Source organism: Amblyomma maculatum, chromosome 1 (assembly GCF_055883805.1).
Source record: "Amblyomma maculatum isolate TAMU_Amacu chromosome 1, ASM5588380v1, whole genome shotgun sequence".
Classification (NCBI taxonomy): Eukaryota; Metazoa; Arthropoda; class Arachnida; order Ixodida; family Ixodidae; genus Amblyomma; species Amblyomma maculatum.
This window is the reverse complement of record NC_139344.1, coordinates 200286500-200430678: the sequence shown is the minus strand read 5'-3', so window position 1 is coordinate 200430678 and position 144179 is coordinate 200286500. Positions and strand designations below refer to the sequence as shown.

The 144179-nt window shown below is 44.0% G+C and overlaps 2 protein-coding genes across 8 annotated transcripts; one reads left to right on the top strand and one right to left on the bottom strand.

Annotated features, from left to right (window-relative positions):
* Nucleotides 1–25188: 25188 nt before the first annotated feature.
* LOC146205356 (transcription initiation factor TFIID subunit 4-like) lies at nucleotides 25189–115992 on the bottom strand. Of its 6 annotated transcripts, XM_084590014.1 has the most exons (21): nucleotides 114898–115992; nucleotides 108989–109075; nucleotides 97565–97597; nucleotides 84116–84274; nucleotides 73343–73402; nucleotides 71634–71651; nucleotides 63624–63665; nucleotides 62657–62791; nucleotides 62488–62583; nucleotides 59425–59544; nucleotides 58333–58422; nucleotides 55870–55992; nucleotides 55641–55787; nucleotides 53916–54100; nucleotides 42003–42172; nucleotides 41795–41925; nucleotides 41389–41514; nucleotides 39415–39471; nucleotides 30961–31071; nucleotides 30791–30841; nucleotides 25189–27939 (listed from the first exon to the last, which is right to left on the bottom strand). In XM_084590014.1, exons 1-21 carry the CDS (start codon nucleotides 115975–115977, stop codon nucleotides 27832–27834), a joined length of 3129 nt encoding a protein of 1042 aa, XP_084446140.1. In that variant the 5' UTR covers nucleotides 115978–115992; the 3' UTR covers nucleotides 25189–27831. The 6 variants fall into 6 exon arrangements, with proteins under 6 accessions (XP_084446140.1, XP_084446142.1, XP_084446144.1 ...); XM_084590016.1 differs by lacking the exon at nucleotides 71634–71651; XM_084590017.1 differs by lacking the exon at nucleotides 97565–97597 and having other exon boundaries at nucleotides 25190–27939.
* A 259-nt stretch (nucleotides 115993–116251) lies between these two features.
* LOC146205355 (protein LSM14 homolog B-like) lies at nucleotides 116252–134298 on the top strand. Of its 2 annotated transcripts, none has more exons than XM_084590012.1 (7): nucleotides 116252–116501; nucleotides 118965–119140; nucleotides 126158–126329; nucleotides 128602–129063; nucleotides 131595–131730; nucleotides 132014–132209; nucleotides 133772–134298. In XM_084590012.1, exons 1-7 carry the CDS (start codon nucleotides 116381–116383, stop codon nucleotides 133841–133843), a joined length of 1335 nt encoding a protein of 444 aa, XP_084446138.1. In that variant the 5' UTR covers nucleotides 116252–116380; the 3' UTR covers nucleotides 133844–134298. The 2 variants fall into 2 exon arrangements, with proteins under 2 accessions (XP_084446138.1, XP_084446139.1); XM_084590013.1 differs by lacking the exon at nucleotides 116252–116501 and adding an exon at nucleotides 116635–116731.
* Nucleotides 134299–144179: the final 9881 nt, after the last annotated feature.

Sequence of the window (144179 nt, the reverse complement as noted above, 5' to 3'; positions counted from 1 at the left end):
TGCAGGACAGCGGCTTCTTCCGCGCCGGATTCGTAGAGTCATTGGATTTTTCTTTTTTTTTTTTTTTTTTTGCAGTGTCACTACCGAATTCGAGGGAACCAAAGCTGGAGTTTGCTCCGCGACGCCAGCGCTCGGTTTCCAGCGGAGCGGAGAGGAACTACAAAACCTACGCGCATCCGCGCCCGCGCTGCGCGCGGCTGTCTGCGGAGTCTGCGCAGCCCGCTCGCTCGGGAGCGCGTGCTACAGGCAGCCGCACGTGCAAGCGGAGCGGGAGGAGAGTGAGGACGAGGGGGGATGGTTGTGCGTCTGTGCGCGCAAAGCCGGCGCTTTTTGCCAGTGGTGTTTCTTATTTTTGCTTTTTTCTGTGCCCCGGCTGACATAGAGGCTGACTGGAGGCACTCTTTTTATGGGTGCTTTCGAAAGTGAGAAATTATGATTAATTGATCGCCGCGGACATTGTTTTCAAAGAGCGCTTGTTGGCAGGCTCAGACAAAAAAAAAACATGAACGCGAATCCGGTACTCGAAGGCAGAGGCAAGCGACAGGTATTTTGAAGGACTTGAGACGGCACCTCTTGATGTCTCTTCCATGTTGTTCAGGGAATGAAGGGTCCAGCCTTCTCGTTGAGAATTGATACGCGTGTACACAGCGACGAGTGCTCCGGGCGCTGGTTGGGGAGCTTCCTTTCCATTTGTGACTGCTCACTTGAAAGGGGCCTATTCAACTCTTTGGGGACAGACGTTTTAGGCGATGCTGCCGGCGCCGTGGTGCCTGCTTTCGGCGCGTTTAGGACGCGTTCCCTACAAAGGCACAAAGCATGCCGCCTTACCCTTTGGTTCCTGCTGACAGCGGTTAGGGGGAGTTCGCTGCAGTGGCACTGCCATCCGAAATCAATGACTTATCTACCTTTAACGATGAGAGGTTTCTTAACGACCTGGATCACTGACGAGAAGCCGAGGCATGCCATTCTTTCGGCAGTTTCCTCTCTCCGTGAGACGAAGAGCGAGGAAATGCCTGACGACTTTTCATGCAGGCGGGGACATATCTCCAAGTAAACCTTTTTCTTCTTAATTCCACAGCTACGCTGTGCAATCCCTAGTTCAGTTATCTCCCCTAGCGAATGCGCAGTTTTGAGCTCCCGAAGCAGGATCGCGTATGAGGATAGAACGATTAACGTATGTGTTTTCCCTTTATAAGCGCCGAGTGATGGCATTAATGACATATATCTGTTTCTTGAGGCCGACTTGATTCTGCGATGGCTGCTGCGGCACCGCCAGTTACAAACAGAGGTGCGAGATACGAGCGGTATGAGATAACTAAAAAAAAAAACCGACAACCATCGTTTCAACACGAAAGACAGAAGAGAGAAAAACACTTTCACGAGTTTTGCGAAAAAGCACGCCGTCACTTTTTCATTCCAGTTTTTTTTTTTTTTTTTGCCCCCTTTGTTGGAGCGCGACGGCGGCCAGAATGCGGCCGGAGGAGGAGAGAAACAACTGAGCGCGCGCGCGTAAACACGTGCTGGAGTGCAGCGCGGAGCAGACGACAGCATGCTTTTCTATGCGGCGGGGAGCAGACGACGCGGCCGCACTGCGCGTAGGTTTTGACGGGATCTCCATGGAGGGCGCTGACGCACAGAGCGGCGCAGCGCCCCCTGGCCCAAGTTTTCTCCCCTATGGCGCGGTCTGCCACGGCCGGTCTCGAGGGAGAGAGCGCGCGCTAAAAGAGAGAAACGCGCTCTCCCTCGAGACCGGCCGTGGGTCTGCATAACTGGCGGCAGAAGTCATGCGCCACGCTCCCTTCTGGAGACCGAGGTGAAGGCGTCGTCGTCGCACCCCTAGGTTGCCATGGAGACGGCAGAAACGCTAGACACGGATTAAGATACGTTTCTCACGTACCTGGCATGGCGTATAGTCGGTTAACTGTGTTCGGTCAACAGTACCTCTTTCAGGGCTAGTTGGTGTGACATTATGCTAACAAAGGTAAAAACAGCGCTAAATTGTACCACACAGAAAGATGAACAGGATGGGAGCTGTCCTGTTCGTCTTTCTGTGTGATTTGAGTAAAATTTAGCGCTATTTTTACCTTGGTTAACTGTCTATTCGATGCAGCAAGGTTGTACATGTACGGTGCCAGTGCCGCACGCCTCGATACACCCAGTGCCGACGCTTTGAGCATACTGTGGAGAACTGTGTTTTGAGCTATGCTGACAGGCTGCGTCAAGGCCAGTAGTCACGTGAAGATGGCCTAGCCTCAGAACACATCATGGATGTGTCAGAGGTTGCCGATGTGACCGGTGAGCTAAGTCGTGAACCCCGAATTGATGGGGACCAGAAGACTTCCGCACCTCATATCAACACAAACAAAATCTGCAGTGACTGGCCATCTAGAATCCGCGTCTCCAGAGCCAAAACTGCTGAACCTGGGCCCGCTTGTGAGTTCCATTCAGAGCACTGTGCTTGCTACACAGGAGCCACCTGTCACCAAAAGACACCGTCAGGATATACCTTCTGTGAAGTCAGTGGAGACGATACTACCATTGGATGCTCGCCAATCCTCCTTCGTCGCTGATACTCTTTCGTCGTTGGAGAGTAACAGTAAGCAGTGTGTGGCGTCGACCTCTGGCGTCCGATTCTGTGTCGGCTGTCAGCGTGTCTGCGAGCGATGTGCTCCACTCGGATGCGTGGGCCATGCCCTTGGGTGTCTCAGGAGGCCTCATGGACAATACCGCACCTTTGAAGTGTCTTGCGGATGATGAGTTGTGTATAGATGGTGCTGACCAGAAGGCACGCTGTGCAGGGGCCATATGGGAAGGGTGACTTCAAAGAGGAGGACGATGTCTGCTCGAAAGGCCGCCAATTTGTAGGCGAGCCACCCCATTCCAGGCAATGGCGTTTAAGACTGGCACCAAAAACGGCGAGGGTCGCAGCATTACAATCGACAGAGACAACAGCAGTTGAGGTATCTTTTAGAGAAATGGAGCGTGTCTGTAGCAGCCATCCAGGAAAAAAAGCTAGTCCTCTGATGAAGAATGCTCTTGAGCCGTTTTTGCCGGAGCACAGCATTATTGTTAGTCACGCGAGAGGCTTATCCGGAGGGTGTATGCTATTCCTGGCCAAAACGCTAGAGATGACCGCCATGTCTTATTGCATAGATGATGAGGGACGCCTTATGCTGTGACCTCACTATTTCAGATGTACAGTGGCGTATTATTTGTGTTTACGCCCCTGTAAAGTAGCGAGATAAAAGGCTTTTCTTTGTCATTAGTTAACCAAAAAAAAACATTGTATTGTTGGGAGATTTTAATTGCGTTTGTAAGGATGAGTACCGATCAATGTTATGTAAGAGATATGACCATAGTGCTACATTACTTACCGATTTGGCTTGTGAATACAATCTTGTGGATGTGAAATAGGAAAACGGCGACAGCATCCATTTCATTCATTTTCAGTTTTCCTCTAATGCCCACCTTGATAGAGTTTACGTTTCTGTCGACACGTTAGCAAGTGTGTTTGGTTACTGGGTGCGAGCCATCCTCTTCAGTGACAATTGTCTCTTCAGATAGGGAGCTAGAGTCAGCACATACTTCACCCTTGATGGGAGCTGTGGAAGATGAATAAAACTATCTGCTCTAAGATGAAATCTTTCAGCATGCTGTACCTATTTGTTTGAAAGACGTATGGTCACGCCATGACCTGTCAGCTTTTCAAAAGTGGGACTTGTTTAAGCAGGAGACCAAAAACTTGACAGTTGAAGTCTCAGCAAACATCGTGTTCCTGAAGAGACATCACCTTCGTGAGCTACATGAACTATAGAAGGTTAATCTGGGTGCCTATGTCGAAAAACTTAATAGCGTAAAAGCAGAACTTCAACAATATGTGACCGTAAGATACAAGGGGGCCTTGATAGCATCTAGGTCCCGAAGGTTTCTTGACGAGCAACCCCCTCGTCGGGCCCTGAGTGATGAAAGAGAGACAGCTCTTGTGAAGGAAATATTGAAATTACAGTATGGTGATTGCAAATACAGCAATACTCCTGGTATTCTTGCTGCTTTCTTCAACTATTATCGGCAGCTGTTTGGCAGTTGTGAAGATTCAAATCAGGGTTCTGATTATGATTTCTTACTCGAAAACTTTCCTCGACTTGACGATGAGAAGTGTGCTGTAGTGGAGGAACCCATCACTTGGGACGAAATTAAATCAACAATTTCTGGCCTTTAGAGCCAGAAATTTGCTGGTCCAGAGCGAATTCTATGACATTTTCGCCTTGCCTAGCGCCTGTTTTGATGGAAGTTTTCCAAGCATCTTATTGTGTGGGTTCCTGCCTCATACTTTCTATTCCAGCCACACAATATTAATTCCTAAAAGCAGATATTAATCGGTTCAAAACTGTTGAAGGATATCGTCCAATTTCCCTCTGCAATGTTGATTACGAAATTTTTGCGAATGTTCTTTATCGTCGTCTGCAGCTGGTATGAACTTGATAAGTTCGCATCAGGTCTGTGGTATCAGAGGCCACATTATTCAAACACATATCCATATTGCTCGTTCAGTATTAGAGACAGTGTCAGATGAGACGGGTCAAGTAACTCTGATTCGAATTGACCTGGCAGAGGCGGCACGATTTCTTGTCCGCGGTTTTAGAGTATACAAATATTGGTGACGTTTTGCTCAAGTGCACAAGACTGTGCTACAAGGACTCCTATACAAGGATAATTGTTAACCAGGAGCTAACGAAACCAACGCCACTAGAATCATCTGTTGGATGTCCACTGTCTCCATTGTTGTTTGTCCTATATCTGTAACCCCTCTATCTCAGTATAAATAACAGCGCAGCTATCCGTGGCTTCTCTCTGTCTCAATGTGAAGTGAAGATTTTAGCCTATACGCTGATGATGTCGCCTTCTTTTGTTCTGACAAAAAGAGTATACGAGGCTTTAAACTTGACTAGAAAATTCTGCGATGTATCAGGCGCGACTCTTAATTTAGATAAATCCAAAGGCTTTTGGTTGGGTCACTGGGGCACTAGGTCAAGCCAGTTTGGTGACATATATGCTGGGACTGTAGCCTAGGGGTTCCGCTGCACCAAGTTTGCAGCAGTGCAGCCTACTGGGATTCACAAATCGTACCTATGCGGCGACAAACACAGGCTTGGATGGGTAGTGTTAAATGCGCGTTTGAAGCGCCCTGGTCGCGGGCAGAGATAACTCTTGAAAAGACTGCCATATGTGTGTGTGTATTTTCGCTGGCGTTTGTGTGTGTTTGTAGGCCAACGGAGCGGCCGTGGCCTCTTCCCTCTGTACTGCCCCAACTTGTGAGGCGGCCTGCGAGCTGGCGCCGCACGGACGACCAGCAGAAGAAGAGCGTCGCTCCCGAAGACATCCGATCTGCCTGCAACCATCCCCGCCGAGCCAGCGAGTCGGCTTCGGAGAATTCGACGGGCGCTGGCGGTCAACATTTGTAACGGGCAGAGGTGGGCAACCTCATGAGGTTTCGACCTCATGAGGTCAACCTCAACCTCAAAATGACCTCAACCTCACGGAGGTCGTCAACACCTGAAATATTTTTGAGGGAGGTCAGCAAATGAGACCTCAACCTCATGCGTGAGTTTGAGGTTGATTGAGGTCGTAACTTAGTGAGGTCGGCTTTTGAGGTCGAAATTATTGTTTCCCACAGCGATAAAATAGCCGGAAAAACACTTTTCATAATGCCTGTCGTGTACACTCTTTTGGCTACCAACGCGCACGTAACGAACAGTTTGCGTCTGTGCGTTTGCGTTCGACACGAAAAAAAAAAGGAGGGGGGGGGGGGGGAGCGTAAAGCGCAGCTCGGCAAACGAGTGGGGTTGGACGACGGCTGCAGACTCGAAAGAAGGTGAAACAAGATCCCGCCACCATTCCGAGCGAGTTTGGGAAATGAAGAAAGTCTGCGCAAACTCGAAGGATTTCCAGACCTACGTGGGTATGTCGACTTCTCGGAAAAAAAAAAAAAAAAAAAAAAAAAAGCTAGAATAGTAGAAAAGAGGGAAGCGCTAGATCCAGCAACCAAGGAATTGCTTGGGGAGGATGGCACGAGAGAGGAGGTTTCAGAGAGGCGTATGGAAAGAACAAGGAGGCAGAAGAGACGAGAAATAAATGGCTTGACGAGAAGTCACCCCACGAAGACTGTATTTTAGTAAATAAAATCTGCTTTTGCTATTGTATATGGTACGAGTTAAAACGAAAGAAAGCAATAGGACGGTAGATCGTAGTTGTATCAGTGCAATCCACTCTTTTATTATTATTATTATTATTATTATTATTATTATTATTATTATTATTATTATTATTATTATTATTATTATTATTATTATTATTATTATTATTATTATTATTATTATTATTAGTCACTAGACATTGAATTAACCCTTACATAAAAATATAAATTTAATGTGCCCTTCTCGAAGAATCATTGAAAACAGACAGGTGACTGACGACTTCTTGCAGTCATTCTCATATCCTACGTGAGCTTGCGCCTTTTTCATTTACATGTTTGTTTATCGAGGGCCTCCCCTCCGTTTTACAGCTAGCAGCCAAAGTGGCGGGCGCGCCTTTTGTTCGTAAGCTGGCTTCTGCTCTTTCGGCTCTGCAGCCGGTGTCCGATCTCAACTAGCGGACGAAGCGCGGACCCGGGAACCCCTCGGCATTTCTTGGAAAGTAAGCCACTGCACATACGCGCGCCTCTGGGAGTTTGTGAGTTTTAGGTATTTTTAAGTGCGTTTCTGTCAACGGGGTAGAGAGTTACAAGGACAGTGGCAGTGTGGGTGAGAGAGCGAGTTGTGTGCGCGGTGCTCGAGCGTGTGAATGCGCGAGTGAAGATCTGCGTCTCCTCTTTTCTTTAGTTTTTCAGTACACTTGCACCACCCCTATTTTTCCTCACTTCTTGTTTTCGTTTTGTGTGGTCACTTACCAGTGCCCCCTCTCGCGTTTGTGCACCCGCGTTTACTCACAACCGGCCGCTTTTCTGCGGTACGGCCAGTCGTCACCCCCCCCCCCCCCCCCCCCACTCCTCCTAAGAAAAAAAAAAATCAGAAAAGACAATTCTCAGATTCTTCCTCTCGCAATATTCCTTTCTTTTTCTCTTTTTTTTTTCTTCTTTAGCTTTTGGTTGTGCACTATCCGCAACTTTCACGTACAGTGCCGCCGCCACGCGGCCGCTTCCGGTACCGCCCTTAAGGGGATACTCGGAAAACGGCTCGTGCTCCTCCAGCTTGCTGCTGCGTCTCCCGCGAAAATTCTTTACGTGGAGCTCGGTACTGCAGCTCCTGTAGTGTGTAACTGCTTTTCGAGTTGACTTTGGCTCGCAGCCATGACAATAGTTTAATAATATAACTTCTATTTTGGTATGTGGGGCACGCGTAGTATGAGGGGAAAACATAAAAGCAGTCGAATCTTCCATACACCGATGTGTTCTGACTGCACGGTCAAAGGCGGGATAAACTTTCACATGTTACCTCCAGATTATATGCCCCGGAAGGAGAGGATAATTAAGTTAATTAAGATTTCGGTAAGATCAAGTCGGTTACTTTATCGTGAAAAGCATTGTGATAAATCCTGGTCAACAAAGAAACACCCCCTTAGTGACAGTATGAGCGGCGTAGCTATCTCATTTCTGGGGTTATGCATGGGCCTCGTTTTTCATTGCCGCTATAAATTCTGAGCAGAACCAAGTTTCGCAAAAAAAAACAAAAAAACTGCGACTAAAGCTATGACGGTTTTCGGTGCGCATTTTTGATGTGAGAAGTTAGACTGGCGTAAGTTGCGAGCCATACCTGCCTGATATCATTTTTGATGCCGACCAATTCATGGCCCACACATGTTTGAGAAATTAAGAATGTTTGTTTCCTACCCGGTTGAGTGAATGCAGTGTTTGCAATCAGCACCTGCCATATGAACGCTAGATTAGGAGCATGTATTGAACGTTACGGAACATACACTCGCACTCCACATTGAGACTGTTCTCAAAGCCGGCGCTCTAGCTGTCTTGCTTTTCAAGTAACTGTTCCCGAAAAATTGTCTGTGTCAGCACTGGGTCATCACTTGCGAAAGTCAAAATCACTGCCTATCAGAGGTGCAGCAAAAAAAAAAAAGAAAGAAAAGTAAAACAGGTTGGTTAAGGTCATCACAGTAGACCATCATTATTACCTTGTAGTGATGTTTTCTTGTGCCCAAACAGGGTAGTAGGTACTTCGATGCGACGGCGTATATTTTGAAGTCAAGGAAAAACTTTGGCCACATAAAATTCGGGGTTGGCTGCTCGGCATGCCTGTGCTACGCGCGTGAATGCACAGCACGACTTCTTGAAATGCTGCAGTTCGCGAGTGCCCGTGATCCCCGGATAAAAGTGGAAAGTTTTATCTATATGCATGTTTATTGTCGAACGTTTCTCTGTAGCACTTTGTGGCGCGATTAGAGTCACCTGGGAACCTGTTGTACTTGCGCACAACACAGTCAGCAGTAGGATGTTTCACATACCTGACCCGCCACACTCGAGGGGTCCTTTGTATCGCACCCCTGCAACGCATGCTCACAAAGGGCTTGCATACGCTGACTGACAACGCCGTGCATACGTTCGCACCACAGAACACTCGCGCGAATATTTTAATGCAGCTTCAGGAAACGTAGCCCAGCGTCCCAGCAAAACGCACTTGAAGCGTGACAGCCGGATCACCTTAAGGGCAGCCATATTGGATTTCCAGTGGCGCCGCCTATAGCCCGTGAAAGTTGCGAATAGTACCTCCGACTGGCATATTCGGTCTAAAGAAATATAAAGACAGGCCCTTCTCGCTTCTCGGAACGCCGCGGCGGCTGCGCGGACTTCTGTCGCTTGTCGACCATGCAGGCATCTCATCGTTTCGAAGGAGGGAAACGCTAGTCAGTGTTCAAACTCTGCTCTTCCTCCCTGTAGACGCGTTGCCATCCTGCTCACCACCCGCTAGTCTTCCTCTCTTGACGGATATTGTGCAGTCGAAGAAAAACGAAACAACTCCCGTAGCATGGGTTAAGTGTTCGCGCTTCATTCTCCCAGTGGGCGTGGTTCTCTCGTCGCGACTAGAAGCTGGTGTCTCAGCCCCACGTTCTCATCGACACCAATCGTTCCTTGAACGTTTGCTTGGAAGTCGCCCCCAAACGGCGTCGGTGAGCCGCCCGAAATCGGCAAAAAAAAAAAAAGAAAAGGCAGCATCTAAACGACATGCTGTGTTCTTCACCATTTACCGTGGCCGTCTTTTTCAAGCGAAGACACACAGCCATGCCGTGGTCGGCGACTTGCTGTAATTTATGACGGAAGTTTCCGCCCTTTCCAGCTGAGGTCTGCCCTTCTTCTTCGAGGTCTATCGCATCGTTGCGTTTGGCGTCGAGGGTGCATGACATGGTGGCGGTTATGGCAGGTGTGGTTATGGCCGATATAGCGAAAAAATCTAAATATACCGACGATGATGTGTGCGCGCGCAGTTGTCGAATTGACAAAGACATCGAAGGCCATTTCCTTTACAATAGCCACGCAAAAGAAACGAAAAGCACTGTAAACTTGGAATGCATTCACTGCGACAAGAAACTGTGTGGACAAGGAAACCATCTTTTGAGCTTCTCTCGGCATCTCAAGGTAATGTGCGAATTATCCCTAATCCAACGTATTATTTCTTTAACTTACATCAATGATAAAAGGAATGTTTTGGGGCTGCGAATTCACCGTTAGTTATTATAAGTAGAAGGGAGGGTAATCTTTCCAATAATTTGTCACGGCGTTTGTTTTATACAGCACAACCCACTCGTCAGGATTATCGAAAGTAGCGCAATGTCAAAAGTCAAGCACGCTTTACCTTTTCGTAACTAAGCGTCTCTGCATATGGCAACATTTTGTTCCATCCGCCTCTTGTGATAAGTCCCACGTCAGAAGTCAGTTTGATAAAAGAATGTTATGGTACTACGACTTCCATATATACGCAAGTGGTCGATCTACTTTTCTTTTTGTAACAGAGACGTTACACTGAAGAAATTGGTCGATCTACTTTTCTTTTTGTAACAGAGACGGTACACTGAAGAAATAGATTGTTTGTGATTTTGTCATCCGATTCGATTTCAAATCGCAGGAAAATGTCTTCACCAAGAAATTATGACTTGCTTGTCATGAGGAAACACTATTTGACGGTCACAGATATGTGCGACGTTTCACTGCAGACCTTCGGGAGTTCGCATCCAGCAGCACCAAGGACACATAAGCATTACAGCGGGAATTAGGTCAAAAGTCACCATATCAAAACAAATAAAAATAAAATTTGAAGAGTTGAAACTGACCAATTATACTGCCGTTATTAGGTCAGCCTGCTATGAATCAGTAGCTCCGCTGGCAAATGTTCATTAAAATTTTTTTACTTTACAAGTAAGCCTCATCATATTCAATGTTGTTTAAAATGTATGTCGTCATTCTGGCGTGTCACCGCACAGGACTTGTGCCATGACGTTTTATAGTTAGTGTTCTCAAGTGAAAAACCTTTTATTTTTTTGAGGTCGAGCGACCGACCTCAAACTCACAGTTTGAGATTGAGGTGAGGTTGAGTGAGGTCGGTGGTGGCATCAGAAAAATTGAGGTGAGGTCACCTGGTCAAACATCAACCTCAAAGCGTGAGGTTGAGGTTGAGTGAGGTCAGGAAATTTTTATTGAGGTTGAGGTGAGGTTGCACTTTTTGAGGTCAAATGCCCACCTCTGGTAACGAGGGTGGAAGGCGTCTTCGCCAGCCACAGCCGCGGCGAAACGACGGGGGAAGTGAGGATTCCCCAGGAGCCTGGCGAGGAGGAATTCGAGAGAGAGAACGACTTTGAAGCGTCCGGGCGACGCGGCAAAAAGGGAGACTCGTTTCGGTTTCCGTGACGAGAGGCCGCACCCTGACTGAAGTGAAGTTGTGCTGCAATGTGTATATAGTGTAAATAAATTCTGTATTCTGCAATTAGATTGATTGGTCCATGTAATCGGGAGAGGAGTGAAATTTCAAGAAAACAACAAGAAGAAAAGAACCTGATATTTAACTGGTAGGAAACCCTCAGGGTTTGCTAGGGCACAGGTCTGTAACATATTTTTGTTTGCAAAGCTTGCGTATGTCCTTCAAGTCCTGCATTGTGCGAGGAGGAATGTAACTAATACACAGAATATTTGCAACATTCGTGTGGCGCTTTCAATAGGAGCCCATGCGACGCGACTTGTTCCTTCCCTTAGAGTCTGGCGGATTAGGCCGTGTTCACCTGTTCGTGCATCAACTTGTTTCCCGTTTTTTTTTTTTCGTTTGTTTTTCTTTTTTTTTTTTTTTCAAATCGGCAAACCACTCGTTTCGTGTAGCTGTGCTCATTAGGCGTCTTAGTTCTCATTTGCCTTATTCGCACCGACTGGACAAGCTCGTGAGGGGGCTTTATGGGGATTCCACTTTCAATTTCTTCACTGTGTGTTTCTCTTTAGATTACCTATATAGCCCCTCGAGAAATCAGATGACCCAGGTTCTCACTGAGTCTTTGTTCCCTACACCGTTGTATAGGCAGCCTTATCTGGGGTTTTTCGACACCATGTTCTAAAGTGTGTTAGTCGAATGTTCATTCACGCAGCCGCAAAAACGTTCTTTTTCAAACTACACAGCGACGCTGCCTGTCAAGACATTTCTTCATAACAAGGAGATTTTTGTGCCCTGTACGGTGAATTATAGTCTGTGTAACGTGCCCGAAACAATTGATCATTCTTTATTATGTGCCGTGATGCTATGTTCTTTTTTTTTTGGGGGGGGGGGGGGGGGGGGAAGGGGGGACACTACAACGAACTCTTAAGAAGGATATTGAAATTACACCATATACTATTACATTTCTGTCTGTTGACAAAAGCTCGGTTGTGACTTATGATGTCGATGCCTTATGATGATGTTGATGCACGACCGGTCTCGAGGGAGAGCGCGCACTCTTGTTGATGGGACTATTCAGTCCTTTGAAAAGCCGTATATGACGTGCAGACATGCCGAGCTACCAAGATCATCCAAATCCGTGTTCTGTGGGCAGTGTGCTTTGGTAAGGAGTTATATGTATATGCTGCACGCGAAGGACCTCCAAACTGGCTGCCGTATACCTAAATGCGCAAGTGTTTGTCTCCCTGAATTTTGATGTTTTGACGGTGGCGCAGTGTCGGGTAAGGGATACGGCGGGCTATTGAGACGTGAAGTTTTTCTCTTTTTTTTACAAAAGTATTTCAATGCAAAAAGGGAAAAAAAGTCGGTTAACGCTCTCGACTGCGATCGAAGGATAGGAGTTCGATTCCCGATGGAAGATATTTTTTTCTTAAAGATTACACAGAACACCACGGAATCTCGCGGACACATTTTGCGGACAGCTCTTGACCGTTGCTTAGGAGTAGACGCGATACATGCGTTCGTTTGCTTCTGCTTTACTAAAGACTATGAAGCAATGACTCAGCACATTTAATACGACGGACTACAAAAGAATGACTAACCACTTTCACTTTTTCATTTATGATGGACTACAGCAAGATGACTTTTTTTTTCATCGGAACATGACACGACGACTCACCTCTCAACTTTATTACTGCAATGAACTATGACGCAATGACTCAGCATTTTAGTATGACCGGCTACAGCAACTTTATTACTGCAATGAACTATGACGCAATGACTCAGCATTTTAGTATGACGGGCTACAGCACAATGCCTAATCGCTTTCAATTTTCTTAGTTATGACGAACTGCGACACTATGGCTTACAACTTTCAATTTTTAGCTGCCAGGAACAATTTTTGTGCGACAGACTGCGGCACAGCGACTAATCACTCTTTTTTTTTTTTTTTTTTTTTTTTTTTAAGACGGACTACGACACGACGACTCGCCTTTCAATTTTTTTTAGCTGCGATGGACTACGACGACACAATGACTAATCACTTTCAGTTCTCATTTTCACTTTCTTTTTTTTTTATGACGGACTACGTCACGACGAGTCCAATTAATTTTTTAGCTGTGACGGACTGCGACGCAATGACTCAGGGTACGAGGACTACGACACAATAACTAGCCACTTTCAATTTTCTTGGTTATTACGGACTACACCATGACGACTCACCACTTGCCATTTTTAGCTGCGACAGACTACGACGTAATGACTAAGCATTTTAGTGCGACGGACTGTTGCACAATGACTAATCACTTTGTTTTTGTTTTGTTTTTTTTTTTGGTTATGACGAAATATGACTCGACGACTCACCAATTTCAATTTTTCAGCTGCGACGGACTACAACGCAATGTCTCAGCATTCTTAGTATGACGGGCTGCGGCACATTGACTAATCACTTTTAAATTTTAGTCATGGCGAACGTGAAACAACTCACCACTTTCAGGGGCTATTTTTTAACCTATACGCCAGCTACACTAGCGCAGAAAAAGAAAAAAAAACAATTTCTACACTGGTGTAACTAGTATAGGTTAAAAAATAGCCCTTCCGTTTTTTTTTTACCTGCAGCTGACTATGACTCAATAACTCAGCATTTTTAATACGACGGACTACGGCAGAATGAGGCACAATAATCGCTTTCAATTTCTTTAGTTATAACCGACTATGACACGACTCATCACTTCCACGTTTGGGTGCGGCTCTAGTTTACTATTTTGTATCTGTTATCTTATTACTTTTTATTTATGATCATTTAATCATTAATTATCGATAACTGAACAATAAATTATGGCGTTAGTTTCCACTACCGGTCACCCATCACACTTTCCATCCATTACGATCAACTACAGGCCTCCATTTTTCCTGCCGGGTTCCGAATACTTTCAACTCCCAACCATACTCGAGCCGAAACTATAGTGTACGGTCGCGTGACGGCTTCTCGACCTAACGAGCTGCATACTCTTCGCGTAAAACTAGTTGTTTCAAAAATTGTAGAGCACAATTTCCACTTGCAGAAAAGATGTAAACAACCCATTCTACTTGCTCAAGCATACTAAATCCCAAAAGACCGAAGTCACCATGTTTCAAGACAGTTAACTGTTTGGTTATAATATTTCATCTGAAATTACAGCAATGTAACTGGACGCAAACGTACAGGTCGAGATGACGACGGCGACGAAGACAATTAGTGCTACTCAAAACCGTTAATTGAAGGAAGAAACATACTCACTGGTCTGCAAAGTTGCGACGATGCAAGACTCTCGAAGATAAGTCAGCAGAATTATCGAGAAAAGCGTGAATCTGATCTCAGCATTTTAAAGACCTATTAAAAAATCACTAAGGCCGTTTTGCCCCGTTTTCCTGATATGAAATGCTGCAAAGTTTCTCTAGCTGCTTTGCTTACTTTCCACAATTCTCAAATCACAGAAACGTGGTTTACAATCACTGCATGGCAAGCCCAGAGCCGCCTGGGCAACAGAGCCGTATATCTACGGCTCTGGGCAAATCGTGCTGGACAAAATTGGTGATTTCATTATTATTTTGTTTTTGTTTTTTGCATGCTGCCAAGTCAGTCGTTCACACTACGCCCATGTCTGGCATATATACGATTTGTTGCATTACAAGGGGATCTGGTAGGCGACATTAGTGATACACTGAACGAAGCGTTTCTCATGCTTTTCTGACAGCCACTTAGCCAATTTTTCACAAACAATGCGCCAGCTAAACTGGGCGCTTCTGTTCTTAATCTTCGTCTCCTTATTCTGTTCCGTTCTTCAGCACTTCACACCACTACCAAAGCAGCACCAAAACGTTATAATAACGTTATTTGTTTGATGGTTTGTTTTGGTTTGTGGGGCTTAACGTCCCAAAGCGACTCAGATTTATTTGTTTGAGTTAAATGTTCACACTGTGAGCCACCGCTCGAGCAAACGTCTTCATTCCAGCCTGTCCCTGCAACCCTGTGCGTGATCTTCCAAACACCGATGAATGATGATGATGATGATGATGATGCGTATGTATAGGTGAAAGAGGTGAAAGATCGGGAACCGCGCTCACACAAATTAGAGGAGAACAACAACAAACCCCCCGGCAAGGAAGCGGCCACTCTGGTAGCTGTTTATATAGAAGCGGGTCGGCGGGCGTACGGCTTCATGCGCGAAACGTGAACTTCTGAGCGCCGACGCCGATCGGCGACGGTATGCAATGGGACAATGCGGTAGTTCATGGAAGATGTTTGCTGGAGTACGGTTTAAGGACTGATGTATCGGTGCAGAAACTTCTCGCACAATCCAGGAGCGACTGGCATCCAGAGTAAAATTTCATCACTGGGTGAAAAGGAGACAGTGCGGTGGTGCTGGTTATAGCGGTGTATCCGTTCTTGCTGGGCGACTTCAGTGTTGCAGCGAGAAATTTGTCGGCAATGAACCATACGTGTAGCAAACTGGTCGCCCAACGATGCAGATGGGAGGCAGAATCAGAGAAGGTGGCGTCGAATAGTGCTGTGGGTTGCACGGCCATAAACTAAAAAGAAAGAGCTGAAGCCAGTGGTTCGTTGAACGGCAGAATTATAGGCATAAGTAGCAAAAAGCAAAATGGTGTCTCAATCTCACGGGCCGGAATGATGTACATGGAAATCATGTCGGAGAAGGTGCAGTGAAAGCGCTCGATGGGGCCATTGATCTGCGGATGATAGCTGGAAGATGCCTTGTGGGCGGTGTTGGCATCGCGGAGTACTTCCGACAGGACTTGGGAAAGAAATGTCTTCCCAGGGTCGCTAATCAAGATATGGGGAGCACCATGGCGCAAGACGATCGTCCATAGAAAAAACTCGGCAACTTCAGAAGCGGAGCAAAGAGAGGCTCTTTCAGAAGACTGCGTCAAATGGTCGATGGTGGTTACAATTCCCAACGGTGACTGGCGGGCGTGAGAGGTAGAGGGCCAAATAAATCAATGGCGATAGAATCGAAAGGCACGGATGGACAAGGAAGAGGTTGCAAGGGGCCAGCAGGAAGACCGCTTACGAAGACGCACAGGATGATATGTATTTGGCGACGCTGGTAGAAAGCCCGGGCCAAAAGTAGCTGCGGAGTTTTATACGGTCATACGTCTTGTGGTGGCCTAAACGATAGGCAGTGGCATCATCGTGGTAAACCTCCAACACTTGATGACGGAGAGAGCGAGGCACAACAGGAACTCACCAGTGAGTAGTCGAATGGTAAACAGAGCTGTAGAGCTTTCCGTGTTGAATCCGGAAAAGGCGGAGCTGGCGACGAAATTAAGTGACTGCTGGGGACCGGTGATTGACCACGGAGGCGAGCGACGATTGTACTGAAGTAATGATCAGCCTGCTGCAAGGTCAGAAAGTCAGTTCTTATGTCCAGCGGAGACACATCAATGGGTGCAACATCTAGGCGATCATCAGAAGGTTGACGTGAGGGGCAGAGTGTAAAGGCCGCATGGGAGATGGTTGAAGTAGAAGGCAGCGGGCAACGAGAGGTCAGCATCGAGGTGTTTTCTACCGAATTTGTACGTGACGGTGAAGATATACTCTTGTAAGCGTTGCATGCAGCGGCCCAGCCAACATGATAAGTTATTTAACGACGACAGCCAACACAGTGCACGATGGTCGGTGCCGATGGTGAAGTGACGGCCATACGAATAGGATCGAAATTTTTGGACAGACCAAATAAGGCATTCTTGCTCCGTAATGCTGTAATTACGCTCAGCTTCTGTGAAAGAGCAGCTAGCGTATGCCACAACTTGCTCTTCAGACGCGGCATTGCATTGTCAAAGAACCGCACCGATGGTGGGCGGAGAATGGTGGGTGCTGTGTCATCGAAATGTCGAAGCACAGGAATTGAAGTGAGTGCTTACTTAACGGATTGGAAGGCCTGTTCACACTCATTGGACCATAAGGAAAGCGCGTCAGACTTCAAGAGGTTGTGTAAAGGAACCGTAATAGAAGCAAAGTTTCGGATAGTCGAAAGTACGACGCTAACCCAAGGAAGCTTCGGTGTTTTTTCTGGCGTTTGGGCAGAGGAAAATTATTTACAGCTACAACTTTGTCGAGATCGGTCTCGGGCTGTATACCCGCCTTGCTAACAACATGGCCGAGAACTTTGATAGTTTTGCTTGCGAAGTGGCATTTTTTGGTGTTGAGCTGGAGATCGGCTTGTGCCATACATGTGAGAACTTCTGTAAGGCGGTGCAAGTGCTGGGCGAAGTCCGACAAAAAGACGATAATATCGTCTAGATAACACAAGCACGTTCTCCATTTCATTTCTCTAAACACTGTGTCGTTCATGCGATCGAAGATGGCAGGAGCATTGCACAACCCGAAAGGCATCGCATTAAATTCATAAAGACCATCGGGGGTAGCAAAGGCAGCCTTGCCCTTGTCGGATTCGTGCGTAGGAATTTGGCAGTATCCCGAGCGGATGTCGAGACTCAAGAAATACTCGGCTCCTTGAAGGCAGTCTAATATGCGTCGTCGATGCGAGACAGCGGGTAAACATATTTGCGTGGTATATTGTTAAGGGCGTGGTAATTCACGCAGAAGCCATCAAAACCATCCTTTTCCTGACGAGAACAGGAGAGGACGAGGAGCAGCTTGATGGTCGGATGATGTTTCGCGTGAGCATGTCGGTAATCAGTCTTCAATGATTTTGCGTTCTGATAAGGAAACGCGATATGGTCATCAACGAACGATATTCATCCCTCAGTCTCTATGCGATGGGAGGTCTGGCTTAGCTAAATCTGAAGTACACACATCAAAAGAGCCTTTATGCTTCAAAAGGACTTCGAGCAAGGCCACAGACTGTTCAGAAGTTATGTCAATGCTGATTGTTGCCGCGAGTGCAGAGGAAGAGCTCGGAGGTGGGGTAACAGATGGTGGTGCAAGGCACAGGAAAGCGTGGTGAGGAGGGTCACCTTCAAAAAGAATGCCAATAATCCCTCCGTATGGTAACAATAAAGGCTGGGTACGTGTGTTTATAGCGCCGCGACAACCGTGCAACCACGGTGAAAACAGGTGAGGCAGGAGGCAAGCGCTATGCCGTCGGAGGCCCACCGTGGTGCTGGAATCACTAAAGCATCGGCGTCAAGTGCATAATCTAAGGTAACAATGATGAGGTTCTCACGGCCAGAGCTCAAAATGTAGTCAAAGGCGCAGAGGGGAGGAGGCAGAGTCGGGTTAGAGCTCAGTGCCCACAATGTGAATGAGGCAGTCACGGCAGATGAGGGCAGACGCCGACGATAAGAAGTCCTAGCCTAAAATCAGTTCATGAACGCACGACGGAATCACCACAAACTCAATATGATGCATCTAGGCATCGATGAGAAAGCGCGCTGTGCATTGCCCTATGGCTGTGATGGTACCGTTGGCTCCACGGAGAGGAGGACCGATGCAAGTTGTCACTTTGCGGAGACGATAACACAAGTTGCGATGAATTACGGAATAAGCGGCACCCATATCGATTTTGGCTTCGACGTATACTCCTTCTATCAGTACTTTCACATATTAGACGGGTGTCCGGGAGGACTTTTACAGTTCGTTTGTGAAGCAGCTTTCCCTCCAAAAACTGCTTCTGCTATTTCCGCACTAAAAACGAGGGATTGGGAGAGCAGGCGAAGGGGAGATGGATGGCGGAAAGGCGATGGGGAGAGGCGTCGGGTAGAACGAGAGGGTCGGGAAACGTCCTGGGAATCCTGCGGTGAGGGAAAGCGACGGGAAGAAGTGGAGTATGGCATCGTAATATTCAGGCTGGCGCAGGCGGGCACTCTCGAATGGAGCATAACCACGCTCTTCGTCTTGCTGGCGCCGGCGACAGACACGGGAAATGCGACCGCGGATTCCGCAGTAATAGCAGACTGGACGGGAAGGACTCCAGGATGGTCGATAACTGGACGGTTGAGAGCATGGGGATACGGCAGCCACATGACCGCACACAGGAGCAGGACAAGGGGAATGAACTGGTGCAGGTGGCTTCGAAGCAATTTCAGCATAGGTGGGAGAGCGGCAAGCGGTAGTAGACGTGACTGGTGCCACTGCACAGGCAAAAGCAACCAGTTCATCCCGACGCTGTGAAAAACTGGAATAGCTGGCGGGAGTTTCGGGCTTCCAGGAACTGAGCTTGCTTGATCGGAATAGCTCCTGCATGGATAATTGAGCGCAGGTTACCTTCAACGAGGACGCTGTCATTGATGCCTTGATGGACGCGGCACAAGTTCGTCCAGGCGTTGGCAGACACAGAGGGGTTCTTAGCCAACAAGGCGTTGAAAGCGATGGTTTCGATGCCCTTAATAATATGGCAAACGCGGTCAGATTCCAGGCATATCAGAATCGACTCTACGGCAAGAGCTAAAACGTCCCCGATGTACGATATGCAGGACTCACCAGGCTGCTGAAGATGGGCGGCTAACTTCATCTCAGCCAGCTCAGGATGACCAAATGGTGTGCCGAAAATCTTCCGCAGTTGCTTGGTGAATGTTGGCCAGTCAGGGATGTGTTCCTCGTTGTTGAGGAATCACATTTTTGCGATGTCAGCCAAATAGAACACGACGTTGAGTAGCTTGTGGGAGTCATTCCAGCGGTTGAACTAGCTGACTGCGTAATTATCAAGCCAGCTAGTCTACTACAGCGTCGCCACGAAGGGCAGCAAAAAGTGGGGATTGCGCTGGCGGCTGGTGACAGCTCAGACCAGGGTAGCACTAACAGTTGGTGCAGATGCCAGCAGAGGGCGGGTTCCGTTGACCGCGTGCATACCGGAGGGATGTGAAGGAAAGCGAAGGCCGGAACGGAGCTACAGGGGAACAGTAGATGGGTCTAAAGCGAGAGGCTTTGGATAGGGGCATCTCCGCCACTTGTGAGCCACCGCTCGAGCAAACGTCTTTATTCCAGCCTGTCTCCGGAACTCTGTGCGTGATCTTTCGAACGCAGATGAATGATGACAATAAGACATATGTATGGACAATTCGTGCGTATGGACAATACGCGCTTATGCAATGGCGTCCAAAGCCATACCAAGTCACCAGGGGCATAATTAACACCTTGGTGACGCTAGTCGTAGCGTTGCTTTAGCGTTCTTGGGAGCTAGTCGACGAGCTTTTTCAGCCAAAGAGAGAGAGTATGAGCTAGTGAAGTTTCAGCAGGGAGTGAGAAAGGTAAAAACGTGTCCAGATCGAGTACTTCGTGGAAGTCGGGAGTAAAGGAGAAAAAATGGACTGTAGCCTGTTGTTTCGTTCCTAGCACAGTTAAATGCATATGTTACAAATGGAAGGACTTGATCCCAGTTTTTGTGGCGGGAGCCGACATATTGCGAGCATATTGTAAGCGTACGATTGGTGTGATCGGTAAGACCGTTTGTGAGTGATAAGGAGTTGAATGGCAAATATATTCTACAACTTCCGTAAACTGTCGCCCACGGTCACTTGTTAACACACGAGGATGCTTATGTCGAAGAATTATGGATCGTATGGCTGACGGTATGGAAGCAGTTTCACAGTACCGCGTAAGGTAGTCGATGCATAAGATGACCCAGCGGTTTCCGTTGGTGGAACAGGGAAACGGTCCTAGAAGGCCAGTTCCCGCGTGTTCGAATGTGGTTCGTGGCGGTGTTATAGGCTGAAGATGATCCGACAGAAAGCAGGTTGGGTGCTTGAAACGCTGGCACTGAAGGCAGCTGGCCACATAACGTTGAGAGGTTTGACGCATCTTCGGCCAATAAAAACGTTCCTTAGTTCTGTGCAATGTTCTGGCAAAACCCAAGTGTCCGGCCGTGGCATCATCGTGCATTACCCAAGGAACTTGACACCAAAGACTTGTAGGAAATGCCAGAAGAAATCGTGCACCTACTGATGAGTAGTTCTTCCTGTATAGTAGACCGTCACGAATGTAGAATGAGGTTGCAGGGTTCCGGGAAACTGCGGCATCGAAAAGCGGCGCCAGTTCCCTATCGTTCTGCTGTGCAATTTTAAATTAACCAACATCTGGGAAGCTTGGAAAGATAGCAGTTATATATTCATCCAAGATCTCACTCTCGCAATCAGTAGTTTCAAGCGGCAACCGTGACGGGCAGTCAGCATCGCCATGCTTACGACCACTCTTAAAAAACATAGTAAAATTGAATTTTTGGCGGCGAAAGCCCACCGCGCAAGGCGTCCACAGGGGTCACGAAGGTTTACAAGCCAACATAAAGAATGATGGCTCGTCACAATTTTAAATGCACATCCATAAAGGTATGACCGAAACCGATGCACACTGAAAACAACAGCTAAGCATTCCAGTTCAGTTACTGTGCAATTACGCTCAGCCTTGCTCAAAGAACGGCTTGCATATGCAGCATGTTCATTGTCATTGTGGCGCTGTATGAGCACTGCATCAACTCCGACTGCGCTGGCGTTAGTGAAGTTCTGTTGGAGCTGATGGGCAGAAGTACAGGTCCTCCATGTCGAAATAAATTTTAACTAACGAAAGGCGGAGTCACAATCGGCAGTCTACTTGAAAGGCACATCTTTTTGTAGAAGACAAGTAAGTGGATATGCTAGGTCAGCAAACTTCAGAACAAACCGTCGAAAATAGAAGCAAAGCCCCAGAAAACTCCCGAGTTGTTTTAACGATTTCGGCAGTTTAAAACAAGTGACTGCTTCCAGCAATCCGATCAGCGCGTCAAGAGACAGGCTAATGAAGCTGGGTGTGCAAAACATGCTGGACGAAATATCTGAAGCCCACTTAAAGGGCCACTGTCCAGAGTATGACGTTTTAAGCAAAGGAGCTCAATGCTTCTATCGTGTACCGGAGATAGTCTGTGCAAAATGCTACAGTGACACGCGCGCCGAAAAGCACCAATATTCTCCTTCGGGAAGCCAGCTTCCCTATTCCCTGCGTTGGCCCATCGAGTCGCAGCTATGACGTATTTGTCGAAAACGACATCCATTGGTCCGTCTCGCTGACTGACGGGAGAAGGATGGGCGTACACCACTAATTGTGTTCACCGCTCGCTGCTGCACGCTTTTCCCTCGCCCATTTCGTTTTCGCGCACGTGGAGAGTACCACCATCACCACCCCCCTGCTCTGGGTCCGTTCTGTGTGCTGCGCTGTTTCTACAGCCTTCCCTTCTTTCGCACAACCTACCGCACACGCACTGCTTCCCGCTCGTCTGCAGTTCACGTTCATGACGTACGCGAGTGACGTTCTCCGCAGGATGCCTCACAGCCACCGAGGAAAAAAAAAAAATTCGACCGGAGGGTGGACAGTGGGCCTTTAAAGGGCCACTGTCCAGGGAAGGACCTTTTAAGCAAAGGAGCCCAGTGTTTCGATCAGGTACCGGAGATAGTCTGTGCAAAATGCTACAGTGACACGCGCGCCGCAAAGCAACAAAAATACAAATCAAGCTCTCTCATGCTCTCCTTCGGGAAGCCAACTTCCCCGTTTCCTGCGTTGGCCCATCGAGCCACAGTTATGACGTACTTCCTGAGAACGACGTCCATTGGTACGTCTCGCTGACTGACGGGAGGGTGGGCGTACACCACTAATTGTGTTACCCGCTCGATGCTGCGCGCGCTCCCTCCCCCGTTTTTTTTTTTCTTTTTTTCACGCACGCGGAGTGCTACGCCCCACCTCCCACCAAACGCGGAGGAGGAAGGGGAATTCGTCTTGCGGAGGCTAGACGACCTCGGGCAGGAGAGTGAAAAACTTTTGCGAGGGAACGGAAGGAGAGAAGCATAACAGAATCGAGTGATTGCGGTGGCCGTAACTGCGTTATTAGTTACTCTTTTCAAAAACATTTTTCGGCCTTGCGTTCTAGGGGCGAAGTCTCACAGTCACCGGGGAAAAAATATTTTCGACCGGAGAGTGGACAGTGGGCCTTTAACATCGCATAAATGCCGCGTAGCTAAGAGCAAGGCGGGTAGAGCAGTGTCAGACCAACTCTATCTGCCCTGCATAAGCCCAACACAACGAACGACCAATAAGACGTTCCTGAAGCGCTCGACATCTTAGATTAAGAGTCTATACCAAGAAACATGTATCATGTACGCTACGAAGGAAGAAGAGAAGCGAGAGCTCGAGCCATAGAAAAGCAATACAAGAATGACAAGAAAATACTTCACACTGATGCAGCAGGACCAGTTAGAAACATGATGATAGCAGTCAGACTCGGATGGTAACCTGAAAAATAGTACTTCGATCAGTTACAGGGACCCAGCCCAAAGTGGAGGAGGAAGCCATTGTGCTTGCAATCACTGCTCAGAAACACACGACTATAGTAACAGACCACCAAAAAGCATGCAGAAACTACACCAGAGGCAAGATAGGGCAGGCAACCATAAGGATCCTCAAGAAAATAAAGGAAGACGAAAGCAAAGCGAAGCTGATATGGACACCAGTGCACCAGTCCGCAGAGGGGAATGAAGGTACACACACCGCAGCCTGAACATGCCTACCCCAGGCACCCCAATGCATGGATGAGCACTAGCCAAATATGCTGACCACCTACTCTGAAATCCTATAACACTATAGGCTAGGAAGAAAGAAATACATGCCACCTGATAAACAGCTAGGCAAAGAACAAGAAATAACACTGACAAGAATTCAAATAAACACATACGCAAGCCCAAAAAGTCCACGCAATCTACACACACTACGAGCCACAATGCGCACATAGACATGGAGGCGGACCTTTACCACATGGTATGGCCCTGTCAGTACAACATCGCAGTAGAAAGAATAAAAGGCCCGATAACTGAGCAGTGGGAGGAAATACTGTCCAGCTTGGACCCAAATGTTCCGAACCAGCTGAAAGGACAAAAGCGACTGCAAAATCCAATGGACTCCCGGAATAGGGCGGCCGACCACCAAGTTTTATTTCATTAAATGATGTTTTCATCTTCATCATCAGCCTTAACCCCATGCCCTACACAAGAGAACTGGAAGGCTGCCCTGCTCCTTGGTCTCGGGGAATTGATCTAGAGCCAGGACGGCAGTTTCGACCAATGGTGTCCCGGACTAGGGACACCACATAGTACGTAGGTCCCCACAACGGGGTCCACACCTCTTTATTGTGCAATAAAAGCTTTTCTCCAACACCATGCACCACCTCTTCCTTGTACCGAAATGGAGGCCAGCAGCACCATGCTAAGCAAATGCAGCACTACCTTGAACGGCAGCGCTATTGAAGCACCCTAGCCCAGTTCAGGAGGCCTCAATGACCTTGCACCCAATTGACAATTATGTCGAAGGGCAGAGGAGGCAGGAGCAGGAATGCTCAGTGAGGTGTTGCCCTCATCGATTGTGAGCGGTTCCAAGTTGAAAATTTTGTACTAAATTATACGGTCGACGCAGTTTCTAAATTTCCCTCAAATACTCAAGATCACCTCTCCAGTAATGCCATATTAGAACATCTCCACAAATCTTTTCAGTGTTTCCTTAACATCCATTAGACAAGCTGCAAGGCCCGTTTGCTCGTCTCCCGCTTATTCTGTTTTCTCCAGCAGCAAAACTTGCACTACGGAAGCGAAAACTCACCACTGCCCATATCCAACAGGCACTTGATCGTTTTGATAAAAACGCGGCTGCCCTCGGTGAACAGTCTTCCGGCGAGCGCATTTTCCGCACAGCACCATCACGCAGTCTGCACTTGTTACACTATGCACAACACTGAGATCAGAGCGGCCGCACCACCATAGTAGAATAAATAAAAAGTTTGCATTGTCTACAGCGATTACAGCTGAAAAAGTGAAGACAGAAAGCAGACGCCGCGAAACACAACTGGTATATCTGTTCACAGGCGTTCTATCACTGTGCACTGTAAATTCATACAGTTGGCAGTAGCGTTGCTCACAGTACATGCTTGTAACGCACACCATCTGGTTCCTGTTCCTATAAGCAGCAGCAAGCTGCTAAAACACTACAGCTAACAGAGCCCCGAGAGTGCTCCCCGTTTTACATTTCCAGCACTAGGTAAATGGTAACCCTTTTCCGCATTCTGGCACGAAAAGCGACAGGTGTCTTGGGACCGATTCCTGATGCACTCCCTTCTTTTACAAATGCCATCTCATTTAAAGGCCCCTCTCTAGGCATGTTGAAAAAAAATAGCAGCAGTTAGTTGGAAGTTGGCCATGATCCAATGTCCTGTATCACTCTGCTGAATTCAGCACTTTTCTGCATACGCTGAAGAATGCTGAATAAAGATCGATTTACTGACTGACACAACTTGCGCACCACAACCTAATGAGTACCAGGTCATAAAATAAAATGGGAGCTTAGAAGACAAACTGTTGCCTGGGCTACATCAGTGTCTTAAGAAAATTCTGGCACTGATCACAGCTGGGCATGAGACATACATAGTGGTGTGCACACCCCCCCACACACCATGCTCAAGAAAGCAGTCATGAGGCTACAGTACCATGCTCATTCTTTATGCAGGAACGACTTTAGCATAAAAAAGTCCCATTGCAGTTACATTACACTTCAAAAACACACAGTAATTACAAATTCCTTCAAGGATCGTATCCCCTCAACAATAAAATCTTATTAAATATCTCTTAAACATGTGCATACATAAGGTTATTCTCCTTAATTTACAAGCAACTATGAAATATAAGCTAACTATCTGGTATCAAAGGTTAACATGATGTGTTTGTGAACTAAAACAAAAGCTTTATGCTTGTGGCATACTTACATGTACAGTGCACAATATGTTTGTAAGAGCGTAATGATATTTACAAGCAGTATCCATTGCAGCTCAGTTGTAGATGGGGAAAGCTTGACATGGCCAGTCCTACCTAAAGCAGACACTGCACCAGTGCAAGATCTGAACAGCACCCAATAAAAAATTAAACAAGAGACATGGTGGCAGTGAAATGGGCCACACACACACACAAAAAAAAAAAGAAAGTAAGAGTATGAAAACAGAAGGGCACGGCACAATCAATATACACTTTGTCTGCATGGAGTTTATGGTTGCATCAGTTTTCAAAACAGTCCAACAACCAACAATTTCGCAAAGCCTTTTTTTTTTCCATGCACAAAAAATTTACAGGTCTTATCACAGAAGTTATGACACCACAAAAGACTCCTGTGGAAAACAAAGGATAACCTATACACTGTTGTGAAAAGAGAGACTTTCATGCATAATGATGTTACTATTTTCAATATAAACATATGTACAATGTGTTGGGACAAGAAAAGGAAGGAAAAAAAAAAATAAAAACAAGTATGCAGTTCTAAGTAGACAGGGAGCAATCTGCCATTAGCAAAAACGTTTTACTGGCACAGGCTAGCACTTAATTCCTTGAGCTTGCCCATGTTACCACATACAAACAAAACAACAAAAGTATGCTCATAACTTTTTTTTTCTTGTTGCCAACTGCACAATCTTGACAGTACACACACAATGGCATTTCACCTTATACACATTCCTGGCACCTGGATAAACATATCGTGATCATCATCATCATAACCTTTCACATTAAAGGAGTATAGACGCCAAATTTTGGTGTCAATTTTTTCTTGTTAATGATGCGTAAGGCATTTTTCGATATGGATCTCCATGCAGTTTACGCTTACGACCGCTAAATATTTTAATTTTATTTTCTCTCCAGTTTCAGTTTCAGTTTCAGCAGGCCAGAGATGGGTGTGACGTCACAAGTCTAGGTCATGCGCGGCATAAAAAAAACAGCAATATAATCGCTGACTCTTCATTTGTTCCGATTCCTGCTCTTGAGATAGGCTAGCTTTAGCATTGCAGTGAATATAAACGATGCAGCAACAATTGTATCACTAATGTTTTAACCCGCCTCGTGACCTAGACCTGACTTTGACGTTACAACTGTCACTCGGCTGTTGAAACCGAAACAGATGAGAAAAGAAATTCGATTATAAATTATTTAGCGGCCGTAGGCGTAGATCACGTGGCGCTCCGTGTAGAGTAATATCTTACATATCATTAAAAAGGATAAAACGTGAGCCCTAAAATTAGGTGTCTATACTCACTTAAAAAAAACAACAGACATGCACATTAGCTTTAAAATTGTGATAGCAAACTCCCTTCAAGTGTCTACTTTTAGTCAAGCTATGTACGATAAAGAAGCATGAATAACAGAAGCCAAACTGGTACATACTGGAAGCAGATCATTCTGTGCTTAACTGTTTTTGTTACTTCCCTGTGCACAACCAAAATGTGTATAAGATAGCCCATTCATATCAAACAGTTAGAATCATTTTTTCTAAATGCAGCTATCAATCATTCCTAGCTGTCAGCTGTAATCTTATGACACAAAAGTCACATAATCCTATCAAATAGACAACAAAATGGAAAAGAACACACATGAACTTCTCATATACCAAATAACTAAATACACTACACTGACAAAAACCACCATGAGTATTCGTTCCACATGGTGATTTTTTCATTCAGAAAGGCAAGAAAAAGGATACTTAACAGACAACATTTGCATTGCAAGCAGCAAGTGCTATGCCTAAACAACCATCACACATAGTCACTAAATGTTTTGTGGGTTATCCACACAAGATAAGACAGCTGTAGACACAACTTATTTATTTCTGAAAACACAAGGTGGAATTTTCCAATCACCGCTCATTTTTTGTGCTCTTCCCACTTTCCTTTGCACAGATTCACCCAGGCCTCAGCAACAAGAAAAAGAACAATGCATGAGCTAACAAAATTTTTCTACAAACTGGGCGGCAATCAAGACAAGGCTGTTCCAATTCAACACATTCAGGCAGGCAGTAGGTGAAAAATTTTCAAAGTGCGCGCTCAGTTCAGTGTGAGCTTATGATTTCTGGAAGGGAGGGGGGAGGGGGGAAGCCACTTGTGTGTTCAAGGTGCAATTGCATGTGTGCCATTTTCTACTTGAGATAGGACTTGTACAGCAGTGTGCTGTGTATGCTGTCACGCTCTTGCTCCATAAGGAACAAAATGTCTTTCAGGTTGACTCGTTTCACTCTTGGCCGCATCTGAAAGAGAGAGAGAGCAGCAAGGAGTCAACCAAAAACAGCCATGTGAAGCAAGTACAATTCTGTTGCACAGATTATGGCAGGGTGGTAGTTTCATTTTGCCCTGCTATTCTAGCCTAAGCAGTCAGGCAATATATTAAAATTGACCAGCTGTTGCTGAACAAAGCTTTGCTACAGATGAAAGAGTTCAGTTTGGTGCTAGAGTAAAAAGAAATGCACTTAAACTTTTTTTTTTTAACTCTGATAATCAGTACTAACTAGGAAACACCAACACTCCTCAAAGGAATACTATATACATAGTCACGACTGATACTTTAGACCTTTGAGTCCAAAAGTTAAATATTTACACCCAATACAGACATAAGACAGCATCATTGGCACAATCAGCCAACCTTTTGCTGCTGAGTCGAATCAAAGAGTTTCCTTCTGGATAGGCATGAAAATCTGTTCCCCACTGTAGCCACACAAGTTAATGACAGACTTCGATTTCAAGAAGGTAATCTATCGAAAAAGACCACACAAGCCTGGGCGCAAAATTGTGTTGATAATGGGAGTGGCAACGTCTGGAACGAAAGCAGGAGAGATGTGAGGAGCTGTGTGAAAAAAAAAAAGGGGGGGGGGGGAGAGGGGGGTGCAATTTGGAGGCACTTGCTATTGCTTGCTTCCTTCCGGAGTTCCCCCCTAAGTCTTCATGAATGTCGTTGCATAGAGAGATGGACTCTGTCCTTGCCTCTCGCAATGTGCGTACAGCAGCAAGGCGCATGTATGCATTGCAGTGCACTAGCACAGAGTTCTTTTGCAGCATGACCAATGGCTGTGCCGCATATTTTCTAACCCGCGGCATGAGGTCTGGTGCAGATGTCGAGAACACTACTCCACTATGGCCAAATTCAAATATTTTTCACGCGAATTTTTCTCTGGGAAATGGTCTTTTGAAGCTCACAGACTTTTCTTGCTATATGATTGTTTGAATCAATTTTCAGGTTCTGCCAGGTAAGAGAAATCGGTCGGTCACTCACTTCCTGTGTGATATATCCATATATCAACAGATAATTCAGCCTTGGCACACAGCTTCTCCAGCGTTTCAATGCAGAATGCTTGTTCTAGCCCAATGTCAAGTACTAACTAACCCTTAGCCTAAGTAGCATAGCAAACTAAGACGCATATTAATTGTCACAGCAGAAACAAAACCGGAATAGCAGCCAACAAAGATAGTGGGAGCAAACGCTTCTGCCAGCAGATAAACATCCATGCATCAACGCTGCATGCTTAACTGCTTGACAGCTCAAATGAGAAAGAAAAACATTTAAAGGGACATTCAAGCGTATGATGCGATAGCAGTAATGACGCCAGCTTGCCACATCTCTTTGCAGATCCTTGTTCGTGTACATAGACATTAGCGGCCCCTTAATTTCATTTAATATGTCAAACATGCTCTTTACCATACAGTCACATGCGAAAGGCCATCTGGCATAGATATAATGCACCGCTTAACCAAGCCGTGTGAATGTGCATGCGTGACCTAGGAGTGGCGTGTCTGATTCAGAACTCTCAACTGAAAGCAAAGGACTGAATTGGCAGCTCCTCCCAAATCAGCCATGTCATGTGGTCACTTGACAACCCTACCTCCAATACGTGCCTGCCTATGACAGCCACCAACCACCACATGCCACAGCCATGCCCACAATTTTTCGCTAACAACGCTGACGCCAGATTTTCTGGGAAACGGGACATTTAACACTACTGCATTAAAATGAGGCTCTAATGCACTTCTTATCGTTTCTCATTACACTTTGTGAAAAAAGAGCAGCCAAACAGACACCAAGTAATGCTGGCTGCCTAGAAAGAAATGCATTCATTCAAAACGTACCACAGTCATTGAAAAACAATCAGGAGGGTAATACAGGCTAAAAGAAATGCAATGCAGTGCTAGTTTAATACTGCTGCACTGGATGTACATTCGAAAGTATTTATACTACAGTCGATCTCAGATAGATCAAACTCGAAGGGGACCGCCATAACGTTGTGCAGTTAAAACTAAAAGCAGAGAAAAAAAAAATGTTTTCGATGCCTTTGCGCCGGTTTGCCGGCTGCTGCGAGATTTGAGTAATTTGACTTCTACCTGCCATGTGCTCGAATTTCAGCGATGCCGGCATCAACAAACGCCGTAAGCACTCTCTCTCTCTCTCTCTTTGATGTTGCGTGCCATGGTTGCCAGCAGAGCCGCAATGATGTCACGTGAATAAGCTCTATAAGCACAACACTTCTATAACATTACAGTGAAGTTAGTTTTCGCAACACCTTTGGCAGTAAAGCGAGCAAAGCAAGCCTGATGAGAGCTGCAGACAGCCTTTGACCCATTAGGTTAGCTTCACTGCACGAATAATGTTGTACCAGATATTTGCTTTTTCCGCACACTAGCAGTGTTGCTTGGAAAATGGTACTGCCAAAGTGAAGGCTGCTGCCAATCTTGTTTCTCATGTTACTCAGTTAAATAGTGTCTCCATGCAGCCAGCAGGTGCCTAAGGCCATGCCCAACACTGCTCCATGTGCAGAAAGCAATTGCACAAGTACCATTTGGAAAAGCACCACTAGCAAGAACATAGTGCACCGTTCAATGCGGGAAGTGTTTGGTTAACAGGATTTGATAAATGCATTCAATACACTTGTGCCCTTTTTTTTACTGCTTTTCAAAGGGAATCTTTGACTGTTCAATATAACCAATAATTCAATATTTTTGAGTTTGATATAGCCAGGATCGACTGTATACACAAGATGAATCACTGCTTGGATGCTGTGTTCTACCAGATGACTGCAAAAACGGGTACGTAAAAAGTAAATGTTGACTTACTGGAAGTTTTGAGAATGAGTTGGTGAGACCTGAACTGGTGCCAAGGCCAGCCTAAAAATTGGACCAATATAAGAATGTCACTCATAGCATCAAAAATTTAGACAGCTGAGCATTACAGACTCTGGCTTGTCAAAAAGGCATTCAAGCCACTTTAAAGAGCTCTAACTTACCCCTGGATTCCCACTATTTTCAGTCTTCAACTTTTTCCGTGGTCCGATGGCCAAAAGTGCTGTCATATTTGCTTCCCTTTGCCTCATCTCCTCCATTTCGGCTTTTTGCATCTGAAAGCCAAGACCAGTGACAATTTAACAGCAATATTCAATGCAAAATAAAACCTTATAGTGAAAATTCAACACGGTTGTGACCCAGAAGAGAGAAAGTACAATGTCTGGCACTGCACATTTCAAGGCAACAATCAAGGATATGATACAATGCTACCATCTCATAAAATAAAGGGTGGCCAGTCACTATACTTAACTTCAAGTTTTTTACCCTTATTCCATGGTTAAAACTGAAGGATCCCCAGCTAGCTTTCGCCACAATAAAAGTGAAATACTCATGCCCACTGCTCCGCTGCTGTTTGGTCACTTGAGATGACAGTCAACCTCCTGCTTCAAGAGCCATTCCAAAATTTTTAGACTAAACATACAGTAGATTGTGCAAAGTTACTTTCATTACTGACAAAAGTTTACTTTCATTTAAATGCCTGAAGTGTAATTTTCATAAAGCTTCGAGGCAAGTAAGGCCTAAGAGAAATACGATTTCAAAATTTTTATATTAGGTTGCAAACGAAAACAAAAATGCATAAAGTACACAAAGTTTATATATGGTAATTAACAAAGACACAAATTACAAAAAGCTTTATCAACTCTGCCTACATACTATTAGCACCACAGATTTCTCCAACCATTAAACTCATGTTCCATCACTTTGACTGTTTCCTAGACACAGCACTCACATCCAGAAGTGTACTCCCTTCTCAAAACATAAAACAACTGCACAATCTGCAAGGACAACTCACACTGTAAGGGCAACCTACTTGAAAACCCTGACTGGTGCAGCATGATTGATACTAGTGAGGTAAAACAGGCACACACATGAAGAGGATTATCTCAAGCCCATCCTTACTCTCCACCAGATGCTGGATCAATTCCTTCATTGTTCGATGCTACAATTCTTTGTACATCTACTCTCCTTTGGTAACTCCTTCAAACGCTTCAATATTCACTGCTTAGCATCAATAGGAGGCCACATATTGCATCAACCTGCACTAGCATAGCTGCACTTGTGATACACAGTAATTCATGGCCACATGTCTTTTTACAAGCTCACCAAGGACAACCGCATCCAATTACTGGTCTCGTATTCGGTAAAAATTTACTACCTGACTCGGACGATGTTGTTTGTACACAAGAACTGCATTTATCGCCAAGTAAATCAAATTTTAAAACCTTGCTGACAGTTGATCCAAACTCATGACACCTTCATTGAAAAGCACAGGTTGCCACCACATTCAAGCTTACAACAGCATAGCACTGCCTCTGAGATCGATGCTAAAAATCAGTGTCAATGGACAAAATGCATTTGACATGCTAAATTGACTAGGGAAGACAACAGCTGCAGTTCATTTTTTTTTCTTTTCCAGTCTTTTCTACCATATTATTACTCTTTCTTCAGTAAGAATGGTTGGTGATCAGAGTGCGGTGCCCTATCAATAGAGGACCACTTTATTTGTTCTCAGTGTCCCTTCGATAAGCGCAGTCATCCCACAACGGATGTTTCATGCAAGTTATGGAATTCCAGGTGGTGCCTCTTACGCTATTGTCATTCCCTTATGCCTGAAACTAGCAACAGATCCTGTGTGTTCCCACAGGAAAAACTCCAGTACAGGGCTCCTGCTATGTTAATTATTGCTCCTGCTACACTTACACCCGTGGACTTGAAAGTCCTCGTCCTGTAAGGCTCACTGCTGAGGTGGTCATACAAGCACAGTGGACAGCCAGAATGACTACCATCGTGTTAGGTGAGCTACAGAGTCTTAAAGCTCTTTAGAAGTACAGCTATGAATGTAGGCTATGCCATGTTTAGCACATGAAGACTACAAACCAAGCAAGATAGTAATGCCACATGTTTCTGGCTCATATGCTCTGTTACGACCAAGCATCCGCATTTGCGCGCTCTATTGTTCGCCTGTGGGCATGGAAAAGTATTGTGAATATGTGGTGATGGTCCAATGGCTCTAAGTGAGCCTGTTTCCAGGAATCCTGTTTTGTAAGCCTGTTTTGCTTTGTGGAGGCCTGCAAATGCCAAATTGACCCTGTCAAGAGAACGTCTGGAAAAACACAAAGAAACGTCCCCCTGCGGGAAATGCAGGAAGTGCTTTCTTTCTTTTGTTCACCCTTCCAGTCGAGAAGCCCTATCGTCCAGTGAGGAATGTCTACTTTCCAAAGGAGACGACAGAGTGACATGTCCGCTGACGTGCAGGACAAGAAAGGAGCATGACGCATACGGCCATTAAGTGATTTCCCGGGAATGCAGGAAAGATTCGCAATTGTCGAAAAGGGACAATGTTGGGAGCCCTATGCGGCGCGCACGTGTACTTGGGTTTCTGAGAAGTAAATCCACTTGCCGGAACCAGCTGCCCATCGATTCTTGGCTGAAGAATAGAAATGTACCTCCTCGCCGTTCCCAAGCTTTTCCCGCCAACAAGTGACCAGGCTCAACGAAACAATGCCGGACCAGTCAGTGCTTCAGACCATCAGTGCAGTGATGTGTTCGATTGGATGCCGATATCTGAGGGGCGTGCCCTGGATTTGGTTGGTCAGCATCTTCAGAGAGGGGCTGGACATAGGGGGTTTTAAGGACGCTGCAGAGCACGAAATGTCGCTCTGGGCCCTGGGTAAACGGCTCATCCAGTCGCTTCTCGCTATGAACTCTGAACGCTTGTCATTTTGCTTATGTACCCTTCTTTTTCATGTAAATAATCCTGTAAATAAGTTTTCTCAAAGTGCCATTAAACCTGCTTGTACATATTTCACCAACTTCGAAGATTCAATCCTACTTCAACCCCGAGTCTCTGCACGCTACCAAGTGAAGGCCGGGTCGACGTAGCCCCAGCGTCACGACAACTGGTGATCAGCGGTGGGATCTGAATCTACAAGCACAACGACTGGTGTCCAGCGTTGGGATCTGAATCTACAAGCCACAACATCTGATGACTGGAGGTGGGATCTGGATCTACAAGCTACAACATCTGGTGATTCGAGGTGGATCAGAATCTACAAGCCACATCTTGTGATCGGAGGTGGCATCTCAAGCAACAAGCAGGCGCAACAATCGGCCAACAAGAGAGCAGCTCGGAACATCGATCGAATGTGTGGGTGAGTGCTTGGCTTTTCTTCTGATGTGGACCAGGTTCTAGAACAGGGTTAGATTTTAGAACTGGTAAAAAGTGTTGAAACGCCTTTAGGTTTGGTAGTTTGCACTGTTGTTTTGGAAGTAGCCGACACTCGGAGCGATCATGGACCTACAAAAGCTGCAGAAACCGGAACTGTTGCAATTGTGTGAGGAATTGGGAATTGATACAAGAGGTTTGGCACGAAAACCTTTGATTATAAAGGCAATCACAGATTTGGGAGCCGATGATGAGGAGCTCAGTGAAGCATGGAACCTCATCGCCCAAAAAAAGGAGGAGCAGCTCAGACAGCAGAAAGTGCGGGAAAAAGTGGAAAAGAGGCGTGAGCGCGAACGTCAGAGGGAAAAAGAGGAAAGGGAGCGCGAACGTCAGAGGGAAAAAGAGGAAAGGGAGCGTGAACTTGAGAGGGAAAAAGAGGAAAGGGAGCACGAACGTGAGAAGCTTGAAAGAGAAGCAAAAAAGCTGGACCAAGAAATTGAGCTCCGGAAATTAGAACTAGAGTTGAGCAAGAGGTCGGGCGATTGTCCCCAGCTAGCGGTACCTCGTCTCAACAAGGAGGCAGATTTCAAGATGTCAAAGTACATGCAGCCATATGTGATATCAGGGGATATCGGTCTGTATCTGGCTAACTTTGAGCGAACCTGCGAAAAACTGTCCTTCCAGCGAGACACTTGGTCTCAGAGATTATTGACGGTTCTGCCCAGCGAGGCAGCGGAGGTTGTCGCGCGGCTAAGCAAGGAGGACGCGGACAACTACGAGAAGGTCAAAGCTTGCCTTCTGAGAAAGTATAGGCTTAGCGCCGAGGCGTTCAGACAACGTTTTCGGAACGCTACTAAGTCCAGGGACGAGAGTTACCCTGAATTCCTATACAATTTAAGAGTTAATTTGGGCGAGTGGCTAAAGAGCACTGATTCCTACAGTGATAGGGACGCTGTAGTCGAGCGAATTCTTTTGGAGCAGTTTTATAGCTGCCTCCCAGAAAAAGAAAGAAATTGGTTACAGGACCGAGGCGACGTTAAGTCGGCAACTGAAGCTGCCGAACTCATTGAGGAGTATGCTTCGCGCCGACAATTCAGCAACCCAGCAGTGGATAGGCCCCGCAATCCCAAGTTCAGTGTAAATAACCGTCAGAAAAGGCACTTTGCTAGATTTGCAAACGAAGAAAGGAAGGCTTCTTCAGGCAAACGCCCTAGAAAGGACGGCAGTGAGAAAAGTGGGGAAGTGACCAATGCGCTGAACACAAAGAATAAGCTTGAGGCTAGGAAGCCGCTCACATGCTTTAGGTGTAATGAGCAGGGTCACATTGCCGTCAACTGCCGGAAAGAAAAGTTTGCTTTCTCGTATGTCAGTGACTGCGATGAAAATATGCAGCTTTTAGAACCCTACCTGCATGACCTAGTAGTCAACGGGAAGCCTTGCAAGGTACTGCGCGATTCGGCCGCAACGATGGATGTTGTCCATCCGGCGTATGTGTCGCCTACCGACTATACAGGACAGTGTGCGTGGATCCGCCAGGTAGTGGAGGAACAGAGTGTGTGCTTGCCAATCGCGAACGTGGTCATCGAGGGCCCTTTCGGCAAGTTAACAACCGAGGCTGCCGTTTCAGGAAAGCTTCCTAAGTGCTATCCGTATTTGTTCTCCAACAAATCGGACATGCTACTGCGAAAGAGGGGCATCCTTTTCGGAGACAGAGTTGTGCAAGCCTTAACACGTTCAAAGGCGCGAGAACTAGCTACACTGCTCATTCCAGAAAAATCCACAGCGGAGGAAACGGCAGTTAAAACAGTGGTAAATGCGGAAGATAGCAGGTTAGAAAACTTTGAGAGCGAGGCATCTCAGATATGTCAACTTGAAAGTGAGCTTGATGAGACGCGGAATGAGGACGTTCTTGAGAGTAACCTCTTGCCGCCAGTGTCTAGTAATCTCACGAGACTTCTAAGTGGAACCCGAGAGGACTTAGCTATGGAGCAAGCCTATGATCCCAAGAATAAGCTCGAAGTACAGTTGGAAGGACCTGCTAAAGTCGTTGCAGAGCTTTCTGACACTAACTACGCAGTGAAAATCCCCGATAGGCGTAAAGAAGTGCGCATTTATCATTGCAATCTTATGAAGCCTTATGTGCAGAGGGAAGCCGTGGTAAATCTAACGTTAAACCTTCCCGAGGAGATGGGGGACAACTTGATTTGCCTCAGCGGAAAAGGAAGCAACGCTCAGGAGCTTCTCAAAAAGACGGAGCAGAGAGGAGAACTAAAGAAATCCCAGCTGTCCGATCTGGGCGAGATAATAACAGAGTTTGAGGCCTGCTTCGTGGACAGGCCAGGCAGAACTGATTTTACTGAGCACGATATTGAGCTGACTTCAGACGTGCCAGTGCGATCAAGGTGCTACCGATTTTCTCCAAGGCAAAGAGAAATTCTGGATAGGGAAGTAACTCGCATGCTGGAATTGGGAGTAATAAAACCCTCGGAAAGCGATTATGCTTCGCCTATGATCTTAGTAGAAGCTCCAGGTAAAGACCCTAGGCCTGTGGTAGACTACCGAAAGCTAAATTCTCTCACCAGGGATCAAGTGTATCCTATTCCGAATATTGAGGAGAGAGTAGAACAGGTCAGTAGAGCGGCATATGTGACTACGCTGGACCTTACTCGAGGATACTGGCAAGTACCGCTCACTGAACGCGCCAGCAGATACGCGGCTTTCGTCACTCCGACGGGCAGCTACCAGCCAACAATGATGAGTTTCGGGCTCAAAAATGCTCCATTTTGTTTTTCCCGACTCATGGATAGGGTTTTAAAGGGGTATGAAACATTCGCAGTGCCTTATTTAGATGACATTGCGGTTTTTTCCGACTCATGGGCGGACCATATGGTACATCTAAGAGCTGTACTGAGCCTTTTGCGTCAAGCTGGACTAACCGTAAAGGCCGAGAAATGTTGCCTGGCAAGGGCGACCGTGGACTACTTGGGTCACAATGTAGGTCAAGGTTTCAGGAAACCCAGCGAGATTAAGATTTCTGCGGTAGCAGACTACCCGCGGCCGAGCACGAAGACGGAAATTCGAGCATTCCTAGGTCTGACTGGATACTACAATCACTACATCCCTAACTATTCAGCTTTGGCCAGCCCTCTGACCGACGCTCTCCGCAAGACAGAACCGACAAATGTAGTCTGGGACGAACAAAAGGAAGCCTCCTTCGTAAACCTAAAGGCTGTGCTGATTAGCCGTCCGGTATTGCGAGCTCCAGACTATGACCGAGAATTCACGGTCCAGTGTGATGCCAGTGATCGAGGGTTAGGTGCTGTTCTCTGCCAGAGAGATGACGACGGTAATGAGCACCCCGTGCTCTACCTGAGCAGAAAACTGAGTTCTAGAGAGAGAGCTTATTGCGCGTCAGAGAAAGAGTGCGCTTGCATTGTATGGGCCATTCAAAAATTGCAGTGCTATCTTGGAGGGGCCAAATTCACCGTAGAGACGGACCATTGTCCCCTGGCTTGGCTGCAAACTGCGACATCGAAGAACAGTCGCCTTCTTAGGTGGAGCTTGATTTTACAGCAGTACAATTTTGAAATAAGATACAAAAAGGGGAAGTTAAATGGGAATGCGGACGCGCTTAGCCGCTCTTTCTAAGCGGTCCGAGATGTTCCTCACCATGTATCGAAATTGATAATCAAGTTTTTTTTTTTTTTCCGTGCGCTTGTATATGTGTGACTATGTAAAGCAGCACGTTTGGTTTTCTAGGCATACGTGGGTCCTGAACGTCTTGAGAGTGGGCTTTTCTCGAACAACAATGGCAGTTTTCTTTTGACCTGGTCTCTTCAGACGGGAGCCGAGTGCTTGTTTAGACATGTGGTTGAGTTTCAGACAGCTCGAGCAATTTGGCCTACAACAATCAAGACAACGCGACAAGCAACAGCGAGCTTCAAGCGTTCACGTGCAGGCCATTAAGTCGTCTCTTCATGCAGCAGCGGCGACTGCTGCCCTCCGTGACTCTTCTGGCGGGGGAGGAGGCTGTTACGACCAAGCATCCGCATTTGCGCGCTCTATTGTTCGCCTGTGGGCATGGAAAAGTATTGTGAATATGTGGTGATGGTCCAATGGCTCTAAGTGAGCCTGTTTCCAGGAATCCTGTTTTGTAAGCCTGTTTTGCTTTGTGGAGGCCTGCAAATGCCAAATTGACCCTGTCAAGAGAACGTCTGGAAAAACACAAAGAAACGTCCCCCTGCGGGAAATGCAGGAAGTGCTTTCTTTCTTTTGTTCACCCTTCCAGTCGAGAAGCGCTATCGTCCAGTGAGGAATGTCTACTTTCCAAAGGAGACGACAGAGTGACATGTCCGCTGACGTGCAGGACAAGAAAGGAGCATGACGCATACGGCCATTAAGTGATTTCCCGGGAATGCAGGAAAGATTCGCAATTGTCGAAAAGGGACAATGTTGGGAGCCCTATGCGGCGCGCACGTGTACTTGGGTTTCTGAGAAGTAAATCCACTTGCCGGAACCAGCTGCCTATCGATTCTTGGCTGAAGAATAGAAATGTACCTCCTCGCCGTTCCCAAGCTTTTCCCGCCAACAAGTGACCAGGCTCAACGAAACAATGCCGGACCAGTCAGTGCTTCAGACCATCAGTGCAGTGATGTGTTCGATTGGATGCCGATATCTGAGGGGCGTGCCCTGGATTTGGTTGGTCAGCATCTTCAGAGAGGGGCTGGACATAGGGGGTTTTAAGGACGCTGCAGAGCACGAAATGTCGCTCTGGGCCCTGGGTAAACGGCTCATCCAGTCGCTTCTCGCTATGAACTCTGAACGCTTGTCATTTTGCTTATGTACCCTTCTTTTTCATGTAAATAATCCTGTAAATAAGTTTTCTCAAAGTGCCATTAAACCTGCTTGTACATATTTCACCAACTTCGAAGATTCAATCCTACTTCAACCCCGAGTCTCTGCACGCTACCAAGTGAAGGCCGGGTCGACGTAGCCCCAGCGTCACGACAGCTCCCATGGCTTTGTGAAAATTACATAAGCATATTGCTATGTGCAAGCCAGGCACAATTTGGTAAGCTCAAGATCTATTGTGCATAACGTATCTGAAATGGTAGGAACAAAGTACCTTGAAAAGTGTTCAGTAACCATTTATTTCAAATATCATCACAAAAATGCAAAGCAATAAAAGCAATTGGTCAAGTACACAATGTGCCTAGCCAAAAAAACATACCTCTTTAGCCTTCTGTTTCAGCTTCAGCTGCTCTGGATCCTCCATTTTCGATCGACTCTGCAAAAAGAGAAAAGACAGAAAAAGCTGGTCACTTCTTAGGATCCCTCTGATACAAAAATGACACAAAACAGCTCTCCCCAAAGTTAAACAAGAGGCAAAAATTGTTGCAATGGCTACACACTACTCAGAGGAACAGATGCATTCCTTAGTGTGTGTGTTGCGCATGCATGGTGTGCCTCAACGTACACCGGCACTGTCTGCAAAGAGATTTCGCTGTGGCTTCACACAGATCAAGTTAGGCCTACTGACACCAAGCAGAAGATATGTGAGCCATCCGCTACTGCCTGGCGAGCTACCAGCACAGGTCCACTCTATTGTCTTTTGCGCTGCAGACTGACATTGTGATAACCTTTTCTTTTTTTCTTCTCTGGCACAGATGCCTGACAAAGGCACTGCTGCATAAAGAGTAGAGTGACAGTGTTTCCGGGCACTCCACCCGGAAACACTGTCCCAGAAACACTGTCACTCTACTCTGACAGAATGGCACATCACTGGTATGTTCATGCCACACATCATAACCACTTTCCAAGCATTGCAGCAAATGAATATTTCTGCCAAATGGCCACAAGCATGGACTCTGAGGTGCCTGTGGCCCCTATTTAAGCACATAGTGATGTGAGCAAATGCTTGCCTTGCAGACGCTGCAATGCCTGAAAGCAATTTCGAAAGTCACCCGAGTATAAACTCCTCGTAAGAAAAATAAAAAGTGTTTTTATGCACAAAAGGTGCATTCATTGAAATTTTTTTTGGTTCCCATGAATCTTGCTGAGTTCGCATGCACTATTACCAAATTCAATTAATACAATGCACTGCATGGAAAATCCGTAACATGACTATGCTGACTTTAGCAATGTAGCACTGATATCAGCAATGCTAAAGGAGATAGTTTGCAGTGTTTGCAACCAAGAAGACAAAATAAAAATGGCCCCCAGCTTATATGGCTAAGCTAAATGTGACTTGGGTGTGATAACTCATTTTGACATTGGTTAGCTTTGCCTGTCTTAGTTTAGCTTTATCTTTAGCATTGCTGTTCAGCTCACTGAACTATGCTATGTTAGCTAGCTACGAATTCCAGCTTCAGAATTCATAGAAGAACCAGCCTCGTCCATGATTTAACAGTTGTTGCAGAGCCCTTCAGCGAATGTTGAGCGTGACCAGATATATAACAAATGCAGCTGGCGCAACATCAACTTACTGCCGCTAGCTGCAGCTGATGTGACCCACTTTCCTTCCATTGGCTGCAAATGGTGCAAAGCAGGAGCAGCCCAAACATTTTAATTTTTGGCTCACTATCTCACACATTCTCATTAATATACAGTCATAAGTTACCACATTATGTACAAGACCATCTGGCATAAACACCCACTTTAACCACGCTGTACAAACGTGCCTGCGTGGCCTAGCAGTAGCGTCAGACTCCGGATCTAAGGGCCCTGGATTCGATTGCTATCTCCTGCCAACATGGTTACGTCATATGCTCTCCTGATGTAACACAACATGACAATAGGTCAAGCAGGAGTATTAATGTTAGCAACACCTCTAATAGGTGATTTGGTAACCATACTTGAAATTCTCAGCTAGTGTTTGCAATTTATTTTTGCTCTACACTAATTTGTTTCTACACCTAACCTACTAGCTTTAAATTGCTACTACATAGCAAGACAATGTGTAATTCTAGACATTTCCGTGAATACATTAGCACGACTGACTGTAGTTAATTAGAGCTTGAGGAGGCCAAAAATTTTTATATCATGGAGTTAAAACTAAGGAAAGCCTTTTAATGCTCCTGACATTAACAGGTGCAAGGGGGTTGCTTATAATAAGCTAAAATTTCAAAATGAAGAAATTTCAAATTAGCAATTTCACTGCAAGTAGGTCAATGGCCAAAACAAGCCTTGAAAACCTAGTACTTACCTTGGCAGCCCTAAGCAAAATCTCTCGTTCCTGTTCTTCATGCCTTTTCTTCTCTAACCTGTCCAGTTCTTCCAAAAATTTGAGCTGTGATTTTACATCCTGAGTCACCTCATACCGGGGGTCAGTCTGAAAAATGATCGAAAACTTGAGTTACACTGGGCAGCAATAAATTAAAAAAAAAAGAAAAACAACAACATCACAATCTAAACTTGTATTAATTCCTCAGCTAGAATGAACAACATTAGGGTTTTTCTCAAATGTTTAGGCAATGACTAAAACTACATTATCCAGCAGTCAGCCATCCCCATTCATCAAACAAGCATCTTCTAAAAAGTGAAGAAAAAATTGTCTGTAGATGCAGAAATATGTGACATTTCAGACACCTTTCCGACTGTACAGTCTTTACCTTGATGTTCTCAAGACGGTGCTCAGCCACAACACCCAACTTTTGCACAAGCGTTTTTAACCGCTCCTGTGTTGCGTGCGAAATGAGGGCGACAACATCAGAGGGGATTTCTTCAATGCCGTACTTCACAGCTGCAAGGTGAACAATGAGAATTAGTGTCAAGGCTGTGCACAAACCTATAATGACTCTCTGCTCAAAACACCCATACCTATGCTTGTGATCCTCCTTTGCAAAGCGTTCGTGAAGAGGAAGTTTTCATCTTTGCAAGACCTTATCTGTGTTCCAACAATCTCTGCATTAGATGCAAGAATTCTCTGGCTCTCTTCCACAAGGTTGACACCGCCCATAGCTGCCACATCATTGATGTCGTCATCATCCCTGCAAAGAAAACCTCAGCTCTCTCAGGATTTCTTGGTGGCACACAAAACTAAAGCTGTCGACTTAGGTTCACATGGCACTACTGTTTCTGAGAGCACTTTTTCACCCTGTGGCAAAAAAAAAGAAAAGCAACACAGCAAACTTAATAAATAAGACATTTCAGGAATTCACACCCCTTCACATGGTAATAGCAAATGAATCAGTTGAAGCAAATACCACACAGTGTGTTCACAAGCTGAAATAAGCACCAGCCAAAAATGACAGATGCTCTACAGTTGGTGACACTAATATTAATTACATGCATTTGGCACCTCAAATGGCCTTTTGCTAGCCTACCTGTTGGCAACCATGCAGACATATGACATCTCTTGTCACGAAACTACCAGTTGCCGCCACAGGACACTTCCTGACTACCTGGTGCCATGCAATCTCGCCGTCCATCATGTGCACACCGAGATCACCCACACCTTACTTACATCAAACGTTTTGTTTGGCTTGTCGCAAGGCAAGTTTTTGACGCCTCAGAAGCATGTGAACGTCAAAGCTATAGAAGGCAGAAAGAAGTCAGGTATCGCGGAATCGTGAAGCTTCTGCACAGCAAAAGTGGAGCAGAGCAAAATATGTAACATTTTTCATTAACTTCTGGTTCCGGAATGTAATGCGGCAGCGAAATTCTTACGATAACTTCGTCCCTAGGCAAAAATCACTTCTATTGAATGTTTCTCACCTCCTGACATTTTATGCACAACCAGACCTAGATATATTTAAATGCTGTTTGTACCGAACAGTCAGAACAAGCTTGAAAACTGAATGAAAGTACAACATCACTACTTACTTTTATCCAACTGCTATTTAGGGGATTACATATATTGCTGATTACAAGCCGACCTTCTTTTTTTCTCAAAAAATGGCCTTCCGAAGTTTACAGGCAGACTTATAATTGGAGTTGACCTAAGCGCGGAGTTGTAAATTCGTCCTATATCGGGGTCAAAAACAGTAGTTATGGCCGAGCTGTGGGTAATACTATCCCGTGCAAGTGGCACAATGGGTAAATGACATTTGGTACGGACTGCCGAATGACATGGTCTCTGGGGTATTCTTCACACATGACATCTCATCACCACTTCCGACAGCCAGCAGCAGCAGTGGTTCAGATGACCGTGACTGCGTCCTCGTGAACAATGATGAATTGTGAGAGTTTCGTGCACGAATAAACGTCTTTGAATGATTTGGTCTTCTGAAGAGCTTACTGGCCAGCTATGGCTGCGGCATGATTTAGTGTCAACCTATATTAGATGTCAAACTTTTTTTTCCTGAGAAGGTTTCGCAGGTTGGGGAGGTCAACTTATAATCAGCAATATATACGGTATTAATGCGAAAGCATTTTCTGTCTTATGAGTGGCATCACCAGTGTGTGTCAGCAGAGCCTCAACTGGGTTTCGAATCCGTACCAGAACAAACAGATCAGCTTCCCTTGATCACACACGAGAGCACTGTATTATTATCGCAGCTGTTCACGCCTCATTTGAAGCTGCACACTGTCTCGCTGTATGCAGTGAACACCATCATCTCCATGAACTTCAACCTGCACCACTCCTTCATTATACCTAGGTAAATAAGCCATTCGCATGCAAGATATGAAAACTATAAAGTGCAAATTTTTGCACCACCACCATCAGCCTGCTGTGTACGGCGGCGACGCCTTCCATCTGTTCCAAGAGAAGACTGCTTGGCACTGGCAGTCCAACATATCCATTTCATGGCGAACTGTGAGTGTAGAAATACCTACCTGTGTTTCTTTTTTAATGTTTAGGAGTTCGATATAGACAATAATTTGTGATATCCATGTTTGTTGTACCAAGGTTTGAATGTACAGTGGAACCCCGATTACAATTCCCCCGCTCATGTGACAACCCCCATTTTATGATGAATCGCCATGGGCCCAGCAAATCACCCATAGAGATAATACATTAAAAACCTTGTATAGTCAAGGTTTTTAATGCATTATTTCTATGGGTGATTTGCTGGGCCCATCTAAAATTGTAAAATTGTGCCCATCTTGCTTCAAATGCAACCCATGGGAACTGTATGGAATGAAAGATGATGGTCCAGCATTTGACTGGTGACATCACTTCACCCTAAGGTGCTCCGCATTGCAATTAAGACAAGTGCATACAGTGATGTGATCTAGCATATGATGGCCTGTAGCGACAGTTCTGCCAATTGCTCTGACTCCGTGCATGCGACCCACGGCCCTTGGCGCGTGGCGGGTCTCTACACCTAGGCCACTTTTAAGCACGTGTAAAGTCGCGTTCAACTCTCGCATCCATACATCACAACTGAAAAAACCATAGTACGAGTTATACGGATCTTGGTTGGCAGTGTAATGTCTCTGCGCTTTACTAGGCCATAAAGGCTAGCCATGGCTCTCTTTCCCAGAAGCAGGCGTCTCCTAATTTCATGGCTGCAGTCTATTTCCGGGGTAATCTTTGAGCCCAAGAAGAGAAAATCTGTCACAGCTACCACTTCTTGTCCCTTGATGCTCCAGGATTTGATAGGGCAAGACGCCATGATCTTTGTCTTTTTAATGTTCAGTTTAAGCCCAAACTTCTCACTCTCTTCTTGTACGCGCATCAGAAGTCTCTTGAGTTTCACTTCACTTTCCGCCATTAAAGTGGTATCATCCGCATATCTAAGGTTGTTGATACATTTCCCAGTAATCTTCACTCCAGCTGAAGACTCGTCCAGACCAGCCTTCCTCATGATGCACTCAGCGTATAGGTTAAATAGGCAGGGCGACAGTATGCAGCCTTGTCTGATGTATGGATGTGAGAGTTGGACTGTGAAGAAGGCTGACCGCCAAAGAATTGACGCGTTTGAATTGTGGTGCTGGCGGAGACTCTTGAGAGTTCCTTGGACGGCCAGAAGATCAAATCAGTCAATATTGTCGACCATAAACCCTGACTGCTCATTCACAAATTCTCAAGTCAAATTCTAAAGTTAAAGCTCAGCTACTTTAGTCATCTGATGCGAAGAGAGGAGTCGCTGGAGAAAGATTTGATGTTGGGAAAGGTTGAGGGTCACCGGAGAAAGGGTAGGCAGCGAACGCGATGGTTAGATGGCATCCTCGAGACGCTGCAGATGAAGTTATGTGATGTTAGGAAGATAGTGAGAGACCGGAAAGCGTGGCATGATATGGTCCATAGGGTCACGAAGAGTCGGACACAACTGAACAACTGAACTGAACTGAACTGAAAGCCGCGTTCAGACTGTGTGCAACGTACGTATTGTTCGTAAGGATCATAAGCGTAAGTGCAAAAAACGTAATGTGTCTGTTCAGACAGTTGTCGCATTGAGTGTAAGATGCGCAACATACTCAGCCAGCGTGGGCGTAAATGTTGGAGGACCCGCGACTTTTAAGACTAGCACAGATATGTCTGTCACTGCACGACCAATGCGCACAGCCGTTTCTTTTCCCTTTCCGGTGATGGGGCTTCCGGTCCTCACAGAGAGAAGTGAAAAACGATGCCTGACAGAAGCTGGTGTGCAAGACCACTGTCAGACTATGCGGACAGGCATGCGCTATTGAAGATTTGACAAACCCAAAATCTTCTATTCGTCCATCTGTGTAGGTTGAGTGCACACACAATGCTAAGCTCATTTTGAGCTTGAAGAGCTCCGACCTCCACTATCAGCTGCTTGCTAACCAGCGCCATGCTGAGAAATGCGAGACTCAGTTGGCCCAGAGCGGTGACTGGCTAGTCGTTAAGAATGTACTATCTTACCGAACGACCCAGTGTGAACATGCGTGGCCGCAAGCTACGTAAACGGGAGTTCCAGCAGCTATGCGCACTAACATAAGGCACTTACAACAGATATGACTGTAGTCTGAACACAGCTTAAGCATTATATAGAAATCAAGTTTTACGTTCACAGCAGAATGAAGTTATTGTGTCGGCGGTAACAAGATTAGATGTGTCTGTGTTCAGTGATGGCTAGTTTGAAAGAGCCTTCCGCTGCTGCGTTACGTTACGGCTGTCACCTGAAGCGCCGCGCATCGCTGCAAGCATGCTGCCAGCATGGGTGCACTGGACCGCCAGTGTGGGTGCACTCGATTCCACTGCAAGCAAACAATAAGATTGATTTCGTTTTGCTTTTCCTCAGAATGATGAGACTGCTAAATACAGACTTTAGTGCCGCAGGGTGAGTGCGGTTCTGAATGAAGTCTGAGAAGAAACACGTCGCTCGTATGCCGTACTGCCCGTACTATGCATCGTAAAGCATCTTTGAATAGCCAAAGCAGGCATATTTATGGCACTTTGCCCAGCCTATTGTATTAAGGTGCTAGTGACACCTACTCAACGTGCAATGACGGGAATGCACACAAGCCCCGTTAAATGTGGTCTTTTCTGGCTGTGCAGTCTAGGCTCTACCAAATTTGCTCGCGCAATTTAGCTGCCCGTAACACTTTTCACGGGCTTCTACTCTTTTCTACCTGCATTATTTTACGGTCCCTTTTCTGCTAAGCCACCAGAATGCAAGCGAATGCATGCAAGGCAGGCTTGGGATGATCGGCGCAGCGATGTCATCATGTGTGGCTGTAAAAGTTGTCAGCTGGCAGTAGACACCACCATGCTAGTTACGACGTTTATTACTTTGTAAAGTGATGCTGTTAAGAGTTCAAACAGCATGCTGTTCCAATACTTCTCATAAAACGTTCACCCAGCTTGCTTGCGCTGGCTGGCGGTTGCTTTACAAGATGGACAGATATGGCAGCAAACTCGCGGTAAGCAACGATTGACGTGTTCACAAGAATCCAAAACTACTGATCAGAGTCAGGTTTGCCAGTCAGGTCTCGAGCAAGGGCTCGTTAATATCGCCTTTTATCTCCATTTACTTTAGACTTATAGCTTTGCGCATTATTGCTCTGAGCTGTGCATATGGCCTCATTTTACAAAAAGGGTGAGGTGGCGGAGAGGGAGGTATGCGTCGCTGACAATTTTGGAGCAAACTTCTTTTTTTTTCTGCTAATGACCAGTATGAGTTTGGGGATCAACAGTTACATGGAAATGTATGCGGCATACATTGCGTGTTTTTACACTTTTATAGAGCTCCGAGAGAAAGCTTGCAAAATCGCATAATTTGCGCACCCTCATTTGGTAGCATTAATCTGAAGAAAGTATAAGCGTGCAAAATGCACGAGTAAATGCATTAATTTTCACAGAACGAAAATAGGGGCGCTTTCATAACATACATGCGAGGAAAGAATCAAAATTTTGGCAACAAGAGTAGCGGGTACGCTTATAACGCGAGTGTATCAGTTTTGCGAGATTTCCGATTACCATATTTTCTGGCGTATAAGATGCGGTTCTTTTACGAAATTTTCGGTAGTGCGTCCTATACATCAGTGCACGTTATGTGTGTTTTTTTTTTTTCCGTTTTGAGCAATGTTCATAGGCGAACTTTATCGTGAAACGGTAACAGTAGCGACGCCTGTGATCACAATGCTTATAGTCGTTATAGTGTTCTAGAATTGTACAGCTGTCTCACTGGCAGAATGCCAAAAGATGGCGGCGTCCATGCTCCAAGCCCTTTCCACGCTGCCAAGACAAGCCAGATCGAGCCGACTGTTTTTTCCAGTTACGATTTACAACATTGTTTGGGGGCTATTGCATGTGTGTTTTCTCCTTCCTGCATGTGCTTTGCCCCATGCGCCAGAGTACCCGCATGCAGCGATGATCAGCGCTGTAATTATGAGCCCAAAGAGGATGCCTGAGCGCTGTCATGAGAAATTGGTGACCGTGTACCAAGATGGAGCTTTTCAAGGCTTTGAGTAATAATAAAGTGTTCCTGCTCTCACAGAGAAAGAGTTTTTTTGTGCATAAGCATTGCCTCATTTTTTTTCCCTATCATTCGCATGCACATGTAACAAATTTTCATTCAGGCAACATAGCACGCAATGATCAAGCAAGCATATATAGTCAAGTCCTATTCCTCTAATCTGAATAAATTGAGGTGCGTCTTATACAAGGGTGCACCTTATATGCAAACTTCTGTTTCAAGCCTCTAAACATGAGGGGTGTATCTTATACAAAGGTGCATCTTATAAACTCGAAAATATGGTATACATGTCCAAATTATGAAGTCGAAACTGGATATATCGAACTGGACAGGGGAAGGCGAAATAGTTCGATATACAGAAATTGGCTTCTGACACCCCTTACGATTGAAAAAAAATGATACTGTATTTGTCACGGAATCAACCCAATCGAATAATGAACCCACCATCGACCTTTTGCTGCCAAGAATGTGAAAAAAAAAATCATGAGGGACTTTAGCTATTAAAGTAGTGAAAGACAAAAGCCTGAGTGCCGCATTCTGCTATGCAGCTGGCACTAATTAGTAATTAATGAATAATTAAATTAGCTGTTAGTCAATAATTAATTGATTGGTCCTTAAGTTTTAATGACTAAATTAGATATTAATTAACTGCTTGTCTTTAATTCATTAATTTGTCGTTAACTTGTAATTCATCATTGATTGGCGTATACCCATATAAGGCACGAATTCACACATGCTGTAGTGGTGCTCTGTGATTGGTCGGGACCTCTATGACGTCGTCCATCCTCAGCCAATCAGAGCCGCCGCAAAAGCGGGACACATTTTGTCCACGACAGCATGAGCCATTAAAGGCTTTCACTTTAAAAAAGCTTTAGTCGGTGGCGCGTAACTCCATTTTGCTCCACCGCAAGCCACAGCTTTTATTGGCAACACACTAAGCTGCTGCGCAGGCGCCATGACGTGTTTATTATTTTATTATACTTTTGGCGTTAGCTCCTGCAGTGGCGGGGAGTGAACTTGGCAGACAGCAGCAAATGCTGTTTGAAGCAAACGCTGCTAAAAGCCGGCGTCGTGATTCCAGCTGATCGTGTGCTTTCGACGTACAGCTCTTCTCCAATGGCTGTTCTACCCATTTTCTTTCTTGCTCTAACGCTCGTCTTAAAGAAAAAAAAGAGACTATAGTTAAGTAGTGCGCATTGAACTAATTGATTCATGGATGCAAGGATGGATGACGTAATGAACTCTCTCCCTCAAACTGATGTAAATGTAAAATAAAAAAAGAAATGTGGGTTCATTATGCGAGTACATATATCGGCCGCTTACCATTCGGAGCGTTCAAGGAAAGTCTGTATACACAATGTGAAGACCTATCTCATAAATTTCACAAAAAAAAAATCACTAAACTTCATCACATTCTTCCTCTGGGCAATGAAGCTGAAAACGCTGATCTGGATCCTGTCCAGATTGTCCAGGTGCAAAAGGCCCGTGCCCTCACATCACCGCAACAACGTCGAATCAAACTGAACGCCAGCTCTGCAGTTGTGTATGGGTGCATTTCATAGCAATCACAGTGGTGGTCATCATCACTTGAATCGCTGTCCTCGTGAGTGCCTGCAACTCCCGCCACAATGCCATTGTCAACGTCGCTGTAGACGTTGACAAAATCGTCAACTGCGATTTCGGGCGGGACGGCAACCGGAAAACGTAAGAGGTCGCAGAATGCCGGCAGAGGCTTCTGGAACTTCTGGACATTCACCTGCAGCCACTGCAAGACCTGCCTTGCGAAAACAACTGACCACTGTGTTCCGTTTTACGGAGTTCCAGGCGCCAGTGATCCCTTTAATGGCCCCCAGCAAGTCAATCTTCAGATCGACTCCCATTCTAAGATTAATTAGGAGCCACTGAACAAGTCTCCTTTTGTAGCTTTATAATGTCAAGTGGCTGCAACCTCGCTGTCATGTTAGATGGAAGAAATTTCAATTCTATATGCTGCAACCCGCACGTGGTGTGATGGGCCGAGCAGTTGTCGACGAGAAGACAAACTCGGCAGCCTGACTCACTTAACTCCGCGTCCCATGCCTGAAGCCATTCAGAAAAAGTTGACACGTCATCCATGCTTTCCTGTTAAAGCCATAGCGTACTGGAAGCTGCTTGCAGTTTTTGAAACACCAAGGTGACATGCTTTTCCCAATCCCAAATGGCTTTAACTTGCAAAATCCATCCATATTTGCCACAAGTAAAACAGTGATGCGACTTTGCTCATCTTCCCTCTGTGACATGTGCTCCCTCCGAGGCCAAGCGTCTTGCTTGGCAACATCTGCCAGAAAAGGCCAGTCTCATTCGTATTAGAGATTTTTGCAGGAGAAAACTCCACAGCGATCTTTGGCCACTCCTCGGAAAGTTACTGTTGCATTTCCTGGCTGCTGACGCTTTCACTTTTGCCTGAAATCACTTATTCCACGATGCTATGGCGGCTTTTAAACCTGTGCAGCCACCCAGTTCAGCCATAACCGTTTTCCTCGCTGAGAACAGCTGCGAATCATTTTGCCTTTTCCATTAACATGGGCCCATCTACAGGGATGTTTTTAGCGTGGACCTCCTCAAACTATGAATGAAAGGCCTTCTCAACTTTCTCAAAAGCTGCAGGGAGCGCACGACATGCTCTGCAGCGACTTTGCTCCCCTGCTTTGAGCTTGATGTCTTTTTTGTTTCTGAGCAGCGTACTTAAAGTGCTCCTTGCAATACCAAATGTATCTGCCACCGATGGCTTCCCACCCTCTTCAACGCTCCGTATAGCCGCCAACTTGGTTGCAAAATCCAAATTCTTCCGCATCTTAATGTCCGCACCTGCCATAGCTTACGCAATGCCGCACATTACCCGTCGCACACAAAGGGTTCACCATGCGCACTGGAGAAAGCGTCCGACACGGTCAGCACGGTAGGGCAGTGGTCTGACGTTCTGTCTGCCACGCGCTGAGCTGGCCTGTCGGCACATGCGTAGTGCGTGCTGTGCTGCTGGGAGAGAAGCTCGGCAGAATTTTCCCTTCCACCACGTTTTCACACACCCATAAAAGAAGGAAAGAATAGGTACACCCTTGCGCTTCGCTCTATCCCGTTGTTTCGCCTCTCCCCATCGCCACAGCTGCATTGGCTGCGTCTGCTCCGTAACGACCGTCGTCAAAACAGTTCCCTCTCGTTCCTTCACGCACATGGCTTGCAAGCGTCACGTGCTTCCGCGCTGCAAACAATTCCCGCAGATGTGCACGCCTCTGGGGAAAGGGTGTGGCGCTGCTCTAGACCGGCCATCGCCGAATCGGTTCTCTCTCGTTCCGCACGTGGCGTGAAAAGCGTCATGCAGCAAACGGCCCAGGTTTATAGAAGGCGCACCCTCCAGTGCGTGGTGAGGAGTTCAATATATCAAATGACCAGTGAATTGGAGTTCGATATGCGACACAGTTTTTCTATACTTTTACATGGAATTTTCAAGGGAATATTCCGTGAGTTCAATACAACCAAAATTCGAATTATCTATGTTCGACTTTACGGCGGTTCCACGTAGTTCCCTGAAAGTCATACAATCAAGGTTCTACTGCATGTGCGCATGACCAGCGATGTGCTAGTAGTAGGTGCCCAAAAGTGGCGCACAGCTAAGTTCAGGCAACTGGCAAATGTGCAGCAAATGTGCAGCCAACAACTACCGTTGCAGTACTGCCGATGAAGCTGAGAAACTGAAGTGACGCTGCAGCCAAGCTATTTTTTGGTGAGTGTAGCCCTCCGGAGGCATCGCCACCACACTTGCTGTTACAAGCACTTTAAGTGTGCACGTTACAATGCATCTGGGTTTTTTCAAGATCACTTGCCCTGACAGTGATGCCTTGACTCTGCCCCTTCTGAAAACTCCAAGTCAAACTCTGTAAGTGCACTTTCCTGCACACGAATCATTAGCTGGTACTGTAGAACCCCCACTATAGTAAACTCGGATATAGTGAAATCTCGGATGCAATAAAGTGAAACTGAAGTCCTAGTTCAACTTCTATAGATGACTGTACAGTTTTTCCCCTTTATAGTAAAGACATTTTTGGTAAAAATCGGTTATAGTAAAGTGCATCTGGCCGCGGCGATGACTTCCCACGAAATTATGTTGCGTGTGTGCATTATCTAGAATCATGAGAAATGTTTTTTCTGACAAAAAAAAAAAAAAAATACAGAGCGAGCATTTTATTTTTTAATGCCTTTACCACCAGACTTAGCAGCACTCATGAGAAGCTAACTTTACGTAAACCTTGGAGCCATGAGAGAAAGCATGCAGTGCGTAAGAAAAAAAAATAGTGCAGCAAGAAATAGGGAAGGGAAGAAATGGCCAAACATTTGCAGCATGATGCAGCATGAAGCAGCGGTAGCAAGAACTGGAGGCGCAGCATGTGCCGTTTTGCAGCACTTGCCTGCATTGTGCATTTCTCATCTATTGCCTCTCAAATGACAGAAACAGCAAAAGATGACGCCGTGTTCATGCAAGGCTTTGGTTTTCACATAAAATCAAACTGAGTGGTATTCGTAGCTACGTTGCCTTCATGCTTAAGAGGTACCGTCTTTGCCAAAAGTAGCCAGGCTGCATGTTTTGCTTCTCACTTGTATTACAAAGCCAATAAGGATTCCCACTTTATCACAACTAGTTAAGAATTGAGGAGGTGTGCTCAACTCTGCATCGCAGAGATTTAGAGCTTCAGAAGTGGTATGAATGTGCTACCACATGGCTGCGAAGCAGATCCTGCAGCCTGGTTACTTTTGGCAAAGACGGTACATCTACAAGATGTAAACAAAAAAATCTTATAAGTGAAAAAAGAAAATGGCCCGAAGAGAGATAAGAAAGATTAAAAGGTGTTTTGAAGTAATTTTTCATTAAGCAACAAGACGTATTTATTAAGTAGCCATTTAATTGCCAGACAGCATCTTTAGGAACATGTCATAACTAGTAACTGATATAGTAAAGACACCCAGATATAGTAAAGGTTTTTGTGGGGGTCTACTGTAGCTGATAGATGATAGAGCTCCCAAGGGAAAAGTTGCAAACACGAAGCAACAAATGCCATAGGTCTGGGTGTCAAGTTTGTAATAAATTATGGAAGTGCAAAAAAAAAAAAGAAAAAGAAACATGCTTTCGCATTGTGATTGTCTGGAGAGGGTAGTTGGCCATCTTGTAAATGCATGTGATACACGGGAAAGCGCAATTGCGAAAATGTGCATAAGGTCCAAACCTAGTAGTGTCCCAATGTGCGTGACAAATGACGAAGAAGAAAGCTGAGAGGATGCCTTTGAGCTTTATTCTAGACATTTTAACTCGAACTCCCAATAATTTGCGTAGATACTGTAGCTTTGGCAAGGGTGGATTTATGAAAGTTGGCATGGCATTCGATTTCTGCTGAATATTTGGAAATTTTCTAATACCCAAATATCAACTTCTGCAATCAAATATGAAATCAATAACAAGTGTATTCGATTGACATTTGAAATTGGCAAATAACTTGAGTCTCTTCGTCATGTGTCACAGCACACAAGCACCCACTGCTTCCATGCAGCGGTGGCAGCTGCACTATTTTGGCACCTGCCGCTGAAGAGGTGCACAGTTTTCCTGAACTTTTCATGAACTCGACCTGCATGATGTCTGCATTTTTCTAAATGAATGGCGAAGTGCAGCACCACAAGAACCAGTCCATGTAGTGAGCGCAAGTGAATCCAGAAACAGAACACCGAAGAAAACATGCTTGGCCACTGTAAATATGGCTGCTTCTTTACAGTTATTTCAGAAAGCATATATAAAATGCCAATAAGAATTTTCTTCTTTGAAACACTGCCTAAATGTACAAAGTTTAACTGGTTAAATATAGCAGAGGCATACACGTACCTGAGTGAAGAATATGTGCGCTTCTCTTTGAGCGCAGTGACGGGCGTCCTAGTTGCCACGGGTGTGGCCACTTTCGTTTGCAATGCTCCAACCGTGGCTGGTGACAAGGCTGCCGTCAAGTTGCTTGTCTTAGCCACCAAGAGGCTCTTTGTACCAGGAGGCACTACAGTTGTGGCTGGCCGAGGCTACACAACACAAAACAAAGGCCATTCACAGGTGAGCAATTGATTTGCTGGGAAAGAAGTGTTGCAGCACAAAAAAGGAACCACTTTCACTTACCGCAGAACTCATGAAATAAGTGCTAACTCACAGTTTCACTACACTTTAGCTAATAGCTAACACTGTTTACCAAGGTGCTTTTTAATGTCTGTTTAACTTTCTACACTGTATTCCAATTCTGAACATCCATGCCGTGTTTCTTTTTCAGTATCACTACTCCTCAGTGGTGCCTTCAGCACTATGGGGTAAAATACATGAAATTAATGAAATGCCATCAGTGCACCCTTGTACAAATTCCAGCCTTTTGTGTCTGCACCTTGTGTGAAAGCTGAAATCAAGAAACACAGAGATCCAAAGCCAATAACGCTACAAAACAAGGTCATTGAAGCAAAGCAAGAACTAATCAGTTCAGTACAAACCAATCAGAAATGCAGGCTAGAGCCTTCAGTTTTCATCAATGGAATGAATGCTTCGAAGGCCTTTCATTTGTTTCATAAAAAGTTTGAACTAGTACAAGCTGCTGTTATATTACCAGTTTTCAAAATGAGATCTGAAGTTTATAGGTTTGCATTTCCCCTGCCTATTTGCCTTTTTAATGGTGTGGCTGCACCATAGTACTTCATTTCACTAAAAAGGTACTGCAATGCAACTTTCTAAGCTAAAATGAAAGCTAGGAGCATAACGATGAGTTGATCAGGCATGCACTAGAAAATCAATGCAGCTGACAACAGTTCTATTTTACCTAAGCATGTCTTCTTTACTGAGTGAGTGATTGTAGCAGTCCTCAAACATTTGGCTTACCAATTTAGAGACTTTTTAATTGTCAAAATTACATAAACACCTGGATTTTGTGTTGTGACACTGGCTAGTACCAGGACCTCAACAAGTAAAAAAAAAAAAAAAAATCAGTAAGAACTAAAGGGCATTTTTGAAGTTATATGGTAGTTCTTTGAAATCTTCATTCTAAATCATCATTATCAGCCTGCAGGGCGAAGGCCTCTGGCATATTCCTCCTATGAACCTGATCCTGTGCTAGCTGCATCCACTTGACCTCTGCAAACTCATCCGCCTACCTAACTTTTTACTGCCCCCTGCTACGTTTTCCTTCCCTTGGAATCCAGTTTGTTACCTTTATTGGCCATCGTTTAGCCTCTCTTCACACTACATGCCCTGACCATGCCTATTTTTTCTTCTTGATTTCCACTAGACTGTCATTAACTCGAGTTATTTCTCTGACAGTCTGCAAGTTTCCTATCTCTTAGCGCTACACCTACCATTTTCCGTTCCATAGCGCTCTGTGTTGTCCTCAACTTACGTAGAACCCTTTTCGTTAGCCTCCTATGTTTCAGCCTCATAGGTGAGTAAGGTTAATATGAAACCGTTATGTACCTTTCCTCCTCAGCGATAACGATAAGCTGCCAGTCATGATTTGTGAGCGCATGCCAAATGCACTCCACCCCAACCTACACTCAGCCATAAAAAATTCCAGCATGGATAACAGCCTACCGTGACCATCCGCTGGTGTTGAGCAAGAACATTCTGGATGCCTGCAGTGCTAGCCAGCTGCGCTGCCAGGCCGCCCGTTGTTGGTGCCATCACTCGTACTTGCGTAGTTCCATGAGGCACTGTTGGCCGTGCCACCCCAGCCACTTGCTGTGTGCCAAAATAAATCAACTTGTTTCACACTAGCACAGGCAATTTCGCAAAAGGACATTGACACTACAATGCCACATACCTGGATATTGGGGATAATAGCAGGTGTAGATGGCAATGTCACTGCACCTTGTGGTGGTGGCCGCACTCCTTCAATGGTTAGCTCTTTCGTCATAAGAGAGTGCCGCAAATATGGAAGGCTTTTCTGAAATTAGCAGCAAAGATTTCACATCAATGCTAAATTTCATTTCCAAACACAATGGGAACATCATAAATCTGCAAACATTCAAGTATCCCCTAGGACCTGAGGCAATACTCTTTGGGCAACATGATTTACTTGGTTTGGTTTGTGGGGTTTAACGTCCCAAAGCAACTCAGGCTATGAGAGATGCTTTAGTGGAGCATTCCGAAAATATCGACCCCCTGGGGTTCTTTAACGTGCACTGGCATCGCACAGCACATGGACCCTTTGCTTTTCGCCTCCATCGAAAAGCGGCCAACGGGGCCGGAATTCAATCCCGCGTCTTTGAATATGATTTACTTTTGAACTGTACGATGCAGTACTTACAGCACCCAAACAAATAAAAAAAAGCCTTGAAAGGTGAGTGTAAGCATTCTCCTCACACTTGTAGACATTAAGAGCTTTCAATCTCTCATAGACAAAGTGGTATTACCTCTTAAAGTAAGATCTCTCCTCTAAGCTGCCTCTTTACCGACGAAAAACTGTGCCAACTATGCTGCTTTATCCCATGAAAATTAGGGATTAGTCAGGTTTGGATGAAAATATGGAAGCATATTAGTAAATGAGTACATCGAATAACACATTCCACTTAACATTTTGGCCATTCGTACACTGCTCAGGTGCAACAGTCAAAATATGAGGTGACTGAGTGAATGGTACCACAGATGAAATGCAGTCATTCAGGTGACAATATAAAACCATGACGGAATGAATGAGTGAAACAACTTTCTCATGCTTCTTGTAGTTTTAACTGTGCAGAATATGAAAAGCAGGTGACAATTATAACAATTCAAAACTGCATTCCCCTAGTGAACTTACATTGTACAAACAGTTGAAATACAGTCGAACCCGGATATATCGAACTCGAAAGGGGATCGCGAAATAGTTCGGTATATCCATAATTCGACGTACAAAAATCGGCTTGTGACGGCACTTACGATGCCAAAAAACGACACCATATTTGTCGCGTGATCAACCCCCTCGCATAATGAACCCACCCTCCACTTTTGCACCCGAGAATTTGAAGAAAAAAAAAAAAGCGTTATGGCCAGCTCGCTCACATGCAAGCGATTGAGGGATTTCAGCGATGAGCAGCAGCGACAGAGCGAAAAATTTCAAACTTGTTGGAACTGCGTCCCCCTCGCTGCTCGAGCCACCCCGGCAGCTCAAAACAAGGTTTCTGTGTAGCGGCGGCAGAAATCGCGAGCGTTTTCGCTTGCATGTCGATGGCGCGCACGTCCCTCCGTTTCGGTCCTCTCATCCACAGCTCATTTCTTGGCAGCGTGCCAAGATGCTGCGCAGCGATAACGTCGGGGCGCGTTTATCTTTTGATAGCTCCTGCAGTGGCGGCGGGGAGTGAACTTGGCAGAGTGCCCGTGAAGGCTTGATTGCACAAGCCTGGTTCGATTTATCCCGCCTCACGATCGCAGCAGCTGACACGTGCCTTCGCTGATTCATACATGCAAGGATAAACGACTCCCGCAAAAAAAAAAAAAACCCTGCCGCTTCTTAACGTCCGAACAGCACAACGATAAGAAAGAATGACTAGAAAAAAATAAAAATAAAAAAAAATAACGAGAGAGAGAGAGAGAGAGAGAGAGAGAGAGAGAGAGAGCTGTTGCTTTTTAACGTCCGCAGGCGCCATAGCCACGTAAGCCGCCGCGCGCAGAGGGTTCGCAACAAACGCTGCAGAAAACATCCGACCCCTGTCTGAAAACGGGCTGAGCTGGCTTGGCACATGCGTAGCACGTGCTGAAGGAGAGAGATAGCTCAGCAAAAGGATGGGCACACCCACGCACATGGCTTGCAAACGTCATGTGTTCGCGCGCGGGAAACGATAATTGCAAATGCGCGCCTTTGGGGAATGGGCGCGGCGCTGCCCAGACCACCCGTCGCCGAACTGTCCCCTCTCATTCCTTCCGCGCGTGGCTTGAAAACGTCACGCGGCAAACGGCCAAGGGTGATGCGATCGTCTTTGGGGAAGGCACATTTTCCAGTGCGTGGTGCAGAGTTATATATATTGAACGACCGGTGAAATTAAGTCCGATATATGACGCAGCTTTCCTATACTTTTACATGGGATTTTCAAGGGGATATTCCATGAGTTCGATATAACCAAAATTCGATATATCCGGGTTCGATATAACCAGGTTCAACTGTATACCACATTTCATTACAAATATTTGCGCGCAAACTTGTAATTATAGCTACATTGCTTGCCAAGCAAGTAACACCACAGCAAGGTGGTCCACTACATAAAGATTATGTCCCCACAAACCAGCATCTGCCCATAAGAAAACTTACTTTTAGAAAAGGTACAAGGCATGGCTGTGGTGAAGAATTGAGCTCCTTCTGAAGCTGATTTGTGAAGTCTTCAGGTTGAATTGTTCCATCCTGAAATAAACAAAAATAATGAAAGGTGGTCAAAAAGAATTCGCTTGGAATCGTTGACTACATCAAGTGATCCCACGCTACCCTTAGCTTAATGTACTGGATCCTGAACTTTGCTAAGCGACAGCAAAAGCATGAAATGACAATACTCACTACCTACATATCCACAAATTAATACATGCTCCATAGAGCATATTAATCAGTCACTGAATGCAAAAAAAAAAAAGAAACCATTCCATCATACAGCTCTCATTAAAACAAGTTTATTCTTTTACCTGACGATAGTTTGACTGCGAAGTTCTCTCTTTTTTCTTTTCTAAAAGGGAAGGAAGTGGACAGCACATCCATGAACTGTGCTACATATACACATAATCCCAAACAATAAAAAAGGAAAGATTGGCGTCATGCAAGTTGAGCTGCCATGCTACTACACCAACCCTCTTGTGAAGTGAAGTTCAAAAATTAAATTTGATAGAAGAATTGCATTACTTGCAAAGCATGATTAGCACACTGAAAACTTCATTATTTTGCTTATCCTGAAACCATTTATCCAAGAAATTTTTTAGTTTTTTTAATAGTTTTCATTTTTCATAGTCCAAGTTAGACTGAATGTGTTGCTTGGAATCAAATTCGCTTATCCACATCATATAACTGCTTGGAAATTGGGAGAACTGAACAATATTTCTTTGGCTTGGGCAGGCCTTAGAATGGGTATGTGACATCAAGCGCTGTATGGTCCAAGGACACCAGAGTTACCAAGCAGGGCTCAGATGGGTCAACCAAAGCAAAGATAACTCAGGCCAGGTGTAAGCCAAAAATATATGGCCTATGCAGTGGTCTAGTTGGAGTATACAGGCTGCTGGTTTTTAAGTATACTGTCTGATAGTCAGCTTAGTTAAAACACTTTAGCTGATAAGGTTACACTTCCACCTGTTTCACCCCTCAACATTAAAGTCCAAAACAATGTTTCTTACTATAAAATGAAATGGTAAATCAACTACTTACAATGAGCCCTTGGATGAGACCCTTGACATTGGAGGCAACTTGTTCAGGTTGATCACTGGCAAGTCGTATCAAAGTGGACAGGAAGTTCTTGCATTTTTTCTTGGCAGTGTTTGGAGACATCTGCAATAGCCCAACCATGACCCTAGTTTCTATATCTGTCTAGCAACTTCACAAACTAAAACAAAAAAGAATACATGAACAAAAATATGCCACTTAGAGAGAGAGAGAGACACAACTTTGACAATCTGCATCTGCAAGCAGTCAAACCCCGCTGCTTCTGTTTCAAAGGTAACAATTGGAAACTCAAACTACTTCATTATTTTCTCATACTTACCATAATTTGAGACAATTCACACACTTGTGGCCTTTGGTATACAATGGAAGGATTAAGGCACAGTGAAACCTCCTTAAGACATACCTTGCAGGACTGCAGAATAACTACACACAAAGCAGCCCCCATATGTCCTAACCAAAAATAGTTCAAATATATTCCATTTACCTGATAAAATATAAAAATTTAAGCATTCTATGGAAGCTTTTATTCACCCAGTGCCACAGAAATCCATTATTCTTGTCTGCCACCAGAATGGCCGTGGAAGCTCTAAGCATGCTGGGAGGACATGCCCTTGGTGGGCGCTTTTGTGACTGTTGACTTCGACTAAACTGTACAGTGCTTAGGCCATAAATAATGTTGTTGTAAATAATGTTGTGAATAATGGGAAGACTTCAAGCTCCCTCACTGAGCAAACGAGGTTCCTTCCTGCATATCTGCACCTAACTGCATGTGCACATGGCACACATACACTGTAGGAAACGACACCAGTGAAACATTTCTACTTTTCAACATGCCACGTAGAAAGCGTTTAAAGCATACCGTTAAGTAATCACAATTTAAATACTCAGGCATTTATACATTTAGAAAACTCTGCAAACGTTTTCTACGTTTATTTTCGAACATAATTTTCTTTTCTTTTTTTTTCTTTCTTTTTTTTTTTTTTTTTTTTTTTTTTTTTGCAAATGTTATTTTCAAGAAAGGATTACCAATTATTTTTGTGGTGAGATAGTGCGGCATTTCTGTGAGGGCAGCAAAGGACACTTGAAATTTATCGCAGCTTTTTGTCAGCAAGTGCATTTTACTTGCCAGTAATTAACACATTAGAGGTTGCGAATTCCTGGTAAATCCCTTACACCAGTGCTTAAGCTGAAGGAGATCTGTCGCCAATAACAAGTAGCGAGAGTTAAATGATACAGTGACTGAGCGAAAGCCAGGTGAAAAAAGTTTTAAAAGGCTGCTGCCATATTATTGCTTGGCTGTTGAACAAAAGCATGGGCACCTCGGTCTGCTTGTTGACGACGGCAGTGGTAGCCAGTGAATCGCACCTTTTTCTGACCGCGATGCATGGTTTCGAGCGCTCTTAGATGCAGTGGAGAAGCTTGCTTAATCAAAGGAATGCCCTGAGTGGGTGATGACAGTGTACAGCATTATGCTAGCGCACAACATCTAACAATGAAGTGGAGCCTCCTACTAGTGAAAGCTCGTTAATTCGAACCCCGATAATTCGAATTTTTGGATAATTCAAACTACACTACTTGGTCCGGCGAAGCTCCATAGAGATATATGTATAAAAAAGCCAATTAATTCGAACGGGAGTCGGTTCTGCTACGAATAATTCGAACTACGCGCCGCCGCATCTGGGTGGCTTGGCGCACATCACGCGGGAAAAAAAAAAAGCGAAACACCTCCGCGATTGGAAGGCATAATTAGAGGCTACACAAGTCCAAAACGGGGACAGAAGATGGAACCAGGTAAAACCATGGAAGAGTGGGTAAAACTTAAATAGCGCCATAACCGGGGCGGCGACCAGCGGCGTTGGCGGAAGGGAACGGCGGCCGCGGCAAGATCAGTGCATGGCCGCGGCGGCAGCTGCCTGCTCTCTCTCCTGCGCAACCTCCGTAGCTCACAACTAAATACTCGTTAATTCCAACCCTGTTACTTTGGAAATAGGGATAAGTACTGTCGGCGCGGTCCCAGCCAACGCCCATGAAAGGCTATGATCTCGGGCGGGCACTATAAACTTTTTTTTTTTTTCGATAGCCATCCATCCTTCCAACCATCCGTTGTCAACGGAAGCACGCGAGTCAGCCGTGATCATGACGCCGGCTTTTAGCAACGTTCGCTTCAAAAGCTGCTTGTGATTGGAGTGGCAGTAGACGGTGCCTGCCCCAGTTGCTCATAGCATGATAAAGCGAATGTACTGAAAACGAAGCTTGCACAACCGGACAAGCGCTGGCACTTTGCAAAGTTCACACCCCCCCCCCCCTTCTCCCCCCTGCTGGAGCTAAAGTCAAATGATAATCGCTGCGCAGCATCTTGGCTCACTGCCAAGAAATGTGTTGTGGACCGTGACAGCGTGAAGCGGAGAGGCTAACGACCAACGCCTTTATTTATTTATAATTTTTTTTTTTTTTTTTTCCAGATTCCTAGGCACAAATCGGGGCTGGGTGGGTTCATTATGCGAGCGAGTTCGTTACGCGACTAAATACGGTACATTGAGTGTAATACAAATAGTTCTTGTCAGTTTTTTCGAGGCCATTCGATAATTTGAACATCGGATAATTCGAACTTTTTTCCCGGTGCCGTGAAGTTTGAATTAACCAGCTTTTACTTTGTACTATGCACAGCCCTATAGGTAGTGGAGCGATACCTCAAAATGCACAACTGCATTTTTTAATGAAATAGAATGTTGTCCAATCATGCCCTTGGATTTCACGCTCTGTTAATCATCTCCATTCCTACTGGCGTGCACAGGAAAAGAATTTTATGGTTAAAACCGGATTCCGAAAATTGAATTTGGTGTAATTTTATCATATTTTTTTCCAGTTTAAACCGAAAAGTACAAACATTAAATATAACTAATACACACAACGTTTGCCAACAATTGCAAAATATGGATTCATTTATGTATGTTGCAAAATGTGCATTTAGAATTCGGTTGTGTCGATCATTTCTGTTTTGCTTCTAGAAACAGTGAATGAACTGAAAAGTTATCCCTACATGCTCACCTGAGAGGGCGTTGTGGCTGCGGTCTGACTGTTAGCAACCGTAGTCTGAATGGAGAGAGGTTGTGTAACAGATGCCGCGGTAGTAGTGGCTGCCACCTGGAAACAGACAAAAGAGCAACTTGAGCCTTTTTTCTGTCCACCCAAACTAGAATTGCTAATCGAACTGTACCTTGACCGTGACCGTCTGCTGTGGCAAAGGCTGGCCCAATGTTTGGATAGGGGTGCTGCTCGGCACTGTAGGCACAATGTTAATACTTGGCTGACCCTGCTGCAAGACTGTGCCAACCATCGGTGTTGCACTGGTCTGCAGTGGAAAGGAGTTCTTTTTTATCTCTTTACTGATGAAAGCATTTTCAAAACCGAAAAAAGAATGAGAGGCCACTTTGTTACTATATAACTCAAGACAAGCACACTACCAAAAACACTGCACAACCGATCCCAAATATATCGAATTGAATTATTGCCTATATCAAATTCTGCATTTCTCGAGCTCCCATTCAGCAAAACCTTCTATTATAGTACTGTCCACTGTATCACTGCAAGGGGCACATCAGATCACTACACCCGCGATGAGTGGTGTGCAGCTAGTATCTAACAGGAAGCACATGGCTGCAAAAGGGGCACCACTAGCTTTGGTGCACCCTATACGCGCTTCTGGGTTAAAGGGAAGCTCAAATGTTGATGTGTTTTAGGTACAGAATTATCAATACTTCAAACTATTTAGCGATCCCCTTCAAATTTGATGTATCTGCAAATGACTGTAATCACTGTGTCAATCTGCTAGTGAGCAATTTTTTCCATAGGCTCCAATTCAAGCAGGACACAACTGTAAAGAGCATCTATTGGGTTACATAACCACAGAAATGAACATTGCACTGTCAGAAAAGGGGGCTTCCAAATGTTGCCATTCCATGCAAACAGGCAAAAACACACTCATCCCTTTAAGCACCTCTAAGTAATGGCCACACAGGCAGAGCGTAGTAGGAGTTTAAGGAATCACAACCCCCCTTCAATTTTGTGAAGTCACAAAAGGCTAAAGTAGTTCTTTTCAATTTGCTTGCCTCATGTTATAAATTCAGAATGTAAAAGCAATTCTAGGCATCACAATAGTTTATGTTGACGACAAAATGGCATACTTTTCTCCCTTGGAGCTGCTGCACAGGCTGTGTCCCAATGTTCTGAAAAAATATATATCAGAGATCACTATGAAACAGTTCATTTGTAAAAGAAAGATGTAACACTGGTTGGTCACCATTTACCCCTTACAATGCATGTCATGTAAAAGAAAGGTTTAAAAAGCTTGCTATTCCCCCTTGATTCAAGGATAAGATATCCTTATTGATAAGTACCTAGGTGTGTTTTCCATATAGCATTTGACAAATCAGCAAAGATGAACATGACTCAAGAGAAAACATGTTGCACAGTGATAGTTGATCTTATAATTACCAAAAATACTCCTTTGCTTATATATGCAATCAAAATATATTCAGAATAAAGTGGCTCCATTAAAAAAAAAAAAAATCTCTCCTTTATTAGGCACAACTTTCGTTCATTACTATGCTTTTCACAAGCATGACGAATCAGTCCTTTATTGAAACGTAAGAAATGAATTAATACAGCATTGAGGATTTTCTGGCTGAAAATTAATGTGCAACGAGACACACAATAATTTAGACTACCTAAGGTTCTTTCATCCTAACCAAATTTTCAGTGCAGGAAAATTCAGGGTGGACTACCTCAGGTAAAATAGGATAACCATGCTTAATGATCACCATAAAATCAGACTAACTATGCACAGTGCAGAACAAAGGCCTCTCCATCTCTTTACAATTAACCGTGACCTGTGCCAGCTGCAGACACCTCCTCCCCACAAGCCTCCAAAACTTCTGCTGCTTCTTACTATGCTTGTTTCTCTTGGAATCCAGTCTGTTACCCTTAATGACCACAGGTTACCTTGCCTTCACATTCAATGCCCTGCCCATGAACACTTCCTCTTGATTTCAACTATGATGTCATAAACTCAAGTCTGCTCCCTGGCCCACCATAGTTTCTCCTTGCCACCCAATGTTTCCTTTCCATAGCTTGCTGCCTTACCCTCAACTTAAGTTCAACCCTTTCTTGTCAGCCGCCACATTTCTTCCATGTGTAACAGCTGTTATATATTCTCCTCCTGAGAAATGCATTACTCGCCTCTTGCAGGATGCTTGTAGACTGCCATTTATGATCTGGAAGTGCATGCCCCAATGCACTTAATGTCTTTCTTGTTCTCCTCCTTAATTTTCACTGTTGTGGTATAGCGTAGATCTTCAATCACTACATGCCCTGAGTAAATGTACTCCTATACTACATCAAATATTTCCCTGCCTAGCGTAAACTGCTTTTCCCTTCCGAGACCGTTGAATAATTACATTAGTTTTCTGCACATTATTTTTAGACCAAAGTTTTGCCCTTACTACCTAGGCCACTGATCATGTTTAGCAGTTAATTCCATCAGTAAAAAACAGTTTACTAAGGTGTTCTCCATTAACAAATGTCCTCAACCTTTCCCCAATACAGATATCCGAATACCATCTGTAAAACTGCAGGGGACCCTGACCACTTCAGCTGGTTATTTTAACTCAACAGAAATGTACAAAACCTAGGGACTTGTGTGAGTATATAGGCACTGTCAGTGAAAAGAAATTAGATTAGATAAAAAAAGAACAAAGAGTCTAAGAGAAAACATATTTTAGGCACCATGAATGAAAAATTTATTCAGACATCCCATATAATGCTCACATTAAAAATAGTTGTGAATTTTTTTTTATAGTAATTGTGTTTTTGTTTCTAGCAATCCTTTTCAATTACTTATCTGCGACATAGGAGGCCACGGTATGGTATAGTAAGCAGGTTTAGCATCCTTAAGCAACACAGGCTATGAGTGACACAACAGTGGAAGGCTCCAGAATAATGTAAAATGCAGTGACATCATACAGCACAAAGGCACCTGTTAAATTTTGCCCCCATCAAAACGTGGCTGCTACAGCCGGATTCAAACCCAGTTGTGAAAACAAGCTTTGATACAACTGAGACCCATTTCATTTTGAGATAACTGGCAAATGAAAAAAAGAAAAAGAAAATCAAAATTCAGTCTAATAATACTACTACTAATAATAAAAAGCCTCAGGAATGGAATCTGCAAATGAGAAGAATAATGGCTGCAAAATAAGACCAGTTCTACAAATACAGTAGACTCCCTTTAACATGAACTTGAAGGGACCAGAAAATTTCCTCACTTTAATGACTAGTCTATCTTAAAAAAAGTGCCCCTAAAAACAATAAGCAAGCATGCTAGGTTTGCCTTTTATTACACCACGCACAAAGTGGAATAAGACCCCATGAAACCAGCTCGTGTTACTCTACTTGAAAGTGTCTTTGTCCAGTTTTCTTTTCACTGTCTCATCTCTCTCATTGCATCCCATAGGGGTTATTTTTTTTTTTTTCCAAATTTTGCTTTTCAGCTTTCTAAGACCCCTTCGAAGGAGACAAGCAATGTAGCCGTGTAGTATATCCCTCTTAGTTCACTCCGTCTGCAGTATAGCTGTAACCAGCCTCAGTCCCCCAGCAAACCAACAAATGGTTTCACATTGTTCATCTTACCTGAAGGTTCACCTTAACCGAGTTTATCTTAATGGGAATCTACTGAATACATTTTTCAGTCTATGCAATTAATTCATAGGCACCTTGGTTTGCAATGCCCAAGGTACTCAGAAGACCCTATGAATAGCAAATCACTTTGAAAATGAAATGTGATTTCATCTACAGCTACTGCTTTCATTAACTATGTCAAAAACTCAATTAGCCAGAAATTAATATGTAAATGGCACAGCTACACAGAGATTCTCACCAGCTAGTTATTTGAGCCAAGTTTATAGCAAGCTTGCATATCTCCATTATTATTGTAGTGCAAACAGACGAAGATAAAGAGGAAAAACACACATAGGCTTCGTTTACTAAGTTTAGTGGTTGCGTGCATGTGGGTTCCTTCCTTGCTCGTATTACGACAACATGAAAAGCATTTCAAGCACCCTGGTCCTAGAACTTGCTCTCCTGTCCTTGCACGCTTCAACTCTTAAATCAGCTCCATACAGTACATGTGTCTTAGACACAACAGGCAACCTCGCAATCCCCAGCTGCAGCATGGCTATGTCATAAACATAACACAAAAAGTGAAAAAAAAATAATAATAATAATAAAATTTTTCTACTGCACACTATCCAGGACCTATACCACCAGATAAATATCAACCTCAATGAAAGGCAGGTTCTTATGTTGCCCAAATAATGTTTAACTGAAATCTAATGCTTCCATGTACAAAGTGTAATGTGGCATCATTAGTTCTAGCAGCACTGATTCTGAGCATAACACTTGTCCTAACTGCTCATACTGCATGCAGCACATCTTACTATCATGCACGCCTTTCCCTTGTGATGCAGCAGAGATAAAAGTGATAGTAACAGGAAAAGGATACTAGACAATGCACTACACATGGTTAAGGCGTAGCTAAAAGAACTACTGGCAGCCTAAAAGGAGTCATAATTTTGACTTAATCTAGAGGCCTGCTGTACCTCTTTCACAAAAAAGACACCAACTTCGAGATATTCAGAATAAATCGAAATGTTTAGTGTAATCAAACAGCGAACTTACGAGCAACTGCGTATATTTTATTTTGTTAAGCACCACATGCACAAACTGATTTCATCACCAAAACTGCACTACTAGTTGGACCTCCTGTCTCAAGAGAGAAGGGAAAGGATGATAGCCTCATCTGTAGTATGCACAGCACATGCGTTTCAAATTACAGATATGCTTTTGTATGTTTCTACAGTGGCTGGAGCAGCAGAAGACAGTATTTTGTGGGAGATTACATACACATCTAGTACACCTGTCTTACTCATGCACAGTTTCTGTCAAAAATATGCAGCCCAAGGGGTTCGCTCCTAGGCTTTGTAATGAGGCTCCTGGAAGCAATACTGGCATATAATAGGTAAGCTAGAAAAGCTTACGAGATCTGTCATTTACGAGAATTCGAATTCTGGGGATGCGAAATGAGCCCAGTTACGAGGCCTTAGAATGAAAACCCTTGGACCGCATATTTTTGACCAAAAAGACTGTGCATATCTGTGCGGCATTGGAGCTTGTATAAATTCGATGCAGTGCCACTCACTGCTGCTACTGTGCGGAAGCAACTCAGATGTCTAGCGCACACTGGCAGAAAAGGTAGCAAAACCTTAGTGCATAGCACGCCACACCAGGAATGCTTTTCAGAAAGGCAGTCCTGTAACTGAACTAGTGCACACAGATGTAACCCCCCCCCATGAAAGCTGTAGGAACACAAGTTTGTTCGAATGCCCACACAAGCTTTTGTAACATGGAAGCCACAACAGTGTGAATTAGCTCCCACATGCACTTTGTAGGCCACACGTCCAAATGAAGAGCACACTTTCCCATTCAAGGTCAATCTCTATTTGACCTTGCCTGGAGTTTCCTGCACAACCCTGAACTGTGTAGCACCCTGGTATTGCACGCTTCTCCGGCTACTGTGGCTGACGTTACCTCTCTGCATGTCGCACAGTGCTGTGGCATGTTGTGCTTTTGGCTCATTTCTGTGCACTCCATTAAACGACTACTTCTCATTACACAGTGTGCACATGTTTGCTTTTTAGGGCTTTATATGTCCCAAAGTGATATCAGATATGAGGAATGCTGCAATGGAGGGCTCCAGGAAATTTCATTCTCTGGGGTTCTTAAACATGCACTCAAACTGCACACCACACAGGCACCTTGCAGCGCAGCCACCGTGCCCAGCATTGAACCGATGTTCTTGGGGTCAGCCATCGAGCACTGTCAGTAGAGCCACATGCACATATCCTTTTTAATTTCATTTACATAGACTACACAACAACACCTGCACGTGATCCTCCTATTGACACCAGGCGCTCCTCTAAAAACCGAAAAGTAAATGTACTGAAGCTTGAAGCATCGCACATGCAGCTACTTGCTTGCCACAGTTGTGGTTGCAGAGTACTCCATTTTTTTTTATTTTTTTTTTCAGTCTTATCTTTTTTTTCTGCTTTAGCAGTAAGGAAAAATTGGTATGCAAACTTAACGCCCCAAAGCTGTAGTACATGGGCTGTGAAGGGCATCGTAGGGATCTTCATTACAGAGCAAGAATACTTTTGAATTTCACTTCCACTGAAACAAGACCATCGCAGTCAGGGTGATACCACAACTTTGGTTCAGCAGCCACACGTCAAATCTGTCAAATAATGGCAGCAAGTTGGCTAACGCTCTCATGAATTGTCGTAGCCCCTATGTGTGTAATGTAAGAGCGCATGATATCTTGTGTAAGCTGTTTTTAATGGGAAGAAATTGAACGTCACAAGTCCAACGTCCATGCCGACTGGAATTCTGACCGTGTAGGTGCAAATGCTGTCAGATCACACCTAATGATAGGTGTCAGGCAAAAGTCAACCCATTTGGATAGCTTCTTTCTTCAAACAAGTGCCTATTGTCAACAGTTACATTAAGCATTAGGCAAAAAAATATTTGCAATGCAGTATGCAGGAGTTCAAAAAAAAAACCTATCATTCAAAACTGTGTATTTAAGAAGGTATGTATTACGTTTTTCTTATACTGCATCTTACTTCTGGTGTGGCAATCAAGCAAAAATAAATGCTAGCCGCTTTGCGAAATGTTGGACAGTAATATTCTTAGACGACATGCTTAGCCCCATTAATATCACAGAGCTTTAAAAATGAGCAAGCTTAATGCTTTCAGCCCTGGATTCCAAAGAACTACACAGAAGGCAATCATAACGAACCTGGTTAAGGTGGTGCCGAAGAATGAATTTCATAGGGCATCCGACTCTTCAGGAACTACACCCAAAGACAATTGTCTGCAATTGTGTGGTAACTTTTTTTTTTTTTTTTTATTGCGCAAGTAAGCCCTTATGTGGTAACTTAAATGGCACTTTGAACTGCTACTACCGTGTCACGTGCATGTACGCGCAACCAGCACTCCGTTGTGGATAGTTGCTGGGCTAGACGACAGACAAGTGTTGGAAGTTCAAGAAACAAGTAACTGCAATCAATTGCCTTTAATAGTCGGGAGTTATTCTTCCCAAAAGCATTTAGCATACACACACGCGCACTGGGCTCGTCATACCGCAGCAAGGTCGAAGATACAATAACTCTTGTAGACTACTGATCCGCACATATCTCTTACCTCTGCAGCTAAATACCCTTCTCTGGAAAACAAAAAGACGAAACCTCGACCAATAACTAAAGCCACTTAGGTATGACAAGGAAGCAGTCTGATCAGCAAACGTACGTCTACGGCTGGGAAAGCAGCCAAAAAACCCCGTTGCTGTCTTCAGAAATGACCGCAAGATAGATTTCAGGGGCATATCATTGCAGGTAGCACTCATGTCATATAGAAGTGTGCCAGATGCACACTTCTATATGCTGGGCTTAAAGGGACACTGGGCACAAATTAAAGTTGGCCTATATTGATAGTGCACCACATTCTAATCACAAAGAAACAACTCTAATCAAAAACAGGCTCGCTAAAGCTGGCAAAGAATTAAAAAAAATTGCTGGTGTAGCCACCAGCAGCCAATTTCACAAGTAAAATGTGTGTGTCGACAGCAATTTCCATTCGCAGATCCCAGGGGCAAGGCTACACTACCATTGAATTCATGAATTGGCAACCCATTCTTTTTGGCAAGACACCACGAGTTTTAGTGAACTGACAGGAAAATTTTTAGGTTAAATTTTCTACATGATGAATGCACCTGTTGCTATCAGACAAATGTCAATATACACAGAAAAAGCTGATGATTAAATTTTTACTGGGCACAATAACTACATGGCATTGTCCTCAGTGTCCCTTCAAATGTGTGAGGTGGCTGCACATACAGAAGCATTTTTTTGTGAACTTGTGCATGTGAGAATGGGAGTAACATGCTATTTCAATTAAAACTCACCTCAATACAGTAGTCCCCTGATGTTAGTAAACTAAAGGAATTCGACCATTCTTGATTAAACCAATGAAAAGTCAATGCATAAAACTGTCTGGTTATAAATTACATAGCTCTCATTTATTTCTAATAGCAGAATTGGGTACATGAATAGCCGCACAAAGTGGAGCTAGATTACAGGCTAAAAAAAATAAAAAATGCAAAGCTCAGTAATCCTAGATTTTGCTTTTGGTCTGTAAGTTACAAGGAAAAGAAAAGTAAGGTCTAAACGTAAATCAAGCTTTTAACACTCATGTGGCTTTATTCCAGAAAGCTTGCAGTGCACTGAGAAATGCGATATAACAAGAAGGTTGTGCCACTGCTCAAAGAAGAATTTCGCAACTATATGTTAAAGCTTTGTCATAATACATTTTCAGCCTTCCTCAAAAGTAAAATCACGTCACTAGCTTTTATCATTCATATCACATAAGATCTTTTTGCTTGTCCAAAAAACACTGCCAAGGTCCTAGTGTTATCTGAGCCGAGTGAATTCAAGGGAAAACTTTGTGCAGTAAATACTTGCACGCGCAGTACACAGTGCTCTTAATATATAAATCCACTGCTTGATTACAAGGAACTCTTTGAACCCCACAACATATTTAAGTAATACAAGCAAAAATAAAACAGCTCCAGGTATCCTCGTCAGTCTTCTGTACACAGGGCTCTTTCTAGAGAAATTCAGGCTGCATGTGCACACAAGCCTATGCAGTTTATCACGAAACATTACACTCATTTTTATACATTAGGTTACAAAATTACCTTCTCTACATATAAACAACAAGGCTTTGATGCATACTAACATACCTATAAGAACTAATATTAAGAAATGCTATACTTTTGAAAAAGACAGTATTAGAAGAGAACTAAGAGTAGAATAAATGTTTGTGAAAACAACTTTAAGCTTTGACAGCCATATTGAAGCTAGATCACTGAAATAAAAGGCTGGGAATGTGCATTTGTTCCAATTCTAAAGACCAAAAAAAGACAAAATAAATGCACAATAAATGCACAATAAACACACACACATAAAACACATGCAGAGTAAGCATTCAAAATGCTTCGTGCATAACTAATTAGTGGGTCTTACCGGAAGATGCGGCCATGCCTCACAGATGGAAAAGGAATTGAGTTGAGAGCACATGCAAGTCAAAGCATGAACCACAGAGAGAAGCACAAAAAAAGAAGATAAGCAAAAGCAAAGCACACAATAGGCAAAGTGCACTGCAATTCAAACTGAGTGGTTTAAGATGCATACAATGTTTTCTCATAACACAATTAAATTTAAGAACAGGCCATTCAAGCAGGGAAGTTTCCAATAAAATGGCCCTTCAATCATTACTAGCATTATGCTCGATTTCCCTGCCTGCGTACCTCCCTTTCCACAAAGAATCACTGCTCAGGTGTTACTGCTTGCAAAAAAGTGAATAATGTGTAAAATATTGAGGCATCTTGCACAACAGTAATCTTTTATAAATCAAGAAGAATCAATCATACAAACCAAGACAATCAAAAACACAGAAATAAAGTGACAAGCTAAATGACTCGGTGCATACATAAAATGCCCGACTTTGGTATTCAGAATATTGCAGATGTTTCACATCTGAATCAAAATAAATGGCCACCAGATCATGTGCAAGAGGTTTTCTGCAGTCACTTTCTAGCATGTGTGCATAGCATATTACTAACAGTAGACTGAATGTCAGCAAATAGCATGATTAAAAAGATATATATACATATGAATATAGAAACCTAATCCAGCTTAAAATGAACAAGGGCGGAATAACATAGCGATTTCAAAATCTATTCTATTCACTCGGCGATGACGTAAAAATTGCGTATGAGGTGACTACTCGAACTTACTTCTGACGTCCTGTGACGTCCTGCAACGCAACCTTATTATGCACAGATTCAAATTTCAACCGGCCAATGGAGAGAAGGCGATGGAATGGGATAGTTTTTGGATGGAATAGAATCGTTATATTATTCCACCCCAAATCGACTACTACTATCTGCATGTCATCAACCAAAACAAAGGTGCACTGTTCACCAGTGCAAGGCTTAGCAACCTGGGCACAAGAATGCAGTTAATTACTTCTCTATGTCTTTAATGTCCTTCTCATAAACAGTAACTACGTCCCCACACTAATCCAAACTTTTGCGAACACTGCAAATGTGTTCACCCACAGAATCAAAATGCTTATAGTACCTATATTCATTCTTACTACCATCTACTACCGTTTTATAGGTTGCTCATACATACAAACAATGATGAACAAAGCATTCTCTCCTACGATACTTCACAACAACTTTTAACAATGTAAAGTTTCCTACACTAGTTATACCGGATTATGCAAGACTGCATGTGTCACCATCTTGCCAAAACAGCCAAAAATGCAAGCTATTTGTTGTGATTTCATACAAAACAATCTGGGGTCATTACTATATGCTGCCAACATTGTACAGCAAGTTATATACAAAATCTAGACAGTTTTCACTTCCCCAAGCTACACCCACAGATAATGATCAACCCGCCCCTAAAGGCTAAAACTGCAACGAGCAGGTGATAAAAACTGAAAGAGTGTTACTTTGCAAGCTGAAAGCGAGGAGTAGCAACTGCCCACCGGAAGCAGGAAACCCATAACCACTTACACCACTGAGAGACACAAATAGAGCTTTGCATTGCTGGTGTAATGCTGGTAAAATGGCGAAACATGCACAATGAGTGTGGAGCAACACAGATTACTGTAACAAAGTTAAAAAAGAAATTGAAAACAATAAAGGGTATATTATTCTCACCTGTTTCATGTGCTCGTGAATAGGAGCACGACGAACTAGAGGAGTTTGGTGTCTGCAATTCTGCAATGATAGGCCTCTTTAACTACCGGCACAAATGTTACTGTATTTAAATTACAGAAACTCCTCTCCATATCAATGCCTTCTCTAATATATTTAAAAGCAAATAATTCACATAAAAACACTGTGCAAAGCCACAAATTCATTTTTGTGGTGTTATGGTCAGAAACGTTGCGATGCCTTGTTAAAGCATCGTTCCATCCTCCTTCTGAGCATTTTGTTTTTATTGTTGGCGGCTTACAACCCCCGAAAAATGTCCCTGGCTATATGCCGCTGGCCTGCCACACTTCGCGGGGCTCTGCCACCTACAGCTAGACAGAATCGGCAGAAAAGAAATGTGCACTGTAAGCAAGGCCAGTTGCTCTTCCCACGAAAGCTTTTGTGGCTTCTCGAAGCACAGCGGTCATACGCTCCCAGTTTCCCTCTAAGTATGAAACAACCAGCACTATCGGGGAATGCGTGTCTGGCAATTTTGGGCCAGAAGCACAAAGTGACGGAATTATCGGCTTATTTCTCTAGCACATGTGAGAGAACTCAAGTCAAACTTTCATCTCCGCAAGTATGACCTGAAACTACTGGACTATGAGAAAATTATGCACTCTGGTTGCTGTTCGCGCATTCCAGCGACTTTTGTCCCCGATAGATTCCTGCTTCATATTGAATGCGGATCCAAGCAATTTTCGAAACTTGCGGTTCACGTGTTAGCAGTGCCGCAGAAATAGGAACCCAGTTTGTGCACTGCCTCGTCTAATGCAACAGTTCGGAGTTGTGTAGTGATAGTTCTTTTGCGTAACAATTTTTGGCAGCTTCACCAAATTCGAACAGAGCAATGGTGTGTAGCAATGATTGAGTGACTCAGCTGATATGATCAGGCTTGATTCTAAATTTACCTACGTATGCAAGCATGAGGCTGTTACATGGACCAACACAAACTTTCGATTATCTTGTAGGGTATGCTCTAGGCAGATGGGCGCGCTGCCAAATATTACTCGGCACCTGCACTGAAACGTGAACAAAATGCTAGCCGAAGCAAGACAGGGCTTGTGTAGGTGCATGTCCGCTGATCACAAGCTATGATTGGGAGTCAAATTGGTCAAAGCCCCTCGACTTGCGCGAACTGACCCATTTTTGTCGCTCCACTTCATGTGTAGAAGCTCCTGTTTGGTAAACCCGACGTCGCGCATATATAATCACTCTTGGCTCTTCGAGAAATGTGACACTACAACATGTTTCCAAAGAAGAATTTCTACAGAAAGATGTCTCTAGCAAGACATCCTTGGCAGATGATACACCGGAAGATGACGATCACTAAGGCCTAAATACGAAAACACTTCCTGGATGCACACATCCGTGAGCCTGTGCGCAGTGCTAGATGAGAATAAGCCCAAACTCTGAGTATGCTTGCCAGTAGCTCGTGCACTGCCATCCCGCAACCACGCTGGAAGCAGCATACTGATTTACAACAGCAGAAGAAACCTGTGGCTTCTGCGGTAGTCGGGGCGATATGAGCTGCTCTTCTCCCCATGGTGGGCGAGACTCTCTAATGAAACAAGCCAGCGTGAAAAGGGGGTGTGAACTAGCACTGGCACAGGAAGGTGCGTAGCCCTATTGGACGTGCAAGCACAGAGGCGTATGCCTCGTTAAGTGACCACAAAATGCAGTGAAAAATGCTTTAAGTGCACTTTCCTGACTCTCATTATAGATAGATAAAATCTTACTTTTCTGTCTTTACTATCCCAAAATAACATCTCGTATTATGTATCCTGGTGTTTAGGATAATTTAACAGAGAAAACGTTACTTGATTTTATGCATAGCAAGATTTCTTTCAGCAAAAAAAGTAAGTGGTAATAAATCTCATTGTCAGCAATAGTAGAGCATCTATTACTCACATCTGTCAGCAAACAAATGGGTATCTACTACCAACATAAGGCAGCAACTTTGAGGATATAATACGATTTGTGCATATTTGATATATTTAGCTATAATTCTCATAAACCCTTAGTAATATGCATCTGTGCACCTAAATTCATATCAGCACAGGAGGATTAAACCTCAATCTAGCACATTCTATATCCAAAAACTTGTAAATCTACTAACATAAGAAGAAGAGCAACAACTAGGGTGGGATTTCAGTCCCATCCACTGCAGGCCACCATGTGCTACAACCTCAAAAATAAAAAAAGAAAACGAGAGAAATGGCATGTTTCTGCACTAAAAAAACAAACTGTTTTAATATATATTAAAAAAAAGACAGGAAGAATGCAGTGTGCTTTATTTGACCCTTGGTGACATATTTTGCAACCTTCTCACTACAAGGCAAATGTTAGTTCCAAAGCGAATTATTTAGGTACAACGCTGAGTTTTATGTAAGTTGGATGCCCTTAAACGAATACCGAATTAGCAATGTGGTTACTCAAAATTCACCTCAGACCAGTTGATGTGCCCTACAGGGAAAAGAAAAGCAGCAGCTCTACTTGAAAGCAGACAGCTGAATCTCACGCAAATAATACTTTTTGACATCCTTACAAGAAAATACAGTTATGTAAGGACTATTTACACAACTAACACATGAATCAACATTTTAGACTTGGTTGATCAACTGCCCCATTAATCTCCATGATCACTTCTAAACAACTCAACTTACACAAGTACATGAACTTATGGAATTTATGTGATGTTTAAAATGGGTTCAAGTTCTTGGACTGTTACAGGTAACAATGAAGATAATAAAGGAAGCATACCAGTGCTGCATCTCAGTGCTGCAATAATAAAAACTGTGGGGCCACTTAAGCTCTACATTTAAAGGTATGATGTGAAAGTGTTAATGGCTCCTGTTGGTGGCTAATATAGTGGATCCTCATTCGCATACATACACTTCGCTATTCACTAATTCTGATCACTAACCCCTTAATTTCATGCCTCCATTATTGCCCACACGCCCATCAGCACACAGTCCTAAGCAACCACATTATGTGAAAGACCACCAAAGATATAAAGCCCTGTTTTATCAAGCTGCATGAACGTATTATCATGGCCTAGAAGCAGCATGCCTGGCTCCAAAGACCAGAAGGGTTGTGTAACACTTTAACCCGCCGGCCATATCACCTACCAACTACCACAGGCCAGAGGCATGCTTGTGATTGGTTTTGGTTATGGTTTTGGGAGTTTAACGTCCCAAACCGACTCAGGCTATGAGAGATGCCATAGTGGAGGACTTCGGAAATTTCGACCACCTGGGGTTCTTTAACGTGCACTGACATAGTTCACTCACAACACCAGCATAAACGATGAACTGTTCGAAAAACTGGGTCTTTAAAAGTTATTACACTAAAACTTGGATGAAGAGTCAGGAACTATACCAAAAAAGGCAATAGATAGTCCTAATGCAAGCAGTGAGGGCAGCGTCTAATTCTCCTGCTTCAAGTTAAAAAAAAAACTTTCGATAAGAAATTCACAAGTAAAATAACTTGAAAATCAACTGAAACTGGCAAAAATTAGTTTCTGGGCCTCCTTTCTTACAGACAAAAACTACACACCCTGTCCTTGTGCACTTATACTTGTGTCAAACTCTAGTGTCATACTTGTGTACTTATCCCGCCGGGGTGGGGCAGTGGTTACGGCGCTCGACTACTGTTCCCAAGAACGCGGGATCGAATCCCGGCCTCGGCGGCCGCTTTTCGATGGAGGCGAAAAGCAAGGCGCCCGTGTGCTGTGCTATGTTAGTGCAAGTTAAAGAACCCCAGGTGGTCGAAATTTCCGGAGTTCTCCACTACGGCGTCTCTCATAGCCTGAGTCGCTTTGGGACGTTAAACCCAAAAAACCAAACCAAACCAATACTTGTGTACTTGTGGTGCTATAAAGTAAAGAAACTGGCTCCTTCAATCTGCTGATACCAAACAACCCAGTGACAAAATGGGTGACTGTGCAGGACCTTTATAAGAATCGACACGACAGCTTGCTTAATTTGAACTCCCCTGCTTTTTCGAAGTGATGTTTTTGTCCTAAACATATAATTACTCTTAACTCGCAGGTAGTTTTCAATCCCTACCAAGTTCAAATTAAACAGAGCTGACTTATATGTAGATGCTAGCCACCTGAAAGCAGTGCAGCTTGAAGGGCACTAGAGTTTGACTACAGCAGAGTGATGTTAAAAAGCAATAAATGATAGGAATCAAGTGTGCAATTTGCTTAGACATGTCCAAAGCATTTGACCGTGTGCCCCATGATGAACTACTTAACAGATTGATTGGCCTTGGCGTAAACAGACATATTGTACACTGGATAAAAGATTATCTCACAAACAGAACCCAGTTTGTGGAGGTAGACAGCGCAAAATCTGACATCCTGGGTGTGCCATCAGGTGTTCCTCAGGGGTCTGTGCTGGGGCCCATATTATTTTTATGTTATGTCAATAACATTGCAGCAGTTCCTCCCCATATTACAGTCCGGCTGTTTGCGGATGATTGTTTAATTTACTCAGTCACTTCAAAGCCAGAAGACCAGCTGGCATTAAATTCGGCTTTGAACTCTATTAATCAATGGTGCACAACTTCCCAAATGAAAATTAATTACACAAAAACTTCATATATTACAGTGACTAACAAAACTAAAAATATTTTTTCATTTGGTTATGAAATAGAGGGGCGACTTATAACACGCGTAAGCTCTTTTAAATATTTAGGTGTTACCGTATCCTCTAACCTAAGTTGGAATTCACACATTAATAACATATGTTCAAAAGCCGAAAATAAGTTGTGGTTTATTAGAAGGAAACTGAAGCTTGTTTCCACAAAAGCAAAACTGACTGCCTATCTCGCGCTGGTACGTCCGGCATTTGAATACGCGAGCGTCGTATGGGATCCCTATCAGTCAAAACATATCGATAAGATTTGAAAAGGTTCAAAGAAGGGCGGCCAGATTCATTTTATCAAAATATAGATACACAGATTCTGTGCCTGACATGCTACATGAATTACAACTTCCTCCGCTATCTAAACGACGAAAGATCACCAGGCTAAAATTTCTTTATCTGTTAATAATTACTACTTCAACATAAACACAAGCCCCTATTTGCAACAGCGTTCCTGTCGTCCTGTACGAAGCTCTCACAGCTATCAGGTTACACCTATGAATGCCCGTGTTAACTGCTTTAAATATTCTTTTTTCCTCAGAACAATAACAGAATGGAATTCCCTGCCTCAGGCCCTTCTGCAAACAGACAATATGCTTCAATTTGAAAAATGCTTATACAGTCACATAACCGACTGGATATCCCTGCCACTTTTAGTTTTTCATATTTTTCCCTTGCTGTGATTTTGGTGGCTTGCAGGCTGAATTATTCAGTGAATATTTTGTTTGCCAGTGTTGTACTAAAGTCCTGTATCTGCAAAGCGGGACGGTTTTGTCATTTTTGAATTGATTTTTCTAGAAGTGTATAAGGTTGTACTTGTGGCTGTGTGTTCCTTAATTACATGTATTTGTATTCACCCTGTAACGGCCTTACGGCTGACAGTAGCAATAAATAAATAATAAAATAATAATAAATACGAACATGTGATTACTGGACCTACTGGACTTGCTCCAGACCAATGATATGCATGACACTGAGATACATGCGCGATCTAATAATCAAACTTACTTTATTCTTATCATGTCAGTTTAGTAGGCGGTAGTAAGTTTAATTTCAATCATTAAGCTAAGCCTGTAGCTAAGCAGTAAGTTGGCATTATTACACAAGCTGTCTGGGCTTCCAGGTGACACCCACTGCCCTTTTTTTTTTTTTTTTTTTTTTTCAGATGAGATATGGCGTACATTAATGCTTTATCAAAACTTTGAGTCAATAAAGCAGCGGCGATTGTCTTTGACACACCTGAATGTGTCCTCAAAACCCTCGAGACAGTTCGTGGACAACTGTGCAAGAGGCTAATAACTGAAACGACCAGATGCAGCCTAAACATGTAGCTTCCATAAGAAAAGAAATGACACAACCCACACTCCTCCTTCCATTCCTCACAGTTTCTGCAGTTATGCCAGCAGCATGTTTAGAGTGCAAAGAAATGGCTGCATGTACAAAAAAGTTTTCATTAAATGGGTGATTAAGCACACATTAAATATTATAATATTGCTGAAATCCACTCTTTGCAAGCGCAGAAGTAATAAATAAAATTATCCTTAGCATTCATTCATAAAATTTTGTAATACGCCGGTGAAATGACCTCCTTCTCCAGAATGTACGCAGCTCAAATTGTTGCATAAGGTGCAACATGAAGGCTAATTCAAAATGAGGACAGAAGCAAATTCCTTTGCTTGTCAAAAGGCTGCCTGCCTGTCTTTTATTCCTGTTCTAAATTGCACAGAATTTATTCAAATGTACAGGCAATTCTTGCTTACATAAATGGGAACCAATGCAGAAATAGAAAAAGCAAATCAAGTTTTAATACTCTTGTGATGGCAGTATTAAATACTGTTTACCTTGTGGGCATCTTCTGCACAACCATGGCTATAAATAACAGTCAATGCTAGCCCACTGGTACTACATGATGTAACATAATTTTTCCCTCATCCAACATGACTTTAGCATTTTTGCAACCACCACACACTGAATTACCTCAATTACATGTATTCATTTTTTCTCAATCTAAAATATTAGAAGACCAGAAACCTAAGCCCGACACCCAGCATACACTACAGTTACAGCCACAGTGGTAATGATAATCCCTTGCCAGCTGCTAAGTCACACGGAAGCAAAAGGAAAAATGTACATTAGGAGGTCGCCGGTACAAACTGACCCTTTAGTGCTACTCTAACCAATGCAGCAGCCTCTGCTCTGCCTTCAAATCTTTTTGTTCATAGGATTTAACGTCACAAAGGGACTCAAGCTATGAGAGACGCTGTAGTGGAGGGCTCTGGAAGTTTCGACCACCTGGGGTTCTTTAACGTGCACTGACATCGCACAACACATGGGCGCCTTGCTTTTCGCCTTCATCAAAAGCGGCCGCTGTGACCAGAATTCGATCCCGCTTCCTTGGGTTCAGCAGTCAAGTGACCGAACCACTGAGCCACTGCGGCGGAGCGCCTTAAAAATTGTTTGCTCATGTAGCCAAGACATCATGCAATTCAAAGCACGGTACAAACTGAAATATTATTTATATAATATCATTGTTTTGCACTTATATATAAAACAAAATAGTTAGTCATTCATACTACGGAAGAAGGCTATGCCCAAAATATATCACTGAGCAGCCATACCACGTTCCTATCAAGCTGGTGTATACAAAGCAACTCTTACGTTTAAAATCCAAAGTGGCTGGTATTGAATTAGTGAACTTTTGTTCGACCTGCCATGCGTACACCCACCACAGAAACTGAATCTAAATTTCCACACATAAAAAAAAAAGAAGAAGAACATTCCCCCCACACCACCAAACATGGTTAAATCCATGCAGGGTATCACGCATGATGACATCATAACCCATGATTAGCTAATGGCAAAAACACATTGCACGATAGCTTCACATCACGACCGGGGCTTCACATAACATAAGTAGCAGTCATTGCACTGCATCATTAAACACACAAGAACAGCTTTAGCTCCAATTTTCGCAGGTTTACACAAGTACTATTAATGCCCACATGCTTATATACCATTAATGCTCGTTTGCAGCTGCATCTTCAAGTGCATCAAAAGCTGCATTGTGTACCAAGTACACAACGATCAACTTGTATAATCTGACTGTAGTATGCACTACTGTGCAAAAGCAACCTGCCACAAGACAGCTTGCAAAAAATAAAGCTAGCACTAAAATTATGAACCAAAGCCCCAAATAGAGCATTAAGATGGTCATATTTTTACCAACACTTTATGACACTGTCAGTAACACAGTAACAGTTAAACAGCGCCTATGAAGCACAGCTTATATCTTTTTTAGAAACAAAGCAAATGCAAAACTAAAAGAAATTATGTTTCCGTTTGGATGAATGCAGAGGGCAGGCACAGTTATGGCTGCTTTGTGGTCGTACATGCACAGCCATCAATGAGTCAAATGTAATAGCCAGAGACATTTTATACTGTGTGATGCATGCATGGTAGGGCCTTGCTGTAAGAAACCTTAAAGTAGGTGTAGTGAGAGCTGTACTAGTCATATTATTTCTGAACGCCTTAAAATGCACGTAACTTTCATCACAACACATAAACTTGCTAAAGACCTTATACACACATTAAAGTGGGCAATTCTTTAACAGCTGTACACTCCATGTCAAAAATATGCAAGCCTCTGCACAAGTGACTGTGGTTAGATTGCGAGGTCAGGCTCATGCAGTACTTTCAGAGCAGAGCTCAGCAACCACTGTGGGTGGCCTTCAACAAAGCACACTGCTACTTGGTCAAGTTAATTTCCTTACCAATTTTAAATAAGCACTTTTGCCTTAAATATAAATTTGTCCCCTGTTATCGCACCTATAAGAAGGTCATTTCAATTTAAACTAAATTTAAACCATCTGTCAAGGTTATCATTCAGAACAACTAGTCAATAAAAACAAGAGTAGCTGTAGCACTGGCAATGCTCTAAAGAAAAATAAAACCTTCCTGTCAGAGGTAAAGGCTAAAGAGCACTACAAGGTAAATGTACACAAACACATAATTAAATGTTAAGGAGTTAATAAATGGTAGCCCCAAAACTGGTCAAGTTTTATCAGAGACTAGGGAGGCAACTAGCACGTTTGTTACAATTAGTGTTGGTCAGCACACTCTGCCATGCAATATTTTACAAGCACTAAAGCCACAAATTTGCACAATTAATAGGAAGTAACTATTCCACCCCCTTCATGGATCACTGCCTTATCGTGGCGGAGGGGCTTGCGAAACTCGATGAAGTCGTGAGCTCTGCTGTGTAGGGCCACCCAAGATAGACAGGTCACGGCAGAGAGTTCTGACAAAATGTTGTGATGTATGGATGCGAGAGTTGGACTGTGAAGAAGGCTGACCGCCGAAGAATTGACGCGTTTGAATTGTGGTGCTGGCAGAGACTCTTGAGAGTTCCTTGGACTGCCAGAAGATCAAATCAGTCGATATTGTGGACCATAAACCCTGACTGCTCATTGGAGGGTCAAATTCTAAAGTTAAAGCTCAGCTACTTTGGTCATCTGATGAGAAGAGAGGAGTCGCTGGAGAAAGATTTGATGTTGGGAAAGGTTGAGGGTCACCGGAGAAGGGGTAGGCAGCGAACGCGGTAGTTAGATGGCATCCTCGAGGCGCTGCAGATGAAGTTATGTGATGTTAGAAAGGTAGTGAGAGACTGGAAAGCGTGGCGTGATATGGTCCATAGGGTCACGAAGAGTCGGACACGACTGAACGACTGAACTGAACTGAACTATTCCACATTATCCAGCAATAGACAAACGAGTTCATGATGGCATTTATTTATTGAAAAAGAAAATAAGGTAGCCCTCTGGTCAAGAAAGTTTACGCTTACATTTGCAATAAACACAAAATTACACAGGAGTTGTAATTGTCAGACAAAATAATATATTAGGATATAGGAATAAGACTAAGAAGGTTAAAGAACTCCATACACATCTCACAAGAAGAGTTTGCGATTTATAGATTTCCTGAACAACATGTGCCTACAAGCCCTTATCCCTATATACAGCCAACAAAAGACTCTGCCCTACAAAATTTATTAGCACAACAGCACTAGAATGATTGGACATGGAGGTCAATTTAGTACACATTTCCTACCTCCCCCCTCCCATTTTAACAAGATTTAATTTAGCCAGTAAAGTTGAATGTGGATAACTGGTTTTCTTGAGAGCAGTTTCATCCACTCCTTGCTTCCAAATAGAGTGAAAGCAAGGATTCAATTATCCTGACTGAAAACCATTGAAGGAATCCTAGAAAAGAAAAGTATTCATTTCCAATGCTTAGCAACTTAGTTATTTATACAACACTGAATATTGTGGTCATTCCAAGCAGATACAATCAAAGCTCACAAAGAAGAAACCCATTATCTATGGCTTTGGCAAAAAAGCGGGTGGCACATACGTTAGTCCTCTAGCTTCACTGCTCTCAAAGAGAAGCCTGCTAGCCAAACCAAAAGCTTTAGAGGTATATAAATATACTACTAATAAGAGATGTAACCAACAATGATGATGAAAAGGATGGATAATGAAAGCCAGATATCACACAAAGCCTATCAACACGCTTAAATATGGATCACAAGGAAACTGTTACAAGCCTAGCTTCGCTGCCAGAAACAAACAATGATGCAAAACCATTGATGTAACAGACTTGGTAATTTTAAACACTGAAATGCAAGAAATTCTAGCCCCACTCGAATCAAGAAGTGCTCATGCAATGCACCAGACTAAATGACATCACCGAAATAGTACAATATATGACCAAATAAGAATCTAAAGCATGCTGTTAAAAAAATATATATATAACATGACATAAGCTGCCATGCACCAATAGCCTCCATGCTTCTGAACTTCATGGTATAGGTGCAATGAATGCATGACAGTAATGCAAGCACATTGATGCAGTAACACAAACATGCTCTCATTAGAGCTAGCAGCTTGCACACTCAATATCAAAACTCAACTTCGGCTGGACACACTCCCCGGAAAATACAAAACAACTGTGGTAACAGGGTCAAAAAAGTTACTCGGCCCAAGCATGCAATTGCTATGGTAGTATGAAGAGAACCAAAGCCACCTACCTGGACAGACTGAAGCCGATAAGTGGGTGCTCCTGACATTGTTGCAGCTGTTGAGTTAGGCGGCAGGCTCGGAGCCACATTCACAACCTGGAGCTGCCCATTTTCAGTCTTCACGAGCAATGTCCCACGCATCATGCCAGGCTGAAGTGTAATTGTATTCTGGAAAAACAGTAGTAGGTGCCCCACAAACACACCAAGGGAACTTAAGTATTATGGTACACAAGTTAGACAAGCATCATATGTGCTAGATTGCCGGCTTAAATATGCAAGCTTAATACACATGCTATCCTAACCCGAACTTCTCATTAATATGTTCATGAAAAATTTGTGGGACACTTAAGTTCCACCTTTAAAAGTATAACGTGACAGTGTTAACGGCTCCTGTCAGCTGGCTCTTCTTACTGATACTCCTTGGTTCCCACCTCACCCTCTCATCCCAAAGGAGAAGACAGAGTTGGCAGCTCCAGGCAACTTAGCCATGTTATGTTGCCTCATTATGTCACACAGCCCACTGACCAATCAGTAATCAGTGCCTGGCATGTCACCTGCCAGAAGAATGCACATAATTTTTCTCTCATAACACTGGTGCCAGATTTTCTGGAGAAGGAAGCCTTTAACACTTTCACATTAAAAGCAATATAACAGCACAGGTAGCTTCACTTCCAGAAACACAAATGCAGCTCTTACACTTTCAATAAAACTATGTCATGGTAAAACCTGGTGCCCGGCAAGTTAAATAATTTCACATAAAAAAGCACTACTGAATGTGACAGTCCCTTACAGTAGCAGTATACTACCACTTTATTACAACAAAGTCAGTGATACTTTGGCATTCTAACCCAAATACACATTAAGTAGAACAAATAAAGCAGCAAGAAATTTTTAAAAGATCAAGTCAGCACTTTTTCATTGGCACGCACATAAAACAAACTTCCAATGTTGTAAAGAAACAAAAACAGCACTACACAGTACACTTGTAAAAGCTCTATCTGTAAAAGAAATAATAAATCATTTCAGCAGGAACTTTGTATGCAACATTGCTGTGACCTCTTTGTTGAAGACATTTCATTAGAAAACTCCATGCAAAAAGGAAACATACAAACGCATAGTTCCAAAAAAGAAGTTGCATCCTGTGCATCTGCCAAACTGCTTTCAAACAAACAACCTCATGTCCTAAATTAACCAATACAGGAACCACTTCTCTATTGAAACAGTACTGCTCATTCAACATAAATCTGTCCCATGACTGCTGACCCCAAAGATACAGGTTCAATCCTGGCTGCTGCATTTCCATGAAGACAACACATGCACCCCACTACTGTGTGGTATCAGTGCAGGCCGAAGAACCAAGGGTGATTGAAATTTCTAAAGCCCTCCACTACTACAGTGTCCCTTATAGTCTGAGTGGCTCCAGGAAAACCCTTCCCAAACCCCTTCCCTGGTCTTGCCCCATTCAGGATCATGCACACTATAATTGTGCTCTTGAGTGCACTACAATTGATAATTGTGATCCTACTGTTGCCTCCACCAATTTGAGACGCGAGAAACATATAGGAGCTCAATTACCTATTACAGTGCCCATCATCCTGTTTGGTGCTCCTGCGCACTATAAGTAATTGTGCTCCTACATGTGCCCGATAGCATGCCTCACATAGTAGTGACGTGTGAACACGTACTATGCGTCCTGCGAACCGATGGTCCGTCATGTGAATCAAACAGAACACTGGAATTCAGGCATCAAATGTTTTTCGGAGCAATCCACCGCCATATAGCTCTATGGACTGCATTTTGCGCTTGGCGTTAGCATGTAGAAGCCGCCGCAGAACCGGTTTTTCTGCAGTCCGGAAAGAAGGCTTTCTGATGTCTCCTTTGCTCGATGAAAAGGTTTATAATGTCTAAAGTGCTCCCTTCCATACCGGTTTTGGTAGAAACTCTGTAGAAGAATTTTACCAAGAATTTTTCGATCAGTACATGCGCCTTTCATGTAGCCCGATGCTGGAAACCACGAGCAGCGGCTGCGATGATTACTGGCGGTCGAAAGAAAAAGATGTACCGAAAACACACATAAATTTCACCCACCAGACATAGTGCTCAGTCCTTTTTCCACAAATTTCACCCACCAGACAGCGTTCACTCCAGTTTTCACAAGGCATAAGCCTCGAAACGTTCACCTCGTCGACATTAGAAGTAGGTCCTAGTCACTGCTTCATCAAAGCTATTAAAAACACTGTGACGCCATCTAGTGACAAAGGTTGAAAACATGTCACTGACGATGCGAAAAGAGGGGTGGTTTTAAGGCGAAAGCCTTTCTAGGCTCATGGAACAAAATCCCGTGCGCGAGAATTGCGCGCGAGATTTGTCATATTCCGCGAGATGTGTTCTTATCTAGAGTTCCTGCCATCTGCAATTCCACACTTGAACGTGCGCCAAGGAACGCCCCGCGAGAGGAGCGATGATGTACTGTCCAAACTTACGCTTGCAGGAGAAAAGGTGACAGATACGGCACCTTTCCTTTCCTTAAACTAACTATAATTATATGTAGTACCGCAACGAACACTAATGAGAGGCAAATGATAGGAGAGGAAGGGTAGGTTTTCACTATTCTCCTCTTAAGAGACATCTAAAAAGCCCTGTAATTTTTTTATCTAAGGGCATACTGGAGAGAGTAAAATATAATTAAAACATGACAAGCACTACTCCTAGGAGAAAAAAGAACAATGTGCACTTGTGAAAATCAGTGCTATTGTCTTGAAATGTGGTCATGTGGGGTACTACAGTGATAGTAACAACGTTTTTCTGCAAGAAGTTGCCTTAGTTGTTTTTATGTAATTTTCAATTGTAATGCTCGATCTGTACTATGTGAGGCAAGAGTTTTTCATTTCCACCATTATCTCATGGGATATTCTGGCCAGCGTTCTGTCCTTTTAAAAACAGTCTTTGATTATTATCCAATTGTTCATATTCCTTTGTCCGTTGTGACAGAGTTTAAACACTTACGAATTATTTTAGTGTGAAAGCACTTCTAGCCTAGCACAATGGATTCCCCAACTTACCGAATCCATCTACCCAAGTGTTCATATGGCATAATAAGCCTAGCCTTACTATGCATGGTTACTCAATGAAAAAGCTAATTAGAACTAACCAAGCACAAGTTAGGAAATGAAGTCTGAATACACACTGGCATAATTATACCTTCTTAAGCTTAAAGGTCTGTAAGGTCATGTTGCAGTATAATGTTGCTGTCTGAACACACACTGGCCACCATTATATCTTCCTAAACCTAATTAAGCTTGGTTAGGTTTAACTAAGCCTAACAGGCCTATCTAAGCTCATGCATGAAGTGTGCCTTAACACATAAATTTTGCACTTAGCTAAGACTAAACAACTGCCAACTTTTTCGAGCACCGTGTCCTAAAATGCTCATGAAGTACTTAATGGCAAAGGCTAGCCAGGTGCTAATTTCTTGTGTCGCAACTTCATACAGATTCCACTACGGTAAAAACAAATCTTGTATATCACAAATGCACCTCTGATCTTAGGAGTGTACATGCAGGATATGGAACTTGGCAATGAAAAAGAAAATACATATGCTAGAGCGTGCATAGAAGCATGCCACTCGATCTGCGATGGGTGACTACTGATTTCGCAAAACTGGTCACCTAATACTGTGAAACGACTGGGGTGGCCCTTATTCTGAGAGGTGTAACTACTTACGTCTACCATTGCTTTTTAACATTCTAAACAAAAAAAAGAACTAATGGTGAAACTTGGCTAAAGAGGTCAGCTTTCATGTCCGCCCGCGTGGCCGACAACATGAAATTATGACAGTATAATTCCCCAATTCATTTTTTCAAATTTTCCTTTTCCCCTGCACTTGACAAGACAAAATCTTGCTGTACCAAGCTATCACTAAGCCTCCATCGTCCCCTTTCACACAGCTACATGGCCATATTTCTAAATCTTAACACAATTTAATAGTTGCAGTGTCTTTCAGTTTCATTATACATGCATTTTTTATATTGCAAACTGCCCATCACTGTTATATCGCTGAAGTGTTTTATAATTTGTTTCTCATTTGCATTATCTTTCGTTTCGTTTGAGGGGTTTAAGTCCCAAAGTGGCTCAGGTTATGAGACGCCGTAGTGGAGGGCTCCGGAAATTTCGACCACCTGGGGTTCTTTAACGTGCCCCAACATCGCACAGCATACGGGCGCCTTGCTTCTTGCCTCCATTGAAAAGAGGCTGCAGCGGCCGAGATTCAATCCCATAGTCTTGAGCACAGTAGCCAAGCACCCTAACCACTGTACCACCACGGCTCCGTACATTTGCATTATGGATGTATTCTGTGCATTCCCTCTTAAGGAATGACCACTGTACATTATGTTTCACTTTCCACCTGCACTTAATGCCCAGAAGGGTGCTATCAAAACTTGTACAAATAAATAAATAAAACCATGCCATCATCATAAATTGGCCTGGTTTGGTTTGTAGGGTTTAACATCCCAAAGAAATTGGCTATGAAGGACACCATAGTAGAAACCTCCAAAAATTTCGACCACCTGAAGTTTTATGCCCTGATGCTGGACTCGGGCTAAGATGGATGCAGCATTGGAGTGCTCTAGATTAATTCTGAACATCAAAGATTCTTTACTGTGCATTGATAGTATACGAGCATTTTTAAATTTCGCCTCCATGAGACCACCGCAGATGGGAGTCACTCCCATAGCCTCAGCAGAGAAGTGCTAGTGAGCTGTGCAGTTAAACATATTCTTTTAGCAGCACACAGGCAAAAATAAATAATAAGTTTGATCACGCCACAAAAAAAATTAACAATTAAAGAATGAATAGACAGCATCATCCCTTACATTTAAAGGTATACTGAATAAAAAAATTGCCGCCGAGATTTCCAGCACAGATGGCAGCTATCGCATTGGGAGTGACCAAAACAATCTACTTTATGAACAGAAATGAGCGGAAAGCAAGTATTTTAATGAATATTTCTCAAATCGCCGCACCTAACGGGCTCCTGTGAAAGCTCTGGAAAAAAAAAAAAACGGATATCACGTTACATTTACCAGCCTCCCTCATGCCTCCCTAGCCACCCCCATCGCGAGCGGTCGCACCTGTTCATTTTTCCTTTCCCCTGTGGCACTCACAAAACGCATAAACACTTTCTTTTTTTTTTCTTTTTTTGCTGCTTATATGCCTGTGCACAATGCATCTTTCCCTCCCAGCGCGCAAACAATTGTTCGCAATACGCGCCCTCCGTACACGTCTCCCTCAACCTCTCTAGTATGCAGCATTCCACACTTTGCAGCATTGTGCACAGCGCGAAGCGGGGGAACCAACACTGCGTGTAGCCATTCAACCAACTTCAGGTGCGGGGGTGGCGGGATCGCGGGGCTATGACGTTGCTGAGGGTAAATGTGATTTCACACCCGCCGGCTCACAGTCGGGAGCGCGCTTCCTCTGACCCGGCACCACTCAGAAAACGTCAAAAATACAGCCATCCAGTAAAAACTAACCCGAATTATGTGCATGTACTAGTGTAATTGTGTCTTAAGAATGCAATTGTGGTGCTTTCTCAATATTCTGGGATATTTGTTCAGCATACCTTTAAAGTACAAATTACGCAATCAGTGCTGGCTTAACCACTGAAGCCAAAATTTGCACACTTCAAAAGTGCAGTTAGCAAGATACAGACTAGCATAAGTAAAACATATATTCTACACCAAGGTTATGAACATATAAGCATTTGTTGTCTAGGAGCTCACGTGTTAATGAACACATAAGCAGCTGTTGTTTAGGAGCAGTTTCCATGACAGCCAAGCAAGCCTGCAGAAATAAACTGGAGACTGACTGTAATGCATAACTAAGAAGTGGCTCATCACTGCCAATGTTTACACTGGCAAGCATAACCTAGGTGCTGCTCTAAAGGTCTTATTTGAAATGAAAACCATTGGTATCGGTTTAGTTTAAGGCTTTAATGTCTCAAAGCAATGCAGACTGTCAGGCAAGCCATAGTTGAGGGCTTCAGATAATTTTGACCCCCTATAGTCCTTTAATGTGCATTGACATCACACAGTTTCACTGGAAGACTGCTGCAGCCGGGACTGAACTCTAGTTTTCTATCTCAGTAGTTGACTGGGCTAACTACCGAGCCATTGCAGTAGGGCATCGGCACAGGTGTTGTGAGCAGTGCAAAGCTGGATATAAAACAGGCATGTCGTATTTTGGGTCTACGCAATGCTCACTGATAGAGAAGCTTTGTAGCTCATCCCAAGGCTGCAAAAGTCCAGTAGCGAAAACACGCCTCACCACTGTCACTTTCAGACTCATCACATTTTGACCATTGTGACTCCCAAGTATGAATGCACTTCAAGATGTAACCAAATACACAGTGAAAAAAATTTTTTTTTAAAAAGACGAAGCCTACTCCATAGACTCCGGAGTTAAACAAATGGGTGCGACATTTTCACACCAAGAAAACTTCCAAAAGGAGTGACAGGTAAACAGGCAAAATTTTCATTTTCCAAATGCTACAAATACAAGTATAAAACACTACATTTTCCCGCACTCACAAACACAGACTTGTGAAGCCTCCGCTTTTGTGCACTGCACCCAGACTCCAAGTCAGTGTAGTGAACGCAACCATTTTCAATGTCTTGAAAAAATATATATATACTGAGCAACTTTACCTGCACACAGACAAACATCTACAACTGAATAAGTGGCAAGAAGCAGCATAGCTCACTCAATATTTTTTGCTAATAACCCAAACCACAAAGAAGGCCATGCTTTACTTAGGCATATACAGACAACATGGATTCACTACAAAGAACCTGCTACCACTACAAACCATAATAATGAGATGCCAGATGCATGTACTAGAGTTGGCATAGTATAGGGAACTAGAAACACAAGAGAACTGCTCTCCAGTAAGTCGGCCTGTTCATGAATACTTGTTTATTAGTGGTTGTCAGAAAAGGAACTTCAAATGGGGAGAAATTGCCATCAAGCTTAGGAATTTGCTCCCATATATACATATTATATATATATATATAGGATGCGAGAACATTTAACGTACTTGGCCGCTTAAAAAATTATAGAGCGAAGGGTACGCTTCATTTAAAGAAACATTTTATTAGACTCGACGTTTCGACCAGAAGCTGGCCTTCATCAGGAGTCTGATGAAGGCCAGCTTCTGGTCGAAACGTCGAGTCTAATAAAATGTTTCTTTAAATGAAGCGTACCCTTCGCTCTATATATATATATATATATATATATATATATATATATATATATATATATATATATATATATATATATATATATATATATTATGCTATGGAACAGTTCATGGGAGACACACAACCTAGCCAGGAAGTTTTCCCAGCATTTTGATCGATATTTCAAGCTTTCACCTTTGCCCCTTTAAAATTGATTAGGCTTTCCTGAGTTGGGTATCGACGAAAAATCCCGAAAGCTTTAATTTCCTCTTCTTTAACGCCCCGTTCACCGAAAATCTGGCATAGGCGGCTGCCCGCCAGCATTAGCGCTGCGAGCAAAAAATCACGAGCATGGCCTTGGCAAGCGGTAGCTGGCAGCTGACGTGGCCAAGTACTAACTGGATGTAGGGTTGCCTGACATGCTTGGCAGGAGGTGCCAAGCAATGGGAGGGTGATATCAGAATCAGCCTGCCCTTGCACTCACGTTATCCTTAGGCCACGCAGGCATGTTTATTCATATGGTTTGGTTAGAGCAGGGCTTTTTATATGTGGGCTGGTAGCGTACGCTATAGCATCATACCCTTAAAGGCGGTGCTTAAGTGTCCCCTACCATTTTTGTTTCTTAGCATTACTGTGCATAACAGACCTTGCGATTCTTTTGCAGGTCTGGGGAATGGCTTGGTAAGCTGTGGCAATGATGCATGTTATGAACACACTGTTAAATTCATCGGCACTAAGACTGTCTCAAAAGTTCTCTAGGGTGGCTTTTTCTTGCCCAGCCAGCCAAATTCAACTTCCAATAGTGTGGCTTGTTTAAGGTGATTATGGTGAAGATGCCAGGCTAGTAATGACCGACAGATGATCACTTCCATAAAGGTTATCCAGGATTTAGAAAAGGTAAAAACACTTAAACAAAAGGACATATGTTTAGGCAGCACATTTTTCAGTGCTTGGAAGTAGTATGCATGTTTGCCCGTCCCGTATTTAGAAGGCAGACATTGACGCAGGGAATAATACCTTTTAAAATCCGGCCTCTGATGCCAGTTTTTTTCACTTCCCCAGAAAAGAAAGTAGGCATTAAAATCCCCAGTTTGAACCTCACAGTTAAGCGAGGTTCAAACTGCTCATACTGTTACCGTTTGAAATGAAGCACAGTGACCGCAACTGCTTCATATTTGGTTTTAAGAGAGATTCTCCGAGTGCCAACACCCCTTTGACCCCAGTAGCAGCACCTCCACATAGCCGGCTTGATTGCTCTCAGTCACAGAGTAGCTCGCGCAGCCTGCTTTGGGGGTGGTGGAGCAGCGTTACCTAAATCCACCAAGGGCACGGATAGACCTGCCCATCTCATTGAGCATGGCCTGGGTAGGTGCCGAACACCTTTGTGATGTTGCGCCTTGTTGCACCACAACAGAATATGCTGAATTTTGAGTACCAAAGCCACTCGCGCACTTCACTGAAGGTGAAATTTTCTTGTCCTGAGAGTGATAATATTTTTCTACACATGGAAGGTGTGTGAGTAAGCCGCACGGCTAACTTCACAGTCCGCACAAAGATGGGGTTCAACTTCAGTCATCCATGGAATGTTCATGAGTGGCACACTTTGTACAAGCAAGTTGGTCTTGGCAGCTTTGTGCACAGTGGCCAGGCTTTTGATGTTTGAAGCAGTGTTGTGGGTTGGAAAGTAAGGACTAAGACTGATTTTTGTGTACCCAACCTCCACAAAGCCACGAAGTATACTGAACACGTAGGTGAGGACAAAGTGCTTGGTTTCAATATCCGTTGTTGTCACGCCATATTTTGATTCTAGATACATTAGTTACGTTTTGCTCTTTCAGTTCTTTCTTGATTGTGTACTTCAAGTCATACCAGAAGAGACACAATGAACGGTGTTCAATGATTGGTTTAAGCTAATCACAATGGGTAGATCTCTGAAAGCGGTTACTCCTGAAAACTTCTTGTACTGACTGTGATACAACAAACTTCCATACAGAGGTCTCCATATGCTACTTTTTTAATCTTATATCCTTGGCCTATGGTGTCAGTTAAGGTCTTTGAAACAGCGAATGATGAGACATGCCTTGCAGTTTTTCTGAATGATCTCTGCGGACGACATGAAGTTGGGGAAAAGTGCTCTTGGTCCTTGGGAAGAATTGGGCAGTTTGGTCAGGGCGCTCTCATTTCAGAGGGTGATCAGATGAAAATAAACTAGCCATAATTGTTTTTTCGGCCAGGCTGGCAGCTATCCAGCAAGTAAGAAGATGGGGAAGTTAAAGATGAAGGGCAGTGCAGAAAAATGCGACTACTCATGTCCTTCGATCAGATCAGCCCGGAGGTGCACAGGCCTGCGGAAAAAGTGCTTTCGTCCGGGCTGCTAATGTGGCGAACACCAAGAGTGTCAAGTGAGCATAAGGATGTCCCACACGTGCCCAAGCTATACACACGTGCATCCGTTTGCAGAGTGTGGCACGAAACAAAATTTTGTTTGCGTGCACCGTTTTATTTTGGGGGCACTAGTACATACCTCAGCCATTCCCATATTCTCACTTCAAAAAAAAACCCAGCAGCACAAATGTTTAAAAAAATGGATGAAAGGGCCTACAAGTGCTCAGCACAACCCATAAACCCATACAGGTCAAACCCATACAAAAAATGTGTGTACTTCTCATTAACATAGCCTGGCTGTATTAACCATTAGATACACACACATGAGAAGGGACAAGCTGAAGCAGGCTGCCTGAAGCTGTAATAAAAGGCACATTTCCACTGTAGAGACACATTATTTTTCATTATTTTTGGGTGGCCTCACCATATATCATGGCCAAGCCACATAAACTGACTGATCATGCTTAGTATGGTCTAAACAAAAGGAAAAGCTACAATTGAAAACGAAACAGTAGGAGGCCATTTTAGTCTCCCTCAGCTCTTAGCTCATTGTGGAAGAGGCTCACTCATCCAAGCATTTTGAACAAAATTTCACACTGTCAAACATGGAAAAAACTTGAAATGCTGCTCTGATGGCCTCTCTCAATAAGCAGCTAGGACACTGTGCAACTATTACCCTGGTACCAGAGTGGAAAAATGCCACCCACTATGGCAGAATCACATCATATGGTTTGGTAAAGATGGAAGGACAGCTAACCAAGTAATAATATTTTATGTTAGAAAAAAAATGGTTATAAAAAAATTGTAATAGCAAAAACCAGGAGTACTGAGGCCCAAACAGCACAAGAGACAAGGCGTGCAAACTGCAACAAGTAGCTAAAAAAATACATGAAGCTTAAATAGTAAAATAAAATTATTAATTCTGAAATGCTTGTAGTACCATGGCTAAAAATATCACAATCTGGCATATTTAGGCAACAAACCTGGTATAAAACAGAAAAGGTGCACAAAAAGTATCAACTGCATGTAGAAATTTTATCCTGTTAAAGTGTGCTTACAAGAGCCACGCCAGAGCTGATACAATGCCCTTCAGTACTCTTTACTACAAGAGCAATGCAGCCCTTTGTGGTTCATAAGGCTAAAAGTAACAAGCACAATAAGACATATTTTAAGTGAACAAGTAAGTCACTTAAGTAGGCAAATAAGTAGGAAAATATTCAAATATGTTTCACTGCAGACACGAACACAGCATCTACCAACATCAGGCAGCAGCAGTAAACACTTAATATCTTACTCAGTCAGTAAGAGAATATGTTCCTTGAGAATAAATCACAGCTACACTCCATTTCAAAAGATGTTTGCACAAGCCCCCTATATTTTTCATGCCAGGTCATTTGCTTCGGAATGGCTGCTCAAGATTATCAAAAAGCTCGGCTTCTGAGCGCCGCTCCTTGATGCTCATCAAAAACTAGGTGTTCATTGCAATGAAGCACATTTCTGCATTGAGGCGCTCGCATCTGCAGAAACCCCTGCTTCATGCATTGCCCTTCGTTCTCTGTGACGATCTGTGCTTGCGATTCTTACGAAGCACTGTGCGCGCCACATTTCAGAGAAGCAGCTCACCCCTTAATTCATCATGATGAGCACCTAATTTTGTCAAGCTACCCACTCGGGCTACCTAACACTTGGTGGAAGAGGTGATTAGAAAGCGTCGCAAGGTGCATTCAGTTAGTTCTCTACACATGACGCGGCCATGAGGAGCAGCACCAGTACTGGAGGGACTTTTCTTGTACAAGTACTTGACACACGTGCTTAATTTCGATGCGTATATCACGTTGAAGAGTTTAGAACAACTCTTTTTAGGCTGAAGGCACGTCCATTTACAGCCTTGCGCTTCATCCAATCTTCAGGAGCAATAAAGAATGGTACCTTCTCCTTGCAGAGCACGTAGCCACGACTGCTGCAATGAAGGAAGCCCTTTTTTCCAGTGAGCGTGTAATTATGCTGTTGCTGACGAAGCCAAATGCAGAAAAACACTCAAGACCAAGGTATTAATCTGCAGTTCTAGTTGAAGAGAATGCCCGAGTCAGTCCTGCAAATCCCCATACAATAAATATGCTCCTGTAAGCTGAGCTGCCGACTATGATACAAGGGACTGTTGTTGGCATGAAGTTACTGAATGGCTCTTTTATCAGACGAGGCAACCTACCACTGGGGCATCTTGTGGTGCCTCTCCATCGCTGCTTCAAATGAGTCTATGCTAAGAAACGAAGTAATGTAGACGGCAAGAGGAAGTACGAAAGCTCAGTCTTGCTTAGAATTTGGCATTTAACTATGTAAAAGATGTGTGTTTTAATGTTGCAGTGTTTTATTACTGATGCAAGTAGTGGGATTTCAGCGCGCGTGCAGTTTCTCCGCAGGAACTCCATAAGAATCGGCGAAAAATATAGCCCCCTAAACAACATGCTGCCACTAGCGGTGCACATAAATGGCTACTATCTCGCCGCAACATGGGTGTTCCTACAAAGCACTATTCTTTCTTCCGCTATGGCCTTTAGCGTAACGGTCAACATCCTTTGATCTCGGCGCCTATGACCAGCATGAATAATATAGGGGAATATGGTTTGCAGCACTATGAAAGGTAACAACGAACAGGGCTGTCGAGATGATGCACACAACACGACTGTGTCCCTGCACCAATTTTATGTAATCGTTGACAGGTACATATAGCAACAAAATCGTGTAGTATGAAGGTCCTGATTGGCCTGGGTTGCCCTTAACCTTCATAGTGCTGAAAACAGTTTGAGAAACAGAGCATACAGATCACACCAGATGAAGGAATTCATAGGAATGACGTCACATTTTAATGTTTTGACAGTTTGAGTGGTAAGACACATGCTGCCCAACAGGGTGAACTTTTGAAAACTTCATAAAGCATGTGCATGATTTTCAAGGGTAAAAAAAATAAACTCTGAACTCCTCATGGAACATACAGCACCTCTCAATTTTCTGTTTAAACACAGCTTCCTCATCAGAAGCACAGATTTTAGCCATCATATTTGCCAGCACCTAAAAAGTCGTTAAAAAATGAGAGTAGCCTGTTTTATAGTGGGAAATACTTTTCATTCATTTGCGATGTGTTTCATAACTCCCATGTAGCAGCACTGATCAATGAATACCATTACTACATAATGTGTGTGCATAATGAAGCATTGATGTTACTGATGCATGCACATAGTACACAAAGTAAACACAAGTTGATGTTAAACATGTGCAGTTTCTTACAATCACTTTCTGCCAAGAACCCCCACAGAGCAGTGCTGGTGCCTCTTAACTAAAGAGAACAAATTTCCATGCTTGCGTGTCAAAGGGTGCTTAGCAGTGAATTTGCAAACGACAAATTGTACCAGTGGAATATACCCAGATTTCTTTTGCCTACCAGAGCTTAGTTGTGCCAAAAAAATTGTCTCCCCTCTATTACACACTACCTCGATAGATAACAGACATTGACATTAATGTAGTACTTCTAGGTGCAGCACTGACAGACAGTGCATATCCTTGTGCAACCCTGCCTCAAATGAATATGCACTTGAGGCCCCTCGGCTGTATGTAATGATATGGCAAATAACAAGCTGGCACAAACTGGCTCTGGAGGTACATGCTGTCAGAAGGCAAAGAAACACTTGCCAAGAGAGTGGCAGGATCCCAAAGATGTGTGAGTGTAAATTATGCAAAGGTGAAAAACCAACTTGCCCAGTTGTTCTGGACATGCAAAGTGCAATGAAAAAGTGAGCAGTGACCCCAAATTCCAAGACCAGTGCTAGCTTATACTCACGTCATGTTCAGGAGGCCTATGGTAGCGGTATCTCTGCAGAAAGAAGTTGCGCACTACAAATTACAACACTAGATCAAAAACAGTACACTCTTCCCACCAAATCTGCTACGTAACAAATAACTGGTGCGCACAAATGCACACGGACATACAATAAATAGGCTACACCTACTAAAACAAATTTACAAAAAGAAAAGTAACTGACAAACTACCCTTGCCTTTGGGACAACGCCGTTGTGCTGCCAAATTTCACAATGGAAACACCCCCTAGGTAACTGTAGTCTAGATGAAGACTTCAGCCCTGCCCCCACCTATCCTGCAACACTCCAAAAGTCAGTTTCCCTGAATAGCAACCCCTTTATCCTTTCCTTTCAACTGATGCAGGTGGAGCGTAACATAGTGGGGCGCTATCACGGCTTGTTTTCTTCATTTTTGTTTTCTGCGCCGGCACGCGTTGAGTTGAGGGGGGAGAGGAGGAGCGTCATTTCTTATTGCCAATATTTTCAGTGCTAGTGATGCTCGCTTAGGACTGATGGGATACCTATTATTCGTGTGTGTGTTTCATAGTTTTAGTAAATAGCTTTTCATGGCCCCTTTAACAGGTGTCATGATCTTGGTATCAGAGAATTTGTTTACTGTCCTAACCAAGAATACAATATGAAGAAACACTAAACCTAGAACCAGCAGGAGAGAACTTTCTAGGGGGCATTAACTGCCAAGATACTACAATAAATGCAGGCCAATACTCGACAACTAAATAACAATATTATAGTGATTTGTCTGCTCCACACTGAGCATTCAGCAAGCTCCTTGCAAATACTAACAGTAGCCGCCAACAAATGACTAAAAATGTTCCTTCAGCACCTTTCAGGTAGGAATGGGCTCATTCCTTCAATCTGTAAATTATGCCAATTATTCCTTCAATTTGTAAATTATGCAGGTGCAAATTGGCAATCTGAAACACTCCTCTGAATTGGCTATGAAGCAAGGTGTCTATAGAATCTAGGAATCACACCATCATGGATCCATCAGAATTTAGGATCCGAATCCAAATACCCCAGCTAAACATACGGGGAAAGAAAAGTGCTCTCGATCGTGAATTACAATGCACAATATGTGAAGTGTTTAGGAGCAACAAAAAATCTAACAGCTTTGCTTTCAACAACTATGTTCCTCAAAAATATGACACATGACTGTTCAGAGCAGCTACCATGTGAGTGTAGCCTGCCTATATTTAGACAACAAACTGCCTTTTGAATGCTAATACTAACGAAAATAATGCTTAAATGCAATGGCTACAAGCATATTTTGACAGGTCATAATAAGACTCAATTTCTTTGTAAAAGGAAAAAGCAAGAACTTGTTGAAAAATATGCAGTGGCAGGATAATGCACTCTTGACTGACTGTTGCAATCAACAATACTGGTTAAATAGTTAACTATGGCACTCCTATCATGCTAAGTGATAGTGATAAACAGATTCTAAGGCAAAGCCTGACCCTCTGCCCAACGAATAACAGCTTTAATGAATATGAACTTCACCGAGATATAACTGAATTTGCAAGAAGAATGCGTATTAACGAATTCTTCGCTGAAAATCCAAATAATGTACCGGAAGCCTCTAATCTACTCAGAGCCCTCAGCACATGGTTTCCTGATAAAGAGCGCAGCCCCGAACTGGACCTATACATTAAATCCGTCTCAAAAGAAATTACTGAAAAAACAAAGCTGGCTCGAAAGCCCAAAAACCTCTCTACAACTGAAAGAGCAACTCTTGACAACCTAGCTTCTGGAACTGACTTAGTCATCAAGCCTGCAGACAAAGGTGGTAGCATAGTGATTCTCCCTGTTGAAAATTACAAAAAAGAGGCAAATAGACTGCTTAGAACTCTTGCCACTATGAGAAGTTAAATACCGATCCGACAGAACAGTTCAGTGAAGTCGCCCTGAATAAAATAAGAGATCTATTTGCCAGAGAACTAATTACCGAGATGGACTATAAATTTCTTCAGCCGTCAAACAAACAAGCAGGTCGATTTTATCTACTGCCCAAGATCCACAAGGTTTCCGCAGAAGCATTGTTTACCACAGACATACCAGGAAGACCAATTGTTTCTAACAATAATGCGCCCACAGAAAACCTGTCAATATTCCTAAATATCCACCTAGCAGACCTCCCGACCCAGCTTCCTTCATTTGTGCAGGACACACCTCACTTTCTCCGAATTATTGAGCGTATTAATAACACCACCAATCTGGCAGATGATTGTATACTTGTCACACTTGACATCGCGGCATTCTACACTAATATTCCTATCGATGAAGGTATGGACGCCCCCTCCCAAGTATTAATCAACAACTACCATCCGCATGCCTCTGAAGTTTATCTCTTGCTCCTTAAACTAGTCCTAACTTTAAATTATTTCGAGTTCGATTCATCCTATTATTTGCAGATATTTGGAACCAGCATGGGTACTCCATTCGCACCGACTTACGCGAATATATTTATGGGAGTTCTAGAATTCAATATACTAAATTCATTTCCGGAAAAGCCACTTATATACCTTCGCTATATTGACGATATTTTCATGATATGGCAGCATGGATCAGAATCCCTTCAGTTGTTCGTTTTGCATCTTAATAATCATCACACTAGCATTAAATTTACTTGTCAGTAGTCGCAATTAAAAGTAGACTTTCTTGACACCACGGTGTCAGTGGAAAATGGAAAACTTAAAACTTCATTGTACAGAAAGCCAATGGATAAGCAACAATACCTAGATTTTACGAGTCATCATCCGAGACATTGTAAGCAAGGAATATTTGTAGGACAGGCGACACAGCTTAGAAGAATACGTAGCGATGATAGTGGCTACCTAAACAAACAACATTCACTGAAAGCAACCCTAATCCAGAGGAACTATCCCGGCAACTCCCTTAATAAAGCCCTCGAAAAAGCAAGTGCTTTAAACCGCAACAATGTGCTCACGAAATGACCAAAGGCCAACACTGAATGCCAGCCTTCTTTTGTAACTAAATACTCCAATGCCCTTCCAAACATAAACAATATTCTGCGGAAATACCATTCCATGCTAACGTGTAATGAACGCCTGAAGAAAATATTTCCGGAGGCACCTGGGTAACATACAAACGTAGCGCAAACCTCACAGATATTCTAGTACATTCTAAACTCGACAACAAGCATCCAACACAACCCCACCCTTGTTCTCGACCTAGATGTAAGACGTGCTGTAACATACAAAAAGACACCACGGTTAAAAGTAATGCAAGCGATTTCATTTTTCACATAAAATCAGGCTTTAACTGCACATCTTCAAACGTTATCTACCTTCTAGAATGCTCCTTCTGTCATAAACAGTACATTGGAGAGACAGGGCAACCAATGAGCATAAGGCTTAATGGACATCAGGCAGACGCAAGCAAAAACCTCTCGAAAGCAGTTTCCCAGCACTTCAATCAAAAAGATCACAAGTTCGAAGAAATTAAATTACATATCCTCCAGTCAGGCTTTAAATCTGCAAGGGACAGAAAATATAAAGAAGCATATCTAATTCATACATTTAGAACGTTGGAACCAGCAGGAATAAATATATCTAAGGGAACGTTAGAATCCCTTAGGTATATTCCCTCGGCATCATAACTATCCGGGAAAAGAACCCCACATAGCGTTAATTGTACAGTTTATTCACAACACATTCCCTTCCGCAATAGGATAACCTATACATGTTCCTCTGAACACATTTCCTCCTTATCACATATTGCTTAAGGTTGTCCTCGAACTTTTTTTTTTTTTTCATGTCAGTTGTGGTTCACTGTGCGGTTATTATCCTGCGACTTTGTAGTTATCCCCTCCCCCAACCTTTGCAGAAAGTTTTAAGAATTGTTCCCCTTAGATATATGCCTTATCAGGGCCCTTTGCAAAGCCTGTCCCTTTGTAAGGTGTATTTACACCAAACCCGCTTAAGTGGTGACTAATTATCTACCCGGTATTGTAGTTTTTCCTAGTACTGCCACTTTTACTTCTTTTGCAGGCCACAGGATCCCTGGTTCGAGGCCGAGAAATACATACTTAAGAATTTTTTTTTTTCATGTCAGTTGTGGTTCACTGTGCAGTTATTATCCTGCGACTTTGTACTCCCCCCCCCCCCCTACCTTTTAAGAATTATCCCCCTTAGATATATGCCTTATCAGGGCCCTTTGCAAAGCCTGTCCCTTTGTAAAGTGTATCTGCACCAAACTCCCTTAAGTGGTGACTAATCATCTATCTGATATTGTAGCTTTTCCTGGTACTGCCGCTTTTACTTCTTTTGCAGGCCACAGGATCCCTGGTTCGAGGCCGAGAAATACATACTGAAGATTTTTTTTCTTTTTTTGTTCACTCAATGACCTACTTTCTTCTCACCCATCCTCCCTTCCCCACTCCTCCACACCTACTTTCTTCTCCCCCACTTTCCCCTCCCCAGCTTTTCTTCTTCGGAAGCAAAAGCATATTTAAACCCCTGCCAGTGATGATCGCTTTGCCCAGAAGACAAGTCCCCTAGTTGAAACGTTGGCTCAACCTGCGAACTGAGGTGTACCCCATTTACCCTTGTTCAGTGCTCCTTCATACCATGAAAGGCTAAGCAAAGATGCTCTCTCATGGCCATTTTATTCCAAAAGTACCAGTTTTAAATTTCAGCAAAGTATAGGGCACCTTTCACTGAAAGATAAGTAAAAGTATGCCTTATACTAAAATTCATAGTAAACAGTGTTTAGCTCAAGTAGTTTTTCACATAACATATGGGCACAACAAGAAATAATTACTAATTTTCCACCGTGCTTAAAGCGACAGAGACCGAAATATGTGGTGGGATTATGGTCGAAATGAAAAATGATTTTTACCTCATATAGTACAGATCAAGCACTGCAATATCCAAGTAAAGAGGATTTATAGTTTCAATTTGGTACCAGTAAAAGCATACGACCAAGTGGACGAAACACTGTCAATATCAATGCAGTACCCACGTGATCACATCACGAGAAAATGCTATCACTTATTTTCTGAAGTGCGCAGTGTTCTTTTTTTTTTTCTTTTTTTTTCAAGAGTGCTCATCATGATTTATTGTATTTAGAGCTCTCTCCAGGGTGCTGTTCAATAAAAATTACCCCTCCTTTCATCTAGCAAATGATGCGCTATTAGCGTGTGTCACTAGATGACGCTACAGTGTTTCGAATTCCATGGATAAAGCGGTAAGCACAGCCCATTAAAACTTTTGTCAATGAGGCATACGTTCCTGTGTCACAACAGCATTGAATGTGTAAAGTGAAATGGACACTACTCTACACTAAATATCTCTAATTATTGCCTGGATGATGAGGCTTATGTTAATTTCCAGTACATCTCTTTTGTTGACTCTCAGTCATCATCGTGATTGCTTCTCATGGTTTCCAGCATCGGCCTACATAAAATCGGTGCACGCACTAATTGAAAAATCCTTGGTAACATTTTTCTACAGTGTTTCTAACAAAAACGCTATGGAATCAGCCACTTCAGGCAGAAAGCTTTCCACTGTGCCAAAAAAAAAAAAAAAACTGAACACCTGAATTCCAGTGTTCTGTCCCTTTAACACACTGAAGAAATTCACTACTAATTACACTAGATAAGAAATAAGACGCGTCATTCAGTATTAACTGTGCACTGTTTATAACTATGGGTCGGAGTTTTTGGTTGAAACTGATAAGTATGCCGAACTAAGATTTCAAAATATGGTTTTAATTAAAAAAAGGTGAGTATTCTTGGCAAGCAAGGCATAGCATGAAGGCTCTTGAGTATGCACTGCACTCAGTCAGAGCTTAAAATGAACTTATAAGGAAGCCAGGGGCGTGATGCTACAGTATTGTTTGATAAGTAGCGTAGCTGTGCAATTTAAGGTACTGCTCTGCTAGCTTATGCATCTCTACAGAATGAGAAGCACCACCTCCTTGCCGCCTGCTAGCTAACCACTATTTGTTCATATCATCACCACCTCTGGCAGTTAAGTAGGTTTACCAACTGCACATAGAAGACTGACATGAGACTGTGTAAGAGTGTCACGAGTTATCATAGTAATGCCCCGCCCTATCACTCAACTCATCAACCTAGTCCTTAGAAACTAATCCCCACTTGTGTTAGAAACTAACTCCCAGTAAACAAAAACTTGCATTTTGTCTACTGGATATATTGTTTAATTTGCTTCACTTCTTTCATGGCTATAGAAATTACTTCTACAAGCACAGATCCAGTACTACCATTTACACATTAATTAATAATAAATAAATTTCTCATGCAGACAAAAACATTGAGACTGACTCATGTGACTTTGGGCACACAGGACTGTCACATTAATGCCCCCAAAAAAGCCGGTAACTTCACTGAAAATAACATTCACAAAACAAAATGAATTTCACATTTTAAAATAAGCATAAAAAAAGTTAGCTGAATTTTCAGTAAAATAAGACCTAGAATGTACAACCACATATTTACAACATATTATTAATACCCCTGTCACACGGGCAGTTTCAATGCCCTTTGAGTCAAGGGAGATCAAACTCTATGGAGATTGGCCGCTGCCACACAGCGGTTTTCATTGACGAATGAACAAAATCGACAGACTCAATGACGTTAACGAATGACCACGGGAATGCCAAGGAACATTGAGAGCAGCCCCGCACTCACCATAAGGTGAAATACAAGACAAACTTAAAAGAAACAAAACATCTTCTGGATTAAATATTTAGGCTACATTAACCAGTTCATCAACTAGCTTTTGGAAGTCAAGATGATCACTCTGTAGTATGTGTGGTGCTCAGATGTAAACAAACTGACACTGTTCTGGGGTGTCTTAGCTGTTCTGTGGCAGTGTGACGTGCTGCAGCGTTTTGCTCATGTTCGCCTTTGAACGCACTTTGCAACAACAGAGACCAAAAAGGGCCCCACAAGTGCTTTTAACGATAGCAACTACGAACACAGTGAAGATGACTGCCAAGCTGTGGCAGCATCACTGGCGCAAAATGAATGCGGTGCCTGTGGGTTATGCCAAGCTGTAAGGTATTTGAATACCCTTCTCCGTACTAACTTTCAATTAAAAATAGCACGCAGTGCGATATCCACCTCGTTTTATCCTGCTTCATTTCATATTTTTGCTAGATGTTGTTACCCATGGCACCATCTATCGAATCATACTCTCACTAATCAATGATCATTAAAATTTGCCGCATGACAGCGGTGCATCTCGATAACCGTCAAAAATTTTAATGGCCCCTGACTCAAAGGGCAATAGCTCATGTAACATAGGTATTAGAGCATTTCTTTTCGAGTCTTATTATTATTTCGATTTTGGAAACAAAAGTCAAGCAGTGTCTTTTTTTTTTTGTTCAAAACTAGAGACAACTTGGTTTTTCAAAAAATCATTCCATAATGGTTTTGCTGGGTTACCTTTACTAGCAACAGTGAACTATCTGAAGATATAAAATACTCAACTTTGAATTACTTTATAAAATATCTACAAGTCGCAGTCTGCATTAAAATTTTTATTAAAGCAGCACATCTGTTTCCATGTGCTGGTGCGGACAAAAGTAAACGGAGCACGCATTCTCCTTCTAGTTTTTCACGCACACCATAACTAAAACTCGCAGTCATGGTACGTGCGAACCGGTAGTAGACGCCAATGCCCTTCCACATGGACAAGTATTGTTTTCTTATACCTAGTGCAGAAGGCGCAATTATAATTTGAACAAAAAAGCGTGCTCCGTTTACTTATGTCTGCACTAGGCATTCCCACCACAGGGCACCAACTGCAAAAGAACTTCTCCTAAGATGACACTATAAAATGAATAACACATACTAAAGGAAAGCTAAAGCTGATAATAAATGACAACACCATTCTATAAAAGGTTCAGGTTTTCACAATGATGAGCCAGATTTTCTTGAAAGCACCTTTTCAGGTTAAAATCAAATTCAATCCATTTTCTATACACTCAAACAGCTGAAATCAGTTTTTAACAAAAACAATGAGGCCCACATATAATGCTGCAATACTGTCTTGTTTTTACTGCTTTTACAACTATTGCTATTATGTCTCTTGTCCCCTGCTCCACTTTACGTTTTGTAATCATGTCATACCAACTAGCCCCTCATCGCTCACTCTTGGAAGTGCAAACACATTCTTCACAATAACTTTCTTCAGCTTACCCCTAGCTATGTTATCACAGACTGGAGAAATCCACATTTAGGACCCTTTATACAACAGCGGGTCAAGATTGCCCCCACTAGTTCCAAGGGCCAGCAAATGGACAATCATGCATATATGTACAGTATTTTTGCATACTGAATACTGCCGAACTATCAAATAAACCATTCAGTATATCCTTATCTTCCATTAATTGGCCTGCTTGGTGCTCTGTGCGTTTTCACAAGCGCAAGTGTACAGTTTGAAATGATTCCGACAGAAAAAAAAAATGAATTTGAAAAACTGAACAACACCTCTCAAAGTAATTTTCAATTCATGTGTATTTTTATGTGTTTAAAAACCAGAGACAGATACATTTCTCACTTGAGGTTTTTTTACAACGTTATTGGTACCAATGGCTAACCCTTTTTTCTACAAACCAAGTTGTCAAAACAGCTTGTAATTGATGTCATTCAGTTTCTAGAGCTATTCTAAGTGCAATTTTACCGGTTGTATGCATGTAAGACATGCATGAAACTTATGACATATAAAGGGTTCCACTACATCTTCCCTACCTTCGTTAGCTACGCTCTTTCAGTAGCACTGAATGTTTTAATATGATCTCGTGTAACATGTATTGATATTTTACAAAAAACACTCATGCAATGTTTTACGCATTGTATCATGTATGCCGCTTCTGTAATAACAATTCTTAATTTGGCACAGCAATGATGAGACAAAAAAAAAAATGTTTAGCTAACCGCTAACAACCACAATCTTCAAAAACGTGCAATCACTGTCAAAAGAGTGCAGTCTGTGCATGATAGGCAAGCATAGGGTAGTGCTGAACCGCTAACACTCTAGTGGCATTTATACTGTCCGGACTCTGCAGCAGTAAAGGTGCTGCAAAAGCTCTATTATACAGTCAACCACATGCGGGCCTTTTCCTTTAGTAGACTACACACACTGTACTAACTGTACAGTGTACAGTGTACAGTACTGTACTGTCTCAATAAATAATTTCACTACAATAATGTCTTTGTGCCTAAAGTTTCATCATAAAATTGAAGTATTAGAGGAATGCGGCCGCTAACATAAACCACATGAGACGCTACTAGGCCATTCAGGCAGGTTTCTGGCTCAAATTTGTTAGTAAAATGCACAAATACAGGACAATCTGCAGCAAAGATAATGGTGCTAGCACAATGTAAATTTCACGTCATTTTTCCACACTAGAAAGACACTGGAAAGATGTGGTTTAGCAGTCGAGCCACTCGACTGCTAAAACCAAAATAACTAGTCACAGAGGCAATGTCAATGGCCACTGACTCGATAGGCAATGAAACTCTCAGGGTCCATACAAGCGCTGCCACATGGACGTTTCAATGATCACTGAGTGGTGCGCATGCAATCTGACACATGGCCTTAGGTGCAGTAACATGTCGCAAAAGCATGACATGAAGCAGTAAACCAAAAACTGCATACTGAAGATGAATATTTAATTGAAAATTACCTCACAAAACCTCTCACAGTTCAACACAATCCACTAACAGCTATTGCTGAGCAACAAACGGTGACAATCTGCCCAGTGGCGTCACTGGGTCACCCGCACCCGGTGTGGAGGCACAACGCAGCCCCCCCATCTGTACCCGCGATTTAAGCACCGAATCGCAACTTCCTTTGTACCTCCTCTGTGCTCATGGTTTGCGTTGAAGTTCGCTTTGCACCCAATCATGCAGTGCGAGCAGCATTTTTTTCCTTTTTAACACTTATACGCAGTGATCGTGCCCCACGACTGATAATTCAGTATGACTTCACATCAAAAGCACATATATCCGAAAAAGGCAGAAACATAAGCACGTTAAGTTGCGAGAAAATTCACTGAGCAAGAGGCTTAAGACAGGTGATTGCCCAGTACCAGACCATAAAAACAAAGCGGCCTCTGAACTACGCAATGTGTAAACATTAAGCGTGTGAATCATTGTAGCCGTATGCACACAAATATAACAAGGATGTGAAGTGGTAACTGCTACAATGACTATAGCAAGTAGCAATGCAACTTCGCATACATATCTAAAGACTATCAAAAAGAATCAGCGAAGACAATGTGATAACCCGTATAGAAGCGCCTGCCTGTGTCATCCTTGGGTTAGTTCTTATCACACTGGTTACACGAATTCAGCGTAAGAATAAGTTTCCAACATGCAATAAACAACTACACTAATGCCGGTAATAATGGCTCAGAGGAAAGGAATGGTGAACACAAATGATGCCAGTCTATGCACGTTATCACTCGCACAAGAATATGCATAGGAATGACAAATGAGAACTAGAGAGGCAAATCTATAACTCAAGGACAACTGGAACGCACAGTAAATAACTAAAGTCATGAAACAGACAAGCCTCAGGACCTTTAACGGACATGCCAGAAAACACGACACTTGCAAAAGTAACAAGGAGCAAATAATTACGTCTGCCGCATATACAAAATTTAAAAGGCTTACACGTATCCCTCGAACGTATTCGTTAAACAATCAAGAACTGACCGATATACAAAAAATTTGAACACTTAAGACCAGTTTTCTTCATGTAAATTATAATAAAATTGTCACGGTTATTTTAAAAGCGGACATTCACGCAAAGAGTGCAAGGCGAAAGTACAATTAAGAACTGACCTATATAAGTAAAATTTTGGTGATACGAATTTGGTTGATATGAATTCACAAAATTTCCCGGCCGGAATGCATTGTGTACAATGTGCAAAATTTCGAATGTTCCGGTCACTCTCCCGAGCCACTACGAACTCGAAAGCGCGAACTGCACCGCAACCTTGAGCACTACGCGATCGCCAGCCGCGCTGTATGTACGCATCACGAGCAGTTTGCGGTGATGCGTGGTCTGCACATCGTAAACTTCGCGACTGTAAAAGAAAACTGTGTAAAGAAAAATCGAAACTCAAATCAAAATTTTGCTTTCCTGGCTTCCAAGACTGCGAAGCTGCTGATCACTTGATCAAAATCCATGCTTTTTGCCAGCTCACTTTCAATAGACAATAATGCCAACTCTGGTAGCCTAAACTGACCTATTTTAGATCTCAAAAAGTTTTTTTTATTAGTTTCAGCACAGAAAACCTTCCCGCACACGATGCCACAGACACACATACCGTGAGGAATAGCTACAGCCCTAATGACAGGTTGAGAAGGGAGTCTACAAAATCTCACTTCGTAGTGAATGTCAAGAAGTCCAATGCTGCCCAGCTGTTGGCGACTTCGAGGGCAATTCCGGCTGCTTTGAAGTGTCTTCTCATCCTAGGAATTTCGATAAGGAGAGCGGTATCAGACAGCCCGTCATAGAATTCAGTAAGTTTCGGAATAGAAACTTTGAGCTCTAGTTGAATAAAGAATGTTCGCTTAGACAGGTCCAAACAGAGCTGCCACATCTCGAATCGATTTTGGATCTTGTGCAGAGCTCAGCATAAAATCTATCAATGCACTCCAGCATCGCCCTCTTATTTTCTTCTTGCAACGAAAGTCCCGAAACTCCGGCTTGTTCCACTGCCATCCTCTTCCTTAGCCTGACACGCCTCTCAACTGCAATTCCAAGTTCATTGCATTTTATGAGCGCCTGCTCAACAGCATTTTCTATAGAAGACCACGTTCCTTTTCGAAAAAAAGCTTTAGGGCCTCCAAATTTGCTACTACTTTGTCAAGGGATAGTCCTTTTGTCTGCAAATGCAGTTGCGCAACATTGACTTCGTCAAGTACTGAACCGTACAAATAATACAGGTGCCCTCCTTCTCATTTTTTTTGCTCTAGTCAAAGCGTAGTGATCAGACTTGCCATCCCCTGAGCAACAAGCGTTCTGTGCCTTTTTGCGTTTTGAAAGTGTGAGGCGGATGTGTGACTGGGCTGAGGAGCGAGAAAAGTACAGGAGATAAATGAACAAGACAATATACAAAAGACTGCTGGAGAGATGCTGCCAGCGGTCCTAGCTTGGGAAAGGAGAGTGAGGTGCACATAAACAAAAAGAGGGGATGCAGCGGCGCCGCCAACGGTTGGGTGTCGTCTAACACGCTCCTGCGATGGGTATCGGGTTAATGCTGGTCTTTCCAGGGTACACGCACCTACATAGGCCCCGTCCAACTCCTTTGTCCTGATGTCCCCGTCAACACACCCGCCTCGGCGGCTGTGGCATTCTCAAATTCTCAAAAAACCACATCCGGCTTTCCAGCGGCGCTCTCCGAATGAGCCTACTCTCCGGGACGATTTATGGTCGATTCCTCGGGCATAACAGCTTGGAGTCTCTAGCATAAACTAAGGAATGTGTTTTCAAGCGCTCCTTAACAGAATAATTTGTTCCATGAGGAGATCACACTTGTCATTCAGTGTCCCTACCAATGCGCGCCTTTTCGAGTATTTACACAATTTATTTCGCCCCCCACCCATTCCCCCATCTAACTGCTGCACCCCCCCGAGTGTTGCATCCGGTGCAGACCGCACCCCCTGCACTCCCCTCGCGACACCACTGAATCTGCCCTTCATGTCAAAAGCATTAACATGCCATCAGCAAAGCTGCCTGGAACCAGTAAGGCTTTTCTGTTGTGTTCACAGCTACTATCACTGCAGTGGTTATGCTGCAATTCTCATTCTCAGTTGTCATAAAGAGCCCTAAGAGGCAAAAACAAACAAAATGCGGGAACATGATGCACCAAAAATGTGGAATTGCCTTTTTTACTTCTGACAACCTGCAGAGGCGTCATTTTTATGAGTCAATAAAAATTACTTTGCAAAGAGGTTAACATAGCTTGAAATTTTATAATTAAAGCAAAATGATTTTCACTGTTTAAGTTTCTATGCCTTGTTTTCTTCAAAATATGATGAGCGTGAGGCCTTTGAGACTCTAAGGGCCTTTGAGACTCTAATAGCCATTCGAAAACCTCCATTTTCCACAGTTTTGATCCCCACCTAGGTCAACGTTCATTAAAAACTGCCGTGCCACACCAGCCGCTTTGCATTGATTCAATCGGTATTGAAACTGAGTGTGTAAAAGAGGTACAAACCAATACAGAGAGCTTTTATCGCAACAAGTACCACCCAACATTCACGCATCAGTCTCTATGATGAGGGCATGGGTGATGTTACTATAGCAATAAAAGCATGAAAATGCAAACAGCTTCACATGAGACTCTTTTGTCACAAAAGCAGGAATACACATAAAAATTTGTGTGAAATGCAGTGAATGTGGTCCAAGAGCACTGAACTTAATTTTCTGAAAATAAATAGACCAACCATAAATTTGTCTTTAGCTTTAATTTGGCCTAACCTACTTTACAAAAACAAATCAAGAATGCTTGCAAAATAAAAAGGACCTTCAACGACAAAATTTCTGCAGCCTGGAGGTTTTTTTTCCCTTTGGCAAGAGGCAAACAGATCACAAGGCTAATTTCATTAAACCAAATGGCATGACGATTGAGAGAGAGTGCATATGACATAGCTTACATTTGAGCAACGGTATTCAGCTAGTTATGCCTCCCGGCATGCAACTTATTTAATTAATGATGGAGGTGAAAGGTGTTACGCTTGAATGAAAATCTGGCATGTCCTCTTTACTAGGCACACCTAATATCTGAACATAGTTTCCACCAGTGGTGCTGCTCTGCTCTTCAGTAATGGTGCACATCATTACTGACGAATGAGGCTGACTGTTTTATATGCCCCGTGATGCACATCATTACTGACGAATGAGACTGACTGTTTTATATGCCCCGTGTGAAGCAACGGTCATGCCGCTCGTGGCGGAGTTGGTAAGTAATTCCGGGAGTGGAGCCGAACGCGTTGTCTGCCAGCCGTGTGTTTCTATGCAGTCGTCGCGTCATGAATTCGTTTTCCCACAGCATTTCCATCATTGCATAAATAGTATCCGCTGCCAAAGCACTGTGACACAAACCCCAGGGCATCTCCAGCAATAGTTTTTCCTTAGAATAATGTTTGAAACCTATAAAGGATGCACTGAGCATTGGATTTACTCGTTCCAGCTCGGCAAGTAAATATGACTAAGAAAGTACTCTTTGAGTTCACTTCAGATTACCAACCCACTTGTCATTCCTGCCTTATATTCAATTATGAAAGCAATTGAAACAATATTGGTGCGTCATTGTGAATTTTGTGACGATTGTTACCATTCCCTTTTAGATACAAGGAAACAAAATATTTTGGTTACTGCGTAAACCTGTATAATTTGTTTATTTAGTGTAGTGCTGCATATTTTTGTGGAGCATGATTTTTCAAGTCATGCGATAGGTTTTGAGAGCGAAGTAAAGAGAGAGATATGATGAGTGTCAGGTACGAGATTTAATGAATTCAGCATGGTGCTTATCTTTAAATATTTTATCATTTTACATAAGCGCATAACCTTTACGAAGCGTATAATTTATTTAATGCTGCAAACGCTACATCTATTGCGTTTCATCCAATTCCAACTGTGCACGTTACGAAACGTGTCATTGCCACTGTTCAATCCAGTCACGGCGCATGCCGTGGGGAATGCTTTAAGCATGGGACACCTAATTAAGTATCGCCTATAATGATCAGCATGCGATTGCATTGTCAGACATCGTCCACATCTCAAATTCGGTAGGTCCACCTTTATTCAGCTTGAACCAGCAAGCCTTCACAACTCATATATGAGTGTGCATCTGTCACGTAACACGAAAGTTCTGGGTTCGACTTCCATCTCCACTCAAAGTTACTTTGTTTTCATTTCCGCTTAGTTATCTTCCTTTCATTTACGGAACTTCCTTGAGAAATTTAGCGTCAATCTGAACATTTCAAACAGCTCCTGAACTTTCATCGTTATTTTTCATTCACGGCCAACGACGACGACGCAGGATTTTCTGCAACACAAGACCCCTCGCGGCATCGCATTAAAGTCTTGTAAATTCAGTTAATGCAGCGATATACCTATAAGAGAGCAGTGCTGGCACGATATAGTAATAGCGAGTGATGCAGAATGTCTCAAATATTGGGTCGAGGCGCGTTACCATGAGCACCCATGAAAAGAGCTTAGTAAAGGCAGAGCAAATGAAAAAGAAAAAAAAAAACCCAAATATTCTGCAGAAGTAATTTATCAGTAGATGCAGCATACCCACAGTAAAGTGGGGCTCAACAATGCAGCTAGTCATTTAGTGCTTGTTTGTAGGAGGCACCTAGCCTACATTAGTGCCTCCTATGTAAGCCTACATTAGTGCACACATTAGTTTCTCCCAGATGGCTCCAACATCATCAATGTTTTCGCTTCTACACACAGGGGTATTCCAAGTTTGTTTCAGGTCAGCATAGAAACAAAATCGGCAGGAGCTTAAAAAACAAAAATCCCTGCCACGAGAATGTCGGCAATTGTCGCAGCGACAATTCAGCAGCGGCAACTATACTTCGTCTCACAAGGAGTTTGCAGCACTGCAAAAGGCAGAGGCACCCCGGTCCAATCAAGATCCTACATGCCTCTCGCCCCCAAATTGGCCGGGGTGACAGTAGGAGCACAATTCTCTATTATAGTGAGCAGGGGCGAGAGGCAGTTAGGAGCACAATTGCAAGGGCTCCTCTGCCTTTCGCAGTGCTGCAGATATCTTGTGAGACGAAGTATAGTATCCCGGAAGCACTTTTGAAAATGACTACTAGGCGTGTTTCAGTGACGCCCCTATAGGCAGTGCACGGGGCGTATGTAACCCAACTCACAGCCCTGAACTCATGCCTTCAGACTCTGGCTATTTCTCCAAGACGAAACATTTGCAATGTGTGCCTCCCAGGTTGTCCAAGAAGAGGTCATTAATGCAACGCATCAGCATTGTTACACACAGCTGCTCTCATTCTTTTATGACGTTATGCAGCGCCTTGCACTGTTCGCAGGAGTGCATCCCAACTAGTGGATACTATGCCAAAAACCGGTGAGTTCAGACATGGGAAAGAGGACATTATAACTTTAATTTTAATGTATTACTCCATTCCCTGCTTCAATAAATATGTTGCAGCCGACAAGGCAAAACTTACTTCACACCTCTTGCATTTATGTCATACGGCAGCCAGGCAGAGTGAAATAACCTGTGGACAAAACTATTCCAACAGTAACATTGAAAATTCAACCTGAGAAAGTAAAACTGCAAAAATAATGGCAGAACGCAATATTGAGAAGTTTTACTCTTAAGAAAAAAACGAAGTTTCATTCAGTGTTTCCATTTATTAATACTGATAATGAGCAAAATGATGTTAGCAATATAAGAATAAAATAACACTGTTGTAGCATGTCCATCACTGTTCCAATAACCATTGTGACAATCGCTGCCACAATGCTTATATATGAATTCATTACTTTCAGCACCATCTGAAACAGTATTAAAACTGATAATGAGCAAAATGATGTTAGCAATATAAGAATAAAATAACACTGTTGTAGCATGTCCATCACTGTTCCAATAACCATTGTGACAATCGCTGCCACAGTGCTTATATATGAATTCATTACTTTCAGCACCATCTGAAACAGTATGTACTACAAAACCTGGAAAGATGAAAGTCAATCATTAATGCACATAACAGCTAGTGTTGTATGTAAAACCTACTACAAACAAGAACAACATGTAAACAATAAATCAGTGGCAAATGCAAACCTTCTAAGCATGCACTGACAACCAATCTTGGCTGTTGTGTGCTTGAAGAAGTTTCTGAAGCAACCAAAAGCATGTAAAACATGTTTTTGGCTGCTCATATGCAAACGTGTGTTACACTGACACAAGTACCTTAAAGAGATACAGCAATTTTTGCGCCCCAAAAGAATGCAGTGTACTGCAGCTCGCTTAATGTGTACAAACGCACGAACAGACTGTGTTCTTGCAACAACATAGCGTGAACCCGGGTTCACACGACAACGTGAACCTGCACAGGGCAAGGAGGTGCAGCGCAGCCGTCTTCCACTTGTAGGCGGAGGGGCCTGCTACTCAAATGTCGACAAGGGACTGCCCGTTGTCACAGATGACAGCCACAGCCTAAGCGCGCACAAGGCCATGCGGCCCCAGCCCCACTGGAGCGCCGGAGGCAATGCAGCTCTGTGTCGCTACTACGTACGCGAGACAACGTACCTGAACGGACGGAGCTCCTGGCCGGGCGGCCAACATCTGCGGGGCCAACCGCACAGGACTACCGATGACGACCCGGGGCGCCAGCGTTTTCTGACCGACTACGGTCGGCGCTCCGGGCCTGCCAGGGTTCACGTTGACGATCTGCACACCGGGCGGCAGGATACTCGGGCTGGACACAACCTGTGTGACCACGCTAACGGGTTGTGGGCCAGGCTTTGACGCCTGGATGACGCTCGCCGCCGGTGAAGAGCAACGCAGGAACTCCTGTCCAACCGAGGCCGCCGGCGGCTCCTGCTTGATGAGGATCTGCGGCTTGAACGCGGCCTTCGGATCTTTTGGATCGACCACGATGCGGGGCTTCGCAGGTTGGCTGATTATGAGAGGTGCCTGCTGCGAAGCCACGTTCGCCAGATTGTGGATAGCACTGAGGCCAGGAGTAGTGGCGGGCGTGTGCGGGCTGGTACGGATAGCTGTGCTTCCGTTCGGGACACCCTGGATTTTCACATTGCCCCGTTGCTGGATAACGGCATTGTTGACGGCAGCAAGATTGGCCGCATTAAAGTGACCTTGCGGCGAATACACAATCTTAATGTCCGAGTTACTGATTGGGCGCACAAGCGATGTGTTCAGCAGGGCCTGCTGCGCCGTGCCAGTAACTTGGTTTATGTAGCCACTAGCAGGGAGAGCGCCAGGCAAAGTCACCATCACAGTGTTGGTCGAACTGGCAGGAGAACTACTAACGCCAACAATGTGAGACGTGGTCGCGATCGTCTTTCCAAAGTTCGACACCACGATGCTTGGGCATGAATTCGCAAGCGCTGCAGCCACACCGTGTTTTTGTCCGTCGTGCGGCAGGCGCTGGAGACCGTCCGAAACTGGCACACTATTGACGTGATTCGTGGTTGCTGAACTGACGGTGAGTTCTTGGTTTGGAGCATGAATCCCAGATGATGAAAGTTGTGACTCTAAAGATCCTACTAATTCGCTTACTACTGACTCATCGACATCTGTGGTTAACATTTCCTCTAGAGATTTGGCTGACGCCATTTTCGAGTTACAACTGAAAAATAAAGTACGCATGCGTGTCCCCGCCGACGGGGAATTGTGGGTAAGCGGGCACTAATACTGCTATCAAGTGCTGCCAGTTGTAGCAAATATTTATTTGTATTGCATCGTAATAATACTTTTGAGTGCAAAACTTTGGTTATTATAATTTATTTTAAATTTTTGCATGCATTTACAGTTTTGTTTTTGCAAAGAATTTGACTTTTAATGCTATTATTTTGTCTTGATAAATCTTAGTATTAGGACGAGGCTACTTTGCATACCACTTTCGATGGTGGCGCCTCCTTGGCCGGTTGCGTAAAAACGGGTTCAGGTCCGCCATTTCCTCATCTCATGATTTGACTCGGGTTGAGTTGGTTAGGCCGGAGTAATCTGTTGTGATCCTGCTGGAGGCACGCAGTTCGTTCCCGAGTGCACAATGAGTACCGGTATACCATACTTAGGCAGCAAAATAAGCCTAATATCAAAGTCGGAGATTCGGTATGAAGGCATTCTGTACACTATCGATACCAAAGAGTCAACCGTTGCTTTGGCTAAAGGTCAGTATAAGCGTCTTGTCGAAGTGTTATGAACGTCTGTCGTTGTCCGCTTTTATGTGCGAAATATGCGTGAACCCTGCTTTCGAGCGCTCTGAATTGTCACGTGCCTGTTCAGTGAGTGCAGCGGGTGACACAGAAGGCACGGTAAATGTTGCGCCGTTCCGTCGGTCAGATGTTTCGGGCGCGGGAAGGAGTTGAGAAAGCCGAACAAAGGACTCTTCTGTTTTTAAGTACTTTATACCGTTGTTGGCGAAATACGCACAGAGGAGAAAACTGTGGAAGCTTCAGTTTTTTTGCGTTGTCACTTTAGGCTTACGAGTTTCTTGCGTTATCTCTAGTGGAACAGCAAATTTGCATAAGTGTAAAACATGTTGCACAATTGCCGGTGTAAATATTGCTTTGCGTGTCGTAAAGGCTTGGCGTAGCTTTGTGCCGGTTTTACTTTGTTGACCGCGTTAGTTCGCGTTTGTCTTTGGTCAACTTAAAAACTTGGACAAGACAGGTTCAGCCCCCTTTGTTGTCTTGCTGGAAACTGAACCGTATGAGCGACTCGTCGCTACCTTTGAGCCGTGCTCAAAAATGTAGTATTCGGTAATTTCCCCGGTTTATGCTGTCTTGAGGTCGACGCACTTTTGCTGGTTGTCTGTTTTCGTACTCGCTCGGTGCCTTCACTTTAATTGCCGAACGCCTGCTGAGTTTGCACGTGGTTGACGTCTCTGTTTAACGTAATAGTCGGGCTTGTTACTTTGTCAGCGGCTAACAATTCTGCCTTTGGATTAATATACTTCCGTGCCGTTGTTTTTGCTTTAATACTGCTTTCGACTTGCGAGCATGCCTTCCAGCTGTGTTCGTAGTTGTCGGTCCGAAGCCTCGTTGTTTTAAAGAACTGACTTTCATTTTACTTCAGCACTAGTCAGTTCATGTTAACCCAAATACATTTAATTTTTGCTTTGTATCTGTGCAGAGAGTTTCGGTTCATTTCTGTTTAACAGCATGTGTGCGCCTGACCTGCTAGCTGTTTTGTTGTCCGGCCAGTAAATATTCGTTTCTCTACGATGTTTCTTGGGACTGCTCTGCATTGAAAGGCAGTTATTGAGTGTTTTAGCTTAATTTCAACTGTTTCATTTCTGACAAGTGTTGGCATTAATAGCATTAATTGGTAATTTATTTATACCTTTAAATTTCTGCATATTAACTGCGCAGGTCTTCTGAATTGTTTGCTGAGCTCTAAAATCTTCCATTTTATGGCAAATTGGGCTTTGCATAGTATGGAGTTCGAAATAGACTGGAGTTATCGCATTATACAGGCAACTTATGCCTCTCTGTGGCAGTTGCGCATAGCATCTGGTTTGATCGTGTGGCAGTTTCCATGGATGCAAATGAGAAAGCATAAGTGCACTTCATGTGTGAAAAATCCATGTTGAAGAATGCAAAGTGCTTCATATTATCTGTCTTCCAATACGGTGTCCCTGAAATGAATCTGCTGCACAGTAAACAAGTGGTAAATGAGACATGCAGCATAAACTTTGAACGTCTGTTCTACATAGTCGATTGTGTTGGCTCTTTGCATCAGTTTGAACAGGAAATTGGACATTCGATTATACAATATTTGCTTTCTGAATGATCATTAGCTAAGCTTTGAATTGGGGGAACTTGGTGTTCTCTAAATTTGGTGACTGGAACCCAAAAAATTTATTTTGGTGTGCTGCTTACTATACATTTAGTACAATGAAACGTGCACTGCACTATCGTGCTTCAGCTTGACACTGCGAGCATGTGGCTACAACGCTTTGTAGACACATGGGGATGTTATGAAAATGAAGTGGAAAGGATGCCACAGCTTCGGCAGTAAGCTGCATCTCCCATGTCTTGCCAACACGATCAGAAACCATCTTGTCTGCACAAAACTTTTATGTGCGAAACAGTACTGTGTATGGAATGCAGGCTGCTGCACCGCCAAACTTGTTTCATCGCAGACTCTGTATGCAATGTGACAAGACCAGTTGTGCCTTGAATTGTAACACAGGCATCGCCGCGTAAGGGCTTGTACTGTTATGTTAAGCGAGACTACATGGAGCACTTCGCACTGCCCAGAACATTTGACACAGGGGAGAATGCTGGCATCTGGAGGAGCAAAATTATTTCCCTTTCGTTTGCAAGTGAAGTGCTGTACCTGGCAGCCCCACTTTGCTTCAGGGAAGTCCTGTGGCCATGCTGCTGGGCATTGCAAGTCATGTTGAACACAATTGTACCTTTGCTTTGGATGCAGCACAGTGAGCCCTGAATGCCTATTGCCAATGACTAAGCTCATGAGACCTTTCAAATCTTTATTAGCAATCTTGTCCTTCAAGCTTTGTCTTCATGGTGAATGCAGGCACTTGTAGTACTCATACCTTGCTAGCACTTGATATGGCATGTTTGTTGAAGGCACTAACACATTGCTTTCGTTTCTTTCTTCTTTAGTACGGTCCTTTGGCACTGAAGATCGCCCCACTGATCGCCCCGTAGCGCCCAGAGATGAAGTGTACGAGTATATTATCTTCAGGGCCCATGACATTAAAGACCTTCGTGTGTCCGAGCCTCCCAAGCCCCAGTCAACTTTGCCTGGAGGTCTCACTAATGACCCTGCCATTGTTCAAGTAAGTGCTGCTGGTCATGGTGTTGTGTACTGGTTCATCACATTGCAGTTACTGTGGCTACTTCTTGGTGGGAAGCCACTGAAAATGGCAGATTTACTGTGTTTAATTTGCATTAAGGGAATTTAGTTCGACACCTACCCATCAGTTTGCACCTCTACCATTGTAATTGTGAACTTCTTACTACCGTTGAAAGTAGAGCTAGTTGGTCAGACGACATGATGCACCACGCAGCAGAGTAGGCGACGAAACAGAGGCATACAATACATACACATAAACAAGGACAATGCTGCACTGACAACTGATCGAATCTAACACCAACATCCTCTTCCTTCTCCACTTCTAATGACACACACCACTTTCTCTTTGACGGTCCTCCCAATGATCTAAAAAGTTTTTCTTTCTTCGACAGAACAGAAGGAATGCTAACGCAGTATTCATCAGCTAAAGATATCTCCAAAGCTTCCAAGATCTCTCTTTATTTTGTCCTTGTTCTTTCTCAGAACTGCTACTTTAAGTTCTGTGAAAAAAGGTTGGTCTTCAACAAAGAATGCAGTCCTTGCAGTGTATCGCAGGGTTAGTCCCGAACTTATCCTATATTGTAGAGGCATGTTCTCTAATCCTATCATTTATGCATTTTCCAGTCTGGCCGATATAATTCTTGCCACAGGACAAGGGGATGTGATAAACAATCCTTTGGATGCACTCGGAGTATCTTGTTCGATGCGCCGTTTTGCATCTCAATAGATTGTCATTCCCATTTACACGCGCACACATACTTCTAGCTTTGTCGGGTGCCGTAGGAATTATATGAATGCCATACTTCCCAATCTTCATGTTGTGGGTGAAGCCATGGATATGGCGTTCATATAAATCCTACGCCTCCCAACAATACTCTGAGTGCATCCAAGGGATTGTTTATCACATCCCCTTGTCCTGTGGCAAGAATTATATCGGCCAGACTGGAAGATGCATAAACGATAGGGTTAGAAAACATGCCTCTACGATATTGGATAAGTCCGGGACTAACCTTGCGATACACTGCACTCTCCGTTCAACAGCACTTAATAAAGTAGCAGTTTTGAGAAAGAACAAAGGCAGATTAACGAGAGATTTTAGAAGATATTTTTAGCTGGTGAAGGCTGCGTTAGCATGCCTTCTGTTCTCCTGTCGTAGAGACTTTTTAGATCATTAGGAGCACCGTCGAAGCAGTGGTGTGTCCTTAGAAGTGGAGAAGGAAGAGGATGTTGGTGTTAAATTTGATCAGTTGTCAGTGCAGCATTGTCCTTGTTATGTGTATTGTGTGCCTCTCCTGTGTTTCGTCGCCTGTGAACTTCATATTTGCCAGTTCTTTCTTTTTATAGAAGCACAGTTGTTTTTGCATAGTCTTGTATTTCTCAAGTGTACAAGGACTGCTGTTCATGAATTTTGTGCAGCAGCCCTTATATGTGGCTTTCAGCTGAGTCTCAATGTGTCCAGTATGATAGACCACTTCTTATGGTATTGCCTTCTCTATGTGCATTCAAGTCGGCATTCCCACAGCTATTTTACCATGCTTGTGCATGTGGTGCTTACTGACCGGTTGTTTATTTTAATCTGATAGTTAAAGGGCTGGAAACTTTGTCGTCAGTGTTGTGCAACGACATGTGCATGCTTCTGGCAGGCGACATGGTCTGGCAGGAATCGGAATGTGGGTTGTGACATCGCGAGATCGCAACTTTGACAGCTTTTGTAAAGTGGCATGGGACACATAGGCAGGTTCATATAACGAAAGCAAGGCTTTATATTTAGTTCGGGTAATGTTGCCACAGAGTGGTAGCTCAAGGCTGTACGGTGTGGTGTGTACCAGACCATGTGTACGACGTCACAGCCTTCACTCAGTGGCTAGAACCAAAGCTGAAACTGCACAAAGAAAAAATTATAAATTCTTTGCTGGTTTAAAAACATTGCTCATGGTGGTTCGTATACATTAGTCTCTTACACTACTCCAATCAAAAAGTGGCAAACTTTGGCATCTTCTTTCATGTTGATTTCGTTAGTCTGATTTGAAGAGCTGACCAGTAGTGGGATAGCACCCATGTGATTGTTCATTGTAAATCTAAGGCAAGGTTAAAGGGGCCAGGACATGCTATTTATCAGAACTAAGTACAACAAGCGGAACAGTTGGTGCTCCATCACTCGTCGCTCCACTATTTTGGGGCTAACTTCATTGGCATCTGAGACCACCAGCCTGACTAAAACCACTGTGGGGCAAACACCTCTCCCAGATCCCTCCCAATAAATCCCTCCATTCATAACCAGGGTTTCTGACAATCGGGGACTGTCAGGGAAACCATCAGTAATTTCGTGAAGTCCTGGAAAGTGGCACGATATGTTCTGCTGTGCATTTTCATTTTGAGCTGGTGTGCATAAAGTATGTTATTCATGCTTTGTGTGTGTGTGCGCGCGCGCTGGCGAGGTGCGATATATTACTCGTACGTCCTGTGCAGTAACACAAGTAGGCGGCTCTCGCAGGTACCGGAATTGTGAAAGTCGTGGCTGCAGTGAATAGCAGCCTCCGGTTGCCTAGAGCTCATGATGGCATCGCCCTAATAGTGTATAGGGAACCCAAGCTCAAGTTCCGCCGCGCCGGTGTGGTGGCGAAATGTAAAACGATGGACGTTGCCGGAGCAGACGCTCCGCTAGCTTCCAGTGCACGTGCGGCGATAGAGTTGTGCCTGGAGGTTATTTGCCAATACAAAAACGCTTCCCCTGATGCAAAATGGAAGTACTAAGTAGCATTGTGTTGTGGGCAGCCACAATAGTAGGCAAAGCGCCAAAAGACAAGGCTCACAAGTAAAACTTTGCAGATTTGTTTGGAAGTGTCTCGGCAAGACCTGTTTTTTCCAACCGCATGACAGCGTTCTGATAAGACTAGTGTTCTTTGTGGAAACGAAAAGAGGCAATTTCCCCTTTTTTCGTAAACTCAGACATGTTGACAGTTGACAGACTGCTTGGAAAGGCATCAAAAGAGTACTATGGTTTAAAACCATGCAAAGTGAAGACTATAGAAGATTATCCTGCTCTTTGCTCCCCGCGTGTCTTGTTTTGTCGATTTTCTGTGCTCTCCCTGCTTTGTGCTCTGAAAGCAACCAAATCAACAGATGCGATGTCTTCGATCGACACTGATGTGTGAATGTGCCCTAAGTGTCCACAGCTGCCTTTTCATTTTTAAAATGACCAAGAAAATTGCAGATTTCCGCAAATTGGCCAATAAGTGAACTAATTATTATTATTAATAACGTAGATGTCAGAAGTGCAGTACAAAAGCGATCCTAGCTATGGCTTAATTGACGCTACGGAGCACATCATTCACGCCACAGGATTCAGGAGTACAAACCAAATATTATCATAAATGAAGCACAACCATTTAATAAGAACCGAATAAAACTCAATGTAGTACAAGCTTGAATTTCACCTGCCTTCAGAGCCAGTGAGCCGGTTATGTCGCGTGCAGCGCACGGAGCACACATGTGCTTATGAGATTGCTACCGTTCTTGCCTTTGAAGGAACACCTCTTTCGGACTATATACTTATTCTTGTACTGCAAGATTTGCTTTGGTAACATCGCAATAACAAAAAACCTGCAGATTGCATGCTACAGGCCAAAACGATAGTCAACGAGTGAGCCACTTTATTTCACAGTACTGATAATACTTAGCAGTTTTTAAACATATTATATACAATATAATTGCATAGCGGACTTACCTCGAAATGCACTTCCTACGTTCTTGCTAACGTAAGACTCGTTCACAATCAGTATTTGCTCATCGCAGTCCGTCGTCTGGTCTACAGTGCAGACGTTGGTAAAGTTTCCCGCCTATAATTAAGTATCCTTCATGGTAATACATGTCGGGTTGCTCAATCAAGACTGAATGCGGGTGGCATGTCTCGATGCGCCTGCGGGGGCGCATGCTCGTGCTAGAAAAAGCGCGCGGCGCATGCCGTGAAGGCAGCGAGCAGAGCCAGCGGCCTCGCAGTGCGTGCTTTTCTGAAATAGATGGCATCCGGATCATTGCGGCACGCAATGTCTGCACGTGAGCAGAAGCAAAAGAACGCAGAGGAAAAACGTGCACGGGAGCCTACGTGGTGCCTCTGCGTGTATCCCCAGTTTCTATTTTTCTGTCGGAGATGGTGCTCCCGGCAGGAGCAGCAGCGCCGCTCGACAGTGCTTTGGAAGCCTATACCCTCACGGAGAATAGTTGTAAAACCACTACTGTGCGCCAACCAATTTGCTCAAAGTTTTGAAAAATATGGTTGATCACTGGCTCTATTACAAGGAGTTACTTTCGCATGCAAGTAATTTGTTGCTAACATTTTAATGAACTGCTCCTTTAAAAGCTACATGCAGTGAAAGATCAGTTGTGTATATGGATGCAAGACTTCTTTTGCAAATACATTGCATAAATGTGGCACAGTGCTCCGCATACTTGTCTAATTCATGGGAGTTGGACACTGTGGTGTTAGTTGACAAATTGACCAGAAACTTGGTCAGGTTTGCATGGACTGTCATGGCGCTGAAACCTCTTATTCGAGCACTGGAGGCAGTGAGAAGTGATGTGAATGCGAAAGTACACCATTCCATCAATTTCGTGTGGATACCTGTAGAGCTGTGGCACCATTTGAAACTGACTTCGTCAGAGCAGTGGAAGCTTTCATGTTTCCTACTGCACTTGATATTAAGAATTTCAGTGCTGGCACAGTGGATGGTCTTGTATAGTTTGTGACCTTGTCTAGCATCTGCTTCCATGTCGTGTGTTTTGTAAAAGTTATTTCTAAAGGTTGGTTGGTTTGTAGGGTTTAACGTCCCAAAGGCTTTTTAGATACTTCATAAAGCAGGATATGGGAGAGGTCTTCACCCTGCAGTGGGTATAGTCCGGCTGCTGATGAATGCAGTTTTACTTGCTTACAGTTTTACTTTACTCGCTATTGAGTCTTTAAGCTTGGTTCAGGACTGGTATGCAGTCCATTAAAGGTGCAGTGTGCCACTTGTTCAATGCATTGAAGACATACTATATCATATACTATATGGCAAGTTTCCTGGTCTTTTCTTGACACTGTCTTTTGCATGCTCTGCTTGTGTTGAAAATGTACAGGCCACCAGGTTCTGCTGCTGTTAGCTCTGGAGGGCTTCGATAGAGTGAACTAGAAGAATGCTGCGAACGCCTATGCCACCTATGCATCGAAACTGAAGCCAAAAAAGAATTTCATCTGCTTGGAGCACTGCGATCGTTAGCCTTACTATGTTCCTTTTCAGAGTTTGATGGAAACTCCTGGCCAGTAGTGCAATGCAGTCTCAGAGCACTTGACTTTCACGCTCGAGACAGAGGTTCAGTTCTCAGCTGGTAGCATTGTTTCCATTTTTTTAGTTTAAACTTGTGCAGTGCAGTACTGCAGATAAGTAGCGCTGCATCACCGTGAAAACAGATAAATGACCCACATAATCACACGGGATTCATTTCTTAATGCACGTATGTTATCTTTTAAAATGCTGGCCTTTACTTGCAATGGCCTATAATCATTAGAGGTCTGTACCTTCAAAATATTGACTCAACCAAAAAGTGTAACGCATTCCAAGCTCAACACTGCATACAGTAAGTTCCTTTGTTCACTGCACTCGCTTCAAAAAAATTCAACACTGTTTTACCTTTTCTTCATGAACAGGCGAAGGTCAAAGGGATACCTTTCACTGGCTTCCGCTCCCTCAAAGTGGAGCAGAAATTATCTGCAAATGACAGGCAAGCTGCATAATTCATAACGAAAAAGAAAATACTTTATAGCTCCACTGTTGCTTTATTTTTCAAGTTTCACAAGTTGCAAGAGCAATAACCGGAAGCAGTTTGCAGATAACTTCTTCGAAATTGGTGCCTTGGCAGGGCCACATATTCTGGAGGTTACGTGAGGGCATGAGACACACCATGACCTGTCTGCAATACGGCACTGCACGATTTTAGACTATTTTAAAATTTGAAGCTTGTTACTAGCTGGGAATCGAACCATTGGCTTCTGCATGAAAGACAAATGCTCTGTCCACTGTACCTACCGCCCAGACATCGCTGCCTGTCTCTAAAGACACTGACTGAGGGCTAACAATCGCAGCGCTCCAAGCAGAAATGACTTCTGTTGGCTTCAATTTCAGGCTTGTTAATGAGGCTTTCTCCTCTTCTAGTTCACTCTAGCTTGGGTTATATAGCAGTGGCCTCTGCATGAGGCCCGAAGTGAACCCACTGGCCTACTTACCTAGAAGACTGCTTTGTCCGTTTCCTTTGTAGTATTTATAGCCATACTGCTGACATTGAACAGTGCCTACGTGGTAATGATTTCATCACTTGTGAAAGTTAGCTATGTAAGGTGACCCTTAGCAGCTGCAGTTTGTCAGCGCTGGTTACATGCAGTCGGAGTGCATTTTGTCGCCACCGTATTGCAAATGCCATGGAGAGGACAGTATGCTCTGCAAGGAATGTATATAGTTCTTCTAAATATTAGGTGGAACTGTTTATCATGTCATCGTGATGTCATCATGGTATACAAATTCATAAGGTGTAAGGAGGATGCCTTTTGGCCATTGCTGCATGTGAGGTTAAGCGGTGAGCTCATTAATATTGACTGCTGGATTAGACCGTTTTGGGACTCACAATTAACAAGCAATTTTGAGGGGCCCTGGAAAACTTTTCTTTACTTGCAATCTTCAAATCAAACAACCTTGGTGTGTGCCATATGCAACCCGTAGCTATTTAAATTCTTTGTACAATTGCATCAGGCATTATGCATAACGGCAATAATTTTAGTGCCAACTTTCGTTGAAAAGACTGTTACAAAATTTTTAAAAGGCATGGATGTGAAAAAGACAATAAATTCCTGAATATATGAAATGTGATGAGATGCCTCTTTTCATTCTTTTGAAAATTGGTTTGCTTGTGTTTCTTTTTGGTGCGAACTCTTTCAGGGCCATTTCATTCCTGTGTACGTTATTGCACGCAGCATTCAGCTACTCCTGTTGGTGCTGGAGCAGGCTTTTCTGCGCCTGCATACAACCAGGCACCTTCATCATATGGTCCTGTGGGAACTTTGCCGTCATATTCTATGGCTCCACAGTACTCGTCACAGCCTTCGCAGCCGCCAGCGGCAAGCCTAGGTGGATCCCAACAGTCCGGTGAGTCTTCAGTCAATGAACCTATTGCTCCGGAGCATATTTTCTAGCCCAGTCTCGATGCAACCTCTGTTAAGGGAATATGCGGGTCTTAAAATGGTCAAAAAGTAGATTCTGAGACTCATTTTTGGAACATTTATCATTTCGAGCACCTATATTCAAATTAACGCTGAATTCGTTCGGGAAATTCAAGTTTCTTTCAATGCATGACAGCAGCCACAAACTGCCACTCGGAAAATGAAATTTGTTAAATTTCCTTGTGCACTGCGGACGTTACACCTGGCCAGTCGCTGCCGTCGGCTTGGTTTTAATTTTTTTTTTCCTTGCGTGCACAATTTGCACCGTCCCAAAATGGCGTCGCTCAAGAGCAGTGGCTGCCAGTGTCTGTTTTCCGAAGGCCGTTTATGGTATCTGAATGGCTCTCAATGCATCATTCCATGTCTCCCATTGGCTGGCGTGAGCGGCGCATCTTTTTTCTTTGTTTTGTGTTTGCAGTCGTGGCTGCCACTTCCTGTGCGTCTGCATTTGTGCTGGTGTTTCTCGACGAATCGCTTGTGAAGAATTTTTCCTTACGATAAAGATGCCAGAAAACAATGTTGATTGTCACCATGCACGCAACAAGCCTATGAAAGCTGTGAGAAACCGGCATGGCCCAAACGCCAGGAGCCATATGGGCCTTGCTTTACAGTTAAACCTGGAAAGCGCATAAAAAACACACGAGCTCTTGCTGTTGTCCGTGTGTTTTTTATGCGCTTTTCAGGTTTAACATGTCTAACCAACTCGCCCAAACGCTGCCATTATTGCTTTACAGCCTGTGTCAGACTCGTCTGATGTGCCGGTAATATCAACCATGCTGCCTGATGACACTGCAGGCTCAAATTACAGCACCACTTGCATACTGGATCACGGTACACTTTGTGCTGATGCCGCTGTCGAGTACTATTCTACGGCGGAGCTGGCGCATTGTGTTGTGCAATCCGCAGTCCGTTCAGGCGGGAAAGTTGCCGACCCAATGAGTTCCACCTCCTTGGTTTCGGCGCGGAATGAAATTCCGATAGTTCCTGATCATGGACAGGGTTCAGCATTGCGCACGTGAAATGCAAAACCTGCGGAGAGGTCGCGAAGATGTGAGCTGCCACCCAACTGTTTCCTGTGGTGGGGATACTGGGCTTTCTTGGCTCCAGACCGCTAGTTCCCCCGGCAAACCATTTGTCTCAAAATAGTCTCTTCTGAAAACAACCCATAACTTCATAAAAAGATATTAGACATCTTCAGCGAGTTTTCTTTATTATTTTCTTGGGTGGAACAAGGGAGCTGTTTTTTTCCCGGTGAATAGTGGTAGACGTTAATGAGTGGTGTCAATTGGTAGAGGGTGACGTAATGTGTCCGAAAAAATTGTTAGGCTGATAAGTTAATTAGGCATTAGAGGCAAAAAATGTAAAAGTAAAGGCAAAAATGGTCTGATTAGCCAATGGCTTGGCGCCACATTTGCATGTATCAAATACTAAAATAAGTCAATTAAGGGGACTTCACGCAACCTGAAGTCGAGCCAAAAAAACAAATTTTTATCTTGCATACCATTGTGAGCTGCGGAACTATACTATTATAATGCGTAGGCCTTGGGAGCCATGAGGTAAAGCATGCGGCATGTAGGAAAAAAGTAAAACTGGCTACGAATATGGAAAGAAGGTGGCACAGTCTGCTGAGAAAGGGAAGTGCAGCTAGAAGTAGGGATGGGGAAAAATGGTCTCAACATTTGCAACACTAAGCACGAGGCAACGGGGGCATGTGCCGTTTTGCTACACATTTCTCTCCTATTGCCTCTCAAATAACACACCAGAGGTGCACAGCCATGAAATTCAGGTTCAGGGAGGTCTGTTTGACCTGTGCTGGTTTTGCCGGTTGCACCCTGGAGTTGATTCAAGCCTGCAGATGCCCAGACAAGTGTGACACCATAAACTCGCATGGTTGTCTGCCTGGACTGCACTCCTAATTAGAATTAGATTTTGCAGTATATACAGCACCCATCATAAGACTTGTTTTCGTGCTTGTCAGTCTCCTTACTTTCCGGTTGTGTGTTAGCTTCAAAAAAGAAAATTAAAGCAGCACAGGAGAATGTTGCTGAGTGTCTAGAATTATTTTCAAAATTGCGAATGTGCAGCTTGTGGGAAGAAATGAGTGGACTTCCCGGGAAACAAAAAAAAATCGAAGCCATATTTTTGATTTGCAAGTAGATGCCCGCAGTTCATTGGTGCTTTCTTGTACTCTTCTTCAGGTTCTCAGTCTGGAAGCACAACTCCAGCGCAGCGGAAGAGCCCCACAATGGATGCTGGGGTTCAAGTTTCAGTTCCCCCCACTGATAAACGACAGTCTCCTCGTGGTGGCTCGCAGCGCAGCCATGGGCAGCAGCAGGGTTCTGCAGGGCCTAGCAGGCAGCAGCAGCAGCAGCAGCAGCAGCAGCACCACCAGCAGCAGCATGGCCAGCAGCAGCACCACCAACAGAGCCTCCAACAGCAGCAGCAGCAGCAATCTCGTCAGGGAGGGGCACAGCAGCAACGGGGTCGCCGGGGTGGTGTCACTGGTGGCTCGTCTGGAGTGGCTAGCGGGCGACCTCGCCAGGGAGCATTTCGTGCTGCAAAACCAAAGGAGGCTCTCAAGTTTGACCGGGAATACGACTTCGAGCAGGCTAATGCAGAGTTTCAAGAGCTTGAGAACAAGCTTGCACAGACAAAGATTAGTAAGTGCGTTTTATATTTTACTGTCTTCCCCCTTTCCTCTCTGGCAGACTTGGGGGTATGCATGGGTTTTCTTTGTGCATTGCAGCTAATTTGTGAACGTGTGCAGTTTTGTATTTTTACATATCTGTGGTGATACCAGTCAGACATCCATAGCTATCACGACTGCAAAAAAATGTTCAAATTTATCTGGTCTTGCAATCCGTCCAACACGGGGAGATTGGCCCAAGCAAATCATAAGAACGCGCTTGGTTTGCGCTGGAATTGAGACCAGGCATTCCTTCATAATGTGTTCTGGAAATTACAGTGCTTCAGCTTGGTGGCGGATCTGATAGATGGCTCTAGGATTTGTCACAGGCGCTGTTGAAACATGCCGCGTCTGTATGCTTCCTGTCGCTGCACTTGCGTATCTACATCGCCGTAGAAATGTATCCCTCAAAATCTTTGTCTGCATCTTCGAGCTGCACTGAGCTGTCGTCTGTAGCCTGCCTCATCGCTGCAACTTTGTTTCGTTGAGCTCGCCTACTTCATACAGTTCACCTACCACGTTCCGCTGACTCCTTTCTATATGCGAAGATCCCCGTGGAGATGTTGCATTTTATGTTTGTGTTTTCTGTTGCTTCCTGTGGATGGAAGTTAGTATTACAATTAGAAAAAAGGTAAGAGATTTCAAGTGCAGTGTCCAGGGTCTGCACATAGCCGAACAGATGCTGAAGTGGGTGGTTCTGAATTAATCTGGGCCTCCTGGGGCTCTTGAATGTGCGCCTACATCGCACAGCATGCACATAATCTGCATGTTTCTTTGAATTAACCTAGCTCAGTGTTGTAGATGCAGAATCATGACAAAACGATAGTTCACTGCGCAGTGAACTTGGTATAGCTGTAAATGACTGAGGGTAAGTCTTGCAACATAAGAGTGAGCAATTTTTCCACCATGTAGCAAAGACCATGTAAATGCACACTGTGGAACAGGTACTTTAACTCTTTCCATACCACCCTGCCGGGGTGGCGCAGTGGTTACAGCGCTCGACTACTGTTCTTAGGACGCGGGATCGAATCCCGGCCTTGGCAGCAGCTTTTTGATTGAGGCGAAAAGCAAGGCGCCTGTGTGCTGTGTGATGTCAGTGCATGTTAAAGGACCCCAGGTGAAAAGGGTAGCTTTTTGGGCTTGTTGGTGCGTGAATATAGCGAGACTAGCGCAAAGCTTCTTCTCGTGTGTCCTGTCTGCTTTGTGCTACAGTCTCGCTATGACCCCAGGTGGTCGAAATTTCCAGAGTCCTCCAATACTGCGTCTCTCATAGCCAGAGTTGCTTTGGGACGTTAAACCCCACAAACCAATCTTTCCCTACTGTGGACAAAGTGACCATTTTCTGTAGGTTTCAGATTTTTTCTGTAAAAACTTTCTACAATTTTATACAATACACGGAAAGAAAGGTATTCTATTTTTAGGCATACATCTATAATATGAAGTAACAAGTTGACCAAAACTTGACAAAATGCACTTATAAATGAATTGATTTTTTTTTTTTTTTTTTTTTTTTTTTTGAGATGTACAAAATGCAGAGCATTATATTGGCCACTCCCTGTGAAAAAATAGTTCAGTATTGAATAGTGTTCTTGATGCATAATGAGCAATCAAGAAGGGCCGCTGCAGAGCGCCATGCCGAAACTGATGCCTGGTTCCCTTCTTGGTCAGAACGCCACTCCCTGTTTTGCGGGAGGAGATACCGTGCCCAAATGACGTTGACACCCTGGGAATGAGATAAATGACCTTAACACATCCACAGCAGGCAGGCAGACTCTGGTAAAACAGGTCAAAGTGTGGCCGCCGATGTTCCGGGCTGAATTCTGACGATCAAGCCTGGTTCACATGCAAGCGAAAACTCTAACGGTTTCTGCCGCAGCGACGCAAAAACCTGTTCTGAGCTGTTGCGGCGGCGAGAGCGACGTAGTTCCAACGCGTTGGAAATTTTTCGCTCTTGTCGCAACCGCTCGGTTAGCTCTATCGCTTGCATGTGAACCAGCCTTAAGGCAGCATCTTGAGTCACTGCTGCTAAGGTCAAAATCTGTCTTACACAGTGGGGAATCTTCAGATTTGCGAGGTTTCTAAGCACAAGTCGACACTGATGCCGCCATTCTTGCATGAGACTCCAACGCTGCCGCACCTGATGCTCAGAACGTATTCAAACATGGCTGCCTCGCGGGAAAAAACTGTAAACAGCGATAAAATCTAAGCTTCAGTTACTAGACTACACACAAGATGGTGTAGTGTGCTGTGAGTGACGCGGAAATGTTCAAAATTTGTGTGCGAAGTCATCGTTAGCGGGTGGTAGGGCCACTGCTGCTTGAATCCGGCCATGACATGAGCTCCAAGGGAGCTTTGCATTCTGACTCCAAACGGTTGCTGGAGTTCCAGGAGTCTGCATGCAGCAGACTCCTTCCACAATCTCTGTTTAGTTCTCGGTTTATTCAACTTTCTAAAATGTTTCGAAGGATCTGGGGAACAAGACCTTATTGTAGCTTTTATTTTCAGCCGATGAAAAGAAAGACGACTCCGGCACAGAAACGCAAGTGGGTGACAACCATGAAGACGATGACGTGGTGTATTACGACAAGAACAAATCTTTCTTCGACAACATTAGTTGCGAGGCCATTGAAAGAAGCAAAGGGTATGTGCATTAAATCTGCCTATGATTTTGGCACTGTAGCCACTTTTTGCATAAGTCGGCATCCTTGCATTCTCCCCTCCCTCACCTTTCCACGTGTTCTGGACACTGGGCTTAGGCAGACATTTGCAACGAAACTAATCCCTGTCTGGATACCAGATCGAACACTTGCACATATGTGAAAGTCAGCCTGCGGAGTCAAAATTGGGTAGTGTTTGAATTATGTCCATGTTTGCTCATCCTGAGTAGCACAGTGACTTCTATTGCCTTGCTTTCATTCGTGCAGTGTGCAGAGGATAGACTGGCGGCAAGAACGCAAGCTGAACCACGAAACTTTCGGCATTTCCGCAAACAACTGGATGAGGCGTAATGCATGGAGGGGCAGGGGTGGATTTTGGCGTGGAGGTCGAGGTGGCCAGCGTGGAGGTCAGCGTGGTGGACCAGGAGGAAATCGTGGAGGAGCCAGGCCACGCAATGGAGCGGTGAGTGCTAGGTGCTAGTGAGCCGAATAGCCACAGTAGTAGTGCTCGTGATCGATGTTTCAGTGCTATTTGCTTGCCTAATCAACCTCCCTAGCCCTTTTTTTAAATTTTGTTTACCGGAATCCTTGGTTTGTTGAGAGTGTGGGGCTGAGTAAAAAGACTGCCACTCGTTTCAGATGTTTCATAATTATAAACATAACATAAACATAAATATAAACATTTTCTTTCTCAAAGCGCAATAATGAACTCAAGTTCTGTGCACAGTTTCATTCGCTCTTACGGCCTGTTTTGGATATGTTCTAATTTTAAATTCCTGTGAGAATTGTATCGGATTCCACGTTATACCTAGTGGCACAGGCAGAGGCATATTTCCTATTACTTTTGGTTACTCTCCATAATACATATGTATCCCTCATGAGCATTCACATGCTGCTTCCAGTATGTGAAAACTGCATGCAGTTGGCTGGGCTACTTTTAAACCGCACTCACTACAAAAAAGGGGTTAACAAAGGTCTGCAATTTTGGAGCAGTTGACGTAAATTTATAAGGAAAACTGCCTATATTTCTGCAGTTCTTGGTCCCTTAGGATGACTGCTAGTTTTGAGTTGTAGCTTAATATGACACTGTCCGAATTAACCGTTGCCGAATTAACCGTAGACTTGCATGGGTGTTGGCCAGACCCGTGCTCCTAGTTAGAATTGCCATAAAATCCCGCATACAGTAAAGCCTCTTTAAAGTCACTGGGACCAGTGATCAGTTCACTGTAGCGGGGTTGTCTTGTGTACAACATGAACCTGCATATAATACGAAGTGTGATTTCGGGGTAGCAAAAAAAAACTGATGTTTTCATTCACGTGCGAAGCGCAGGAAGATCGCTAAAAGTATATATTTGCAGTTTCTCTGCGACACTTCTGTGCTCCGCGCTTTTGCATAACGCCATCCTGCGCCAAATAATGCATTTGTCATCATATGCCGGTGCTGGTTTGCTCCCCTTGTGTCAACATGCGGTTCTTAAGGAGGACACGGGTCTTGGAAACCGAAAAGTTTGCTTTTTGAAAACATCATTTTCGAAGTCTGCAGGGAAGGTTTGTTTCTAAGCCCTGTACTGAGGAGGCTCTTGGACTCCTGGAATACCTAAGCTCTGGAAGGGTGAGGGCGAGAATTCGTCTCCTGCGATATGCCAAATTGTACCAAATTGACAAGCATTGTACCACTCAACCGGATTTGCTTCGCAGCTCCAAACTGCGAAGCAAACCTGCTTGAGTGGTACAGTGCTTGTCAGAAACACGATGCACAAAGAAAATACTGTTACAGTGGAAATGTTTCATTACCAAGCTGCTGACTGAAATTCCTGGAGAACAAGCACTTCTCTGGTTTACCTAGTAGTACGTCCTAAGGAGCTTCTTGTTTGCACTGCTGCGTCGTCCCTACTTGTCATCTTCGTTTGTGCTGTTGTTCCCCGCACATATCCAGTATATTTGGGTCCTTTTGCTTTCATTGCTCGTGCACTCTTATCCTCTTATTAGAGCCTCTTGTGATCAGTGTACATTGTGTTGCTGCAGGTACCACGCGACGGCTGGTCATCAGTTCCGCGGACAGATGCAACCAGCAGTTCGGATGCCCCATGGCCGTAGCACGCACAATTTGGCCACTGCGCTGCCTTGCACAACTAAGACCACTGTACATAAGCGCACAGCATGGGCTGTGGAAGCAGGGTGCCGCTCGAGACATGGGTTACAGGGGCACTTTTGGCAGGGGCAACTGTTCATCGCAGTTGGGCAAAAAAAATTTCCGGTGCAATATGGTTAATTGCAGGGTACCTGAATTTTTTTTTGATAGTAAGAGTACCTTTGCTTTACCTTGTGCACCTTTCCAAACAAAATTTCTGCGATGTCCTTTCACGTGGTCTTCCTAAAATTGCCTTCTTTCATGTGTTGGCATCTAACAAAGCCCATTCATTAATATTAAAACATTTTCCTGTGTCTCCGCAACCAACGCACAGCTGGATATTATTTATTTTGTACTGTTCACCAGATAACAGTCTGCAGCACTGTGCCAGGCATTGTGCCATGGCTTTTTTTTTTTTTTTTTAATCCAAGGCCATAGTGCGCAGGCTTCTAAGCAATGTAGCCCTTTTGCATGCAGCCCCTTCATTGAGGACAAGATGTGGGGTAGTATGGTCAAAAAATAAAGTGGATTCTTCATAGAAAAAAAATCTCTTCCTGCAGTTCTGGTACCCAGGTACACACATGCTGTCCACTTACCTTGTGGTAACTATTAGCAGTGTTTGCAGCGAAGCTCATGTGCCTCATGCCTCACATTAAATGCAGTCTTCACTCTTTCGAGATGTGGGGGGGTGGGATAGGAAGACGTGGCATGAAAGCCTGGGACCATGCACGACAGCTGCAGACGTGTACGCGTAATGTCATTTGGGAGACTCCGCGTTTGGACACGGCGCTGCAGGTGCCACCAATGTGCCCGATCGCATTCAGACTTCCTTCAGGAACAGAAAAAACGGTGAAACACTTAACTGTTGCGCTTCTGATTTTGGCAAACTCCGCCTCAGTAGTGCCTAAATTATTTTTTTTTTTTCAATTACTAATAAAGTTATACAAAACTGCTTAACTTGAGCAGTATGGTGTACAAAGTGAATAGGCCAGCATTTCGTGCATAAGGTTCGCTTATGCTTCTTGGCTAGTGTGCTTAAATCTAGGTTCGCTTATGACAAAAAAAGCATATAGAATGGGGACTGAAAAGCAACACGTATGTGCCAACTTGCTGGAATCTGCACTCTGCAGCAGTTCGCATAAGTCCACATCTCAATTCTGGACAATATGCACTCGTGAAGGTTGATCTGCGGTGGAATCGCGGTTGTAGTTACGAGAAGTGGACATTGGACAACCACTACACCCAAACCTCTGCAGATACCAGAGTGCAACTGGACTTCACTCCTTTTAACTTATCTCTTGCATCCAGATTGCCTGCACTGAGAAGGCAAGAGCTGCTAAAGAAACTGCTTGAACCTGCATGAACAAAACTTTCACTTAGACCGCGCATTTACCGTAAATATCAGACGGCAGTGCCGCAGTGGAAACTTGTTCGCGCTCATAGTACACAGATGTCTTTGAGCATATATAATTTGAAACAGCACACCTAAGTTGTTTTCAACATATGCATGAACTTTAGAGGTCCGATCGAAAGCACACAGCAACAACTGAAGGGCTTCCCCAGCCGTTCGCTGGTTTTTTATTCCTAAAGCAATACTGCTAGCACGTTTCTGTCGTCGGTGGAGGTCGTTCCTTCGCTCGGCGCCGCGGCTACCACGTGACAGCAACGCGCCTATGCCGCAAAATTGCGAGCCCGGCGGCGTTCTGCAAGTTCTATGAGCGAGAGTAGTTTCATGGACTCTGAATACCGAAGAATCGTCTGAGTAGTGCAGAGCGATATAATTAACACAAAGCGCCGTGTAGAAGAGCCACCGGAGCAGTGTTCAGACCAAGAGTCGCTACTTTACGGACCACCAAAGCGTGTTCATTGGAATAAACAAGCTAGAAACCATGTTTTGTCAAGGGTAAATCCTTTAGTTGCATAAAGGGCGAAGCCATGTAAACCACCAGCAGAGCCAAGAGCGCAGCCAGGGAGGTATTGCTTTCGCAATCACTTGGGCTTAACCAGAGCTAAGCCACAGCTAATTTTATTTAGGCTGGATTGAAGGAAGAATCTTTCGACAGAGCGGGAAAAGAACGAGCGGTGGTGGACGCGTGTGTACCCTTCTGGGAGCACTGCTGCCACATGCACCCATGTATCCACCCGGCGCCTCGGGGAATCTGACAAGACCAGCCGCAGCTTGAGCCTGGCGTAGACCAGCGTGCATGGTCTGCCCGCCGCGCAAAATTTTTTTTCTTCCTAGCAGCTTTTCTACTGACAGCTGCCTTCGCTGTGAAGGAGTCCAGCCTGTCGTCTGCGCATTGTCATAGGGGGCAAAGCCCGGCGCACGCTTGCTTTGTGCTTTATCTGTCGCCTCCCATGCAGTGCCGCTTCAAGGGCCACTGTCCAGGGAAGGCCCTTTTAAGCAAAGGAGCGCAGTGTTTCGATCCGGTACCGGAGATATTCTGTGCAGAATGCTACAGTGACACGCGCGCCGCAAAGCATCGAAAATACAATTCAAAGCTCTCTCATGCTCTCCTCCGGGAAGTCAGCTTCCCCGTTTCCTGCGCTGGCCCGACGGGCCCCAGTAATGACGTACGTACCGCGAACGACGTCCATTGGTCCGTCTCGCTGACTGACGGGAGAAGGATGGGTGTCTACCGCTCGCAGCGCGCTTTTCCCTCGCCACGGCCAGACTGAATCCAGCGGCACGCGCTCCATCGACCGTTTTTTTTTTTTTTTTTTTTTTTTTTCGCGCTCGCGGAGAGCCACGCCCCACCTCCCGCCTAACGCGGAGGAGGAAGGGGAATTTGTATTGCGGAGGCTAGACGACTTCGGGCAGGAGAGTGAAAAACCTTTGCGAGGGAACGGAAGGAGAGAGGCATGACAGAATCGGGTGATTGCGGTGGCTGTAACTGCGTTATTAGTTACTCTTTTCAAAAACATTTTGCGGCCTTGCGTTCTAGGGGCGAAGTCTCACAGTCACCGGGGAAGAAAATATTTTCGACCGGAGGGTGGACAGTGGGCCTTTAAAACGAAGCGCCGCCACTCAGAGCTTTCGTGTGTGCAGTGTGCAGGCTGAGGTGCGCCCCGGCTACAGCCTTCTAGAACACTAGACCGCCGAATGGAACACCTTACCGGCCTTGTACGAATAATGGCTTGCTTCGTTTTTGGTTCCAACAACACACGCATGGTGTATGCGTGCGTTTGGCACAAGGCAGAAAAAAGGACAGGACGCTACCTGAAAGCAGGCATCTCGCTCACACGAAAAGCGAACAGCTGCTTGCACAACAACACGGGGAATCCGCGGAAGATATAGGCCCATTTCCCTCCACAGATCAGGTGTACAAAAAACAGTGACTGTCATTTCAACCTGCCAGCTAGAGATCTAAGAACATACCATGACTATACGGAATTGGATTTAATTTAACCTTAACTGTCTGCTTTTTTAAGTTAGTGTTAGAGTGTGAGGCCCTGAAGAGTAGCGTTCGAGAGTAGGTACCACGCAAACCCTCGAAGCTATCTTCCTCGAAATCTTTTTGTTCAGACCTGGCAGACGTTTTACCAATATGCGAGACGTGCTCTCTGGTGCGACTCTAGCCTTGGCGGCATGCATAAAGGTACTTCATCTCGGCTGGTCATCGTTATGTTAAGAAAATGTAGGGACACTTATTGAAACGATCTCGTGAAGCCGTAAGCTAAAATTACAACTGGTTTAACCAAACCCAACGAATGTGCCTGCGTGGCTTTGGGGCAGTGGGTCTAATTCAAGGTCAAAGCGTCCTGGAGAGCTGACTTCAATGTCGCCCTCTTATCTCAGGCAAATTCTCCACGGCGGGTAGGGCCCAGCCCGTGTGAACCTCTATCACAGTGTGGGAAGAGACGCTTTGTAGCTTTCCTCGATATAAACCCTACTTTGTGTCAGTTGAAAATTCCATGTTCAGCGGCTGCGTTATTTCTGCAGCATTGAACCAGCATTACTTTTTCGTTTTATATCGTGACCGTCGTGACGCACCAAGCACAGGAAATCATGCTTTGGATAAGAAGACGTTGAAAGCCGACATGAACATATACCCCTACAGTGAAGCTAATCTTGGCAAAGAACACAGGCACACTGATATGTGTGGGATAAGGCGACCGAGGCCTCAATTGCTAATACAAGTGGTGAATTCCATCTTAATGCAGTATGATTCGTATACTTTTCTGCCGAGTTTTGACGCGAACTTCAAGATTGTCATTGTCGTTTCGCGAATCTAGGCGCACGCCTCGGTTCTGCGGCAGTGCACAATAGACGCCCACATGCGGCGGTTAGATGCGAAACTTTCCAGCTGCGCCGTTTCTTGTGCTACACATGCTCATAACGGACAGATGTGCCATGTACATGTGCACTGGAGATAACCCACACGCAAGGAGACGACAGTCTCTGCTCGTTCTTAATGTGGACGAAAAGCTGCCAGCAGAAGTTGGCGGCTTTGCGATTTTTCTTCTAAGGTCTGATACTGGCACACAAACAGTCTTCAAATGAAAGTTCACAAGTGTGCAATGCACTAAGCTTTTTTCTTGGTGGCAGTGTGTAGACGGCATGCTCGACTCCTCGCGAGCGAACGCAGGGTAAGCTGGGTATAAGGGATGTATCGGTATATATCCGCTAAAACTGTACGGCGCACGCCAACCGGTCTGCGCCAATAAACATTAGCCGTTCCAAAGCCGCTGAACGTGTCGGTCTCGTCACACCTCTGTAACATGAGTATCTTCTCTAGAGCACTATAAGCTGGGCACTGTCTTGAGTGGGAGGACGCTTCTGTTTTATCTGGTCATGTGCCAGGGAGCGCATCGCGTTCGTCGGCATGGGGAACCACGGCGCCATGCCCCCACCACAGCTTCTGTGAATTAACGGAACGGCACCCTGTTCGACTTGCTTGAACGACTCCGTACCGCAGGATGCATCAAAGCTATGAAGGGACTTTTTTTTTTTTTTCCAAGTACTGTTTGCAGGCACGGAAAGAATAAAAAAAAAAAAAAAAAAAAAAAAAAAAAAAAAAAGATCAGTCACCGTTAAGTGCATTCCTTGGTAATATATTGTCGCCGGGATTTTCGCTCGGCCGGCGAACAAGCCAACTCTGACGTATACACTGTTTGCGTTTAGTTTTCATTGCCCAAGTCTGTCATACGGAGTCAACATCCCGGCAACCTACATTATTGTTTGTCACCGGTTTCTGCGGTGTGACAGGCTGCTGGGAAACAAGTTTCTGACTTGCTGGCGAAAATTCATGTCGCTGTTGTTCCTGAAGTGTGAACCGGGCTTTAGGGACTGAAGGCAGCGCCTGTCCATCAGTCTTCCTTCGCGCTGTTTCGAAAACTTGGGGACGGCGACGTCTTTTCGACCGTAAGCGCTGTATACACTCTCGCCCAAAATATACAGAAAGTTTGCCGAAAAATTCATTAGGCTTTCGCCTTCACATTCATGGAAAATTCTAAACATCCCCCGTAATTCCTGTTCCTTATATAAAGTGATCGTTGGGGTGTCAGCTGGCACTTGGTGTTATTTTATGCTGCCTGGCCAGGGAAGCCGACCGAAGCACCCATCACACCTCGTTCTTTTCTAATGCATTGCAAATTAAAAAAAAAGAAAAAAAGAAAAATGCGTGCGCCATGAGTAAAATCGCTGTTCTTTAGGGGCCTTCTTTTAGAGTAAATATTTATTTAACCCAGTTGTCTCACCGTTACGTGTCTTAAAAATAGTAATTCGGATCTCTACCCCAAAATGCTCGTTGTCACAATTCTGGTCAGGTCTACCCGATGAGGTTAACGAAAGATGAATTTATACAATATTTACAATCGTGGTACTGGGCACAACAATACGGGCATGGGCCGTAAGTTACTGGCTTCGCGCTGCTGTCTTCGTACAGCGAAGGCTAGGGAAGCTTCGACACGGTCCGCTCCAAGCGCGCAGCACTGCGTTGCAGCACCGGGCAAGCGGGCGTCAGGCGCTCGCCCGCATCCGCTCGACTGCAGGGCCGCGGGAACCGCGGCTAGAAGCCCGATCACAACATCGTTTAGAGATGTACTTGTCCCGCGCACCGACCTGAAGACACAACCCGAAAAATATCTCATTATTCTGAAGTAATATGCTTTCTGTTAACCCATAAGTTTAAACCTCTTTCTGTGTTTACAGTACCAAGCGCTCCACGCTAACGATGGCACACTCAAAAATTCATATTTTCTCACTTCAAAAAAAAAAGGGGGGGGGGGGGGGGGGGGGCAGGTAGGTGTTGCATGAACACGAGTGGTACACGAAAGACGGGGCTGTATACCAAGAGAAAATGCAAATATAGTTTCCTAAGCATAAGTGTAACCTGCCATTCCAATGTTTCAAAAATAGTGAGCAATGAAAATTTTGTGTCGCACATGAACAAGCGCTCGTATTTTTTTTTATATGTATCTTTTTGTACCGTTCCGCGGGCAAACATTACATCAAAAAACCCCGAATTGTCATTGTTTACCTGAACGACTCAATTGTTACCTGAATATTAAATATTAGCTGACAAATAGTCCTCGGTTCTTTTCTTCCAAATTGACAACTTGCAAATTCCTTTCTTTCTCATATGTATATATATATGTTGGTTGGTTTGTTTGTGGGGTTTAACGTCCCAAAGCAACTCAGGCTATGAGAGACGCCGTAGTGGAGGACTCCAGAAATTTCGACCACCTGGGGTTCTTTAACGTGCACTGACATCGCACAGCACACGGGCGCCTTGCTTTTCGCCTCCATGGAAAAGCGGCCGCCGAGGCCGGGATTCGATCCCGCGTCCTTGGGAACAGTAGTCGAGCGCCGTAACCACTGCGCCACCCCGGCGGGGTATATATATGTATAACAAACTCCCGTTCAGTGATTGCGGTGCCACATATCGTTTGAATTTCCTCCCATATCCTCCGGCGTCACTTTTTCATGCCAAAATCAGTAATGGTAGACAGTGGATCTCTGGGCTTCTCCAGGTCAGAATGGCTGGAAGCCAAACCAGTAAAAAAATGAGAAGGGTTCAACGCTGCTGAACCGAATGTGGAGCGAAAGCATTAGCTGCGGGTTAAAGAGCGTTCTTCGTCTTCTTCGCCTTCTTTTTCTTCTTCGTCTTCTCGTAGCTTCGCTTTAGCTGTGGTAGTGTTGCTCTCGCAAAAAAAGAAAAAAAAAATCGCACGTGTCCACAATTCGCTCGCTCACTTGGCCGACGCACCGTGCACACCTCTGTTCCCACGGTCGCATCGCCGCTGCTGCTGCAGACGCAGCGCACACTCTCACAAATATGACAAAGAAAACTGCGCCTGCTTGGAAACGGCGCACCGGATGCTGACGGAGGATGTGACATCCGATGCGCGCGCGCCGAAGAGCGGACGGCCGCTTCCCAGGCGCGGGAACTAGCGCCGCTGGCGCCGCAATGAAATGAGACAACCTTGTTTGTTGGAGTTCTGTCGATTTTGTTGGAGACGAAAACTCGAAGCTCCGTTCTGTCTGCTTTGCTGTGAATGTGCACAAAATATGCAGGCTATCGAATTATTATCCCTTGCTTGCTTCTATAGCCTTACGTTTTCTTTGGAATTAATTTTTTGGCACAGCCCTTTGTGAGGCAAAGAGTAATAAAATAATCGAAAATAATATATATCGTTACTTACACAATAACCTTTAATACCTGACTAGCAATTCCCCAGAATGAACTTCACACACGAGATTTTTTTTTTTTTTTGTAAATCGAATTTACGCCAGAAAGACTCAATGGAAAAGGTGCCAGGGGATTTAAAGGGCCCTTGAAATGCTGCTCGCGGTAATATCTAAGTGCAAGGAATTTATAGAAGTGGTCTTTGTGAGTATTCGAGTGAAATTTAAAAGCTTTGCTTGCAGCCTATAATTTACAAATAATTTGTAGAAAGTGCTTTGGCGATCGACCGCTCCTCGCCGATTGGTGGGACACATCCCCGCTCGTTGATTGATTAAAACTTTATTTCCACCGATGTAGAGGATCCAACTACTCCCCGCCCCTGGCACGCAGGCCCAGGAGACGGAGCCAGGTCCTCCGCTACTAAAGTCGCCAACGCCGCTTTGTGTGTGTGTGTGTGTGTGTGTGTGTGTGTGTGTGTGTGTGTGTGTGTGTGTGTGTGTGTGTGTGTGTGTGTGTGTGTGTGTGTGTGTGTGTGTGTGTGTGTGTGTGTGTGTGTGTGTGTGTGTGTGTGTGTGTGTGTGTGTGTGTGTGTGTGTGTGTGTGTGTGAAAAATGCGCTGACGTAGAGTCACGTGGGAGCAGCGAGGATACTCCCCTTACAGGCTTGCCCGTGTCCGGCGCCTCTTTCTGTTTGAACATTGCGCCGCTCCATCCATCAGGCGGTTCTCCTGGTTTCCCCCGCCGTCACCGCCGCGTGGAGAGGAGGCTGGCTGTGAGAGCAGTGAGAGTCGACGGGTCGGAAGGGGGCGCCGTCGTGACTTGTTTTCTCTGTTTTCTTCCTTTCAAATAGCGTTAAGGGCGCCATGTCGCAGAAAAGTCGGTGTCGTCGTCGGCGACCGCCGTCCCGCGTCGTCCGGCGTTGGCCGTGAGCGAAACATCCCAGAAGTATTAATAAATAAAAACGAGTAGGAAAAATCGCCGACCTCAGGAATCGAACGTGGGCCTCCGGGGTGCGAGACGAGCACGGTAACCACTCCGCCACGCCAGCTTTCTTTTTTCTAGTAACAAAAAAACCTTTATTTACATATATATGTACAAGGCTGCAACTCAGCCAATAGCCGAGAGCATTGATTGCTTCTCGTGCTAATGTCGCCCATAGGATCCATGAGAGGAGTTTAATGCACAATAGAGAATTTTATCGAGGGGTCTTAAGAACGGGTCAGAAAAAGACGTATTAGCCCGAAATTCGCCACTAAAAAACAAAGGGGAAATCCAGAAAGAAAAAAACCAACAAAAAAAGAAAAATAAAAAAAAACTCTTGGGCAACGCTGTGTGCATCATGAGCGGCACCCAAACCGTTCGTACTGGCGTGTCTTGAAGACCACCACAGCGCGGCAGCCCCGCTGTAGTTCTTCCTGCAGGCTGTCGTCGGAACCAGACGACGCTAGCCAAATGGTTTGAAACATAGAGTTAATTTGTATTAACTCTATGGTTTGAAATGGACAAAGGTGCGTCTATTTATTGCGGTATTGTCTCAGAAATGTCCCTTAGAGAAGTGTATTGTGGCGTATAATAATAATTATGAGCATGTAAATTACAGAACTACAGAACACGCAGTTAAGCGAGTGGCAAATTACTTTTCCGCTGTACTTCCTCTTCGCTTGGCGTGCACGCAGTGCCATCATGCGTGTGGCGCGCGGAATAAGATAGACAGGGCATGGCCTCCGAGATCTGCATCGCGCCGGCTCGGATCGGCAACGATGTTGCCGACGAACCACGACTGCAACTTGAGGCCCGCGCGTTTCGGCAAGGTGGCTGGCAGCGCTTCTACGTCCCGGAAGGATTGATAAATAAAATTGAGTATAGCAAGTTGCTCTATGTAGGAATTCGAAACAGAGCCTCCCTTCTCAGTGCACGCCCCAGCCGCATTGTAAGCGAAGGAACGCTTAGAATCACGTTTCAGAACAAGTAATTACCAAACAGTCATACTTTGGACAAGTTAACGAGTGCTGTATCATGTGAACTGCGTCTTTGTGTCACTCAAAAGCGCGACAAGCAAATGAGCAGACGGTGCGAACGGGACACGATAACGCTATCGCGTTCCATTCTTAAAGGGGAAGCTTAAGCGTCCTCCAAATGTTTTGTTCCATGCCGGCATCGGTTGATTGATTAGGAAAGGGGAGGGAGGGGGGGGGGGGAGCATCATTTTCTATCGCCTATATATTCGGTTTTAATGATGCTAAGTTATTTTTTTTTTAAGGAATAGCCAGCGTGTCCGTGCGTTAGAAGCGAGTGTCCGCGAGACTCTGCGGGATTCCACTTGTCAGTCATCCTGATGGCATCATCAGACAAATAAAAATCGTGTCTCCACTGGGAATCGAACCTCCATCCCTAGAATCCACAGCCGAGCGCTTTAACCAACTGCGCCATTCCCGGAATTTTTCTTTTTTTTTCAGCATGGTATTTATTACACACCTTTAAATGCAGGAAAAGAGTTACTATATATATTTACAGAGTAATCAGCCTGTAGCCGAACACGTCCAATTGAAATATACAACACAACACCACATAACTATACAACAAATCTTAGCACAAGTTCACTAAAACGGTGGCAGGAAAGACAACACATCAATTATGGGAGCCAGTCTGGGTGATAGTTATTACAATCTTCG

Coding starts and splice junctions, on each gene's coding strand:
- LOC146205355 (XM_084590012.1), top strand. CDS start 116,381: ATGAGTACCGGTATACCATACTTAGGCAGCAAAATAAGCCTAATATCA. Junction 126,330..128,601: donor AGGTGGATCCCAACAGTCCG/GTGAGTCTTCAG, acceptor ACTCTTCTTCAG/GTTCTCAGTCTGGAAGCACA. Junction 131,731..132,013: donor GCCATTGAAAGAAGCAAAGG/GTATGTGCATTA, acceptor TCATTCGTGCAG/TGTGCAGAGGATAGACTGGC.
- LOC146205356 (XM_084590014.1), bottom strand. CDS start 115,977: ATGCGTACTTTATTTTTCAGTTGTAACTCGAAAATGGCGTCAGCCAAA. Junction 55,788..55,869: donor CTATTATCCCCAATATCCAG/GTATGTGGCATT, acceptor TTTGGCACACAG/CAAGTGGCTGGGGTGGCACG. Junction 54,101..55,640: donor AACACCAGCGGATGGTCACG/GTAGGCTGTTAT, acceptor TGTGTTGTGTAG/CCTCGGCCAGCCACAACTGT.